The sequence below is a fragment of the Salarias fasciatus genome, chromosome 11 (assembly GCF_902148845.1).
Source record: "Salarias fasciatus chromosome 11, fSalaFa1.1, whole genome shotgun sequence".
Lineage (NCBI taxonomy): Eukaryota > Metazoa > Chordata > Actinopteri > Blenniiformes > Blenniidae > Salarias > Salarias fasciatus.
This window is the reverse complement of record NC_043755.1, coordinates 5658002-5797877: the sequence shown is the minus strand read 5'-3', so window position 1 is coordinate 5797877 and position 139876 is coordinate 5658002. Positions and strand designations below refer to the sequence as shown.

Here is a 139876-nt window from a genome sequence, read left to right as displayed (position 1 = left end):
GCTAAACTGCATGTGTTTAATGTTCCAATATATTAGCATAATTTAGGGCCTTTCAATTGGGCAATGTACTTCACAAGATTGTTACTTTCACTGATTTTCAAATTAAAATATTCACAAGATCCACAAAAGGTTCTCAGCCATGTTGCTATAAAAGCTACAGTAAAGGAGAATACAGTCTGTATATATTTTCAATATTAAGAACCACAGGAAGATCTTCAGGATAAAGCCACTGAGCATAAAGCCTATGGGTTACTTGAGTAGTGCTGGGAAAAAAAACAATTGTGCCAGTCCCACTGTCACTTATAGAGAACGAGGCGCCACGGCAGCAGTAAATTATACAAATGTGGCTTAAACTCTTCAGATGCTCCTGATCAGACCCTGAGCAGAGTTCAGCTAAACACAGTGACTGGTAGTAAGCGGCCTGCTGCTGTATACAGAAACACAAGTGTGCTCACAGAATACAAAGTCTCACAGGTTGTGAGGCTTCACTGTTTGGATGTGAATTGAGGCAGAGCGCTGCAGTTGTTGTGAACTCTTCAGGAAGTCTCGGCATGTTGGGACTGCAGTTAAAAACTTCAAACATTTTTAAGGTAACACTAAGCCCAGACAGCTCACATAAGAAAGGCGTAAAGTTGGCTAAGCTTTCATCCCGCAGGATAGTGAGACCCAACCACGGTCTGTCAGGAAACTCGACTTGAGTTGCCAGGGTTCCCGCTATTATGGCAAGGGTCAGTTCAAGCAGCAGCACATCAAAAACATGTCTGCCCACCTGTGTTGTGTCTGCACAGAGCCTAATAAAGCCACGCTGGGTGAGCCTTGAAAATGAGGCTATTTTCTTCCTGTATCTTTTTTTTTTTTTTTCTTTTTCTTTACCCCCAACTAAAACAAGGCAGAACATCTGTGGTTCAGAAAGACTGTTCAGTCAGGCCTTGTTTTGGTGCTAATTAGCCCAATTAGCCTTCCCCATCTCACACAGTTTTAAACAAAGACGAGCAGCAGCTCTGCTCGGCTTAACTAGCCCCGCAGTTTGATGTGTGGTGTTGTGCTGGAAAGCTGCAGAAGCCTGTAGTTACAGACACGACACGGGCTACTTTAAACAGTTTCAGGGCATCCTTCCTTCAGAGGATAAGACTACACCGTGGCACGTCTCTGAAAAATATCCCGCGCACGTCCCTTTAGCAAAAGACTTCAGCAGAGAAACGTGGTTTTGTGCGCCGAGAGTCAGTCAAGCTGCGGTGTGAAGGTAAAATTCCCACAGCCATAATTTCTTGATTAGCAATGCTGAAGGGCACATTCCATATTGCTCGCCTGTACTGTGTGATAACAGATTTCATGAGGAGGTGCAAATGAACCAGTTAGATACAGCTGAACAGTGAACTACAAGGAAATTAGTTATTCTGAACATAAGAGGAATAATTAATCATTCCTCAACAACAGACTTCTTACTGAAGCAGTTCATGCTTGCGAATCAACCCACATTTTTGTCAAACCTTCCTCGGAATATTACAAATTGTACAAATAGCCATTTACAAATGTTAGAATTATGGGGTAAGACGGTGCTATCTGCCAGTTGTCGCACCATTATTACAACTTTCTAATGGTAGTGGGGAATAACAAGCACCAACAACATTTAAATTTTTCAAATATTTCTTCCTTGGGGCAGAGCAGCAGTAATAATTCAACAGTTTTTCCAACAGAAAACAAGTTTTTTGTAGCGGTTTCATATAATCCCCATGTTTTGTGCCCCATGAGGAAATGATACATTCTGATGTTTTGATTTTCTTTCTATAGACTTTTAGATGCAGTCTGGGACGAAATGAGGAATCCAACACTGTATTTACAAATCTCTACACCAGCTGCAGAGATGAAGGAGGTACAGAAAATCCTGAAACCGAGAAAAAGATGTACTTTATTTTCTGATCCATTTACCCAAAAATCTAATGCTTTATAGTTCGGGGTTGTGAAACATGCAGCCTGTGGGCTCTTCTGTGTCTGGTTTGCATGTTTTCTCTGCTTACATGGCTTTTCTACAGGTACACTTTTCAAAATGTACTCATGAAGAAAGCATTTGGAGTTGTACAAGTTATTTTTAGCATTAGTCTAGCCTAATAGAAATGAAGCTGGGATGTACTAAACCAAACTGAACTGAAATGAGTTTGACGTACCTGGCGTGACCATTTATAAAAACACGGAATATGTTTGCTTGTTAAAAGGTCAAATCAATAAAATATGCATTTTATTGTGCTCCAACTCCCGAGTCGATCCTTGGACACTACATGCATGACACATGAGCTCGCAGAAAGGTATACAGAGACAGCTATTATACCCTGACTATGACTTTTATAGAATGTAAAATTTAATTCTGCTTTTATGCTCTGTTTGGCAGTGGTGAGAGTCACTGCTCCTCAGAGTTTAACCTGTCCGTTGTGAACCTTAGCACTGCCCAAAGCTGCTCCTGTTCAGTAGCATCTTGTGGTGCAATATACTAAAAAAGGTACATTGAGCTGCAGCCTAGCTGCTAGGAAGAGTTAGACTAGACGAGAGTTTGACTGAAAGAATGAAGACCTTCTCTGGAACATTCAGCTTTTTGACAAAAGTAGTGAAACGCTCTTTCAAACATGTCCATCTATCTTCTATACCACTTCAACCTGTTCAGGCTCTGTAGAGCACTGGAGCCAAACCCACCTACAGCTAGAGGCAGGGTACACCCCAGACGGGTCGTCAATTTCAATCAATCATCACATCAGATTCTCAATGATCTTCACCTCAATGGAGAAAAGTGAGTCTGCATGCCATCCTGCAGTAGAACAAAGTCACTGCACAACTGTTGATGTCAGGATTTGAATTAAATATGTCTTCATTTTATATTACTTTATCTTTTTTAATTGTGTGGAGTGAGGCTGTAAAGTGCAGAATTCCATTAACTTTGAAAAACTGTGATTATTGCTGAATTTGAGGAAAAACAAGCTATTGAAGAACAAGATATACGTACGTGTATCTCATAGTCATCCCAATTTTTAGTAGTCAACACTATTTCTATAATTTAAACAAAAACATCATCTGGTCTTTTATTTTATATCCTTCAAGTGTTGAGTGAACTAGCTCAGTTCATCAGTGACTCTATGTGACACAGATCCGGACTTTTTGCTACATGTATGAAGCCTTCCTTTGTTTTTACTAAAATACATTCTCACTTAGGATTTTGTGTTAAGAGTCAGCTGGATCAGGGATGGAAATTTCACCTGGAGATTGATAATTGGTCAACTTTACCACAACCTGCCCAACATGCCGCCCCATCTTTTGCTCCCTACTTGTGACACATTTTCTTCAGAAGCAGGACCAACCTCTGCAGAAGTTTCAGGTATAGTAGCTCATCTGTTGGCTCAGCCCGCACAGACCGGTCTTCACCCCCTTGGGAGTCGGACACACAAGACCCCGTCACTGGTTCACTGCTTTTCCTTTCTTGGACCACGTTTGATCGATACAGGCCACACACAGCTCACAAGAGCGGCACTTTTGGAAAAGGTAAGACGAGACGGCACAATCTGATCCCTGTCAAGCTTGTTCAAATTGTTTCTCTTGACGGCTTTTCTACTTCCAACACGTCAACTTTGAGAACAAAAGCTTCACTTGCTTCCTGATACAGTTCAATCACTAACAGGTGCTATGATAAAGAGATAGTCATGTTAGGACTGAATCAAAACAATCAAAAATGGTTGAAAACTGCCATTATAACTAGAGAAACAAAAACATCACAGACTATGTGATGAAAAATGAGTTTGTTTCTCCTACATTCCATCAAAAATGAATAATTTCCAAAGTCTTAGGTTAAGGTTATGTTACTGTTAATTGTTTACTGTGAGAAAAGGAGACGCAAAAGAAATGTTACAGTTCTTCCAGCAAACAGCTGTTGTCAAGATCTTGCTAACACTGAAAGGAAAACCACTTGAAAATATTGTAGAATGAAAAACTATATTCAGACCACAATACAGAGAAAGTAAATCTGTACAGACAATAGATCACATCTATGGGTATTAACTGATGAGACACACACTATGACGGCGTCCGTCAGCCAATTCTTTTTCCAGCAAGCGCCGTTTTCTGGTTTGGTTCAATTTAACTGTTCTCAGCAGCCATGTTTTTGGCCACAGCTTCCACCGCTGGATGCTGCAGCTGCTTTCTGACAAAAAAGAAACAATGAAATCCAACAGCACACTACCTGCCCAGCGTCAAACAGGCATTGTGATTACCTTGTGCACACTGCACAGCATTCGGTTGCCAAAGAGCAGGTGGATATTGGCCAGGTGGTTAGAAACCCTTTTTAAGTACACACAAAGTGCCAGATGTGTGTACTCTGAAGCTGCTGCACTTCAGCAGGTGGACAGGAAACTGAATTTGCCGACTGTATTAAGAGGGAGCTTCATTCATAATATCAAAAAGTGAAAAAGGTGCACCGTTACCTCTGCTGCCTCTGGTTGGAATACATTTTAATGACTGCAGATTTCAATGAATACTTCATGATCGCCACAGGAGGATGTGATCCACTTCAAAATCCACTTTAAATATACCCAAAATCTTTTTTGTGTTTCAGTCCCAGCTAAGTCAGGGGACAAACTGGACTGGTCATTAACCCATCACAATCCAGTAAACCACCGCGCAACTAAACAGTTTACCAAGTCCATGCCTGACATTAAAAATATGCAGAACTGTAACTCTCCAGGACCAGCAGTGCCCACTTTGGCTCAACGCTGCACCTGAATGCCTTCTGTGTAGACGGAGCGCCTGCAACTTCACAAAAATATGCTGCGCAAACTTCACAATAGATTCCATCACTTTCTGTGCTTTATTTATAGAAATTAGCACTACAGAGGCCTATTCCAGCTGAAAATGAAGGAAAAGCATGCCATACGTTGGACAGGTCATTCATCAATTAGCCGCAGAAGCAACAGAGAAAGACACACTTCCCAACAAGCATCTTCACACATACTCTATGTGCAATACACACCGTAAATGAAGGTAACACAAATCACAACAGAACACATCCCTACTTAATTAAATAGAAAATATTATTTGATTGTTTCCTATAATTTCTGATATCCTTTTTTTTTTCTCCAACAAAATCTGGGCTCGTTTCCTGTTAGATGTAAATCACAGCGTCCTGATTCAGTGGACGAGCTGCCATTTGTTGTTTAGTGCTTCATGTTCCTGCAGATCGTGAATGAGTCTCAAATGAACACAAAACTCCGAACACAAACAGATTGCTTGATGGCGTTAACATGTTACACATCGGTTGATGTGGTTCCAGCCATCTTTATTACTATTAACTGCTGCCGATCTGACACAGAGGCTTAAGTAGTTGCTGTGAAATGAATGTCCTCCTGCCTTCTCTCACTTGGTTTATAATTGCAGAGCAAGCCTCTCAGAGGAACCGTGCAGAAATCGAACCATGGCGACCCTCTGCCAGTGATCAAAGCATACCCAACTCCACCCCAACCTCTACCCAAGAGACAAAACCGGCAAGCAAGGAAAAGAGAGGCAGAGGAGGAGAGGGGAGAGAGAATCCACAGAAACCATATCACGTCTCAGCAAGCGCTACCTGCTTTACATATGAAACACACCTTTCTCCATTTAATTCCCATGAAATCGCGAAGGAAGCAGTTATTCCAAAGGAGAGACGCGGAGGAAGTGAGGTGGAACGGCTAGAGGGGCCATTACAGAGAATCCCTCATTACAACCTGGTCACAGATTCAGAGTATTACCCCTGTGAAAACACACTCCTCACCCCTGGGTGGATGAGTCAAAGAGAGCAGATTGTCTCATCTTATTTCTTCTTTGTGCCTCGTCCCTAGACAGCTACGGCTGGGTTAAACGTATCAACATGCAAAGCTTTTGCTTGCTTTACAATGGATAGACAGGCCGGTTTAGATCTCACAGGCTGTAGGTGTGTTTAAGGAATTGCCTGTTGTGCGCGGCGTGCATTCCCGTCTTTGATGGGAATATCGAGATGGATCCTCAAACCACATCAGTCATTCAATTAATCAACTCACCTGCATTCAGAGCTAGCTCTTTTGTAGCAACAGTGCCTCAACCACTAAAGAGTACTGCGAAGACATTAAGTCTAATGAAGAAAAAGGAAAGGCAATCTTAAGGTGTCTTTGAGCATTGGAGAGCAGATTTGGCAAGACATCAGAGGGGAGGAATATCCTGACTCATCCATCAGATTTGTGTGGATCCATTAGTTTCTCCATTCATTAGGAGATGCAGTTTGAAGAAGAGGCTGTTTGCAAGAATATAGATATGCAACAATAATAGATTACACAGAATATACTGGCATCATAACAAGCACGAAAATAGCACATTCACTAATGGCATATTTAACTGTTTAGCAGCCATACAGCGTGACTCTGTAGTCGCAGTGCTTGCTGAATTTTCAGATAAGTTCAGTATTGACATGCCAGCTTTTCCGCAAGCACAAAGACACACTTCTGTAAAGTGTCTTCACCATGGGTTGGATTGTACTTGAATTGACAAAAAGTGTGCTAACGATAAAATGTAATGACTTTGGGGACTCTGCTTAGTGCCAGCAGGAGGCATTTATGGCTTCAAGTACAATTTCTCTGCAGACGTTGAATGGATTTCCAAGGGATTTCTTAATCCTACCGATTCACCTCAGAGTAATCTGTAAAAGGAATTACTTGGGTGATTGATGAGTCATATATGACAAACAAACCCAAAAAATAAATGAAAGCATTAGATTGGTTTCAGATTTACTATAGTGCACTTCGTACAATAAGAGCCTAATACATCGAGTTGTCATGAAGCACTCTCTTGAAGTACAAACCAAAATTAGGAGTCCCTAGAAGTAATGTATAATCCCCAGCGTCCCCATCTCAATAACATCTGTTTGGGATGGTACAAAGAGACAGAATGAAGTGAGGTCGCCTACACCCAAAGAAAACTGTGTTTAGCTTTTAAGTTTAGTTTTATACAACCTTCCTTCAGGATTCCTTCAAAAAGTTTACAAGAAAGACGTGATGATGTTTTGAGTGAAACACGTTGTCACGCTAAATGTGCATTTCTCTTCTATTCATTTACTTTGCATTGTGTTGGCTGATGGACGTTGACCATTAACGCCTGTGTTTTTGAAAGCATTTATCCTCTGCGGCATTTTTGTGCGTGCGTGGGTTTTGTGCTCCGGTACTGTGATTCCTGCTACACTGCACACTCGTCCATTTCAAGTTAATTGGTGACAAAACACTGGAAAAGGAAGAAAGCACGTTAATAGATTTTCAATTAATTAATTAGTTTTGCCAAATTAATAAAGTGAATAAGCATCAAAGAGATATTTGCTGTGGCCACAAATTTCCTTCAGAAGACTTTATGTTGAACTTCTATACTGTTTTCCAAACTTATCACAAATCTAACCTGGAACAATGTCTTTTATCTCACCACGCTAGCTTAAACAACGATAATATTCAAATCAGGGCTGTGTGGGGTCGTTCCTTCCAAGTTTCCTTGTTATCTTGAAAAAAACCCACTATTGACTGAGGGTTTCTGAATTTTTTTTCATGAATGAAAGATGGTGATTGCTATCGGCAAATCCAGCCGATCGTTTTTAGGTCAGCTGCCAGATGCTTAAACTATTGATTACTGTTTTTGATATTCTGTTTGCATTGGTCAATGAAAAAATAAATAAATAAATGTTTTGACTATCCGGATCTGCCCCACGCATCAAATTTACTTTTGCAGTTAGGCTCTAGTACTGATTTTATTTCAAATTGAAAGAGTTCATTCTGATTAATGTTGAAGCCGTCTATTTGTATGATGATTAGTTCAAAGCGAGTAATTGTCCACCTCAAGACAAATCATGCAAACCATTTAAATACATGAAATTATTATCCCTCCAAATTTTGATTCAGTCTTTTATTTCATATTTACTGGTGGAAGAAAAACTTAACAACAGTTTTAACTTTTCTCATTATGGCAAAAAAAAAAAAAAAAACAGGAAGGAAATCCAGTTTTGGTTTTGGTTTGTGTTGTTTTTGTCGGAAAAATGCTTCTTGGCAATAAATCTTATTCAATTTGGAAACCTTGTGGGATGTTCAGCACAGCTGAGTGTTTGAAGTGCCCAGAAAAAAATTAGTGAAATGAAAAGGTGCCAGGCAGTTGTGGCTCTTAATAGTTCTCCCACACATTACTGAGGCACCCGTTTAATTAATAATACATATTAAAAATCAAACATGAATCATACCACACGTAAATACAGAAAACAGGAGCAGAATAAGCTGTTCGACTGTTAAGATTTAGTACACTTTCCAGGAACAAAACACAAAAACTAAGTGTCACGGCTCATCATTATGGTTCCTCACTACTTAAGAGCATTGTTACAACATGGGAAACAACAACAAGCAAACACTGATTGTGTATTTATGAGTTTTGATTTACAAAACAAGGTCAAAAAAGAAACAAGTCTTACCATGGAAGAGTGGATGTTGTGTTGGAGGTGAAACAGTTTATAGTCTCCTGACTTCTTTCTCTGGAGCAGATTAGAGCTGCTGTCTCACTCTGTTGTAGAAATGTAGGTGGGACAGCTTTCAGTCAAAAACTCTCAAGCAGCAGCTGGGAGAAAGTTAAAAGCATATAAATGTATGTTTATTTTTAGAACTGAAGTAAATTATAAGCACAAGACTACAGACTTTCTGAGCCACTTTTGGCTTACCGTATTTTGCTTTTTGGTCGAAAATTAAAATTGCTCTCTGAAGTAATGCAACCGCATTCTGAAGCCCGACAGAAATGAAGAGAGATGGCAAATAATTTCTAGTATTGTCCAAGTAAGTGAATTATCATCATTACAAGACCCTATCTGTCACAATGGCGCTTCTTTTCTTTTACTAAAAAAAGGATTCTTTGATTGAATTATCAAAAATGATGACGTATTTGTGAGCCTTATATTGTTGCAGCTACGAGTCAGGATACAAAGACAACAAACTCGTGCTGCCATTTCCGAAAACCTCCACTGACAGAAAAAAATAAATAAATAAACGAAAAAACATTCAGTTCAATACCTCTGACATATTTAAAAACATGGAGATAGAGATAACAGAAATACCGGTAGTCAGGTTTTGGATCTCAACCACCAAATGGGCAATAATCATGGACTTACCATTAAATGTCAAAACAAAACGATACGTCGGCTGTTGTGAGCGAAGGAAAAGTTGGGGTTATATCCTCTTCCAGTTCAGTCTGTTTCCAATGCGAAGACATTTTCACACAAAAAAACGCTACGTTTTTACTGCTTTAAATAAAGTTAAAATCAGTAGAAAAAGGCGCTCTGGTTAACAGGAAGCGGTAAGTTCAAAGGCTCATGCGCGAGCCGCTCCTATTGGCTGGATCAGACCACATGGGTTTTTAGTCAATAAAGTAAATTAATTCATATTTTATTGACGTATTTATTAATTAACCTGACAATACGTTTAAATATCTGAATATACCACTTTAAAAAAAAACATATTTTTATCTAACCCAGGGGGAGCTCCAGAACCCCCGTCCACACACACACACACACACACACACACACACGCTCAGTCTTGTATTTCTATCCTTGTGGGGACCGTCCATTGACTCCCATTCATGTCTAGCCCCTAACCCTGACCCTTACCCTAACCCTAACCCACACCACAACAAAGCCTAACCCTAAAGAAATGTTTTTGCACTTTTACTTTTTTCAGTAACAACAACATGGTCAAGAAAACACTGTTTCTCCTACTTAGAACCGGAAAAAGGTCCCCACAAGGCACGTCGTTCCACGTTTTGCTATCCTTGTGGGGACATTTGGCCCCAACAAGGATAGAAATACGAGAACACACACACACACACACACACACACACACACACACACACACGCACGCACTCACGCACAACACGCACAACACCACTACCAATGTTTCCATTTAATTTCACCTCAGTTTACACCTGCTGCTTCCGCACACTAGAGACATAATTAGTCATGAAATGAATGGTGCGGGGAAAAGATATACTTTATTGTGCTTGACTGAAGAGCTGCTGGTTTTCCTCCTAAGACAAGTTGAAACACCAGACTAGTGGGTTAGTCCAAGCAGTCTAATCATCGAGTCCCAGCAATCAAAACAAGATGAGAAATGGTTGTCATGATCTACAGAAAATCCCCGATACACATCTAGGAAAAAATAAATAAATAAAGCTTATGATATGAATTAACCATTCCAGTTCCTACCCCCACCCCTAAGCTGCTTTCACCTTAAAAACCATTTCTATGCATATTGCAATTCACTTGAGAAGTCGAGTGCTATAAAAAAGCAAATACGGTACCCTACGGAGCTTGATTTAATTTCCCAACACAAGCAGTTCTGTTTTACGTATTTATATTGTATGTTGTGGTTATTAGAAACGTAATTGACAACAAAGTGGGAGTGTTGCTGCTTGGAATTGGATCCCGCTCTGTCTGCTAAAACTAAAAACACAAAAATAAACCCAGCCTGTATTTACATTTGAACTGGGTTTGGAGGCACTAATAACACTCGGAGAAACACCAAACAGAGATTTCTTTCTGTGGTAAGACACGAGGCTGCATGGTTGTCTCTCTTTGAAAGCAAAGTAGGAAAAACACCATAGCTGCTAAATCAATGCGGCCTCCGCATAGTTCAACTCAACATTAGCTTATTTTCATAAAGTTTGCTCATCCCATACAAATGAAAATAGCATTGTGGTTCAAAATCTATCCATCCACCCATTTTCTTTACCACTTCATCCTCTTAAGGGTCGCAGGGTGCTGTTTTCACAAGACAATCTTCTGGGATGATACTTTATTGAGTGTGTGCGGCATCAAATTTGTGCATTGAAGTAATGTATTTTTATTGCAACGGAAACTGTCGAGCAGATCCTTGATTGGCGCTTTAAGTTATTCAGATTTTAAGTTGACCCGTCCAGGTTTCAATACTGTGCCATCATGGAGATTACCTGTCAAACCATCAATTGCTGCTTCGTGGATTTTTAAGAGGCATCTGGGTTAAAAATCCATAGCTAATTTACTGCAGTCATCAATATTTGTTAAGACATTATATTTGTGAAATATGCGATCAATCAAACCTGATTTATTTTGTTCCTTCATTGACTGTGACGTATCACAACGGTGGGCAAATGAAACAAAGAGAGAGCGCATGGGAAATCTATTAAGACTTTAATTTTTTAATGCTTTTCAATACATTTTAGACAGGGGGTTGGCATCTCTGTCATGAATAAGTTATACAATAAATAAAAGCAAACACAACATTATTCCTTTGCATTTTTTCAAAATGTATAGCAGCAAGTAGCCAACTGCATCAGAGTCACGTAAAACACACCTTGTCTTTTTTCAGCTGATGTTTCAAACACCGTTTAAGAGCGAACTCTCAAACTTGGTTTAATCAAACCAGCGAAACTGTCTCCGGGGTGTTTCAGCAAACTCTGAACCCGTGTTTGGAAATCAAATAAAAAACAAGGAAAACACCGGTGTCAGCCCTAAAGCAGTGGAAGTCACAGGAGGTAGCATCTTACTCTCCTGCCTATCAATTTCCTTTTTTTTTTTCTCTTGCAGCAGGCAATGTTTATTGATCGCCATGATTATCATAGCCATCCATCCACATTTAGCTGCATTTTTTATGGTCTCTGTAGCGAAAGCTGTACAAGAATTGCTTCAACACCATAGGCAGTGGTATTGTGCTGAAGGCTTGCCGATGCGCAGGTAATCTCATTCCAATAATTCACCGAGGCTATTGTCGATTTATAATCAGAACAAGCACCAGGCAGCAGGCATCAACGCGACAATGTCGGCATTAGAAACAACATAACATGAACATAACATGAACCCAGAACTGAGAGGTTTCTGTGCCCTTCACACAAATCCTATTGCACTTTTGCTTCAGTTTGATTTTCATACAATAGTGAGAAGAAACAAATGTTTAATAGAGTTATAGTACAGAAAGGAAAAAAAAAAAAAACATCAAAAATTAATGAGCCAATCCCAGCTCTCCAAAATAACTGATGGGACATGCAGCCAATTAAGAGCAAAGTTTAATTTCATGTAGATGGCTCCTTTTAACTGGATTACATTTATCTGGTCCAGCAGAGAGGAACAGCGGCGAACTTCTGGAAGATATTTTTTTATTTATTTATTTATTTTTATATTAATGTCATTACGTTAAGTGGCTCTAAGAAATGGAAACATAATTCACAACAAGTAAATTATCCAAATAAATAATGCACCAATTCCTGCATCACTTAGAAAACATATGACTAAGACCTCGGTCACCACCACACTGTGTTTAAGGTAGTTGCGTCAGCTGTCTGCGGTCGGTTCAGCAGATGGACACGACGCGTTTCATGCTTCGGATAGATTTTTGTGCTGTTCTGCAGGGCACTTTCTTGTGCATCGATATCATGTCATCAGCAGACTGTTGGACACACGGGTGAAATGAAATGTGCGCTAAGTGAACAGGTGTGGCCTTCGTGTGGTGTTGGTTTATAAATTGTGCTAAATCTGGCTTTGCGAGGAGCTTGTGAGCATGGAGCAACGGGCCAGGCGCTGTCGGGGGTTAATCAGGGAACAAAATGACCACCTGTTTTTGCAAAGCAGTGAGGAAACCCTCACTCAGCTGATTGGTGCATTTGTACCATACTATTCTTGGCGTGGTCGTCTGATTGCTCTTTCCGAGAATGGTGACTTGAACAAGGTAATGCTTCTGTTTTGATAATTACACTGGATAACAAACAGCAGGGCTGCTGACCGCTGGAGGAGAGACTGAAATTAAAAATCTGCTCTAAAATGTGGACACAGGAATCCAAAGCCTCTTTTCTGCTTCTTTTCATTTGTGTCCTCTCACAGATCACACACACAACACAGACGCACACACAAGCAAACACTTAATTTTAAGCAAACAAAGAACAAGTGCGTTTCGCATTACTGCTGGTAAATATACATGGAAGCATTTGTATGTTGACACACACAAACAAAAGGAGCCCTGTGTGTGCAGTCGCACACGGTGAAAACGCTCCCTAGCGGACACACACACACAGAACCGTACATTCACACAGGAGGACGCACCCTTCTTGAGTGTGGCTTGAGCCAGCTTTCTCTGGAGCCACACACAAGCTGTGCGCTGTCTGGCTTTTACACACTCTGAATGAGCTCCATGAATGGCCAGGACTCAATGACTGAGTCAACACATAGGGGCCTCACTCAACCCAACGACGACAACGGGTTTTTGGAGATAAGTCAGAAACAACATTCTCCTAGCGCAGCCAGGGAGCATGTTTGAATTAATACGCCACCAGGTTTTTCTTTTGTTTTTGCACGGCAAACATTGTGCTGCGGAGTGTGTCAATCCGCAGATGTGTTGCTTGTTTGCTGTCTCTGGCTCAGCCCAAGTGCTTTTAAAACAACGCTCTGCACTGCATCCGTGCGCACAGAGTGCACGTGTGTCCATGTGTCGGTGTCCACATCGTCCCATCAAAGCTACGTTTGATCTGATCGCTGCGATGAATCCAGCTCTCGACATTGCGTGGAGCCAGTGATTCCGACAGCTGCTCAGTGATGGATGGATAGATGGATGGATGTATGTATGTATGGATGGATGTATGTATGGATGGATGGATGGATGGATGGATGGGTGGATGCCTCTGTTCTCTATCTTGTGTCCTCTATGGGTTGCGCACAGTTTGCCCCATTCATGAGCATCAAAGAGTTTACCGACTGTGCACACAAACAGGCTCCGCTCACTCTTTCAGTCGTCACCACTGCTCTATCATCAGATCGAGCACTCGATTGACATTCAGATCTGAATCCAGACTGAAGTCCGACTCAACGAAGGGAGCGATTGGTGGGGTGAGAGGGCGGAGGCCAGACGTCAGCGTCTCAAGCCAGTCGGCGGCATCGAATGGAGTCGGAGCCCGCCGTTTCCGGGACTTCCTAGTGGAAGGCAGAGGGGACGTGCAAATGGGAGGCGGCGGTGGAGCAGGAACCACCTGATTGGGATTTATCACGGCAGGGGACGGAGGGAGCTCCAGCAGAAGAGAGGAGCAAAGAGGTGAAGGTAAGAAGTTGTCGTCTTTGTTGTGCGGCAGGGAGGCCTGGGGCGGATCAATTTGAGGGGGTGGGGAGGGAGGAGGAGAGGGGTCAGAGGTTGAGTGGGCCGGGGATTTATGATCAGAGACACTGGCCGAGCCTGGAAGAGAAGCAGCAAAAGGATTAGCCTCTGGATGAAATGTAAGTGTCTTTTAAGTTTATATTAATTGCGAGAGACTGACCAGCACAAGAGAGGGGCTCATCCAGAATGTCGTCAATGGACTGACGAGGATCCATCTGTGGCCCAAGAGGGGTACAAATTCAGCTTTTTTCACTTCACAAAAAAAGTATTTGCAAAAACTTTTTTCCTATCAGCAGACTCTAACCTGGGCTTTCTGGATGGCCTCCTGTAGTTCTTCCTCCAAGCTGCGCACACCAGGTAAGGCCTGCCCAGGACTTGCTGTAATCTGCACCGGCAGCTCAAAGTCATGGCCGATCACGTCACACGGCTGGCAGCAAAACACCTGATTAGAAAGGATTCATTTTATTGTTTGCCTCTGGAAAAAAAAAAATATTTGTTTGCATTTATTCAAGTCATGTGCTCCTTCATTTGAATGCTTACCTGTGTAAACAGCACCTCTGTCGGTGCGTCTGCTTCCGCCTTCCCTTTAGAGCATCCTGGATCCTGTTGCAGGAATGGATGAAGGGATCCTCCACAAGACTGGTGATGGACAGTTTGATAAAACGCTTTTAATTCTATAAATCTTGAAACTGACAGTTTTCAAACACTGTCAGACCAAAGATCCCAGCCTGTCTGTCCGTGGTTACCTCATTGCCGGGGTGTGTGGCGCGATCCCTGGGTCTACTCCTTATTCTTTCCCTCATCTCCAGCTCTACGCTGAGCTCTTGCTGCTGTTGATGCTGCTGCTCGCTCTCAGTCCTCCAAGGAGTCCCACACTGCAGGGGCGAGGAGGACGACATGGGTAGACTGGGACTCGGTGTTCCTGAGGCGGTGCTGGCAGGAGCCAGGAAGACGGCGTTCGTAAGACTACACTGTTCACCTGCCAGACCGACTGATGCAGTGAAACTGCTTGGGACAGCGTTCAGAAGTCTACTTGGAGCGTCACTGAGAATCCCATTAGGAATTCCTTCGTCTTGGATGTAAAGCTGCTGGACTGGGCTGCCGCTCGGGGAGTCTAGCCCAGAGGTGGAGCTTGAGCCTGGGCTCTGGGTAGACGGCAGCTGCAGGCAGGGAGTGAGGGGCTCCAGGCCAGTAGCCAGCTGACACAGGGGAGCAGGGGTGACGCAGGCATGGGGAATCTGAAAAGGACGAAGACGCTGCAACAGAGCCGGCTTGGTGCCAGACACGGGGAGGCCTCGCTTGCGCAGCTGCTGGCGCAACTCTGACACCTGGGAAGGGGGATAGGCAAGAGACATTAAAGTGAGTATCAGACCATTTCTTTAGCCAGTTGTTCAATATAAAACCCCTCTTTCTTCTGACAGACAAGGTTTACTTACTGTTAAATCAACAAGATTTGCAGGGAGAGGCTCGGGCTTGGTTGCAGAGTTTGGATCCATTGGAGTGTGGTTTGTTGTGGCAGGAACAGGTTGTAAATTGAGTGGCATGGCTCCAGAAGACTTTACAAGATCACTGTGATCCCCACTGAAGAAACGACAGGAGCATGACTCAGTCACACCATAAGACATCTCATTTCCACTTAGCTATTTGACACTGTATTGATACTGTATCTGTTTACTGTACGAGAGGAACAAGCTGGCCTGGGAGCCTGGCAGACTACGGCCCTCCCTACTTTCTCAAATCCCCAACTCTAACTCTGTGTTAGTCAGATCTGCATTATGCAGAATCCATTTCAGACAACAGCGACGATTTATGTGTAAATTTGCAGTTTGTAAAGTTAACTATGTCTACCTGGGCACAACGGTGAGCTGCTGCTGTGGTTGTAGCCGCTGCTGTTGCTGCTGCTGCTGCTGCTGCTGTTGCTGCTGGTTCTGGAGGATCTGAAGCTGGAGGATCACCTGCTGCTGTTTCAGGAGTTGGGAATAGGCTGGATCTGAAGACTGGGTTGAGGTTGGGCTCTTCTGTTTGGCTCCTCCCCCTCAAAATTGAGAAATGAATATTTCAGGGCAAAATCAAATACGGTATCTCCCTTTAAGACAATCTTTGAATTCACAAATTTAATGGAATTATTTGAAGAATGTAGAAAAACTGAGTGTCGCGGTACCTCCAGTTCCAGACCCCGTTCTCTGGTCTGGAGGAATGTATTGATGATACTTGAGTTTCCTCATTTTGGGTTTGGTGTCCCTCGGTTTCCGTGGGCGGGGAGTGGGGGCAAGGTTGAGGGAGGGGGGCAGAGCTGAGGCGCCGGCTGGGCTGGGAGGCAGAGCTGTCTGCGAAGACACACACTCTGTTAAGTTGTTACCTTGTCGTGGTCCAAGTGAGAGATTTTAAGAACAGCGTGCAGAGGGAATGTCAAGTCTTTGCACACTGTCTGACAGAATTTCCCCCATGTCAAGGTCAAACTCTTACACAAACCATATAAATGCCCGAAAAATCTTCAGTTGACAGCCCGTGCTGGTTCTGACATATAACCATGTTGCCTGTGTGGGAATGCGTTAACCTGCAGGGCAATTTCCACACTCCCCCACAAGAGCAAATTGACAGTAATGAATGCGGAGCAGCTTAGAGCCAAGCACTGCTTTTGAAAAACAGAGGAGTGGCCATTCGGTTAGGTTAAAGACCTCCACGTTACTCTTTTATCTCTGATGGTCCACTTTACGCCTGCTCCGAATACCGCAAATAGACGTGCTGATGCTCTGCTGGAAAATGTGATATTACGTCATTTATTTCCTGACATATTTAAATAATACATTTAGTTGGAAAACATAAAAGAACCTCATGAAATTCAAAGCAGTAGGAAAAAAAAAAAAACGCAACCTGAAAGAAGGAGGTTTATGTGAGAGGAGGAGATTGCATTAGCTGCAGTTTACCTTTGGCAGCTGGGTTGTGGTCTGAGAAGTCACATACATCCCATTTGCTCTCCCAGTTGTTGCCACCGAGGTCGATTCACCCGCTGTTACACTCATCGGTTGTCTGATGCCCTCAGTTGCTGGGAGCAAAGCCAAACCAGACTGGAAGAAGAAGTGTGAGAATATCACAGATGACACGCGCAGCTTCGTCTCATCAGTTTTAATATATTTCTCATATTTTCTGTAACTTTTATCGTTTCAATTTAAATCAAAGTGTCATTTTGCTCACCTGCACATGACTTGGACTGTGGCTGAGAGGCGGGCCCATCGCTGAATAGTCACTCAGTAATTTGTCACCTGAGAGCCCCGGCAGTGAGGGAAAAGGTGGCGACTGGTAAGCACCACTCTGCTCAGTGGGCGAGGAAGAGGAGGAGGAGGAGGACGGGATGTCATCTTCGAAGACATCAGCAGGCAAAGGGAAGGAGACAGGACCTGAGGAAATGAAAAGTGAAAGGAGGTAAGGTCAAGTGATGACCAAAGACGTCTGGGCCAGAAGATTATAAAAAAAATAAATAAAATAAAAAAAAAAACTGTGTGTCACAGCATCTGTGTGTGCTGATGCATGCAGATCTGTGTGACTCACAGTTCTCCAGGGGCAACGTATGTTTGTGCGTTTGCTCCGAAGGCCCGGGCGGACGCGGGATCCTCTCGGTGAGGTCCGGCGCCTGGTGGGCCCTCTTCTGCCTCTGGGCCCCATTCGCAGTCCGCTCTGTGGAGGAGAGGAGGAGCAGGAGGATGGTTCAGAGGAGCGGAGAAGGAGAAGCAACAGGGTTTTCAGAACATATGTGAGGCGAGTGTGCACAACAGTTGTCGCCACAGGCGATCAGTCCCAATTCAAACCAGCAGAGGCATCAAAAACCAGTACACACTCCTGCCCACGGGGAGTTGTATTCTCATTAATATAAACACACACACAATCACACAACACTTCTGAAATGGCAGGGAAAGGCCATGAAGGAAATCAGACATTTTAATAAGCGAGACTGTACAATAATGGCAGTTCCAAATTAACGGAAAGGCTAAAAGGTATTGGAGGGGAAGGACGGACGGAGAGAGAGAAAGAGAAAGAGAAAGAAAGAGAGAGAGAAAGACAGGAGGAAAAAATGACTCTGATCTCTGAATTGGTGGGTTTATCATGTGCTGTCAATCACTGATATGTTTGCCGGCTGCCTGTGATGCAGTGTTCTGGAGTGCAACAAGGTCACATTTCTGTTTAACTGACAGCTGATGAAACACGGAGCCTTTTGCAAAATTTACACACTTCATTTCCTCACAGAGCTACAGTACAACGGGGAGCAGAGAGCAGCGCAGCTATGATATGAGAGAGAGCGAGAGAGAGAGAGAGGGGGAGAGAGAGAGGAGGAAGGCGAAATGTGTTCCCGTGCACTATGATGGGATCATGCAGGGTGAAGCAAGGAGACAGCAACGTTATTGTCAGCATGCTATCACCTTGTGCAGTTTCAGTGTTCAGACCACCAGGGGGCAACTTCTGAGTGGCACCATCCTTAGTTAAACGCTGCATCAGGAAACAGCAGGTCAAACCAACAGCCGTAACCCAAAGATAAGAAGGCAGTGCATCCAGAAAGAAAGAAAGAAAGAAAAAAAACCCTCCAGTGCCAGTGTAGCTAAAATGAAGTCCTGTCTGAGTCTTGGAAAAAAATAAGCTTTTGAGAAGCCCCTAACATTGTTTCAGAAATCAATCATTCATATTTTTTTAAGCAAGTTTGATGAAAATTTCATAAACTTGAAAAATATATATGGAAAAATTGCAAATTTTGGTGTTTTCCATTCATTTACAAATTACTGCATTTAATAAACACACACATACACACACACAATAATGTGATATCCTACCCTCAGCCCCCAACCCACCGCCCTCCAATTCCCCAACTGTCATTGGCTGTAAGTGATGTCAGCTGTGTAAAACTGCAGCCCATCACTGTGCTGTAAAAAGAAACTCGATCTCAACCTGACACCTATCTGATCAGGAAATGTAGCACCAGACTTATTATCACCTTTGTTTCTGCTCTGAGGACGTTTCTATATTGTTTGTACTGTAATACAGAAATATTATGTGACAACTGACAGTGCCGAAATAGTGATGTTCTTGTTTTGCACTGCTGAAAAAGCTCACTGAAGAATCATGGATTGAAGAGAACAATGGAAACAAGGGAAAATAAGATTGATACATGCACATTGACAAAAAAATACATGAATAAAACCCTAACTCAACCATTTAAATACTTCAATTACATCCATGTGCCTCAAAAAGTTTAGCTCCTGCTCCTCCCTGAGCTCTCTGGGTCTATAGCGTTGTGCTGGCTTCATGGGAAATCAGGGTGTCGCTCACCTGAGTTTCACTCTGGTCTTTCTCTGCTTTCTGAGTGGGGCAGGTGGATTTCAGCCCTGTGGATCAGATGAAATGATGATGCATCATGTAGAAAACAGGAGGGTAAGGTTTTTTTTGTTTGTTTGTTTGTTTTTGTATATCATATTTTCATGGTGGGATCCGGGGAATCAGAGCCCAGCAGGCAGTAAGCCCGGGTGAAAGGGTGCATCAGCAGAGCACTGTCTGCCTTCACCTCATCCTTCCCAGTTAGAGTCGAGCATCCTTTGAGTTGGCAGGCATCAAAACGAGCTCTGCCTCTCGTGAAACTGTTTGAGTCAACCAGGAGAAGAATGAGGCGGCGGCGCGCTGCCTGTCTGACTGCAGCATAGATCTTTTTAGAGTTCTACATTTTAGATTTAACAAGATAAAAGAGCAACCACCAGAATAATTGTAAAGACAATTCTTTCTGTTCAACTGATTAATATACCTGATTGTGATTCTGAGCTGCAGAACGTGCAGCCATGTCCTCACTTATTAGTTTGAATGCAAATCATACAGTATCTACCTATTCCATCATCTTGGAATATAAATTTGTTAGCACTGAAACTATTCTTTAAAATGCACCCTAAAACTGCAATCAACAGGTTTGGAGCAAATGTGTGTAAATAAGTGAAATTAAAGAAAAAGGCTGGTCAATGATGTAAAAACTGCAGAAACAAGAATCAGTCAATAGCCCATCATCTTTCAGAGAAGTGAGGAGACTTTGACATCATTAATATGAAATGCAACCTGCAGTGGTAGCGTCGGCGGATCAATCACAGCGTTAATGATACATGTGGACCAACCTGAATCTGCATTGATCTCACTCAGCCGTCTGTTCTGAATCCGCAGCTGCAGGACTGGAAGACACAGACAGAGGTTGAGCCGCGTTAACAAATAAATGATGAAATATCACACTAATGTAACAGCAAATGACCCTGATTGCAGTGAAGTGAAATTAATGTGTGGCAGCAGGAATCGGGCTGACGCAGCGAGGTAAGAGTTGAGCCATGCCATACAGCTCGTTCCCTGTTAAACGATACGGCCTTGAAGCTTATATTACGCCGTGACTTTGCAGTGCTTGTAGATTGTGTGTCTCCTTGAATGTCTGCACACATCGACACACCTCACGTATGCACACACACACACACACTTGGATTCAGTCTGCACACAAACAGGTGAGGCAGGGCTGGGCCCTGTACACCTAGTGTTTCCTCCCGCGATGCATTTCGGCGTGCGCTGAGACCTGAGAGGCAGGACGTGGGGGGTGGACGGGGTTGGATGCAGAGCTGAGGGCAGAACTATTTATCTCTCAGTATGTCTATTTCTGTTTGCCCCTTCCCCCTCTTCAGCTGTCCCGCTCTCTCCACAAGCCTCTCGAATCCCCTCCTCCTCACGTCATATTCGTTTGTGCTGCTAACTATATTCTTCCTGCCTCTCGCTCAGAACTCAAAACAAAACTTTAAAACTTCGTAGAATTGTGGATTTAAGGCAGATTTACAAGTTGTGTTCTCTGCTTGTACAAAAAGTCAGAGCAGTATTTGTCATGCCAGAATTTGGTTTTCCAGTGTTTTATTGTGAAGCTTCAAGCGAAGCCCTCAACTTCACAATTCAAGAGCTTTCACTGAAAACATGTCTTTCTATTTGAAATAGACATACTGGCAATCTCTTGAGCTGAAAGACTTAAAACACAGAATCCATCAAGTTTTGAGAGGTCACAAATGTAAAAGATGCTTTTACGTTGATATTTTTATGAGAAAAATGATTTTCCCATCAACATTTTTTGTAATGCAGAGAATCTGAGGAGAAAGTTAAGTCAAGACATACATGAACGTGTCAGTAATGCAATCATGTGAAACAATTCAAAATATATAAGTCCTGGCAGAGAAAAAGGCCCACAAAGTTAAACTTGATTGACTGGCAGACAAAAATAATCCTTTGGCTCAGCTATGCACATACATGATTTGAAACACAGCAGCTGCCTGAAGAATCACGTTTTCCAGCAGGTGTGCCTTCACCTAGGGGACTGTCTCTGTGTCATTTTCTCTCCTTTCTATTTTGCCAGCCGTTTACGACAGCTGCCTGGGAACTCACTAGCAGCAGCGACAACTTGTAGGGAAACCAACCAGCGACATCCAGCCACGAGGAAGGCTGTTTAACGCCGTCACATAGCGCTGGGCGCCTCCCGAGAGCTGAACTCACACCAGTCACTGGCATTAACACAATACGGTGACATATAACCAGAGATGGAAACAACAGATCACAGATATGCACACTATTGGCATTAAGTTGTATTTTGTTCTGCGTTTATTTTGAAGTATGTACTCATATGTTACTTGAGTTCAATTTAAAGTTCCGCTTACATTTAAAATCATAAGTCATGTCATTTAAGCAGAACATTTAGTCCTCTCTCCACCGCTGCATACACCCATTCAGATTAAACTGATGACTGCAACAGCGATATTTGTGTTTTACCATAATTTGAATTTTAATTGGTCTGACAGCCTCCTTCGTACGGCTCTTAATAAGCTGTCACTTGTCTATGATGCTTTTCAGTTATTAACCACAATATGAAACGATATCATGCCTAATTAAATTGAACTTTGATGTCAGTGCTATGTCAGGGAATTTTCTGAAAATATGTTATCTCTGTTAGCTTCCTCACATGACTGATTTTTATTTATTTATTTATTTATTTTCTGTTAGAGATGGTGCTTAGCCCTCTGTCACCCACTGTGATTTGTACAAAAAAGTTTATGTCCAACTCTTGAGGGGACCTCTTGAGCAATTCACTAATATTAATATTACTTTATCATCCAGATGTAAGGACTGTTGTGGCCGTGTGCTGCCAGGCGACTGACAGACAGTCAACCCTGAAAAAAGCAGTTCAACTTTTCTTTGTAAAATATTATAAATCAAAAAAAGAAGAAGTAATAGCCCCCGGCCGTTTAGGTTATAACTCATTTAAACATGAATATTTAATGCTTTAGAGATATGAAACCATCTTTTTTAATAAAAAGATCTTTCCCGGGAAGCTCCTCTGTTTGACTAACAAAGTCAAGCCGTGGTGAAAGGGTCACACAGCGACACGCTGAGATCTTTATCTGCAGCGTTCGCTGTCTTCACGTCTATATCTGTGGGTAGCGATCACTAAATCCATTCTTCGTGATCGATTCCTTCACTCCACAATGCCGATAACGCTCCTCCAACGCTTCACCTCTACATATCGACGATAATATTGCCGATTGCGTTGGAGACGTGAAGCCACCATTGTGGGCGAACGAGTCCTTCCCTCCTCTAATTGGCGCCAGTCGATGCCTCCGGCATCCTCACCTGAGCGGAACTTGTTCCGGATGAGAAGCGACCTCTCAGAGGCCAGCAGTGTCATGGTGGGGTGAGGATGTTCAGGGGGGGAGGTTCCAGGAAGAGGAGCAGAGAGAAGGAGGAAATTCCTGGTGTGGGTCCACCAGGAGGAATGGAACCCTCTCCTTCTGCCTGACAGCAGAAGAAACCAAGGAGGGAGGAGAGAGAGAGAGAAAGATGCCTGTTAATCAACTGATAGACACAAACCAATATTGATAGAGGCACACAAAGCACAGAGGAGATAGTTTGAGTGAGGGGAATGGATGTGAAGCTCCTCAGACCCGCAGCCGGACTGGACTGAATGGCCAGCAGCTCTGGCAGCAACAGGCCTCCCTGCAGGCCGGCTGTCATCATCAAACAGAGAGCCGGAGAGGCCCACCCGCAGAGACACGGCTAATGACACAAAGAATTAAACAGACCAGGAGGCGTTCACTGCGTCAGAGCGAGGAGCCAGGAGAAGACAAGGAGACCGACCGGGGTCTGCCTATGACTGACCGCCGCAGAAACCCCTCCGGATAGTCGAGACGCCAACGCCAGAGGACACTGACTGTGACGGACAAACATGAACTTCCAGCACCGAAAGGCGCCGCGGCGCACGTTTACAGAGTGACAGCAGCATCAAAAATGTGTCAGGTAGTAAAAAGAAGACAAGTAGACTCAACCAGAGGGAGCTGCAAATCTACATAAGCTTCATTAGTGCGCACACACAACCTATCAACAGTATTGATCGGAGCTGGCCGGCTACAGGAGACCCAGAGGAAGCCTGTTTGGAAGGAATGAACAAATGTACACACAAACAAAACCGCACATACACACACACACATGCATGCATTTGAAAAGCTGAGGTTATGCATATTAAATCACCACTGTGTTCCTTCCATTCCCAGTGCGACAAGCACACACACACACTTCACTTGTTCACAGTGTAAAGGGTCCAGAATAAGGCCACTCACTCGTTAATGCAATCAGACTGATTGAGATTTCATGTCTGGCACAGACAGAGCTCCACAGTAGGGCACTGAGGCACGAGAAGACACTGAAAACACAGAGAATAAAAGGAAGAGAATGAAAGAGAATACTTACAGGAAGAGAGAGAGTTGAGTCCCTCGGGGGAAATTGGAGTGGATTTAAGATTAAACTGAGAGAGGTGCGAGATGGAGGAAGAGAGGGAAAAAGAGAACTTCGCAGTGCGTTTAATGACGGTTTCTTTCTTTTATGTTCTTTTCATATCCTTTTCTTCCCTTTTTCCACACTTCTCAGAGTCTCAGCTTGTTCCTAAAGGTGAAACGCAAGGAGGAAGAGGATCAGCAGCTCCTTCGTCCCCTCACGATAGAAACTCACCCTCTCTACCTCTGCCTCGCTCGCTCGGCCCCTCTCCCCATCCGCCCCAAAGCATCCTGGATGCTTGGTGCCAACTGTGAGCGACTGTCAAACTCCACCCCTCCCCCACCGTGGCCTACCCCTCCACCTCCCCTCCCGAAAAGCCACTCACACACACACACACACACACACACACACACAAACACACACACAAACACACACACACACACACACCCCTGATATCTGCCAACTGATTGATTGAAGCACAGATTCCAGAACGATAAGTACTTTTGCATTTGTTTGCGCACGACTTTGATAAAAGTGGAGCCAGCCGACGCAGCCGGTACAGTTCTTTAACGTTAGGGACTGTCGCGTAACGTGATGGATAGAAGAGAGAAGGCTGGATAACGAGATGGTTTATCACAAGGCAGTACGAAAAGCCTGGGAGTGTTTTGGACTCGCATCAAATCATGTACTGCAGCAGGACTGCAGGCTCATATGCTCCTGTCAAGACACCTTTGGGTCATCCTCTTAAAGTGATTTAGTAGTAGTAGTGCGTGCATTTGTGTGTGTGTGTGTGTGTGCGTGTGTGTATAAGAGACACCACAGAGAGTCACAGGTCAGTAAGCCAGTGTCCGTCAGCATATACTTTACAGTGTGTATCGGCGCCGATGCCAAACAAAATCGCCCAAGTTTCCCCTCACCGTTCACGCTCCAAAACAACCCGGGTGGACATGTTGAGGAGTGTTTGTCCGTGCATTTATGCTCCCTACACGTGTACATGACATGTATGTGTGTATATACGTAGCTCCAGGCCACAGAGGAAGGGGGGGGGGGGGCGGGGGGCGGGGGACCAGGGGGAAGTGAGGTTGTTGCTGGAGCACCTGTTCTGTGAATTTGACAGACAGGCCAGCGTGTGCTGGTTCAGCAGGTCATGAAGAGGAAGGGAGTCAAAGGGTGGGGGAGGCAGAGAGGGTGAGGCAGAGAGAACAGTAAAAAAAAAAAAAAAAAAAAAAAAAAAAAATGCTGGCGAGGAGGAGAGACTGGAGCTGAACTTGAGGGGGAGGGTGGGCATAACGGCGCTGAAGACGGGAAGAGAGCTGATAGGAAACAGAGGGGGAAAAGGAGGTTGCTGCTGTTTTATCAGATGTTGAGGGAAAGACTGTGACGTGGAAGATCCACTAATCAGAGAACAGGGAGTGGAGACAGAACTGCATGGGCCAATTACTGACACCGTGGAATGGAATGGAGCAACTAATGGAGCACAAAATGAATGGGAGCCTTAATTTAATAGTTGGGTTGCAGACGGGCCGCTATTCCAGGTGCCATTTGCACACTGCTCCTGTGTTTGCCGCCATTATGAAATCTCACCTTTGACAGCTCTCCCTCACATAACCTGTAAATGCTTTTCAGACACACGTATAAACACCGACCACACTGACAGCGCGGCACATTATTGTAGGGAAGGTGATGTAATGGCCTTTTCCTCTGGTACCCCACCATAGCTGCACCCTCTCTCTGCAGCCGGGACTCCCTTTCTGATTAACACCTGTTACCCTCCTTCTTCCACTCTCTGACCCACACACACACACACACAGCTCACAGACGCTACAGTGTTAATCCTGCACTGTGTCTGGTGAGTGGGGAGGGTTGCACGCTGTTAACCTTTCCCTTCTGAGTATCATATTTCTCAGTGTACGTCAGGGCTTACTCATCTTTTCATATTGCAAATGTGCTTAAAGGACACTTGGCCCATCATCTGGCTTGAAAAATAAATAAATATAGAGCCCCATTTTGAAAGGGTGATTTCATATTCACGTCAAAACTGTTTCCCATATGAAGAATTTAATGTCAATTCAGCACTCATAAGGCTCACAGTCTGGCGTTAGTGCCCCTCCACCATTTGAGGACTGACAGACAGCTGGGAAAATGAGCCCGACGCATGCATAGTAAGTGTAAGTCTGCCCCCACATGGCCAGACGGTGTAATGACAGCCATATGAAGTGAAAAATATAAAAGCCTTCATGGTTAGTGCAGCTTTCCATCATTTTGCCTCCTCTGGTGGCAGTAATGGGACGTCTGTGATGTAACAGAGCAGATATACAACAAACATATCAAAGTGCTAAATGCATCAAAGAGAATAAAAAGCCCAAACATAGCAGCCGGGCGCACTTCATTACGTCTGCTGCCTCTCCCCGGCCGTTCATCACTGGATCTATTCTCATCTCCGGCTCCTCTCCTCCTCTACCTTTATCACTTCAATCACTTGGCGATGTGCCTCGTGCCACTCAGAAGGCCTGCTGGCCGTTGCACTCCACGCCACACAAACGCTGCCACACACACACACACACACACACACACACACACACACACACACACACACACACACACACACACACACACACAGGCAAATATTAAACACACACCACACACGTTTCTGTCTGTCCGCTCGCTGTCCCATGTCCATTTGTCCGTCTGTCTCGGCACTTTGAAGCTCTGTGCAGCCGAGAGAGTCACCAACTAGCAACCACACACACACACACGCACGCACCTCCAGCTGGACTGCTGATCATACACACTTGGCCAGTTGAATATTCATTATCATGGTGCATTGAGGACCTTGAAGGCTCGGCGATACCACAGCCCAGTGGTGTCAATTAAGGGACCAGAATGTGTTTTGTGGCAGATTGTTCGTCTTCCTCGTCACAGAGCAGCACAGATTTAACGCCGGAGTCCTCAGAGTGACCCCAACAACATGTACGCTGCTCTCCAGTGGGCTTCTGCAACAAGTAGGTTAGGAGAACTTGTTAGTTCAGGGCACAGCTTTGAAAAGACAGATGATAAAGAGGTGTACACTGTGTGCCAGAGCAGGATATACTGTAACACTGGGGACGCTGAAAGGCCTTGTAATGTGATGGGTAAAATCGTCAGTGTAATTTTATAAATCCTTAAAATCACACAGTATATGCGAATGGATACTTGTAACATTTGTAACTGTTTTGATGTGAGGTCTTGTATTTCTCTCCTTCGGAGGCCTCTACACAGGAGAATGCTACACTCAGGGGCCAGATCGACCTTGACGAGTAGAAAACACAACCTGGTGCGAGTTTGGATGTCTTTAAAAGGTGAGATTGTGTTTTTTACGGATAAAGTTACATTTAGATCAAGATTAGGATCATTTCATTGAGATCTAGCTATGAAAGAGCATTGTGTCAACGGAAATACTCCACATCTGAAAGTTGCAAGAGACCAAAAAACAAAAACCAGAGCTAAAAGTAAACGCAGCATAGTCTGATTCTTGTGCAGGACAATGGCAGTCTGGGAGCAGGACTGGACAAAGCTGACTGAATGCTCTTTTTTTTCTTCTTCTTCTTCTTTTTTTTTTTTTCAAATGAAAAATCATTGCGTGCAACACTGGTCGCTTTGTTGAAAAGTGATGGAGTTAGTTACTATTTACTGAAGCTAAAAGTTAACTTGCTGTACTTTGGCCTGGTTCCACTGGAAGGTTTCAGGTTTGATTCCACATGTTGAAGAGAGTGGAAAAAGCACAGTATAAGAGAAGTACATTTACCATCTAACCATGCTGCTGTGACACATTAACTGGACCGTCAGTTAATGAATCTTCAGCTGTAAGTTCAGCTGTAAGTTAGTAAACAGTTAGTGTTGAACACATTTTCTTTTACTCGTATTAAGTTGATCACTCACTTTCAGGGTTGGGGTTTTTATCAGGGTTTTTTAGCAGTACTGCTCATTTCCTGATTGCTATTATGACACTATCAATGCAGTTACAGACGCAGGACTTCCTGTGAGCTCGATGTTTGTTACATGTGTTGTGAGTGAACGAATTGCAGAACTGCGGACCATCTCTTTACTGTTTTTTTTTTTTACTTTGTTGGAGATGTATTTATGCCCTTAAGTAAATGTTGTTATAACTCATTAAGAACTGCCTGCTGCTGTCTCTGTGTGTGTTTTACTCCAGCTGCTTCTTCTAGTTGTCATTAGTTCACTAATCCATCTTTAGAGAACAGGTGTCAACCTGACTTCTGCAGAACTGCTGAAACTCTAAACCCAATGGAAAAGGGCATTCTTAACCACTGATTGTGTGAAACCTGCCAGAAAACAACATATTTGCACTACATTTTGTCTTTAAACTGATATAACTTCAGCTGAACTTAATGAATCAGTTATTAGACTCAGACGACACAGCACGAGTCATAGTTAAAGTCTGTTTGTCTTTCAACTGCCAGGGGTGTCAAATTTTGGGCGGTGGTGCTTTGAAGAGATTAACAGAAATATGAGGACAAGAGAAAGCAGCAGCCGAAAGGTGGAGATGGCACTGTGGATGCAGGCAAGCGCCACATGTTCCACGTGCGACAGGAGGACCGAGTTAATTCAGGGTTAACCAGGGCTCCTCCTTCTGTAAACACGAGTTCGGTGAACTGTTTGGCTAAGGCCAACGTTTTGGCTCAACAGTCCACAAAGAACTAAAGACAGAGAGAGGTAGCAGCTCTCCAACTGCTTTCAGACACATCAGAAGTAACAATCCGCTCATATAAACTTCAGTAACTGAAGCCGTTTCATAGAATCAATCAGTTACAAGCAGGTTATAATGATAAATCATTATCAAGACTGATTAAAGGCAGAAGTCTGTTTTTCTAACCTTCTGCTGAACGTCCACTCTGCAGCTTCACTGCACCAAATAGTCCCCTGTCTCCATGAACAGGCCGAACAGCACTTTCTCAACTTTTAGAGAATCTCCCCGGTTAACCTTTGCTCCTCGCAGCTCATTTTTTCCCTCTGACCCTCACCGAAGCCAGTTTCCAAAACTAGCAGACAATGGAGCGTAGCGTTGACTCTCAGCAGACCCCGGCCTCTCTATCTGCACGGCAGCCGGCGAAGAAATAAGAAATGAGACGGCAAAGAGCACCTCAGTCAGGTCATTTGAGCGTTCCAGTATTTAATAACTTATCTGGAGCTTAGCTCTGTTAGGCTCCATGGCTTAAATGGAGCAGAAAATTGAGCGAGTGCAAAAAAAAAACAGAGGAGTGCCTTACTAACTCAATTACTCTCCGGAGGCAGCCCAAGTGGTCAGCTCACACACTTGAGATGAAACACGTATTGTTTTCTAAATACAAATTCAACGTAGTGTCATATTTTTTGTTTGCATACAATTAAAAAGTCTGACAGTGAAAATACAGATGAAAAGATCACTTTCTCTATAATTTCATTCAAACAGTGAAACTGTGATTAGGCATGAAAGCAGAAATAACCTTAAAAAGAAACACTTGAATTTTTACTTATATTCTCAATCTTTGTTCCAATGAAGTGGGAAAGAAACTGAGAAAATGTCCGACATTGTATAGCTGTGAAAATTTATTTGCAATAATTTAACATAATTCACATAAAAAATCTGAATATAGTGCTCATGTTAGAATAACACAAAAACATTTGGTCAAAGTCTTACAGGATATGGTTTCAATACATAAAATCAACAACTGCAACAAAAATAAAAAGTGAGTTTTCTTATTCACAATGTAATAAAAAAAAAAAAGTTAAATCCGAGTGAAAATAAAATAAGTTCAAATGACTCACAGTGTCTCTGACAGTAAGAAAGATTACATCTTTCATATTAGATAGTGCAGAAGTGCAGCTCTTACAAATAGGACTCTTCATATATACAGCTAGAGCAGAGTTTTTTTTAGACTAAATAAGCCGTTAAACATTTTTGAGCACTTTAGGGTTTTATCGAAGGATTGCATGGGAACGCAACTTCATGGGCAATGTCTTCGCTATAAATAATATTCTGAACTCACGTTAAAAAAAAAACCTTTATAAGCATTTTGTTTCACACAGGAAAGCTAATTTAAAATCAGATCCGCCATAAAAGCCGTACTTTTGGCCCATGAAATGGAATAGAAATAATATACATTCATTTAAATAAATTACCATATAAACACTTAAATAAATATTGCAAGTGCTCCCTTCTTGTGTTAATCATTGCAGAGGAAAGTTCATCCAGAGTTAGAAAGGACCAGCCAGCTCACGGTCTCCACTTTGGACTGTTACGTTTCGGCCTCGGACTCGGAGTTATCCAGAGTCGACACGGTGGAGCTGTACCACTCGGCACTTTCCTCCTCCTCCTGCACCCCCGATCCCCTGCCCGCATCCCCTCGGTCGCCCCCTGCGTCTCTCCTCTCGTTCAACATTTCCATGGCCGCTTGGTGGTACGGGTGTTTGCGTTTGGTGTGCCGGCGAAGGGTGTTGCGCTCGGCGAAGCGCGTGTGGCAGAGCTGGCACTGGTAGGGCTTCTCTCCGGTGTGCACCCTCTGATGGCGCTGGAGCTCACCCGCCTCCCTGAAGCGCTTGGCGCAGATGGGGCACACGAAGTTCCTCTGGCCCGTGTGGATGTGCTTGTGCCGCTGTTGAAAGAAGCGAGAAATGTTTAAGAAATTTACCAAACATGAAAAAAGTTCTTTTTTTTATGGTTTTTGTTTGTTAGAATGGGTTAGGCACAGTGATAATAACATGACATGTCCGAGGCTGGCCTTTCCCTGAACTTTGCCTTATGCTGGCTCTCACAATGTTGTTCTGGATGAAATGGAGGTAGGTAATGAATTGAAAAATGTAGACAAATAAAGTGAGAACTGAGGGGATATTTCACAAGTGCGTCAGTTGTGCAGATGAAGTGATCACTTTGTAAAGTAATTTGAAATTTGCTTTGTTCAAGTGAAAATACCAAATATTTGATTCCTGCATCTCAGAGTACAGCCACAAAGTAATCATGTATTTTCAGATCTCTACAGAAAATGTTAGGTATTTGCATCTCCAGTTTAAAGGATTTTTTTCCCTATTTCATCCCTCACCTTTATGTGCTACATCTCTGTAAATGACTAGTTATTACTAATCGGTCCCATGAAAAGACGAATATAAATAACTCGTGCTGACCTGCAGATGGCTCGAACGTTTGAAGGCTTTGCCGCACTGCTGGCAAACATGAGGCTTCTTCTGCGAGTGAGTGATGGCGTGGCGCTCAAGGTCGGAAAGGTAGAAGAAGACCCGAGGGCACAGCTGGCAGTACAAGACCCTGCGGGAGCCCAAAGGGTTGGGTGAAGCTGCCGGTGAGAGAGGATCGAGGGGGTCGAGGGTGTCGAGTTTGTCGGAGGGGAAGAGGGGCCCGATGGGCGGGGACGGAGGGGCAGCTGTGTTGGAGAAGTAAAGGTGGTCGTCCAGAGGTAAATGCTCCGAGTGCGGGTCAGGAGGGTTGAACACGGAGTCTGGACGCGGTGACTGGGCCTTTGCTTCTGAGCTGAGCTGCGCTGAGGGGTCGGAGTTCACAGCAGCAGACTGCGCTTGCGGTGAAGACGCTGTTAAAGATGGCTTGTTGTTTTCTTTTGAGACTTCTTCAGCAGGTATGGCTTCACTTCCAGGGTTTGACTCGGAGTAGCTGATCTGAGACTGAATGAAGGGAGCTGTGCCGCTCTGGTCATCCTGCACAGAAAGACTGGGCGAAGGTACGACGAGGGACGTGAGAAGAGGGCCGGAGTTCAGGATGACCGGGGTATTATTGGGACTCAGTCTGATGACCGGGTGGGACAGGGTGGGGAGGGACGATCCCAGCGCGTTGACCTGACCAGAGGACAAGGGAAGGGAGACCGGGGCCGAGGCCGCGGTGATCTGCGACAGGTGACCCGTGGAAGGGTCGAGGACAGCGATCGGAGTGGAGGTAGACGTGGGCTCGCCGGAGGAGGAAGGTACAGAGGAGAGGAGGAGAAACATGGGACTGGAAGCACCAGGTGAAGTCTGAGTTACTGACAGGGGAAGCGAGAGACTGACCGGAGTGGGGGGAAGCTGAGAAGAGGATGACGGTGGCGACAGGAGGAGAATCGGAGTGCTGATTGGAGGGTTTGCGAGGATTTGAATGGGTTGGGTCGGAGCTGACAACCCCGAGGGAGGGTTCAGGACCGTCGTAGTCTCCTGCTCGACGTTAACACTCGGCTCTGCGGCCACTGAAGGATCTGAGTTTGATATTGTCCCCTCTGATGTGTTTGTCTGATCGATATCTCCTGACGATGAATCACTGGGAGAGGCTGGCGACGGGTAAAAGTCACCAGAAGGTGCATTTAGTGCATTTTCTAAGCTTTGGCTAAGGTTAGTACCCGCTGATGTGGCCACATGCGAGGACTCCACCCCTTCTACCTCTTTTGAAGTAGCCTGATCCGACTGGGGATCCTGTGAAGTGGAAGCATTGACCTGTGGCACTTTGAGTCCGTCTGGACTGAGAGTATACGGGATTCCCTGGTCGTCAATGAGAAGAAGGTCTTCAGTGTCGCACTCTATTGAGGACAGAGAGGTGAGGACAGAGGTAGAAAAGAAAGAGGGTGACAGCAGAGAGTCTCGAAACATATCTGTGCCATCCAGACGCAGCACAGAGGTGTCCTCGTCCTCTTCTACAATATCTCTGTCCCCTTCTCCCTCGTACTCGTCTACTTCCATGATCAGTGAGCTCTCGCAGCCGGAATCATCCAGGAAACGTCCACATCGCCTCTCTCGATTTTCTCTTCTCTTGGGCAAACTCAAGTCCAGCGGTTCTGTCTGCTCCTCCGTTCCCGTCTCAACAAACTGTTTGCATGAATTGAAGTCCACATTTCGCAAAATAACATTTTTCCCAACTTCTCTTTCTGTAGTCTCTCCTTTAATCATCTGCTGGCTCAATATTTTAGCTGCATTAGATCTGGAGATGAAAGGAGTCTCTGAGTCATCAATGTGGACGATTTTGACATCCAAAACATCTCTCTCTTTGCACACTGAATCCCCCCTCTGCCGCTCTGTCTCGTGGAATGATTCTGCTTGAGTCTTCTCCTCAGTCTTTTGATAAGTAACTTCCATGATCTCTCCTTCATTTTTAGCAGCTGAAATATGGATTTTACTTCCTTCTTTTTCTGAGATCACCGGTCCAGCCGAGAGCAGAAGGGGTCCCCCAAACTGTGAGTGAGAAAAGTCTTTGGTCAGACTGATGGCAGAGTTCGTGATTGGCCCCTTGCACCGTGGGGGAACGACAATTTTGATTCTTATTGGTTGGCTGCGCAGAACAGGCACTCCAGTCTTCACTGTAATTGGCTGCCTGAGCCCACCAATCCCACATGTTTCCTGAGAGGCTGGCTTTGAACTCCCGCCCACCTCTGGCTTTTTCCCATTGATTGATGGAGCACCTTGCCCTGTGGTCACTGCTGCCTTGACAGGACGTGGCTGGAGGTTACCTGGTACAGTACAGGATGAGCTTTTGTCCTCTGGGTCCAAATAAACCTCTGTCTCTGGCCCTGATCCCTCTCCACACTGGCTGCCATTTTGGACATCCAGGCTGCCACTGGTCAGGACTGAAGCCAACTGAGAATCCATTTTGGGGCATACCTATTTATATATCTGTAAAATAAAGACAGAAATTAAAAAAAATATATTAATAAATCAGAGTTGCAGTTTTAGAATGAAAGAAAATAAAATGCAAGTGTTTTTTTTTTCTCATGATAGCAGATGAAGGGAGTGAGATGAATAAAGGGAAAACAAAGTCTGGAGGATACAGGGATCAAGTTTTGTACAAACAAACACAATGAGTGATTTTTTTGTGGTTATAGAGAGCTCACATAGTGAGCAGACAGTGCACAGTTTTCCTCAGGCCGGAATGAAAAAGCGACTCATTCACCCTCTTCCTCAACAGCTGATCGTCCAGTCCATCCTGCCTGGACCTGGTCTGCAGCTCACAGATTGATTATTAACCGAGGGGGTCGACTGGAGCCGCCGATCACACACAGACAGGCACCGGGGAGAGGTGCGGAGGTCCGGATGCTGCGAGCGGAACAACACATCCCATCATCTCACGGCTGCTTCTCTCCAATCCACATGCAACACAGATGATGATGATGATGATGAGGAAGAGGAGGAGGAGGGGGTTGATAATAATAAAGATGATGATAAAGCGTCTCGATTTTAATTCGCTTCTGCACCTTATTGATATTTATCCCGTCTCCATGTGCACGGACCAGCCTGCTGTTAAATGTTTATGAGGATAAAGCGAGCAGAAGTGTCGGCGGAGGACGCCATTACGTACAGTCCTGGGGTCCGAAACGCCAATATTGTCGTAGCGCGCGCGTGTGCGCATTGACAGCTGTCGGACCCGGGACGCCGCCGCCGCGTGCACCGCGTCCGCCCCGGAGTACAGAAACACGCATATTTACACACAGAGGCGCGGCGTGGAGCGGATCCCTTCCCCTCGCGCCGGAGCTTCCTCGGACCTACAGCCAGCCATTTTAGAGCCGAGGGTCCGAGACACCGCGAGCGCAGCCGGAGGACCAAACTTTCCCCCGCCTCCGTCGGCGCGCGGCCGCCGTCTTGCAGCCGCGCTGTCACACGCAACCGGCACGCGCTTTTCGATACGTTTTAAAACTGTATTTTAAACTATACTCCACCCATACGCTCGCTGCATAGGGACTGGCTTACCCGAGCTGCGGATATTTCCGGAGGACCAAATATGACTGTGCAGTGTAAAGGGTGATGCTGCGAATGCTGAGGGAGGGAGGGAGGGGTCAAGGGGAGTTGCTATGGTGTCGCAGCCTACCGGGTCCGACCAGTGGCCATGTTCAGCCTATGAGTACTGTTGAACCCGCAGCCTGCGAAGAAAGGCACCCCCCTGTGCGCCTCCCGGCCCGGGGGACGGGGGCCACAGCCGGAGCAGGAGGCGGAGAGGGGGGCTGCAGAGGAGCCGCACAGGAGCCACACAGCAAACCGCTTTGATTTTTTTTCTTTTTTTATTATTATTATTATTTATTTCAAATCACTCACATCATTAGAACTTACAAGCCAAAGGACTCGATGCGTCAGGTTTAAAGGGAGAGGCAGGTCACACAGTGAAACATCACAGAGTCGATCATTATTAGAGGAATACATCATTACATGGATATATCACTGGGTAAGCGGAGTAGCACGTGCTGATGCATTATACACACATCATCACAGAGGCCTATGGTGTTGCATCTACAGTCTGCAATTGGTTCAAGAATCAAAGGAATACTTTGGAGGAGTCTACAGTGTGCCTGCAGTTTGACAGCATGCAGGACAGAGACAAAGGCCAAGCGCTGGGTTCAAAACACACAAGGCCACAAGCAAAGACAGACAGCCCGGGTGTTTGAGCCACCGGGGCTGAAAGCATATATATGTCCCCATGTGACAGACCATAATCGTTGCACAGATGGTTAAAGTGGAGCTGATGGGGAGCTGGAGTGTCTCAGGAAGTGTTCGTGTTGTGGCATGGTGTCAGGAGCGTTGGGAGATCATTACTCCAAATCACCGGGCTCGCATCCTTCAATTTCTGAGACCAGTCGGTGAGGGAAGAGTTTGTACTGCAGCCATGTGGGCTCTGAAAAGCAAGGAGACGGAGCATGAATAGTCGTCAGTCAGAGCCGGATAGGAGTCAGAACAGGGGTGTTCAACATATGGTCTGCGGTTAAAGTCAGAGTTCCAGAGAGTTAATTCCGGCCTGCAGCATTTACCCAGAAAACACTGCAGTTTATGATGCATTCACCAGGGATTTTGCTATTTTAGTGATAGTAACGGATGTGACACTATGACCTAAGACTGGAGCCAAGAGATCAGGACTGAAAGCTACATTATTGCTAGTTGGGCATGAACAAAACAGTATATCCGAGGCTGCATTTGTAAAAACATACATGCACACGGCTGCAGAACAGAAATGTCATGCCCTGAGGAACTTTTTGCCAGCTTTACCTTGAAGAGAATTACTGTGGCAGATATGATTTCAGATCTGCAGAGAGATTTGCTTAATGAAGCTGATGAGAAGTTATATTTTTATGAAACATCTTTTTGGATGCATCAGAATACAAAGACTGAGTAGGAGTCATATATGTAAGGATTTTTTTTTTTTTTTTTTTTTTTTTAGTATTTAACATTTGACACTGCATTTTGAACCAGGAGACATTGTTTAAAAAATTACCTAATGTTGGAATTGCACATATAAAATATTTCATTCAACATAGATTTTTTTCCAGAATTCATTTGCACACTGTAATATTTGGAGTTTTTGCCATTTTGCTACAATTTTACTGGCCTGTACTTGAATGAAATGAGGCCCCTGAATCAGATGCAGATGGCCCCCCTGGGTTAGACAGCACTACTGGGTTGTTGTGGTTTACCAAGGTAGCAGGCCGGCGGCTGCAGCTTTCCGTCGAAGCAGGCCTGAGTTGCGGTGAAGCTGCACTGCTTCCGAGGGTGTTTGCAGAAGAACGTCACGTTTTCTCCGTGGGGGACCATGGCATCCGTAACATCAAATGGCCAGCGCTTCACTCCGCCAATCACCACACGGCTCCGCTCAGCAGGGATGAGACAGCGAGCTGTGAGAACCATCAACAGGGCATGGATGCATCACACACAACAAACACACAATGCTGTCTTCATTCCTGCACATCTTTAAATGAATTTCAAACTTTGCTATCAGAAGACCCCTACAAATAAAACGATAAAAGATATGTCCTTAAAAAAACAAATATACTTGTTTCTTTTTATATAGGGATTACTTCCAGAAGAAACTGAAGCACCATCCTGCCTCACTCTTGGAAAACCACTTTCTCCAAATTACTTGTAAACACTTTTCTTCTGGTGTGAGCATTCGAATAGTTTGGCACCTCTGCAGTGTGGTGGAGGGGCGCTCCAGCTCCCGTTGGGCAGGCAGGTGATCTTTTGGGGTCCGTCCAGCAGGAAGCTCTTCTTGCACAGATAGTGGATATCGAAACCGACTTCATATTCAGTCTTCTGGACAGCCACCACATAGCCCTGCTCCACCTCCTCGGGGGGCTGACAGAACACCTCTGAGAGGGAAAAACAAGCAGACTTACTGACATGATCCGCTTTGAGTGCAGTCAGAACACACACTTTCTCTATATTCTCAGTCGACGTTCAACCAGATGGTCCAAGTGAAGAGCAGTTCTCTTCTTACTTTGTTAAGTTTTTGTTCTCTCAGCACTCCACCAGCTCTTTATCACAGTTTAATACCTTGACACGGCTCCAGAAGCTCAGTATGTTTTGGAGTGTGTCTAATCTTATCTTTAATGTGTTTCTTTTTTTAATACAAAGTCAGGCTTAGTCATATTTCCCTCCAGCATGGTTTCAGGATTCCAGGCCATAAAATTACAAGGTTGACCACAAGATGGCAGAAAAGCTCTGTGAAACAGTGGCAGCAGCAGCTCAGAAGCTGTTTGCCTGAAGCAGAGTGTGCGCTGCTCTCCTCTCCTTTGATTCACTATGTCTTCAAGATCTGCTCACACATGAATGCACGTGCATTACAACATATGGCAAAACGATTTTCAAGCCTATGAAGTGCAGTTATTTGCCGTCTCCATATTTCTTTTGTTGCTGCTTTCAGACATCATTAATGTAAAAAGTCACCTTGAAAGATAAGAGAGGATGATAATAAAAAAAAAAGACATGTTGATGTGGATAAAAGCCAGAGCAGATACTTCTGCTGACTTACTTTCGCAGGTGGGGTGAGGATACAGCCAGGTCTGATTATCCTGACAGACATTCTCACTGCTCCCTACTATCTGAGCCCTGCAAAAAGAGAGAGAAAAGAGTGATGAAGGGAGAGAGAAGTGGTGTGACTGGTTGTTAAGGAGCTTCATCTCAATAAAAGTGCTGAAAAAAAGGTGTCAATGATTCCTTTTTTTTTTTAAACTGTCTCACTTTGAGAGTGTCTAAATGTTGTGTGCACAGTTCTGGCTGACACATCCACTCAGCCTCATCTTATCCTGTGAGATGAGTCAGTGTGTAAAGGGGAGTCAATACAAGATTAGACGGTAATGACCCAGTTAGCTCAATGGAGAAATCGTCAGCTGGGGGATCAAAATGAATTCCCTGCCATTCACACCTCTCCTGTATTCAAGCGTTCCCTTCACTCCCTCCCGCTTCTTCACACTCCGTCTCCGTCTTCTCACTTCCTCCATTCCTTCCTCTGTACCATTTGAGTTTTTCAGCTCCACGCACTCAGAGAAATTAACCCCACACTCACCCAGACAGGCAGCTGTAGTGGATGGAGGTTCCCACTGCAGAGCTGCCCTGGATGCTGAAGGTTGAGGTGACTTCCTCGGGCAGAGGGCAGGTGGGGGCAGCCGCAGGTCCGGCTGACTGAGCCTCTGTCAACACAGGAGGAGTGTGAGGTAGAGCTTAAAGACACAAGCAGCGGTGTTAGAAGTATTCAGATGATTCAGCAGAGTGCGAACAAACAGTGAATGATTTCTGGTTGATCTGCAGAGTCTTTAAATAGCACGTAATGAAAGAAACCAGGTAATCTACAGACTCTTCATAGCATTGCTTCACTTCATGACTTCTACCCAATCAGCATCAGGTCATTTCAAGTCTGTTTGCATCTCGATTAGAGTGAATTATATCACCTTGTTAGATGAGATGAAACTTAATTTTGAAATATATAGCATGTTGGCCATATTATATAACAGGACCACACCATCACAAACCAGCTAAATTAAAGATCCAATGAATGAAAAACATTTTCAAGTTTTTTTCTGGTCTATGCACAATGTTTTCATCCCTTCATATATTGCCAATAATTGTCAAATTAAGTATCAATCTAATATCATCATCTTAATTTCAGTTGTCTTTTTCCTTTCCTGAAAAACAGTGTCAAATGTTGAGTGACTCATCCTGCACTGAAGGCGTTTGCCCTTTCTGCATGGAACCGGAATGCATAGGCAGCATAAAAGTCTCATCTGCACCATCAGCAGAGCTGGCCTTGGATGTCTCTGCAGCGCTCATTCATCACCACTGACTCCTGAAATTGTCAATCAGATCTGGGTCACGCATTCGTGAACAGTTTTTGTACGGAAATTACACATCAGCCAGACTTTGTTTCACGGCGGTTGTTCAATACTTGAAATCAAGGTTGTGTTTCAGGCTTCTGCAAGAAAATGATACACCTTTATTTTCCTAGTATCCTGTGGAATCTCTGCTTTCATTTGTTGCATATGTTGTCTGTGGCATGATATGACAAAGTCCCAAATGACACAAGTGTGCCGATTAGATGACACCACATGGTTTTTGGTGCTTGGACATTAAAGTGGTAACTGTACATATGAAACAGACAAAACATTTCTACACACACTAAACTTGATTGAGCACATAACTGATCAGTGCGAGTGTGATTAGAAAGAAAAAAGAAACTACAAACAAATCAATAATAAAGTGGTTGTAAAACATTTAAAGGAACATGAAAGAACCACCAACCACACAGCCAAGGCATGTTCATCACGTTACCTCGCTTGACTCGTATTAAGCAAGGTTTCTATTTAGCTTGTGACCCACAGAGGCGTTTCACCCAATGTGTTATTCTATTTAAGTTGAAATAACCCTTCTTAGGTAATAATTCAGAGTTCGGCGAGCAGGTGAAACGCCGCCCTGCACCTCTACAAACTCGCAGCTCCAACTGCGATTGTATAACACCTGGCAGCGTTCATTCCTGGAAGTTTGAGAGCATCGCGCTTGTGGAAATATAAATATCAAGAGTGGTGCTTAGAGAGAGGCTGGAGTGACCCGAGCTGCATCAAGCACAGGGTTTAGAAGCTGAACACAACTTTGAAAGCCAGAGACAGCTCTCGCCCGAGGGCTATCTTAGGTATCTGAAACCGAGAAACGTTAATATAAAAATGTAAAGGGGCCTATGGGAGACGGAGAGTTGCAAGTCTCTTTGGCTGCAGATGAGAGCCCGGAGCCCAGTTCTGTTTTCACATACCGCCCTTCTCCTGCCTCGCACTGCCGCCGCCCACACAAGCTGCAGCACCACGCTGCTGCCGAGCAGGTATATCAAACTCATCTCTTCAAAACTGGAAAAGGCTGATTTTGAATGAAATAACACGAGTAAATACAAACAAATCTGCCTGAGACCAAACACGTAGAGGTAAGCCCTTCTCTGTGTTCCTGCTGTGGGTTTGTCACGCACGAAAATACACAGAGATAGATCCACACTCTGCAAACCAAACAGCCTGGAGCTGCACGCTTGTCCTTGGCTCCCATTGTAGAGAAAGACCTTATCAGAGGCCTCAGATGGAAGAGGATGAGAGGAGGAAGAGATGAGAGGAAAAGAGGATGAGAAGAGAGAGAGAGAGCAGAGAAAGAGAAGAGAACAGGGAACAGAAAGGCCTGGAGCAGCGTGAGCAAGAGCTCTCTGACTCTCCCGACTGTGATCTGTCGCCCACACACACACACACACACACACACACACACACTGTCACACATGTGCAATCCACCCCCCCATACACATACACATCTAATGTATACAGAAACAAAATGTAGCTGTGGCGCACACACACCGACAGGAGAGCCACATTCACACTCTCTCACACTGCGTGCATGCAGCACCGTGCCACTTTGACAGTGATCTGCCACCCACTGCCTCTCAACAGGCATGAAGGAGCTCCACTCACACTCCAGCACACATGCAAAAGACACACAATACAAACACTCTCACACATTCGAAAACCCACCTACCTTCTGCCCGTCTCTCAGAAGGAGGATATTCTACAACGGAGCAGAGAACTGTATCCTTATTTCACATCTCTGAATAGATAAGAATTCTCCAGGGTGAGACAGGGCCCCAGCTGGGCGGAGGATTTCTAAGAAAGCATTTATTAGAGGAGCTGCAGGTGTGTGATTAATGTGGCGGGCCGGAGAGCTTTAAAGCTGAATTACATTATTATCACCAGAGTTGACAGGTTGGCTTAAGCAGAAAATATTCTGCACACTGATGAGAAGTGTCCCAAAAATAAGAAGTATTGATGGGCTTCATTTCAGGTTTTTGCTGCGCAACCCCACAGCAAACAGCAGCAGCAATAAGGACACACAGGAAAAGGACAAATGCTGTGTATTGTTTGAACCTATTCAAATTTAGCAAATTTATTTCGATATTTAGTGGTACAAAATGATGGGTAATGCAGCTATTTGAGTTCTGTAATCATTAGCAAGCTGCGAATTTTGTGGCACAGAGTGGTTCAAGCTGTGTTTTTGTCTGCGTGTATATGTCAGAAGTGTTGCATTTTACGTTAAATCCTTTTTAATTTTTGTTGTTCTGTTTTTTTAAATGAAGTGTTACCCTCCTTTTAAAAATAGGGGGTAGGGGTTGGGGGGGGTTATATCCTCCTGACTCTCAGATTTGTCCTGTTGCACTCCCCAAAGTCCTCCGACACCCCACAGGAGGCTTTCTTCACTCTTTGAAAACCACTTCGGCATAACATGTGTTGCTACTTGGCTGATGTTTTTGTAAGTATTGAGCATTGAAATGATTAAGATCTGAGATTATAACTGTGGTCGGAAGCAATCTTGAATACATTTCTTGGTTTATTTGGTTGTTTGTTTAAGTGAGAAACACAAAAGTACAAATGCCTTACATAACACCTTTTAGCTCAAAGCGCTACAAATGCTTTCCAATAGTGAGTGATATTACAAACATAGTACGCAAAAATACTCTAAGAAAGCTCGAGTGCATGCAGAGTGTGCACACATGTGCAAGTGCATGCACACACACACATTCATCTCCTCGTTAAAACTTATCAATAGTTCAGCACTGAAATCTTCAGACAGCCACTCTGAACAAGTGAAGCTCTGGTTGCCATGGCGACATCGAAAATAGGTCCCAGTTGTGCAATGTCTAAGTCGACACAGTCACAGAGGGGTTTCATTCCTGGATGTCTCTCTCCCTCTCCCTCTCTCTCTCTCAGACTGACACACAAAGCGCCGTCCTTGCCGCTCAGCCATCACAAACCTCCACATGTAATTCAGCTGCAGGACGAGGGGTAAACATCTCAGCGTTGGCTCAGACGGCCGTTCAAGCCCTGCGGCATGAACTCCCCGTCATGGAAGTGCTCTGACATGAAGGGACGTGGAACATTTTGTGCTCGGCTCCAACACACCTGTGCAGATGGGTTCATCTCCACTCCACTGCCGGTCACCCTGACAACGGCGGATGGTGACATCCAGCCCACTGGGCAGCTTGAATCCCGGCTTGCAGCGCACTTCCAGCAGGGCAGAGAAGGAGTGGGTGGGAGAGAGGAGGCGAGCCTCCGAGTTGCCGCCGGGGGGTAGAGGCCAGGGACAAGTGCGACCTGGGGAGGAAAGAGAGGATCCAGAGCGAAAACAAAAGCCGGGGAACAAAACAAGTGTCTGGCTGGAGCTGGATTGTTCCAGAGTAAGTCAAATGAAATGGTGAACACTTCAAAGAGCCACTAATGAGGTTGTGTAACTCAACTGGATCCATGCAACGAGCACATTTTTACAGCACATAAACATAATGAAGAGCTGACATTGGGTGCATTTCGAGGCCAGATTTTCTTGATCAAGGCTTTTTTTTTTTTACTTCTTCTTTTTTAACAAGAAAACATACACACACAGTTGTGTATTGGCACAGCTGCACAGACACACACACACACACACAAACACGTTTAATGGCTGAGCTCACAGTGCCGTTCACAGTACACATGCATATAAATAGCTACCTGGAGCCACACAGCTGAGACCACACTGGCCGTCACACAGACACTGGCGTTTGCCGCCACAGTCTTTGTCGGTTTTGCAGTGCCGGGGACACGTCCTCCTCCTCTCGTCTCCCAGAAGTCTCTCCGGACAGGACCCTGTTGCGATGCCCACACACCGTCACACCAGTGCAGTAATTGTCCCTTTGTTTACTCTGATTCCATTCACGGCCCCTCGTGAAAAACAAACACAGTCTGCCACAGGGTCATAATAAGATTTCGTTTGCCAGTTCTTTCTTGAGTCAGGTTGAAGGCGAGTAAATGTCGTGTGGGTGGCCCGAGAAATATCTGCCACCCAGGTTGGCCGATTATTGACTATTCAAATGCTGGGCTTTTTAACTTTTCACCATTCAGCTATCAATCTGATTTCCCATTGGAGAGAAAGCACGTTTATTTTGGGTTCACCCAGGAGACGAACCTCATCTGAAATCCTGGTCATATTTGACCAGAAAGGGTTCACATGATCCCTAAAATACCCAGAGCTCACTGCTCATTTCCGTGACCTCTCCACACTGTCCCCCCACACAGGATTAAACCAAATCCTTCACTCACCGACCCACCCTCCACATCCAGAACGTTTCAGGGGGAGAGGAAAGAAAAAGAGGGGAGACCGTCTGGACTCCCCGTTTTTCAGTCCTCAGAATGAAAACATGTGTGCTACTGTATTCGCTCGGCCCGCAACACGTGCGACCACAAACATGCATGTGCTGCACTTATGCAAACATGATCATTCCAGGACAGTTTGGAGACATGGTGTACAGTACATATTGTACAAGAAGCACCTATTTTAATAATAAATAATTTATCACTATCGCAAGATATGGACGAGCATGTTAGAGGAGCTTTAATTACTCAGGGCCAACAGGCACCAAACTAATCATTTGTAGCAGTTGGATAAATACATGTATAAAATTCAAACTAACAGAAGGGAGATCCTACAGAAGCAATCAAAGTAGATCAATAACTTACTACAGATTTAACAAGCCAGACACGAGAAATCCAGAGTACAGTTTCAAATCCAATGTGAATATTATTGCTTTTTTCAGGATGCTTAAAATAAGTGATTAAGGACTCTCATCCGAAAAATTCTCATGACAGAACATTCTCATGCTTGTCCCTTTGAATTCAAATGATCCTGTCAGTTTTCTTTGATGTGATTATTATGTCTCTCCATCTACCTTGATAGCACACTCACACATTGTGCCTGCACAAACGGTTTTACAGTAACTCAAAAACAGGAACCGAGGGGGACGGTTGTCAATATTTGACCATGCACATTGAAATGGGTGCTGTCCCGGGTGTGAGTGATGGAGGTCTTACCCGAGTCCTGCGGGGTCACCGTCCCAGCCAGAGCCCACAGGGAGAAGAGCAGCAGCAGTGCACAGTCCATATTGAAGCGAGGCCTCGGATGATATGAGCGAGGGACATGCACCGAGGCAGCATTTTTAAGGAAGGGGGGAACAAAGGGTGGGAGAGGTGGGGCGGATGGAGTGGAGGTGGGGGGGGTGTTCGGAGAGGGTTGGGTGCGAGGGGGTTCAAGACAAAGGGGGTACAGCCCAGGAGCAAACATCTGGTTTGTGTTGACGAGGAGGGAGAGAGAGAGAAGTGAGGAAAATTCCAGTCTGAAGGACCTTTCACCCATTTCTGTTGAGACAGCAGATAAACGGGGTGACAGCTATATGACTGCTGGCCGCAAAACTTGTTTTTTTCTGCATGTGCAACTATGCAGCAAAGTATGGACTCTGCCGATTGGTTCACTGTTATGTAACAGAGGAAAAATGGATTTGTAATTCACCGACACACCTTTCATGCAATTTAGAAATACCTAAACATCCCTTCAAAGTAAAAAGGAAACGCCACTGCTTTTGCCTGACAAGTACACTTATCTGAACTCGCTGCCTATTAAAGGAATGTACACAAAAAACAGGGAGGTTATCAAAACAAAACAGCCTCGGTACATTTCACCATCAAGCCTTGAGGAGATGATAAAGTCTTCCTGAAAATGTAATCTTTGCTGCCTGTTCTCCCCCTCAGAACTGGGATTTAAACTCGTGTAATTCCTCAGGAGCTGTGAAAGAAGAGGAAACGAGAAGAAGAAAGAGCTGAGCAGCACAGACGTCGTGAATGAGAACAATCATTTATTGGTGTATTTGGGAAATTTCAACTACATCCAAATCGCCAGCCCCGACTGGCGGGCTGGGCACCGTGGACACTACTGATGCAGCAGGGCAGTTGATCAGTTACGAGTCACTAGAAGATTTATCAACCACATCTGTGAAGATATAAGAGACTAAATCCTGTTGGGAGAGCAAACGATCACTGAATGAGGTGACAAAGGCAGAAATGAACCAAAAAAAAAAAAAAAAAAAAAAAAAAAAGAGGAGGATATCAGTAGTGTGCATAGTCCGTACACGGCTTGGAAACGGAGGAGGTCATCGTGATAGGTAAAATTAAGTCTGCATGAACAACTCGCTCACGGTGTGTAGCCACACTTGCAAAAATCCGTGGTCGAAAGAACCAACAGTGGCGATAGAGTCCGTAGCAGAAGTGGGTAATGTTGACCGGCTGGAGGTGAGAAAGGAGGCGTAGCAGAGACTGAGGGTTTGCTCCATTTGAATAGTCTTTCTGAGGAATACTGGAGATCGAAGATGTTTCAAGGTGCAACAGATCATGTTCATCCAAAGAAAGAAAAACATTCAATAATATAGAACAACAACAATAAGAGGGATAATCATCATAATCATAACAATAATAATAGTTGTAATGATAACTATTCATCATGGTCATTAAGGGGATTAAAAGCACACTCTATTACTAGTCATCCCTTCCCCAGGAACATAACATAGTCTACCATGCCCCTGTGTAGGTGCTGTGGATACACAGAGAAACTCATAGATACAGTAAAAAGTAAAGAGCAATAACAGGAGTAAACAGTAAGGAAGGAGCAGTATTGAAAAAAAGCACTAAATAGCAACAAGCTCTGTGGATCGACGTAGGAAATTTTGGCTTTTAGTTCTCCCAGAAATCTGAGAAATTAACAAAATTCCACTCAATGGGGGCACTTAGCCCATCTCCTGGAATACATAAAACACACAAAATAGCATAGGCTTTTTTCCAATATACACAACATTTCTCCCCCCACCCCTCCCCTCCCCGGTGTTAATGCTGATTAAAGTGTGTTCATAAAGTACAGCAAAGTAACCATGTGCGTTTTACTGGGTAGATCGACTACTATTTTAGAATACGTTACAACACTGAGATTTAATGTACCGCTGCAGGTACGAGAGTGTCACAGGGACAAAATATTATAGGAAGAGTTTGCACATAACTGTGAGGAGACCTGCTGTAAGTGGGAGCAGACAGAAATAGAGACGGTGGGTCTGGAAACACAGAGAGAGATCCTCTGGAAGAGAGGATGAAAAGGAGAAGAGTAACCCGGTGCATCACAGCAGCCTTTGACATGTTGAGGCGAAAACACCTAACACCAGAGGAGACCGAAAGCACTCCACTGGGATCGAGGAAAAAGATATAAACATGGACTCGAGACCACTTTCAGATAGTTAAAACTGATAAACAAGAGCTTATATTGTTGTGGAACCGACGACAATAAAAGAGGATGAATTTGTTTAGCTTAATAGGAACACATGAGGCTGGTGCAGACAAGTGTTGAGGATAAATGGTAGATTGTATACATGTGTTTCCTCATGTCTCTCATTCTGTCTCTCTTGAGCATGCCCATTCCCAGTGACGAAAACATGACAGGAAAAAAAAAAAAAAAAAAAAATTAAGTGCTTGAGTAAAATCCACAAAATATCGAACTATACCATTTTAAGATAATTTGCTCTCTATATTACAAATGTTACATGCGTCCCCAACGCTGCTGCTGCTGCTGCTGCTGCATTCTGACTAGAATAATCAAAAAAATACCCATCGATGGCTGACAGCCTGTTAAAACATCTGCTGACTCGTCTATAATAAAAAGGTTTTAACTGTAGCTTTCCCGTCTCTATTTCCCAGACATGTAGAAAATATACAAAATTATTCTTCAAATTTGCTCTCCCTCTAATTTTTTTCTGAAGTATTATAAAAATATACAATTCTCCGATAACAAAACTCTTAAAAGTCACATCTGTCTTCTGTTAAATTATTCTCTCTATCCATCAACTTTTAAGAGCTGAAACCTCAACAAAAGACACCTGAGCATCGATACGCAGACCTTCTCCTCGTCTTATACATTCATCATCATAATCATCATCATCTGACTCATCATCATCATCATCACCATCATGTTCACCCCGTTAAGTCCAGCAATGCCGACCCTGAAATTCAGTCTTGAATTGAATCCAGCTTAAATTCCGTTTTCCTGATTTGTCTGCGCGCTGGCATCACTGGTCAGCCAAGCGGTTCTCGTATTTACTAAGGATGTTGCGACACCGGCCCAGTTCCTTCCTCATCTCGGCCACTTCCTGTCGCAGGGCGGCGTTCTCCCGCTCCAGGTAGGCTGCGCGCACGGATATTTGGTTCTCCTTCAGACGGCGTGCGTCTCGGGAACGCTTTGCGGCTTCATTGTTTTTATACCTCCTGGTCCAGTACTTCTCATCCTGGAAGAGCACAAACAGGGCAGCGTTTACAAAAACTGCACCATGATTTTTATCAGCCATGATTATTATTATCTAAGAAAAGAAATCTTGAACGGAAAGACTCAATGGATCCCCGGCTGCTTTACTTAAGAAGTGAGTACGGCCTTTATCTGGCCAAACTCCTTCCTTGGTCCTGGGCAGTGTGGGTGTTCAGCCATGAATGAGCGTGGGACATGTTTTTTTTTTTTTTCCTCAGTTGGTCCGTACCGACTAACTGTCTGACAGCAAATAAAATAAGGAGGCAATCGGCATGTGTCATATCCCACTGTGGATGAAAACACTACATGTTCCATGGATGTTTTGCCATTTATTGAGACATTTCTATACTTCACTCACCCTGTATTTGTACATCTAAATAAGCCTCCATTTCTATAGCTATCATTTTATTGATTTATTTTTTATGTATATGTTCTATATCATTTGTTCAGTTGTTATTACAAAGCTATAAGTGCTCAGTTAAACAATATTTCACATGTATAATATCACTAGAGTGTGCCTTCTCTGAACACAACTTAACACAGGTGATTAGTATTTTCATTTTACTGAGAAAGTTTATCAGCTGGTGTAACATTTTACATCCCAGTATCCAAGCTGAAATATTTTTGATTATTAAATCAACAGGAAATATCCTTATGATACAATCTGACAATTTTTGCCTCTTAAAGCTTCTCAAATGTTGGATTATTTTTACTTTTCATTGTCATTTAATGTTATAACTACATTTTTTTTCAGAATTTGGCAAAAATGCAATTTGAAAGCAGCCACTGGAGCACAAAGTAATTGAAATTAATTACATGTTCATTGTGCTCTTGATAGCTGACAGCATCCAAACGTCCCTGACGCAGCAGCGGAGACTCACCTTCATGTTATCAGGCACCAGGACCTTCCGGGCCTTCTTGATCATTGGCTGTGGTTTGAGCTCCTCCTCGCTGAAGGAGTGCCTCCGGGGGTCGAAGTTCGGCTGGTTTGCGATGTTGGCCATGTCCGAAGGATCCATGTCGAACATCCCGATCCCATCCGGCCCGCTGCCTGTGGGCGTCAGCAGAGGCGGACAGGAGGACGAAGAGGACGAGGAGGGCGATTCGCAGGAGTCGTTCACGTTCGTTTGACTCCCTGTGAAGAAAGAGGGGAGAAATCTACATTAGATGAAGCATTTTGATCTGAACTGTTACGGATGTCAAATTCATACAGAGGTTATGAAGCCATCCTAGCATCAAAACAAACGTTTGCAGCATGTTGAAACGGCCACCAGATGGAAGCAGAGAGCTGCTGTCTCAGTGTGGTAAACAACAAACAACACCACTCTGCCATTAACTGATTCACCAGACTTCATTTTCTGAGGCAGTTTCAATGCAAAATGAAATGTTTTTAGAGCCAGGATGAATTTTAAAGGATACTATATTAATAAATCTGGTTGACAAAATATGTATGAAAAAATAAACACAACTGTCAGGGATAAACCACACATAGGAATCATTTTTAGCAATCACTGTGAGAGGTACTACAGAGTTAATGGCCTTATATATGTGTGTGTGTGTGTGTGTGTGTGTGTGTGTGTGTGTGTGTGTGTGCGTGTGTGTGTGTGTGTGTGTGTGTGGTTTCTGATACATCTTCTACTCTGATTTGAAAATCAAGCCTAATAAAAGTCTTCCTGTAAGCAGGAGCTGGGAGTCCCTTCAAAGGAACTACAGTATAAATCAATCACCTGACAAACCGAAACCACAACTCCAACCTTTTTCTTCAGTTAATACATGATATTGTGAATTTTTCAAAGATAAAACTGAGATATTCTTTGAAGACCAAAGCCAAAATCCATAATCAGTGCCAACAGCAAATACTAAAAGTGGAAATATTATGTAACCTTCTTTCCCCCCCTGTAAAGCAGTTTCTTTAAGTGGGGCCAGTATAGGGCTATACCTCTCCCTACCCCCTTCAGGGCCCAATGCACCTTACTCAAATGACTTTACTTCCCTATAGGAGCACACAGACTCCTCTCCAGCTTCTATATCTCCATACAAAACAGATGTCAATGATCCTCCCAGTCTGTCATAAACATGGCCGGATCACTCAGGCGAAAAACATGGACACATCTGCATGAAGGTGACTTATCAGCGACAAGACCAAATCAACATCAGGCCTCTGCACTAAGAGATACTGAACAGAGCAGTCCAGCACTGTGAATGACAGATGCACAAACTCAGCAAAAAAAAAAAAATACTTCCCAAGGTTCACAGAGCTGGAAACTTATGTAAGTATCATTCATCAAAACACCATAATCTAATGAAATTATGTCAGTGATACATGGTGGGGGAGGAGGGGGGATAGGCACAATTCTAAAATGAAAGGTTCTAATGGCTTGCAAATAGTGTTATCTGTGAATCTTTAACATATACAAAGTCATGCCACGAGCCATGATTATGTAATAAGCAGGTAACATGAGGGCATAGTTTCACACTGCGAGCACAATGTTCACTCATGGCGTTCCCATGTCTGGTGCGGGTAACGCCCCCATGACACAGTAAAACAAACGAGGAGTGTTTTTCGCCGACACCTGGATGAAATTAGCTTCCCCCCCACATCACACGTATGTCAGTGAAATGTTTGTGCGGATCCTGCAATCCACAAACTGCCAGACTGCTGTAATCCAGCAGCAAGAACCCAGACCTGCAAAGCAGATTTGGTGGATTTTTTGCTCACGTCTTTCAAAACTGAAATACCAGGAAGCTTTAATTTGGATGCAATGGCGTAATATGTGACCAAACACTTTTCAAGGCTACAAGAAAGCCTGAAGCTGTTGGAGAAAGTGATTGAGAGACTAGTTTAAATATGTGTAACAAAGCCGTTTGCATAACTATAATTCTGTAGATTGAAGCAGAATTTTTCTGTAAAAACAGTCCTGCTGAGAATAAAAACAGTCTTTTCTTTCCAGGCATTATCTAATTGCTTTCATCTTTCTTACACAACTTCATATCATAACATGTAATCTTTATCATGCATAATAATTGTAAACTATGTGTTTATGAACACGCCCTAAACAAATAAAATAAAGGCATTCAATAAATCTAGAACTCTCTGGTGAATTTCACTGTCATTCACTGGTGATCTAATCTTGAGTTTGAAGTCCAGCAGCTGAGGGAAACTCTTCCTGTTGCTGTGCGCGTCCCTCCCCCTGTGGGCTCCTCCCACACGTCCGCTGGCCCTGCCTCTGTTCTCTCACTCCAGTACTCCCTGCCTCTGCACGTGTCAGGACGCGTGCACATGGCTGTGGCGTGTGAAGCAGGGAGAGATTTAAAGACACGCAACCACAAACACTCCACAGGCTGCTCTCTCTCTCTCTCTCTCTCTCTCTCTCAGCACCGTTTTGACCCTGCTGCACAGTAATTGGCCAGCAGTGAATGCTGATTATGTTGTACAATGCAGTATGTAGTCCACATGCCAGACTGCACTAAAAATCCTTGTCAGTACCATACAGTTGACTCATCAGATTCCTCGGGACTTCTTTATTTACTGTGCCTGAAACTGTCAAATCACCTACCACTCTGAAACCTCCTCTTTCCACTTCCACCCTTTCCCTCGTTCACCTTTTAACTTGGCTCAAGATACACGGCACATTTTGTGGTTAAGCCACAAGGCCGAAACCCTGTGTTTTCTTTTTCAAGTTGACTTTGTATGTGGAGCCATGTGACTGTGTCTTATGCCTTCAGTCTGACCCCACACGACGGAAAAACGCTTGGTCACCATAGCATTTGTTATAAACTCCAAGGAGAGTTGAAGTGCTGAATCATGAGCCGGTGGGAACATTGTAGTCACACCACTTATCCCTGCCTGCATCTCAACCATCGCTAAACTGTGGGTTCCACTAATGTTACATTCGTGGCAGAGGACACTCTGTCTGTTTCGTCTTGTCCGCTCTGCAGAACCCTCCTCTGTGACGGCTACTGTGAGGCAATGTGGACAAACTCAAGATAATGCACTGGCATAGTTGGTTTTCAGTCTCTATTCCCTCAGCAACATGACAACCAATGCTAATTGACTCACCATGCAGACAGTCGGTTCCTCCGGTGAGATTCTGAGGCTGAGCCACCTCCAAACCAATGAGAGATGGAGAGGAAGAGGAGGAGGGAGATGATGATGATGACGATCCAGGTGGGGATGAGGGTGGTAGGCACTGGGAACTCTGGTTGGGCACAGCTGACTGGGGGCTCTGTGAGGGGATCTGGGCTGAACTGGAGCTGTTATTGTTATGCATGCTGCCCATTCCATTTTCGGTCAGAAACTCCTCCAAGTCCATGTACTGAAGCTGGAAGAGGCCCCCATCTGCAGGCAGGGTGCGATCCCACAGGAGAGGCCCCAGGAACTGGTTGAAATTTCCACTTCCATTGCCACCACCACCTCCTCCACAGCCGTTGCTGTTGTTACTGCTTGCTATTCCACTGCCATTCCTCATGGGGCACACTCCCAAAGAGTCTTCATCAAGGTCCAGTCTGTCTTTGTCTCCTGGAGGGGAAAAAAATAAGGCAGGATTATTAATACCAGATGGTGATGATGAACAATAACTCTGGTGTGACATTGAGGAGTTTTGCCACATAGTGGATATCAACATCTGCTGGGCTGCAGTAAATGGAGTGGCAGGTGTATCTATAAAACCAAGGATCTTCATTCCTCACTTTCTTTCTTGCAGTCACAAAAAAAAAAAAAAACTCACAAGCACAGATGGACCAGATGGCAGCTGGAATTGCAGCCTTAAAGAGCCCGAATCAATTTGTTGTCATTGTTGCCACATATGTAAACCCCTGAACAAATCTCATATCAGTTGGAGATGGTAGGCAGGACGCATGCTTTCATTGGTTTAGCACTGCAGCTAAACCAAAACAAGCCATCACCCATTGTAATCTGGGTCCTAATTTTAAATTGCAGCAAAGATTATAATCCAGGTGAGTTCTCCCCAGGTCATGAAAAAGTCATGTGAATTGTGCATAATGGTGCAGGACAATTTGGCGAGAAACATGCCAACTGTCAATGTTATGAATTCAACAATTATGCTGCAAACTCAACTCACTGCAATGGTACAATGTGATATGAATTACTAATGCTCGAATAGGCTAAAGATACACAGTTTAAAAAAAATCAACACTGGTCAAAACTTATTCACTGAATGAGAGAGCTCCTTACCTTTCACTTCACATGTGTTTTTTGAACGCTGGTCTCCTTTCATGGGGTGCTGCAAGAGGGACTTCAGACCTGCCATAGAGTTGTGGTGCCCTCCTGTAAGGGAGCCTGCTGGCTGATTGCAACTTCCAAACTGTGGGCTAGCCCCAGCTGGGAGGTCAGGGGTTGGAAGCTGGGAGAGCTGCCTGGACATCCTGGACCAGAGGGGGTCGCAGAAAAACACCTGGAGCACTTGAAGGGGCGAGGCGAGCTGGCCGGAGTACCTACCAATGGGACAAGTACTGGATGACTGTTTGTGCAGGAGGGGTGGGGGTGAGGTGCAGAAGGAGAACGCTAGTTATAAAGTATCCATATGGAATAATGAATGCCATGTATTCATATTTTTACAGTAGCAATGACGCAGGTATCCAACTTTTAAACTTTAACAAAAAGGCAACAATGCAACTTTATAATTACCTTGGACTTGTAGCTTTGCAGACTTCCTTATTTCTTCACAAAAATATTCTCGTCGAAGTATTCCATTGCAATTGAGTTGCTGATGTTCACTGGATCGAGCTGTTATTCTCCACGGAGCGGTGTGGGAGGGACAGTCAAACCATCCGAGGAGGAACACTTTCCATTCCAGAAAAAAAGAAAAAGAAAAGGACAACACGCAAAGGCGAGAAACCGACAATGGAAAATCGCTTACAGTGAGCGAAATGTCACAATTAAAACTTGAAGAATAATATCCCGAGTTGGCGGTGCAGAGATCCCCAAAGAAACACTTCCTCTGTCAAAACAAAGCCACCGTAGGGAAAACAGTGTGTGAATAAACACACGCAGAGCCGAGCGCAGTGGCTGTGTTGGTCAGATGACAAGTTGTATTGCTGTTCTCTCCTGTGCTGTCGCGCTCTCCTGTCCGTCAGGCTGGGAGGAGGAGGAGGGGTGGAGGAGGCGGGGGTCGCTTCCTCTGTCTGTACTTTTTTTTTTTTTTTGTATCCGGTGGATGCGAGTCACGGGCGCACGAGCTCGGGTCTGTTTGGGCCGCGTCCTCCAGTCCTCTCTCAGGCTCGCGCCCTCAGCTGGAACGGACACGGGCAGTTCACGTGACGTCACGCCCCGCGGAACAAACGAGCAGCAGCGCGAGGGGTGGCTGTACATGTGTGTGTGCGGTGGTGGAGGAGCGAGGGGGCGGGGCCAGCCTTAAGGAGATCTCCCTATTCGCACTTATTATTTATGAGGCACACCTACCCTCGTGCCACACCTCGAGGAGAGCAGGCTGTTTGTGTATGACAGGTACATCCAGTTACTTTCTCAAACTGTCCTCGCCATGCTTGCAGTTTGTACGCATTCCATTTTAGTCACGCTGTTCAATGTGCTGGCAGAAAGTAACACGCATCTTTCTGGGAAGGGGTGGGTATAACTCAATTTCTCCATTCCTGGCTCTAAACCTGGGACATTTCTACAGGAGCATAGTTTTGTCTGTGTTTAATAAGCAGACAGAGCTGCAGGACTTTTCCAGTTTCCTTGTAATCCACAGAAAACGTGAGAGCGTCGGGTGTTTTTTTCTTTCCAAGCGAGAGCAGTGCTTCAGCACGTTGCCTCCCGGCGTACAATAGCTGTTCCAGCGCACGTGTATCAGGCACGCGGAGAAAAAGGACTGTCCACACACAGCTCTGCCTCCGATTGGCTGCCGGGACGTGAAGACTCCGCCCAGGACGAACGCTCATTGGTCAGAAATAGGTCGAAGAAGCCCGCCTGCTCGGATTCCCCCCGTGCATGCCACTGCCGCGTGAGACCAGTTGGAAATACAAAAACGCGCGAGAAGGGTTGTCTGGTCTACTGTACAAGTTGCAGAGCACATGCACATCAAAGCGCGCCACAGGAATTCACCTCCTTGGTTATTTTTTCCCCCAGTTTGATGTGCTAAATTTACTTATATTCACATTGTTGCCAAGCCTTCATTTAGAAGTTTGTGATGATTGAAAATTCTAAAAAGATATAAGCAACTGTCAAATTAGAGAAAGGCATTTAATATAGAGTTATCCTTATTTTGATAGCAGCAAAGTCAATAAGCGGAAGCTTAGTGGGAAGTATCCTGGACCGTAGGAAAGAGACCCCCACTCCATTTCCCCCCCTGTGTACAACCCACACATCCTCCCCAAATACTCCAGCCATTTATAAGGATTTCAGCAATTAAAATAATTGCAAAGTTCTCCATAGCAACCTAATTAAGAGTTTGGCCAGATATTTCTTGGCAGTAGTGAGCACTCTGTGTCAAGAGACATGGGTCATAGGGTTTAATCCTTGTCAGGCTTTTCAGTGTGTGGTTTGCATGTTCTCCCTGTGACGGTTTCTTCCCAGTATAAAAATCATGCATGCATTTCAGGATAATTGGCCTGTCTGTTTGTTTGCTCGCTCTGTGAAGGACAGGCAAGCTCTCCTGACTATGCCCTGCCTTCAATTATTTTTAGGTGGGATTATTCCAGCGCCCTTTAATTAGTGTAGACAAGAATGGACAGGATGGATATCCTTATTAAAAGATAAATTATAGTAATAAATGCATTAAGTCTTAACATTTCCCTGTGGGACTTATTTACTATTGTTATCATCGTAATTGATCTGTTTGCACTGGATGAACTCTCAGATGAAGATAAATGTTTTGTACAATTCATGATAGTAAGCAACATATTACTATATTATTTTCAAAACGTCAACATATCCAAATCATCATTAATACTGAACTCAGCCTGGACATTAATGCTGCTTTGTGTACAATTACTCTTGTAGTAAACGGCAGATAGACAATTCACACAGTCATCCAGCGCTGAGCCTTTAGTCCACCCCCTATCACTGTAAAATCCATGTGACTGCCACACACATCCCCACCAGGCCAAGCGTACTCTTTAAATGAGTTGCGCACTGCCACCTAGTGGAGCTTGAAGTGAAAGGTTACCACAGCCATTTTATTGCAAGCATAGTGAAAATATATCGTGAGAATTTTGATTATTGAAAACCATTCATTACCCTGGAGAAACCTGGCCAATAACATTAGTAAGTCTAAGCACTTTAATTAAATTTATTGGTATAGTGACTACATCCTGATATCCACTTAATCCACACAGTGATAGTAATAACACAAGTCAAAATATAGCTGTTAAACTTCAATACTGACTTTGGTAACAGTTTGAATTCACTCATGTTAATTGATTAGCATTTTGTACCATTCCATTGATATTGCAGTCAGTGACTTCAGTAACAGAAACAAAAGAAAAGCAAAATTATTACACTTAAGGTTTATTCATCGCTGAAATATAATGAACTACTGACTTATCAGTAAATAATGTGATAAAAATCTACTAAAACTAAGTTTCTTTAGAAGAAAGAAAACAAGGACTGACAGGTGTATGGACATTTCAGAAGTGAATAAAGTGACAAGATGTTCTTAAAATTCATCTTTCTTTAGAAGAAAAAAAAATGCTTGACAGTGAGAGTATGATTGCAACTCAGCAAAAAGTAAAAAGGTAGAAGGGGTGAGTATAAGATTGGCATAAAGACTGATTGGGTTACACATAAATACATGGAATATTACATTTGTTTCTATGATAGGTCCTTGTTTTTACACACGTGAAGTACTGTAGAAATAATCACCGCTAAAAAGAGCATACAAATAACGTGAGATAAACATGTGTTACAGTCCACTTGTTTAACCTGTTTTCAATCTCTTGGTATAAAAGCTAGGAATATTTTAAATAAATGAACTAAAGTGAAAATCATAAGCAAGGCTTCTTGTAAGTTTCTTCCTTTTGGCAGGAGAGGGATCCTTGTAATACTAATTACCAGCAACTTTGACATTTCATCTATAAGTGATTAAATCACAAGGGAATAGAGAGTAAGTTTAAAATCAAATTTACACTACAAACTTCAGGGGATATATTGAATAAACCATCACATACTGTAGGAGTGATATCACCTCAGCAAAAAACTTGACCAGAGAACAAACATGCACTGACAAACTATCAACCAAGGTTGTTGTCCTCATGTCCCTACTCCTAATAAATGCACTTTACATTTTTTTAAAAATCCTCAGAGCTTCTAAGTGAACAACAACAAGACAAATTACACAGCAGAGACGTTTATCATACAGCAAGAGGTGTAGCAGGAATTCTAGTTAAGGGGAGAGAGATACATTAGCAGGTCATTTCACCTAAACTTGTCTAATAACTGCACAGTGTCAGCCAAGCATAGTGTCAATGCACTTAAGGGGTTAATTAATGATCCTATGGAAACAGTCACATCTTTGAAAACACCTTCCAAAATAATCTGGAAGAAATTCTGGTGACACTTTTATAGGACACTCTACAGTAGTTGTTAACACACTCATTCTAATAGTCAGCAGAGTAGATGCACCAGAGAAATGAGGCAAATCCTCCTGAAGGCTAAGGAAGCCTTTCCAAGTCCCTTTTTTCCTTTCACTTTTCCATTTAAGAACTGAAATGTTCCTCTTGGATGCCACTCTTTTCAGATACCAGGAGTCTCAGTATCGGTATGGTCCCTGTAGGAATGACATCTCCTCGTGACTCTCACTGGTTTGTCTTTCTCCTGGTCTTTTTGCAAGCTTCAGCCTTTTGGCGTCTCCTCTCTGCAGTCCCTTGGCCCTGCGGCGGCAGGACACCTTGTGCCTGTGAAGGAGCGTAGCATTCCAAAAGCGTGCGGAGCAGCGTCGGCAGGAGAAAGACCCTCTGGCACGATGGGAGGCCCGATGAATGAATGCTGCCAACGGCCGGTGAGACTGCTTCCCACATACACTGCACCGTAGTCGCTGCTGAGAGCTCAAGGCTTTTCGTGGGTGCTTTACTGCCATGTGAACCAGCAGTCCCGCTTTACGGGAAAACACAGCATTGGGGCAAATGGGACAGCCATAACGTTTCACAGGGACTTTGAGAGACGACAGGATCTGTACCTTCATTCCACCAGAGTTGACAAGCTTATACCCACCACCACCTGATTCTCCTCCTCGCCTAATTGTCAAACGAAGAGAGCCTTGTTTTTTACTCGACTGGCCTCTTACTGTAAAACTTATCTTTTTCTTCTTTTTGATTCCATCAATCCTGACTAAATCTTGGGATTCCCACTTATTTTCCCTCCACTCTTTCCTGTCGGACTTTTTTTTTTTCTTCTTGTGCCGTCTTATTTCATCATTTGACGACTGGCTGCTGCAGTCAAGGTGTTGGTGGGACTGGGTACCTGACTGATGATGAAGATGATGGTGGGAGTGATGATGATGGTGATGCAGATGATGATGTTCAGTGGAGGGCAGTTCCGTGAGGGGCTGGAACGGGGCTGTAGTATGAAGTGTACGACTACGGGATCCAGCTGGATATATATGCTCTCCTTTCACCCCGGCCGGGGAATGCGGATGCTGGGGGGGCATGACGGTAGAATTAGGAGGTAGGGGCTGTGAGTAAGACGGGGCACTAGAGGCAGAGGTTTGGGCTGCCACATTGTCATAAAACAGGGGAGAATAACCAGCTGTTGGTTGTTGGGTTGCTTGTTGGTGGCTATGAGTTACAACGCTGAGACTCTGCCCTCCATGACCTTCAGTAGAAGGAGCCATCTGTAACAGAGCATTAGTGGCAGCCTCGCTCTCAGACGCTGACTGATTGACATCACTCCCACTTCTGTTGTCCCCAGACCCACCACTGCCTTCTTGCTGGTTGGATGATTCAGACCGGGTTATCCCATGCTGGGACTGCCTGTGTCGAGTAAGGCTATTGGAGTAAGCAAACGCTTTGCCACATACCTCACAGCAGAAGAGCTTTTCACCCCCCCCTTCATGAACCGTCTGGTGATGGGCAGTCAGATGGAAGTGATGGCGGAACGATTTCCAACATATAGCACAGGTGTAAAGTCGAGGCGGTGGTGGCGGCTGTGGTTCAGGTGGAGGCTGAGGCTGTGGCTGGGGGTTGGTTTCTTGAGGCTTGACATCTTGAGGGTAGGAGTAATAGGAGGAGGTGCTTGGTGCTTGGTTCTGGCTCCTGTCTTGGGCCACGCTACATTGAGGATTTGGATTAAAGCTGTTAAGGTTTTCTGGAGCAGGTGTTGTGGGCACCTCTTCTAGCTCCCCTTTCTGATGAAGTTTACTGTGCCTCCTGAGACTCTGGGAGTAACCAAACTCCTTTCCACAAATGCTGCATTTGTAATTCTTTGCCCCGGAGTGGACCGTTTGATGCTTGCTAAGGTGAAAAGCCTCTCTGAAATACTTTCCACAAACAGTGCAGTGATGGGGCTTTTCTCCAGTATGGATCCGATCATGTCTGCGTAGGGTCTCGCGGCGTGCAAATCCCTTTCCACAGACACTGCAGAGGTGAGTGCGTGGGAGCCCACTAGGACCCATTCTGGGGGTGTACTGCCTACGTTTGGGGGGCTGTCCGCCAGCAGCAGGATCCTTCTTAGCTCTCGGCTTGCGTGGGCGTTTTGGTTTGGCAGGAGGATTCTGTGTGTTGCTGCTCATTGCCTCCTGGCTCCCTCCACCTCTGTAATTCTTATCCAGGCCAGATGTAGACGACGGTGAGCCCAGAGGTCCTAAACCAAGACCACCTAGCAGACCTCCTATGATGTCTCCCCTATCATCCCCTCTATTTCCACTGCTACTAGCAGCTGTTATTGCAGAGATTGCATTATTGACAGAACTAGTGACATCATCCTCTGAGTCATCCAGAAGAGAAGAAAGGGGCAGATGGGGCTGTTGCTGCGGATGGTGGTGCTGGCTGTGGCTCTGTGAGTGTGGATGCAGTGTTGGGGCCAAGGGTGCCTTTCTCAGAGCAGGGCCCGCCATCCCACTTCCACAGGGGGAGGCGCCAGAGTAGCATGGAGATGGATTACCTTGAGAACGGTGGTCATCATGGTAGCCTGTGTAACGATTCCGAGAGTAGTCAGTGGGGTATTTACCATCTGTTCTGTCCCTGTCATTTGAATTCCCTCCCCTTCCAGACTGAAACAGACCATCACATCCTAAACTTGATTTTGGTTCACCTTCCCCCACAATGATTACACCATCCTCTTCCTCAGTTTTCCCATAAATAACCGCTCTATTGCTCTGATAAGTTCCCCCTCCTCCATTACCTCCTCCACCCCCTCCCCCAACTCTGTCCTCACCCTCAGTTCCTGTCTTGCTGCCCCGTTGCTTGGGTCCCCTCCCTGGCTTGCCGCAGGTGCCTGAGGCAGCATGGTTGAGCAGAGAGGTGCTTTCGCGAAAGGCACGACCACAGGCAGGACATCGGAATGGTTTTTCCTCATGTATCTTCTCATGGCGTGTCAGTGACTCTCTACGATTAAAAGCCCGAGAGCAGGTGGAGCAGGCATATGGGCGGGCAGACGAGTGTATAACACCGTGTTGCAGGAGGTGCCCTTTTTTCTTAAAGCTTTTGCTACAATCGGGGCAATTAAATACTTTGTCTGGGCTATGACAAGTATTGGAGGAGGGCTGAGGAGTTTCTTGGGTTGAGTGGGGAAGGCTTGGGTCAGGTTGTGATTTAATATGAACAGGGTTAGGGCCAGTAGTGGCAGTATTGCTAGTACCTGCAGCTGTGGGCTCATGCATGCGCAAATGCCTGCGAAGACTTGAAAGGTGAGGGAAGCTTTTGCCACACTCTCCACAGCTATAAATGGGCTCTGAATCAGATTCTGTGGCATTAGGTTGCATTGAGCTCTGGTTATCAGATTTAGAAAGGTGAGAATTATTAGTAACTAAAACTGAGGCAGCAGTGGAAGAGGGAGCAGAGGAGGAGGAGGAAGAAACTACTGATGAGGATGAAGATGATGAGGTAAGTAGGGATGATGGGTCTCCACCCATATTTGACAGGCCAACACCACTCCCAATTAAAGCCGGAGGCTGACCGTGACTAAGCCCTCCATTACTAGTAGTGCTGGGATTACCACTGTGGCCACCGTGCCCATGGTTGCTACTGCTATTACTACTACTATCGGATTTTCTTTGCGGCAAATAGCCAGCCATAGCCTTCTTCCTCCGACTGCTACTGGTACTACTTCCACCTCCACCACTTTCACCTTTGCCATCATCTTTTGATAAAGATAAATGAAGTGGCAAAGGGAGGGGCAAGCCCGCTTCCTGCTGCATCAGAGAGGCTATCTGATTTGATGAGAGTACAGGAATGCCCTGGAAGTCAAAGCTACCCAGTGACGATGGCTGGGAACCTGGGTGGAGAGGATGATGAGGATGGGAATGAGAGTGAGGATGAGAGAGGGTGTGAGGAGGAAGTTGTTGCTGTTGGGGAGGCTGCTGTGGAGTCTGCTGTGATTGGGGAGTGGAGTGGGCATGTGAGTGGGAAGAATGCAAAGCAGGAGGTGGAGCAAGGCTAGTACTAGGTTCCGCACCTGTTTGACTTAAACCAATCCCTAAGTGGTTATGGGTTCCCTGTTGGACAAGAAACTGCTCTAAACTAGCATTAGCAGGCACGCCAGAAAGAAAGTATTGATTAGCAGCTAACATGCAACTAAACTGTTGGTGAAGGCTTCGTGCATCAGACTGGGCCCCAACTAACTGGTGTCCCAATGAGCTGACTGCACTGCTGCTAGGAGGGTTGTTAGAAGTGGCCACAGAGGTTGAAGGGGAGGGAGAGGAAGAGGAAGGGCCAGGTGATGCTTGGGGTACAGAAAGGCCAGGATGTAGAGGAGGAGGGGGTGGAGGTGCTGATGTTACTAATCCTCCTAATCCCCCAGCACTACCACTACTGCTACTTCCCCCAGCAAAGTGCTCAAATCTGCCTACACCAGGGTGTAGCTGCTCCTGTGCTAGTGCTGCCTCAGACGGGTGGAAAGAGCGCAGGAACTGTGGGTAGCCTGAAGAATGACTTGTACTGCTGCTGCTGCTGCTGCTGCTCATCTTGCTTGACTTTGAACGAGAGCTCTGAGATGAGGAAGCCTGTTGTTGTAAAGGTGGGGGAGGAGGGGCACTCATCTTGGCAAAAATGGAGGCAGAATCAGAAAAGGCGTTACCTCTAGACCCCTGCAGGGGGCCCAAGCCAAGTCCAGACAGAAGAGCTCCAGAAGACTCAGCCTGCTGCTGCTGCTGCTGCTGAAGTTGATGCTGGTGAAGTTGCACTTGCTGCTGATGCTGCAGTTGTCGATCTAAACCAAGGCCTTTGAACTGGTGGGCCTGGTGCCCACTTAACATCTCTATAATGTCCAGATTGTATTTTCCAAATTGGAACATTTCCCACTCAATGGCACATATGGGTGCAGGTGCCAAACCTCCAGCACTAGGGGTGGCAACAATAATTCCACCACTCACTGGTGAAAGACAAACGTCACCCTCAAAGTGAGGCTTTGCTACTATTCTGTATCCAGAACTAATCAAACGAGAGCTTTATTTTAAGTTCATCTCTCAACATTGTTAGTCTGCTGCTGCTACTTCCTGTTGATCATTCACTGCCCACAGTCTACTTCCAAAATAAGTGGGGTAGCTGAGATGATAAGTTGATGATCAAAGGGTAAAAAGTGTCTTTTGGAAAGGTAGTTGAGTTCCGGCTAATCATAAAAAAAAAAATTGCTTAATTTTTTTATTGAGAAGCAGTTCAAAAGACTTCTTCTTCCTTCCTCTGAGAATAACTGCGTTGATATTTTCCTTCACCTATGCAAGATTCCTCATCCGTGTTCGGCCAAGAAGTTCCTACAGCTGAAAACACAAAATTCAACAAGTATGACAGTCATAGAGGGCGTACATCATAAACAAACAACAGTCTCTCACTCAGAGGCTTTTCAGTTAAATCAAGTGCTCAATCAATGACAGTGAATCCGTAACAAAAACCTTATAACTCACTGCCAATTTTCAAGAACCAATGCCATATTTGTTATTGCCACAATATTTATGTAAGGAGATTTTGATATCAATCATAAATTCAGGTGCATCTAAAAAGTGTAAAAAAGGAAGTGTTTTTGTATGGCTCGATTAACAGTATGTTATATTTGAGATTTACTGCACAAACCGAAATACTTTTAAGTCCTTCTTTTGTTTAACTCGGTGTAAAGTTATCTTTAAGTCAGTACAGTATCTCCAAATATTGCAGTAGTTCAAAAGATCGGATGTTTGTTCATTTGAAGAGGTTACACTAATTCAACCAAAAAAAGGAAAAATGCTTTAAGCATTTTAGTTTTTAAGGTTATGGATGTACTAATAACTGTGTGTGCACGTGTTGGGGGGACTATAAACTTTTTAAATAGTACTGAAAAGTCAACATTTTTGCTATGTCAAAATATAACTAATAAAATATTTCTGTATCTTGTGATCACACAGAAAAGATCAGCAGTAAAATCATTGTGTGTGTCAAACACCTGGTATACTACAGGAAATACAAAGAAAGTGATTAAAAAAAACAGAATAAATCAGGATCCTTCTTTATAAACATCCCCACATACAAAAGCAACTACAAAGGGATTAGTGAATAGTTTGCATTTTCTATTTTGTAATAACTCACCATGTAGCAGATCTGCTGGAGTGCAGCCCAAGTGGAATAGATGCATAAATTCCAATTGTTTGTATTGTTAAGATTTATATTTACAATGGGATGCAAAGTTAGTTTCGCAATTATTGTGTCTGTTCATTTATATCAGTGCTTTGTGTTTGTGAGAAAAGACAAAACCTACACTCTTACATGTTGTCCTAGCTGACCCTGTAACATTTTCAGCCTGCAGCAGCTCTATGTGGTGGATCACATTTTCTTTTACTGTATAAATACAATATGTGTGGGTACTGTGCCAGCACTAAATGTTTAGGGAAAAAAGCACACGGACAGAATAGAGAGGTGTGTGGAAGTCCTCTATGAAAAAAGTACAATAGAGGATAGACTATGATTGAGGTCAGGGTGAATGCAGGCGTACTTATGTAACAGATTATTTAGAATTCAGCAACATAACTACAGACTGGTGAGGTTTATTCAACATTAAGTTAAATAATTGTATTGATCCCCTTGGGGAGATTATTCCTTTGCATTTGGTACATCCTATTTATCACTCACTTTAACTACACATAGTAGGATCAGTTGAGCAGATGGGGTTTAGTGGTGATGGTGATGAGCAGTGGCTTCCAATTCCCCCATAAGAATATCATTCCCTCCAGAGACCTGAAGCAAAGACCTTCCAGCTTCTATAACGACTAATCCACCACTCCTTTTTTATGATAAAGGCACTGTTAAAAATCATTTGCAGCACCATTACAGTGGCCATCTAAAACTGTGGAAACTCATTTTTAATAATTAACCTCAAATTTCATTTGAAAATGAAATGTAGTTGCTACTGTGGTATTTAGTGACCGAAATCTGGATGGAAAATATAATTTAGTCTGAAGAACCCTTTTGAAGTCATATTCCGGCATATTTCAGAATTTAACATGCCATTGTCAGTTCTGTATTCAGGACTTATTTCTCAGCATGGAAGTAATCTCCGCCTTTTCCAAAGGAATCCAAAATTAGAAAGCAAAAATTAATGTCTTTAAAGACAGGTCACACTGTACCACCAAACGTTAATTTTCATTTGATTCAAGTTTAAAATTTGGATGAGGATCTTTTCATCTGAATAATTTTTTTGAAGGCACTTAATTTTTTTTTTTTTGTGGTTGTGTGTTTTCCCTCCCAATAGTCCCACAGGAATACGTGTATATGTATATAAACGTGTCACAAACCATCTTATGAAATTCTACTTGACCTTGTCTGGTGCACATATATCTGATGGAAACATCAGTCGTATATGCAGTTCAGCAGTGACGAGATCCACGGCACATTACTTTGCACAAATGCACACACTGCACAGTTTTACATTCATTTGTGAATTGCACTCAAGAATAAAAAAATGCTACATCTTCTCTGCTAATGCCAAACACTTCTTCTTTTGGGCTGTTGAGACTTCCTTTGATTGATTGGACGATTGATTTAGCAATGCATTTATTTATTAAACAGTAGCCTCAGTATATTTAAAACGACCTATATTGGCACAAAGGCGTAGCGCAGCCTCCTCATGGTGGTCACCAGCCTGTTCTCACGCTGCTGTGTTCCTGTTGTGTTGGTCTCTTTGACATGAACATTATGGCCAAGCTGCTCCAGTAACTTTTCAATGAGGCTGAGGTCAGAATTGCTGGCAGGCTGTTCTATCCTCAAATTCTAGAGGTCGTCCCTGCACTACTAGGGGCACTGGAGGCCTGACAAATCAGGGCTTGCAATAGCATATGACTTATTGCCAATAACTGTTGCTGCAATATTGTTATCACAATCCACCAAACACAAGCTTCCTTGCTTTTAGTGCATAGTTTCATTTCCAAACCTCTACTGTTTGGTATTCTAAAGTTGATAGCCAAGGAAGAATCTGTATGTACAGATCAAGTTGTTTCATAGCTGAGCATTATAAACAGTTGGGCTTCTCATCTCAGATTTAATTATTTTCCATGTTAGACCACATCAGAAAACAAAAACCTAAATTCTAGTAATCTGGAGTCAAGATTATGGTGCATCTTTTTGTTATTTGTGGCTGCAGTCCATATATAAACAGCAGATTCTTATTTGTTGCAATTTAAGTAATTTCTGCTACTTTGTACACTTTTAGCAACGCCTTTACTCGATAACAATGAAACTAAACAACCACAGCAAGTTTTACAACAACTGGCAGAGGGTTTTAGCGTTATTAACATAAATTTGCATAAATATCTAGAATGATTATTTGGACAGCGAAAGCTGTACATTGAAAGCTGAGTATTTGAATTTTCTATTGATTTGCCTGTGAAGAAGGACAAAAGTGCAGCACCCATGGTGGCACCCCTCACTCTCACTGTGGCTCACCTCTTTTATAATCTTACCGTTTCCTCGAGTTGAAGCGATGAATGCAGCGACGACTGAGGTCCTGTGGCAGTTGAAGAAGATAATCTAGCACACATTAATTTGACTTTCATTTTAGAATAAACCGGCGATCCTGTGAAGAAGGCAAAAAAACAAAACAAAAAAAAAACAAGCTAAATTAAACAGCAGTCCCTCACTCCGACTGTACAATGTAAACATTAGCGGTGCGTTCGTAATAACAGATGCACGAGAGCAAGAAGCGCCCTCAAACTGTATTGGACGATATTTGTAGGGAAAAAAAAAAGGAAAGCATTGGTTGCGCTTGCATGCAAAACTTCACGGTTCTCTTTAGCATCATGTTGTACTCGGCGTGTTTGGCTATTTGGAGCCACACGCAGTCTGTAAATTCACAGAGGCGCCGCGGCTAACGCTAGCCTACATTTCCAAAGCACAATGTTATCCATCCGCTAACATGACGACGCCTCCGCTTAGCACATACATCTGCGTAAACCTACATTCAGAGAAATGTTTACCTACGCATCCAGCTCCGGAGCACAGCGGCGGATGGATGAGGCCTGGCACGCCTTCTTCGAGCCGCCTGGCTAGCTATCGGCCGCTTCCATTTCTGCGTGCTGTTTTCCAGTCGTTAGCCACAGCCATTTTCACTGATGCTGAGCGGGGAGAGCGCCCACAGCGATCCCCCTCCGAATCACCGCCGGCCCGCTCCGCAGCTGCACCGCGGCCGCCTCATCACAACGGCTCGCGCCGGCACGGAGCTTTTTGCTGAGTGTTTCGACGGCCGAGGGAGATTTAGATGGTCGGTGGTGGTATTTTTTGGGGGGTAAAAGTGAGTGACGTGTGCTCCCTTAACATTGGTCCTTTCCGGCCCTTGTAATGTTTCCGGGTAGCGGCAGCGGGGCTCGCGCTCGGTTCTTCAGGGCTCGGAGCGGAGAACCGTCACTCTCAAACCGAGGAGCCGCCACCGCACAATGTCCACATTTTAACTTCTTTCTCCATATTAGTTAATCTAGTTATATTAAAAAAAATATTTTGCCATGTTAATTATCTTCCCTCGTGCTCAATTATGCATTTTGCCTCGAAGGCCTGAAAATGTTTAAAAAAGTAAAGTTAAAATAAGTCTAACTATTCATTTACTGTGTATCAATAAATCACCAGCATATTAGATCTGTAACTGATAAGCTCAGTAAATAAATGCTTCATAGTGAGAATGTCACTGGTTAAAGTCCAGCTGGTGGACTCCCTGTGTGGAGTTTGCATGTTCTCCCTGTTTTCTCCCACAGTCCCTTAACTATACATGTGAGACTAAATTGCATCAACCCATACAACTGCGATGCTGCTTCATCCTGTTGAGAATCAGGTTGTTGGAGCCAATCCCAGCTGGACAGGTCGACAGTCCATCACAGGGAAAACACACACACACAGGGAGAGAACATGTTAACTCCACAGCCATGACCTCCGCTGTGAGGCCACATTGCTAACCACTGCACCATCATGCAACCCTTTTTGAGGCTGCAAGTGACTCTAATTGCCTGAATGTGACTGTGTCTCTGTTAGTTCTGACTGGTGCGGAGTCATCTCAGCTCCAGGACTCCACGACCCTGAATTGGATGCAGCGATACAGAAGACAGAACAGCCCTCTGTAACCTGGTCTGCTTAGACAGACAAAATCAGGTAATACACAGTTGTTTATCTACCTTTCATCTAGTAATTACTTCACTCACATGCCATTGCCACAAGTGGAAAGGTAGCTCAGATGCACCCAGCGTAATGTTGCTTTGAGTGTATTGAATTACCATGAAAATAGATGTGTAAAAAACAATCAAATTAAAATGGTCCTCTAAAACTTCTCAAAATATCATTACTATCAGAGTGACAGTAATATGAGATAGTGAGAGTCTGGAGATGTCTCATTATTGTTGACATGTCTGACCCATTGTGCATTCTCATGTGTTATTGCTATTTACCACAGGTGAAATAGAGGACTGAAAAACGTCTTTAGTGAAACTCCTGTTAAATTTATTGAACTGAACTCATTTCAGTTAGGGTACTCAAGTCAAATTACAAATTACTCCTCTCCAAGAATGCGCAGTTACTTTTTAAGAGGATTGAATTGTGTTCCCAATACCATGCATTAAATTGCATATAACATAAAAATTATATTTTAAAACAAACATATTTATGGTAAATTATACCGGTCTACTGAATGCTTTTTTCCTTGACAATGTTGTGATGTTTTTTTTAATTATTATTTTGTAACCGTCTTTTAACTTTTTCATCATGTGCTATGACCTTGGGTGTCTTGAAAGGTTCTTACAAATAAAATGTGCTATTATGCTCACATGACATCCCTGTGGCTTTTTCTTTCTTTGGGGAGCAGAGCCAATCCAGCCTGATTATGGGTGAAGGCTAGTTTTGTCATGTGAAGCATTAAGAATGGAGCTAAAACAGGTCAAACAGTTAATGTGGCTGAAATAGCAAGAGGACTTTTTTTTTGAGTCAAATTCAAAATAGCAAAAATCAACTGAATCTATTAAAGTAGGCAAACAAAAGGCTGTAGTCAAAGTAAACTATGAACTTGAAGTGATTTCTCCAAGAAGATTATAGAAGGTTATTAAAAGAAACCACTTCTCTACCTCACAGTCAGTGTACCTGATTGACAATTTCCACCAGAAATATATATCCGTACAGCTGATCGTGTTTATATTATGCACAGAAGTATTAATAGTAACTTTAGCCCCACACTAAAACACGGTTCACCTCAACATTTATTGATTTCCCCTAATTGGAACCTCCATTTTTGTCCTCACAGTCGAGTCCCCATTAGTTAGTGTGGTGTAGTTCCCAGCCAATACAGAATGATGCAGACGGACACACACACCGCAAATGTAGTAGTCTAATGCCATTTTTTTAACCTTTTCCTGCAAATGTGTAATCATCCTGGGCGACAGTTTAAAGAAATGGCCAAATCCTGTAGTGTGTGTGTGTGGGAGGCTTATATACAGTTTCAGTGATTTGTTGAGCGACGCTTTGGACGCCGATGATAGAATACTCATCATGTCATCACCTGGAATAGTTTTCAGATCTAATTTCAACATGTACGAATGAAGTTCGACTGATTAGAAAAATAAACGAATTTAATCGGTTGCATCCTATCAGAAGTCACCTTTGCTCTTGTGAAGGCTCCCACGGGAGGACGAGTCACCATCTCAGAGCTCAACATTTAACTGTACATCACATTTTTAGCAACTATCAGAGCTGCAGGCTCTTCCCAACATCACCAGTTCAGGCACTGCACAAGTCATGCCTTTATTTTAAGACATCTGCAAAAGGATATTGCAAAGGGAGAGCAGGGCTGAGGAGACATGCTTCGACTGAGAAACACAGGAACATTACATCAGTGGGAATTCGTACTTTGCTTTGATGAGTCCACATTTGAAGGTTTTTTTTTTTTTATGTGTTTTTTGAAGATAGAGAGAAGGTGAACGGATGGTATCTGCATGTGTGGTTCCCACCTTGAAGCGCAGAGGAGGAGGTGTGACAGTGTGAGGGGTTTGCTGCTGGCGCTCTCAGAGATTTATCCAGAATTTTAGAGGACACTTAAATCGAAGCGGCTTCCACAACATCCTGTGTGAACAAACCACCGTGTCTGGTTTGAGGCCATCGCTGGACACAGTTTGAAGGTCTCAAGCGGCAGTTTGACCTTAACAGTCATCCAGTGGTAGTCTGACTAAAATGGCTTTGAAAGACTTGAATCCTCTCATGAAAAAATATAAACAACAAGCCAATTAGTGTACTTTTATGTATTTGTTTGTTTAAGGGTATTCCATGCATGTTACTTCATAGTTTTAATGGATTCAGTTTTACTCTGAACTATAATTTCTTTTTTAAAGAAGGCAAAATTGAGATTACACATTAAATCAGTTGGACTGTACTAACCTTTTTGTAATTATATTGGCGTTTTAACTGTCGGACCATGTGCACATTGTATCCATTGATAACAAAAGTTATCTGCAAATAGTCTAGCATGAGTATGTTCTGCTTTCTTTAGCATACTCGACACATTAGTCAGCCCTGTGCAAGTTAACAGAAATAGATTTATGGGTGAATATGTGCTATTGAGAGCAAAGACTTCATCCTCTGTTCATCTTTGAGCCACTGAACCTCCTGCTGGTGAAATCTGTAAATTACATTGTGATGTATCTGAGGCTGAGACTGCCAAAGTCAAACATAATATTTCTAAGCCCCTTGTGTACCTCATATAAAAAAAAAAAAATGAAATCTGTATCAGAACAATGGCAGGCGTCTGCGCTTTCATTTAAGCCTTCGTACATCTCAAAGCAATAAATGTATTCACAGGAGGTTTTGAATATGAGCTGCACAGCTCTCATCTCACCGTAAGGATCCATCCTGATATAACTCTGCGCAGATCATCTGGAGCTGTGAAATATAGAAAAACAATTTCCTCTTTCCATTTCATTAAAAGTCATCTGCTTCCAGTTGCACTGAAGGCCCACTGAAGCTGCAGCATCTCCCAGCTGAACTGGGTTTTTATCATAGACACACTGCACACACTCACTCACACACACACAGAGCATGTCTCAGAGCTGTGCATTATGTCGACGTACAATATGTACTGTATTTGTAGCTGAGTTATTTGGATTGTTTTGTATCTATTCCTGTTTTAGTTGTATTTTTCATAGTTGTATTTCTTGTTTTGTAATATGTTTAAATCATACTCCTCATGTGCAGCACTTTGTTTCAACCATAGTTGTTTGAAAATGCTATATATATTAATAAAAATGGTACAGTGAAATAGTTTTCTTGGCATGGTCATGTCAGTACAATTTTTTTTTTTCCTTTCACTGTATCCTATCTCATTTTCGGATTATTTCACTTCACTTGAACTATTTGATCAGAATCTTTCTTGTGTATTGATCACAATGTATACATGAAAAACACACGGTCAGCTTCTGAAATGTCAGACCGGAAAAACAGCTCACTGGTGCAAAAAGAAAACCTCACCTTTAAAACTGGGATGCTTGAAAATGCATTCGTAATCATGTAAAAGTTGAATGCACTTCTAATTATTTATATAAAAAAAATAGACAGCAATGCTAATAGGCACTGAACTGTGTGCCTTTACCCTACAGTGTATGATGTTGCCAATAATTACTTGACCATTTTCACTGCTTGACTTTTACTTGTATTCAACTATTTTTGCACTGTGGTGCTGCTACATTTATGTAAGTGATGATTCTAGATGCTTCCTCCACCCGGAGAAAATCAGCCTGCCACGTATTTTCGTTCGAAAATAGTCTCAAATTAACTTCATTACATAGCTAATTAGTCATACTTATGAGATGCCAGGATTTCCTTTGTGCAGCCACTGAACACAGATGTCGGTCGGAAGTCTGATGCATTGCCAAAAAGATTGACAGATAGGTTTGAGAAGCCTGGCACTCGAGAGGCTGTGCAGGTATTATGATGTGCTCTAAAACACTGTCTCGGGGAGGAACTAATGAAGTGTAATTTTTGATCATTTAGTTTGATGGGTTAGGAATATATTTAACAGCCTCCAAACTAGTCTGATTTGGAATGCGGTGGATACAAATGTGACATATCAACTGAGTAATATGTCTTTGTATCAAAAATACTGAAAAAAGCACTTTCCTTTTCATGAGGTGGTTTAAATTCCAAAATAAGGTAGTGTGGAAAAGTCGTGTGTTATAAAACTGGTTGAATTCATTGTAATTGCTTCCTGCTTCCTCAGACTATAACTAAGCCATTTTATTTAGATAAATGATCAAAGTTCATTCTTTACAAAGGATGACTACTTGGCTCTTTGTATAACAGCATCACCAACATTTAACTTCGGATGGTGTTGAAACTCCAAACCTCCCCGACGTGAGACGTATGCTGCCTGTGGCAACTGCAAAACCTCCACGCCAACAACAAAAAAAATAATTCTATGTTTTAAGTGTTCAGGCCAAGAATGATGAGAAATGCAAAAAGTATGAATGATGCAAGAAATCTCTCACACTCCTGAATGAAGGACAAAACGTTTTTCCCACCAACTTTATTGTACAAATTCTTTGTAAGTCACTGTCGTATCCAAGAGATCAATGCATTGAACAATAAGAAAAGGGCTGTTTTTTCAAATTTATAGGCATGAAAATAAATCCTTGAATTTTCATTAGTGGACACTGTCCCTGTCCATGTCAAGTGGCCATTAACAATTCTCCCTTCTAAATGAATTCATAATGGTAAAAAATATACACCATATTCATTCATTTCTGTCTGGAAACAACCTTGTGTAAGCTGACTTGTCTGTATATTACTTCTTAGTTGTCAAAAAGAAAAAAAAAAAGAAAAGAAAGAATCCCCTTTGAGCCCTCTGAGAGGCTATGGCGATAAAAAGACAACAAAATGTTATGAGTTTGGCACTGTACAATTCATTAAATACTAACACAGATTTTTTTTTTAATCTTCAAATTAATGTCAAATAGATCACTCAAAATATTCTGATTGTACTAGCTATACAAAATACAATACTTGCACAAATTAGATTAACCATTTATAAAATCATGATAATGAGCTTCGATGGATATGGCTTGTGAGATATTACAGACTTTGCTACAGACCTTTTGTGGCTCTATTTAAAAAACTCTAATACTACTGTATGTCACCTGTCCTATTTCCCTGAAAAAAGATACTGCATTCAAAGCATCCAGGTTTCCATTAGATCGTTCTTTATCCAACCTGTGTAATAAACATTCATCCAAACACACATACATTATGGCATCATGGGTGTAGCTCGTACGAAGCCCAGAAGGAATCGGGTCAGGCTGCTGCTGCTGCGGCTGAGGCGGCAGACTTCCTGTGGCAAGAGTAACATCCCCAACGTCCCTACTCGTCACCGTCAATCCAAACACCGTCGTACATTTAGAAGGCTGCAGATTTTTTTTTTCTTTTTGTAAATACATGTTTTTGTACCAGAGTGGAAACCTAAGTAAATCACTTGAGATCAAGAAGTCATAAGGCTGATGTCTAGGCACAGTACATACAGCTGGAGGATGGCCATACAAGCACTGATGACCTTAAAATCCAGGCATGGTGTAAAATGCCTCTCAATGAAATGGAGCTGGCATGCATCAATATTTGGAATGTTTTAAAAACTTTAATCTATGACCAGATGTATGAAAAACCAACTAGTCGTGAGAATGCTAGTTATCTAAAAACAATAAACACTTAAATCCCACCAAGTAAAAGAACATCACATCATAAGATAATTGTTAATAATAACCATAACAGTTATAATAATTATTCATAATAACACTCCATCATATTCATAACAACTACATTTAGCACTGTGTATAGGAAGATTGTCCAAATGAAGTCTGTGTTTCTGTTTGTCAGCATTTCGTCTCTGTGTCCATCCACATGACTGAACAAAAACTGAGCAGTAACCAGTTCCTTCTCTCATCTGCGTAATAACCTTTTGATTTCTGTTGATAAAAAAAAAAAAATAAAATAAACAAAAAAACAATCCTCTCTCAACACAATGGCTTCCATTGATCAGTCACGCTTCCAGCTGCGCTCGTACAGAATGTAATCCTTGAGGACATGGTACAAAGTAGGTTTGTATCTGGTGCAAATAATCAGGGGAAAGATTTGTGCAAAAAGTTTTGTCTCCGTGTTTCTCTTTGAACTGTGCTTAAATTGCTCTTGTTTTTTGTACACATTAATACTTAATACATCATGACAATATCAACACAAAATCAATAGAAAGAGAATTTCATATGGACCACAGATATCACATACTACAGTAAATAGGATAGGATAGCCCTTAGTATTGATAAGCAGTGTTATTGATGAATTTATTTTTTGTATATTTTCTTGGTTTTTTTTTTAATGTTTTTCTTGTTTTGTTTTTTTTTTTTGTTTTTTCTTGAATTCATACTGGCTGAAGTGCGTTATCATACAGCAAGTTCTTTGTCTTGAGGACGGGAGGGGGATTCCTGACCATCCGAGTCTCTTATGGCACACTGGGAGCCATGCAGGAGAAGGCCTCGGGGCGCCCGTCGCTCCTGATTCAGTGGTTTTCGGCTCGTCAAGCCGATTCTTTTGACTGTACAAAATATCACTGACTTGTATAATTTGTCACCGAGTTATGGTAATAAAATGGTGATTGTCAGACCAGCTTCCTCTGTGGCATTTTCTTTGTTTCTCCTTAAATGGCTTTGAAGGACAGTTGTGTAAGTGCAACCTCTGCATCGTGTTCTATACATTTGTGCTCTGTAGAAAAAAACCATTATCCATCACACACAACCCACTTTAAAGCAAGTCGACCCTTAAACACATACTGTTATCTATGGATTGTGTATGTTTTATCTTCCTTTCATGATGGATGGCTCAATAGTATTTGGTAGCCCATTGTTTTCACAGGTAGATCCTGATCTATAGATGGGAACATTGGGGAGATTTTACCCCGAATGTGATCTAAAAATCAGTTTACGCGCCTGTAATGTAACAGTGATCAGAGTGTGAGTTCCTCTGGGAATGATCTGTAAGGTCACAAGGAAATCGAGGCAGCCCAGGCATCGGATTTGTAATGTGGGTATGTCCGCAGTTTGAATCAGGTATGGAGTCCTGCCAACGTGGTCAGGCTGCGTGTTGCTCGACCCTCGTCTGTGCTTTTACACAGGCATTACAGTCACAGTTCTGTCTTCCTGCGTGCGTCGGGAAAAATGTTGCTTCAGCAAAGTGGGGGAGCTCAAAAAAAAAAGAAAAAGGAAAAAAAAATCGCCCACCAGGCACACTGTTCAGACTGGTCTGGTGCTCAGGGCTCCTCACCCATGAGATTCAGTTCATTTAATCGCTGTCAGCAGGGGCTGAGTCGATCGACTGTCCAGCGTCTGTGGCTCAATTCTCTGAAAATGTGTGATACAGTCTTCCACATCGTCCTCTGCTTTGTAGACCCTTTATTTTTTTTACATCGTCTGGTTCTCTATCTAATATGGCTCCTGAGTACTTTTTTTTTTTTTTTTTTGAAAAACACATATAAAAACTAAATTATGAACGACACTTCCGTCCGTTCCGTCTCAACCCCCCAGGCAGTCTTTCAAGGATTAATGGCACCGCTGTATATGGCAATATGGCAAATTCTGGTACAAAATATGGCTGATAGGCTATCACATAACTGGAACGGGTGTTCCTCACTTACGTTTTAAATGTTATAAGTCGTCAAAATATTCAGTTACAAGATAACACTAATTTGAATAGCCTAAACACATTATACTCTTACAATAGTTGATACTTCTATAGGTTTATATGATGCAGTTGTATAATCTAATCTAATACTTTAAATGCAGAAGTGAGACTATTCCTATACTTTTAATGGAGAGTGAACTCTACATTAGGCACAGACCTCACACTGTCACTTCATTTTTACTCCCCGTCCTGATCCCCTGACTGCCTCCTGCGCTCCCTTGTGACCCCGTACCGCCTCCTCCCGGTATGAAATGTAGCTGCTCTATGGTGTTCTGCCGTTTCGCCGCGAAAGCCATCCTCCTGGCGCTGTGACCCCCGAGTGTTCCCGTTCCCATGACTACTCCTGCCCCGGGCCCAGGCGTCTCGCCCGCCCAACCCATGCCCCCGCTCATGTGCCCCGTCATGGCCGTATTCCTCTCCTGCTCTCTTCCGGACGTGGGGTGAGAGTTCATCTTGATCATGTGGTGCCGGTCGAGAGATGGCGTAGCGCAGACGTTCTGCTGGGACTGAGCCTTCTGCTGGCGGGGCAGCGTGGGGACGATCCCTCCGGTGTGGGCGTATGGATCTACAACACCCATTCCACCCATCCGCTCCTCCAAATGGTCCGGAGACATGAGCAGCCTGTCCCCCCTGTCCCTGTCTCGATCCCTGTCCCGATCCCTGTCCCTGTCCCTGTCCCTGTCCCGATCCCTGTCCCTGTCCCGCTCCCTCTCCCGATCCCTGTCCCTATCTCGGTCCCTGTCCCTATCCCGATCCCGATCCCGATCCCTATCCCGATCCCTATCCCTATCCCGATCCCGATCCCGATCCCTGTCCCGATCCCGATCCCTGTCCCTGTCTCTTTCCCTTTCCCTGTCTCGGTCTCTGTCCCTCTCTCTGTCCCTATCGCGATCGCGGTCCCGATCCCTATCCCGATCCCTATCCTGGGGTTTCCTGGTCAGGGTCTGTGTATTGGAGTTCTTATTGGAAGCAGCCATGGCTTTGTAGTACTGGTGTTGTTGGTTCTTGGACATTCTGGACAGGGTCCCAGTGTTACCTGGAACATCCCCCATGTTGAGCAGCTGGTCAGTAGACTTGACTTTCCTTGGAGGCTTGGAGAGAGTGTCGTAGTTGGCGTTGTACTGCGGCTCTGGGGGATCCAGCGGGTAAGGATTGGGAGTGGGCGAAGCGGGCATGCCAGAAGGCGGCGGTGGGATCCAGGGCCTCATTGCGTGTCTGGGGAGCGTCCCTCTGCCACCGAGGGTGTAGTCTCCGCCCCAGTGGAGGTGGTGCTGAGACGACTGGAGCGCCGGCTGGGCGGTATGAGGCCGGCGCTTGGTGGTGCAGTAACCAGACGAATACTCATCAAGACCTTTTTCTGGAAGGAAGACAAAAAAAAAAAAAAATCAAACACTCACATGACAATAATTAAGTATGTTTGAGAAATTGTAAAATCTAAGAGCATTTTTGCAAGGATGCAATTGCAATTTCCACCATGCAATCTACTTTACTCATCATAAATCAAATATAGATCTGTTTACTGTCTTCTTGCTTCTCTCTAATTTACTGTTCGTCTCGGGGATGTGCTTTGAACATAACTCATAAAATTGAGTTGAATTCCTGCAATAATAATACAATAAAATATGCAATGGCTCTAAAGTAACCCAATTACCATGAGTAGTTTTTTTTTAAAGGAGTACTTGAACTTCTGAGTCTACTGTAGTTGAGAGCAGTTTTTCAGTGGTCTTTCCACTCCTGGTAAATAGCATCAGTAGATAATGACGCCCCCTGAGCTTTATGGAAAAGTGTCAAGAGTGTTGGAACTAATGAAACACCTGCAGCAAAAGACTCTGAGGGGAGTGAGTGTTGGGAAGAGCCACTGGACGGAACGCGTCTCATTTCTTGAAATCTTCAGGCACTTACCGAGGCGTTTCAGTGAGGAATATCTATTGAGCTCGGGTTTTGTGGCGCTCTCGTAGGAGGGCGGCAGCTGGGCCAGGTTGTGCAGGGAGTGGTGGAAGGAAGGCTGGGATTTGGTGTTATTGTGCTTGCTGGAGAGCAGGGTGCCTCCAGCTGCCAGCTGAGCATTGTTCATTCTCGGGGTGCGTTCTACAGAGACCACAGGGAGAAAACGGCTGTGTGTTAAATGAGATTTGCTCCTCTGGATATACCGCGCTGCGTGAATCCCGCGTGAATCCAGCAACATTCACAGAAACAGACAGATTTTAACTTGCTTTCAACACCGACGTGAGCATCCGAAGCTATGATAATCATTATTATTGTTGAAACGAATGAGGCTACTTTTGAGCTCAAAATGAATCTGAATGAAGTAAATGAAGCATCGAGGTGATTGCATGTAATTTACATGGAAGCTTTGCTTTCACCAGCTGCCTTACCGATGGTTGCGGTGTGTTTCGGGCTGGAGCCTGATGGGTGGATGAAATTGTGTTGCAAATTGCCCACTGTAAGCCAAAAGAACATAAGGTAATCAGCACACAAAATGGATGTCAGGCAGTTTTGAGCTGAACGGTGTTTTAACATTATAAAATCAAGGCTTTTATACATGCGTGATCACCTGCATCAATTCATCGACACAAGATCAGGTAAGGACATACAATTTAGAGGCATTTAAATCCACATTAATTTGTATTTGATGGTTTTAATTTACTAGCTGTTAATGGATATCATCACACTCTGAAGTGAAATGTGTGAATTTTGTATTTAAAAGTTCAGAATTTTTACTCTATTCTGTCTCCTAAACAGCCGCAATACGTCCTAAGCATCCAGAGAAAGAGGGAAAAAGCAGAAAGGGCCTCAGCATACAAAGACCGCGGGTACAAAAGCTCTAATTGTGCCTCTGATTGTGCTATTCACTGATATCGTATGAGCCCTGTGCTCTCACATCTGTTGTCCTTGCTGGGCAGTCCCGGGGCGTAGAGGTTTTTCGGAGGTCTACCGAGTGTCCCTTGTCCGTCTGCGACCGTCAGAGCCACGCTATTGTTTCTCTCGTCCTGCTGAACTGGGCTCGACTGGTGCCGCAGCATGTCGACCAGAGCTCTAATGACGTGAAAAACACAACAAAGGAAACGCAGGACAGTAATAATTAGAAAAAGGCGACTATAGGAAAAAAACAACACCATTCACTATATTGGATCAAGTCCACAGTAACGGAACATGTCAACGATCTTACGTTTTTATCACATTTGTTAATGTTATCCTATATTCTCACAAGCAGATTTTAACACAGCCATGTGTCAGACTATAGACTTCAGTACTAAATAAAATCTAAAAATATAAATATAAACAGGCCCATCAGTATATTTCTTTGCAACCTGTACAAAAACCCACATGTTAATGTCAAAATTATGGGTCGAACGTGCGATAAAAATGAAATTCAAGCCACTGTAAATATCATTTCAGCCACTCGAAGAAGATCAAATATGCTTCAGCCGATGACTAATGACATTATTCTGAGCCCAGAATGATGAATCTAGGCCATTTAAGGAGTCCCGAAAACCTAATTTCCTTACAGTATCCATACAAGAAATCAAATCCTCACCTGGGCATGTTCAGCTCCCTTTGGATGGCTTCCTGCTGCACCTTGTTGAAGACGACCTTGATGCCCACGGCGACGGCCACCATGAAGACCACCACGCCACCAATCACAAATCCTGTGTTGTGGCTCTGCTGTTTCAGCGGATCAAACCCCGGGTCGGGCCCCAACTCCTCCGGTATGATCATGGCGTCCGTCTGCGGCTTGGCCCAGTCTGGAGAGTCGTAGTTTTTGCAGCTGTCTTGCTCCAGCTGCCGGCTGGGCTCGGGGCAGCAGAAGCGATAGTGGCAGGTTCCACAGCAGTAGATGAAGGTGTCTTTGGAGCAGTTGAAAGCGCTGTCGAAGTGTCCCATGACGTCGTAATAACCCCGGCACACGTCGATCCATACTTCAATCTTCTGGGGTCTGATGGGCGCCACCTGCGCCGCACCTAAGGGGGGAGCGAGCGCCTCCGATGAGGTTACATTCTTGGGGAACATGACTTGGGGTAAGGGCCTCGGCGGCGCTTCCAGAACTCCCTCTGGCGCTTCCGGGAGCTTCTCGGGGGTTCTGGTCCTGCTTCGGAGAGCGGCTGGCCTAACATTTGTCTGGATGGCGAGGAGCAGGAGGGAGGGGCTGGGGTCGGTGCTGGGCAGCTCTGTGAAAGGTCTTCCTGAGCGTTCTATGAACTGAGGGGGGGGAGACGGGGAGGTCTCCCCAACAATGGCGAGAGGGGCAACAAGAAGGGAGAGCAAGGAGACGGCGAGGACTCGGAGTTTGGTGGTGGGCGTCATTTTTACATGACTAAGACATCTATTTTCTGTTGTTGAGTCAATGCAGTTACAACGATGTGTCTGCTTTAGCAGTTTTACTCATTAAAACGGCATGTGAAATATTCAAGTAGTGTGTACAACCTCCCGTATATTGATCACGGATCAGCCGTTTCATTCAGTAATGGAGGCTGATGAAGCCTGATTTTTGATTTGTCAGTATTTATATGGTGTAATAATAATAGAGAAGGTCAGGAGCAATAAAAACTAAAAGGACAAACACTACCAAAATGTTTTTGTAGGTTTCAATAAGTGGTGATAATGGTCTTAAAATGATTTTAATTTCCTGCGAGAGAGGAATTCTGAAAGCGTAATGACTTCATCTTCTGACCTCTAAAGAGACCTCTCAAATCTACAACAATAAAATGAAACCCAGCTTTGTAAAAAGGGCCAGCTGGAAACAGCCATTTCCATACTTTCAGTCCTAAATGCCTCTTTATATATGCCCCACTGAATAAAACAAGCAAAGATCTGATTTTTACCAAAAAGCCAAGGAAGTATTTTCAATAAAATATAGCACTCCTGTACATTCCTGTGCTGACTGCGGCACTTGAACAATAAGTAATCTATGGCCAGTTTTAATTGGAAATGCAAAGTTTGATCAGCTTTGTTTGTTACTGGATGGCTCTTTTAGTCTGGCACTACGTACATTCAGAGGTGGCACTTATTTATCCTGCAAGCGACTGTTATCTGGAAAAAAAAACCAATTATCTGTCTCATATATTTGGTGCTTTTTGGCATCGTGGAGAATTAAACAAAATAAAACGACTGCACCACTGATCACCAGTGTCCATTTAAGCAGCCTAGCGGGGCTTTACGTCCATGTTGACTTGTTCCAGACGCTCACAGCTATAGATACAAAATGTACCTCGTCTCCTCTTTTCCGTAGTAGGATTAATGTGCATCAGCTCTCGCCTGGGACAGACTGTCACTGTGATTGGGGCTGTAGGTGATAATGAGGATGGCTCTGCTTAAGTGCTACACGAATGTAACAACTGAAAATTAGGAGTAAGCAGAAACCAAAGAAATGGCTCCCGACCGGTAAAACACCTCACAAAATGAGACATATGTCATGGTTTTAAGTGTGCGGCGCTCAAGATTTTAGGCACAAAATGTTGCCCGTGTCACTCAGCCGTACCGCTAATTAGATATGAACAGAATGGCACATTGCTTCTCCATGTGACATGTCTCTCCAAGTAAAATTGTTCCTGATTCGTCTCAGAGGTTCAAAGAATATCACTTTTGTTGAAAAATATGTAAATGTGTGAAGTTATTGTGTTGGAGGTGTTGGCAATAATAGACAGAGGCAGATCTGTCTCCCACAGAAATTATAATTATATGTAATTATCAAAACGTCCCTATCTGTAGCAGAGAATGTAGGCACAGATGGGGGAGACAGAATGCTGAAATCACCGAGGGCTCCACTTGTTTCAGTTACATGCTCCTCTAACCCTTCTGAGGAGAGTTCAGCGCAGGGAAGAAAAAACAGAGACACAAAGCGGCAACTCTCCCACTGACTAATGTTCCCAAAGAGTTCTCCGGGAGAATTTCTCTCCTCTCGCCGCCTCTAAGTGCTCCGCTTGATTTCCGGTACCGTCTTCTGCTTTACGTGTCGACAATCAAATCTGGCAAAGTGTTGGCCGAATGTCCACTGCAATACAAACCAGAGACATTAAGGTTAGAAAAAAAAAAAAGGAAGCTCTTCGCTGTTTGCCCCTTGTGTGTGTGTGTGTGTGTGTGTGTTCATTTTTATTGCAAATGCACAAAATGCATTGGTTCACGTTAATTTCACTGTTGTGCGTGCACCGTGGGACGGCAGGTGTGCGTTCGTGTGTCTGTTTGGTTGCAGGAGAAACACTCTTGAAAAGCCAGTGATAGAGAAAATGGAAAAAAAAAAGAAAAAAGGAAGAGCAGAGGGATAAATGCAGGGTAGGGATTTAAATGAGCAAAGAGATTGTGGTGAGCGGGAAGAGCCAGAGGTATAGATGCAGAGACGACCATGAGTGGGAGGGCGGTGTGTGGGTGGCACAGAATCAAGTACATTTCTCCCAGCACTTACCAATACAACACAGCACATCACACAAACAGCACCACCAAACAGATCTGCAAATACAGTCCATGTCACACACAAAACGAGTGCTAATCAAGCCTGCACATCACACGCTGTTGGAACACTTAACACAGTAGATTACGACCTGTAAAAGCATTTTTTAAGATTAAAATGCATGTTTGCATGTAACAGTCCGTAGTCGATATTCAATAAAACCTTCTTGTAGTCAGTCTCTGCCTCACTCTTTTATTCCTCTTGCTCCCTCCTTCTCCTCTTTCTCCCTGGTCCTGCCTTTCTCCCTTTCTCAGATTCTGTGCGTGGGTTGAGGCAGCTAACTCTCTCAGAATAGCACTGCAGCTCTGTCTGTGTGAGTGAAAGAGGCAGTGAAAGAGAAAGGAGGCAGAATCCAATCTACACCCATTAGCCAAACCAGGATTCAGAATCACATCTGCATGTCTCCTGCTCAACAACATGACACTGACGCCTTGTGCCATCATCTTCAAATGCTGCCCAACTTCTCCCTTTATCATGATTTTCTTCACTCCATCAGGCAACAAAATCAAACCACTCCCCTGTTAATATGCATTTACAGCCAACTGATGTACAATTCCACACTGAACATATTCAAGAATTTGATTCCAATTGAATATACATGCATAGAATTGATTTTCATGAAAATAACATTAATTGATCAAAAGTGATCAGGCAAAGTGAGCATTATTACCCAATACGCACACTCCTGCTGTGCATCCTCAAATTCTCTAAATTTTCTTTTTTTCTCATGGCATGGCTGCACATAGAAAAACCTGACATGTTTTTTTCTCATACAGTGACGTTGAAACCATTCTGTAGATGGCCCAGTGTGAGAGCCAAAGGGTGAAGGGCATGCATCCACAACCCCTGAGGTGCACGCACCGGAGAGAGGAACAACCATTTCAGCAGATCCCTGCATTTCCTGGCAAATGGATTATATCAACGACCATTTGCCCCCCTTTAAACGCGTCTACCGTCGTTGCAGGCCGTCGACAAGCTCGTGCAGACGCCTGGGCATGCACTAATTTCAACAGGTGTTTGTTGGAAATGAAACAAAATGGCCCCTTCTTTTTTTTTCTCCTCTCTCTTTAGACGCGCGCTTGCAAAACGCGCAGTGCTGTGAATCGCTGAGGGAGATTTAAAAAAAAAAAAAATCCTGTGCAGAAGTCATGCAGATGCAAACAAAACAGTTAATTACAGTGAGAGCCGCGGAGCAGCGGTGGCATCGGTCTCAGCAGAGAATATAAGCTGCGCAACGACTTTGTTTCAGCCCGATGATTTATCCCCTCCTCACGCCGCTCGGTCCATCATTCGTTAGGTTAATAAGTTGCAACTTGCAATGAGCAAGCATGAGGGTTATGGACATGACTTGCATCTATCAGCAGGCTAACAGTGCGTGGGTGTATCCATGCCGGTGTGTGTGTGTGTGCGTGTGCGTGTGTGTTAATTTAAATCATAACGGAACAATGTCATCGCGGTGCACAATTAAAGTGTTCAAGTTGGGGAGAGAAAAAAAAAAGCAGCTTGAATCCAGTGTGCGGATGTTTTGTGTGGCGCAGCTTTCTGCAAAGTGTTTGTTAAGACAGCCTGCAGGACAGCGGATATCTCCAAAACACACGCCAAAGTCCATTTCCATGCACGCACAAAGACCCGTCAATGGCATCGATCGGTTTCGTCGGCGATCTGGTAATTGGTGCTGCATTAATGGCAGGTGCAGGATGTCGTGCCTTACCTGTGCGCTGCTCCGGGGTTTGATGCTGGAGAGGAGCGCTGGGAGAGTCTGCGCACTGTCTCTCAGATGGCAGCCTGTTATTGTAGCAAAAGATGATGAGGACAGCTTGAACTGTTGCTGGATCTGCCACCTGTTTTTTTTTTCTTATTATTCTTTCCCTTTCCTTTCATCAAACGCACGAGTTTTTCTCAGAAGTGCTGCAGATCTGGATCACTCCATCAGTCTACTGATAAATCCATCATCAGGAGCATTAAAGGATGAAAAAAAAAGCGAGAGTCAGCGCACAGCGAGATGTTCGGAGGGTCTCTCATACATGTGACAGTCACTTTAAATAAATTCCCGGTCGGGGGGGTTAAGTACAAGTTGCAGAGCAGACTGACAACCAGAGAAATCACGCTGTCGAACGGTCAAAATGTTGGTGCAAAAAAATTAATAAATAAAATAAAAAGAAAAATGTCCCCCAGTTTAACTTTGTCCATCTAGCGCGGACTGGAGCTGGTTCTCCTCAGCCTCTCCGGGAGAAACGGGTTCCGCCGCCTCGCGCTGACTGGCCTCGCGGAGGTCCGCCGGTGGGGGAGCGCTGTGATTGGCTGATGAGCCTCACTCGGCTCCGCGCGCTGCTGATGGCCATTTGGCCCATTCAACTGGTGGCGTTCATCTCCTTTTAATTTACCCTCCTTAATTAAGTGACCATAAAGCTTTTTCTTTCTTCTTCTTTATTGTTATTGACTATTTTGAAACAAAAAAAAAATGTCAGTCAGGGAACTGACTGCAGTTCTTTCAGGAAAACTGAACTGAAACGACTAAAAAAACAGACTTGAGAAATTAAAAGTAGGAGAAAAATTCAGAGGAAGACCTCTGAGATTCTGTGTTTGTGTGTGTGTGTGTGCTATTTTTCTTTGTGTGTGCGTGCGCCCGCGCGCGCGAGAGAGAGGAAAAAAAGGACACAGAAAGACACGGTTGCCACAGCAACTGTGTCATTATGTTGGTGGCAATTATGAAAGCGATGAAAACGGGGAAGGGGAGAGGATTGGCGCAAAAGCCTCAACACTGGAGCGTGAACGAAACTGTCAATTAGACTCAGTCCTACACCGACAATTCAGAGATTTCTGCAAATGTGGGACGAGCAGGGGAGGCAGGCGGCCGGACGTCCACAGAAAGAAAGAGGGGAGAGTGGAGGAGAGGTGATCCGAGGTTTCCCTCCGGGATGGAGCCGGCTTCTTTCTGCCTCCTCTCGATCCTGCAGCACATGAATGAAAACAGCTTGTTTGGGATCGTGTAAGGAATCCGCTCGTTTAATTGGGACCTTTGTTTACACAACGGGCCTGCAGGACGGATGATAATTAACAGCAAAACACCGCACATGACACCGAGAGCGGAAGTATCATGTCATGGTGGTGGTGGGAGGCATAAACAGGAAAAAAAAAAAAAAGAACTGAGCAGTGAGCACATTACATCACTACATTAGTAAAGGACTGGCTGGAGAAATCTGAGGGTCAGGGGGATGTCTTTACCAAACATGACTTTTGTTTTTCATAAATGAGAAAATAAAATCACAATGACTAGAGCTACCTTTACTAAACAGAGTCTTAGTGCCTGAATTTGCTGCAAGTTTAGTTTAAAATAATAAAAAAAAATGTATAATAAGCCATGGATGCAAAGAATTCTACAAATATAACAGTCATTTCACGGATTAATTCCACATGAGGAAGTGTAAATGACAGTGGAAAAGGAAAAACTTCAACAGGAAAAAAAAAAAACCCTGCAGAACTAGACCCAGAGGTGGAGATTTTCTGCTGTGTTACTTTTGAAAAACTGTAGACTGTTTATGTGTGTGTGTGTGTGTGTGTGTGTGTGTGTGTGTGTAATTTCCCAGTGTCAACAGTTACAGCTTTTTCAGTTTCAGATACATCCTGTTGGTTGCATTGCCCTCATCAGCGCCATGGCGAGAGAGGTGGCATTTGGATTGAAAAGGTTGCAGGTTTCAATCCCACAGTGAACAAGTCCCTGAGCATGGCACCTTGATCCCTAATAACTCCCCCAGAGTGCTCTGATGTGGCTGCTGACCACATCCCAGAAATGCTGTGGAAAAGGGAGTTTCCTCAAGGGGATCATAAAGTTCAATGTGGTTTAATTAACAGTTTCCAGAGTGTAAAATAAATTATTCAATAAAATCCAAACTAGCTTCTGCAATGCAATAAAATATACAGTGTCATATTTGTTCGTGTTTATTTTCTTTGGCAAAACCATACAGAAAAATTCTCATTCTCTAAAATCAATGCAAAAAAAATTAGCTTCAGGTTTGAGCCTCAAGTTCTTTTAGTAGTTGTAAGATTAATGGAACCACTGAGAACTAACTGTAGTTGAAAGATCGAGCGGTCAGATTTCCCCACCATGGAAGTGCCGTGCCAGGAGTTATAAATGCAGTATTAAACGCTGTCACCTTTTGTTCAGTGTCACTTAAAATGATCTAAAATTCCAATGTAATCTCATCAGGGGTGATTCAGTCTTACCAAAAGCTTTTTGTGTCCCGATGACTCTGTGATTTCCACCTATGAATGACAGAGAACCCCTGACATGCCCCAGCTCAGAAGAGCCTTTTAGAGCTTTACTCAATAGAAAAGTCAAGTCTTTCCTCTCGGACCGACAGAGACTCGCCTCAAAGCTAAAGTGCTTGTATGAGAGAACATGCAGGAGAAAGGAATACCGTGTGGTGAAGGAGGTAAGCAATTCCAAAACGTGGCTTGGGGAAGGTGTAAAGGGTTCTGCGGAGCCCCAGGTGCCTCGGAAGGCTCTGATAATTACCTGCATGGCAGGCTGCTATTTCTACACAGGTGGGTGGGCTGCTGCATGTCTGCAGCAGAGGCCAGCGGAGCCCTTCATTAGACGGTCCAATGACGCTCTACCGGGTGCACTTGCTGGTTTGCTGGGGTGGATGCAATTACGCCTTCCTCATAATGGTTATTCCATCACTGCAGAACAGGAGACCACTATAAACAAAATGAAGCGCTGCCGTACGTCACCGCACAGTGAAAAGCCCCACGACGGCCGCAACGCCGTCTCGGTACGGTCTCCTGCATCATGAGTAAATTAAAACAGAAGACAGGACTCCCGTGTTTATTTCACTTCTGGTATTTCAATGTTTTATTAATTTAAATAATTTAAAATGGACACAAAATATCCAACTGACATTTTGCACGGCAGGAGTCTCACAGGCACCTTTTCCATCCAAATTAAGACAGCGCTTTAGTGTGTTTCCTTGGGAAATGTAGGCCCCGCATGCATTTAGAGAAGAGAGAAAACCTGCCTGGGAAACCCTTGCCAGTGCGGCAGGTGGGGAGACAAACTATCAAACGTGGAAGTCTTCCTACTGACGTCTTCTCTGGTACCCCACACAGGGCTGGTCCCAGAGCGCGCCCCGCTTCGCCGGGACGCGGGACTCGTTGAAGCAAGTCACACCACAGTATGCTTAATATAGAGAACAGATGAGCTTTTGAATAGAATTTGTATGGTAACATACCCTGTTCCCTTAAACAGCCACTGATCTACGTCTTCACACACAAACACAAGACGGCTGAATATGGACATGTCAATTAAAAAGCAAATTTTGAAAATACTGGACAGTGAAACAATTCAGAAAGAAAAAAAACTATTTCTTATAAGTCATTGGTAACTCTTTCCATACCTTGAATTTATTCAGCTCTAAAAAGGGGGAAATGTAATAATAAAAACAAAGTTGGTTTTGGTACTAAAATAAGAATCTGTCTCTCCTGGTGGTAACCACAAGTGAGTCTTTATCTCTCAAGATTTTTTCCTTTTTATTTGGAACACGTGTTTTTAAAGGGGACCAATTTTGCTTCGGTAGTTTCTGTTGCATGCATAGAAAGGTTGGGTTATTATAAAAGTATCAAAAACTGAAGTGTGGTTTTTTTACAAAGAAAGTTGATTTAAAATTGTTTCAGTTGCTTCAAACCCTGAAGATGATGAAGCTGACATCCAATTACAAGTACCGTACCTCAATCTATGGTGATAAACCAGTGTTTCATCTTGTAATACAAGAATGGCCAAAATAGTATAAGAGGACAACTGTTTGGTTTTCTAGAAAAACTTAGAAAATCTAGAAGTTTTCCTAAAAACTGGCCATTCAAAAGAAAGTCAACTTTTAGAAAGTGCAGCTGTTAAACAGCAGATGAAGTAACTTGTTTCAGAAAGAGACTGAGGACCTGCCAAGTGGGTCAGAACAGAACCATGAAGGTGTATTTCTAAACCAGGAAAAAGCCTCCTTACATGGGGAAAATGCGCACAATAGGTCCCCTTTAAAAAGTGTGGATGCCGGCTGAGACACCAGCATTAGCCACGCTGTGCAGTACACAGTACTATCACAGCGGCTTTTTTTAAAGGAGGTCATGAGAAACCTGATAGGCGGACACGAGAGCCCATGTCTGAACCTATGATGTGTCACTCATTCAGAATATACTGCAGGAAAAATTAAAATGATGGCATGATCTTTGCTGAGTAAAAAAAAAAAAAAAAAAAAAAAGTGTTTCATCCCGTCTTTAGGTATGGAAATAATTAAACCAGTGATGCCAAAATGGTGGCAAAACAAAGGGAAAGATAAAAAGTGAACGACCTGGACAGGGAATAAGAGGGGAACAAAAACTGTATCAGCACACTTTCATATTTATATGTACACTCTCACATTCTCACACATACACAAGTGGAATTTCTTTTAGAGGTATTAAAGCCGCCTCAACGCACGCTTTTTATCTGCTTTCTTTTTCCCTGCTACATTATTCGTGCTACTACTATTACTGCTATTGCTGGTGGTGGTACTGGCTCCGCTGGCTCCGTTACCCAGAGCGGCCGGCACAGCCGCCGCGCTGGGTCCCGCCCTCTTGGTTGGGTCACCTGCGTGTTTCTTGGGCTGTGGGCCGTCATTAGGGTCCTGAGGCGCCCCGGAGGTACCACCAGGCCCGCCCATGGCGTGAATCTCTGTCAGCAGGCGGGCGCGGGACTCGTATTCTGCATAGTCCTCTAACAGCAAACGCCCCGCCTCCTCGTTCAAAGCCGATTCCGGATTCGGATGGATGAGGAGACACTTGATTGTCTGTGGGAAAGAAGAGAGAGAGAGAGAGGACAGAAACGTGAAAACTACGCAGGCGGCACGGATTACAGGGAGATCACCAGAGATTTTCTTCATCCTTACGAGTAAGACGTGTCTGAGGCCGAGCTCTGCCTTCCAGTCCCTCTTCAACACGTTGACACAGATCTCGCCCTTGTGACCAACATTGGGGTGAAAAATCTTGGTCAGGAAATACCCCTTGGGTGGAACAGCAGGGAAGTCCTTCCCGAGGACTAGACGCATTCGGAAAATGCCACCAGCAAATGGAGTTCCCTCTGTCAAAGTATAAACAATTCATCACATGAACAGTATGTTTGTGCCAAACTTGATCCATAAACACAGAAGAAGGTCATTTAGTGAACAACACTGTCTGATTTGGTGCCGCATACAGTCACTAATATCAGTGTCTAATAAACTGATCCTGTACAGAAAATGTTCTTTGTGGAGGAGTTAAAGTGGACGAGTGTCTGGCTCTTCAAAAGCCTACTTAAAAATAACAAGGTCTGAAGCAGTGAGCGCGTGGTGGCAAAGCACCATGGACACTGTCGATTATGAGGTTGAAGAGGGTTACTTGCCAAAAGAAAAGGACAACATTAAGAATCTATAAATAAAAATATTATATAATACTAAAGAAATACAAATAATCCGTAGATTGAAAGTGTTTTGTTTGAAAACCTGAACTTTTAAAGCAGTTGGTAAAACATGCAAAAAATGAATTAAAAAAAAAAAAAAAAACACACAAAAAAAAACCAAGTGCAATCAACATATTTTTGTGACTGGAAAGCACTCGAACAAACACTGAGCTGCAAGTATGAGGAGGGGCCCCGTAAACGGTGGCCCACAAAAACCTGCGAGTACAAGGTTTTACCTGGCTACTTTTTACAGGTCACTTTAAAAGTGAGTCAGTTTTGAGACTACAAAACTATATTTTGTCAATATGACAGAATGTGATCCCTCACCTGGTCCTTCGATGGCTGTGTGGAGTTCAGTTATGTCTTCCTCACTGGGATAAATCTTGATGCCCTCAGGTGGGTCTGCTGCTAAAGCTGAAACCTCTTTATAGACCAAGCGAAGAACGTGAGGGGGCAAATTCTCCACATTGGAGTTCTGGAGAATGAAAAAAAACAATGTTAGATGTGGGCTTTTATTTTTGTGTCAGCAACAAGAACAGATCTAATAGGTGGATGTAATTTTGTCAGTGGTTCCATACATAAGACAGCATCCTACAATGAAGAAATGCAGTTTAAAAAAAACAGATAAAACTTGCTATGTTGTTGGTGTATTGGTGAATTACTATTATAGGAAAATTCACATTTTTTCCCCCCCTCACTTAATTATTCAGATTGTAAAGATTCAACTCCTCTTCAATTGAAGAAATATGTCCAAATTCTGGTCAGGTGTACCACAATTAGAAGTACAAATGACCTTTTCGCTTGCTGTGCTATTGCAACTACCTTTTTACAAACCCAAACCATCCGCCAATGGCTCTGAACTGTTCACAGCTGTTCTACTCACATTTTGTCAAGTTTTCCAAGACAGACATTTCAAACTAGGTCTCAGTTCACATCATGACATATAATCACAAAAAATTACCTTAAAACAAGTCACGATGTATAAAGTCGTATAAAAAAATGAACACAATACTGGGGGAGAGAGACAACAGAAACAGCTGAAACTATTCTGAATGTAAAGGTTCACCGCTTCGTGTCCATGCTTTGTCAATTCACACACGTATTGTTTGCGATCAAGTCATTTTTCTCTTCTCATTTTGTTGTTTTCTCCGTGTTTAACACCTGTGTACCACGATATGTATACACGCGGAAAATACTATATTACACATTCGTTTTATTACAATCAGTAATATTAATCAGTGGGATCAATGGAGACACGACCATTGTATCGCTGTCTCGTCTGTCTTGAGTTGTATCAAAAGGACATCACAGTAGTGGTCGTTTTATAGCACTTAAGATGTTCATGGCGCTTTTTACAAACACAAATGCCCAGTTATATCCTTACATAAGTAAGAATGCCGAAAGTCGCAGTAAAACGTAAGGTTAACTTTACGTTACTGTTAGCATTGCTAGCCTAGCTTCGGTTAATGTTACAGCTTCTCAGTGGCATTACAATTAGTGGCAATACATCGATTGTAATTAAAAGCAGAGCCTACGATATACAAAGAAATAAGGTATCGTTAACTAAACATGTGGATTTAAATCACAATTACCCAAATTAAAAAAAAAAAAAAACTCGACGCTTGTACATCGCATCAAGCTAGCAGCTAGCCGTTAGCAACAAACTCGTCTTACCATCTTCAAAAGGAGATCGGCTCGGGCAGGTGGGCTCTGGTTGTGATCAGATATAAGAAATCTTCTTTTATAAGTGTGTCAGAAAGGTGCTTTGCGAGAAGTTGTCCGGCTCTGTGTCCGTCGTTCTTTTCTTTACGTTGACACAGGAACAAAAATACGACGCTCAGTTTAACCTGGTACCAGCGGCCAATCAGCTGCCGACAGATATGTAACGTCAGAGGAGTTGAACCAATCAGAATTCAAAATTGAATGCACGTCACAGTCTGAAGCCCTATCAGCCATACAGAGGAGACCATGTGACCAAAACTCATCATCCATTGGTCGGTTTGAAAAACTCACATTTCTGATCAATACCGAGAGAATTGATCAGTTTGAAAAGAATCCAATCACGTGTTAAATAACATAAAAAGTGAGGCGAAACCAATTTAAACCCATATGAAAACCTGCATCTGTTTTCACAACCAACCTCTATGTCACCATTCCATTTGAATAGCAGATTCAAGACATTCAGAGTGCCACACAACGTGATTTATACTGACTTTGAAAAGAACATTTAGTGAACAAGGTAAAAATATATATATAAAAAACACGCTTTAAAGTAGCATGTCAGCTGCTATAAATATCTACAAAACACATGTCTTCACAGAAGCTTTCTCAGTGATGTGGTTTTCACCTTTCCATAAAGACGAACTAAAGCAATTAAAATTAGAATTTATTAATTTAGAAATATATATATATATATATATATATATATATATATATATATATATATATATATATATATATTATATATATATATATATATATATATATATATATAGAATCCTCAAAATGCGTGATTCCTCTGGTTATAGTTGTTTCGTGTACAGTGTTGTGTTGTGTTGCAGTCGTTGTCAAAAAGCTTTTTGGAAAGCATTGCAATCATAAATCATGCACATGATAAAAGCTGTTTTCAATCTTTCAGTGTTTGCCTGAGAGACAAGTAGTTGATCTTGGGTATGTTTGTAAGATGAGTCAGAAAACAGATGGGAGTCAAAGTGGAATCTGGGATTCAGCTTACAAACAGGAATTTGCAAAAACATATGCAGATTGAGAAACATCTTCAAATGCAAAACAACAAAAACTTCTCTTATTCAGTCAAACATAACACAGTTCCTCTCCCACTGGGTAATCAACAATCAGACTGCTTCATCAGAGAAATCAGAAACATGTGGTGTATATATTAAGATGTTAACTTGTGTATAAAAGCCTTTTTTTGGCAGAGAAATTCATATCAAGTTTCTGAAGTTAGATAACTGATAAAAGAACCCAGTCTTCCAGTCTTAATATATTTATAAGAGTTCATAACAACGAACGACGCCTTTAAAACTGCATGGACCTCAAGACCCACAATAGTACCACACACACACGCTAAAAAAACGTTCATTTTCATATAATCAAGTCTATATTTTCTGTAAATGTATTGAGTATACATGAGTATTGAGTATTGAGCAAGCTGGTCTGCAGGGGTAAAGTTGCACTACGGTTTTAGAAATTTGTTGGTTGTTTATCTTTTATCGTTTCATGTAGAATACAGCAGTGGTGACCAAGACGCTGCTAGAGAAGTGGATTTGGGATCTTAAGTTGAAGTCCCACAGCTGACAGGTCGCCATTATGGGTCCCTGAGCAAGATCCTTGATCCCTGTCAGCTTCCCAGAGCACCACAATGTGGCTATCCATCCCATATGATGGGTTAGTTAGTTAGTTAAATTAAAAAGGGATTCAGTAAAGAAATCAATGCATGTGTGCATCAGCTCTTCAAGACACACTTCTTCAAAGTTTTTTTCTTCTTGCTTTAAAACATCTTGGAGAGATCGAGAGAAACAAATAAAAGAAAGGGAGACTGAATGAGCTGACCTTTGTTGTCTGGTTCAGATCATCCAGTCTCTTCATGTAATCCCACACAGAATCTCTTGCCCTTTTGTTTTGTTTTGTTTTTTGTTTAAAGTTCAGGTTGTTTTCCTGTGCTGTGGGATTAGATTTGGAATTGGAGCTTAACTGTTAGTAATAAATGCTTTAAAGGCCATGTCATGATATGAAAAAAGAAACTCCATTCTTGTTTGAGTAGCACTCAGTTCTCACACTGGACAGTAGGGGGCGCCTCAACACAGCGCCACAGCTATTAGCCTGCCCAACACAACACTGACTTTAAGTCTTTTATCTTCTTATTATAACAGCAAAATTATCGGATTCTAAATTCAAATGGCTGACGTTCCACTGCTGTTGAGGACATGGTAGACAGGCGTGTCTGCCACCCGTGACCAACAACTCCAACACATTGCAACAACAATAATAACAACAACAACAACAAGGGCGCTGCTTCCGGTTTCTGGATGTAGCTGTCACACTCCAGCAGCATCACTCCATCAGGAAAGCGCCTCATCAGCAGGTCAGCAGCTTCTGTTTGCTCTTTGTTCGCGAGTAGCAGCTCACTTTGTGGCTGTTTTTGCGAACGGAAACTCTCTCGGCGTTAGCAGCCCGTCACGGTTTAGCCTCCGTCACGGCGAAGCTAACGGCGGCGGCGGGACCCGGGACGGCGAGGTGCTGCTAGCTGTAGCTGCTGGGTAACGTGGCCACTGCCTCTCCCTGTGTGTGTGCGTGTGTGTGTGTGTCGCTGCTTTTAGTATGAACGAAGGAGAGGTGTTCCATGAGAAGCAACGACTGGAGCTGTGCGCCATCCACGCACTCAACAACGTGCTCCAGGAGCGGGTGTTTACCAAGGAGACGGCCGATGACATCTGTAAACGGTGAGGTGTGTGTGTGTGTGTGTGTTTACAAGGTGTTACGGCTGAAAAGCACATCCCATTTCGCTTCTGTCTCAGCACTGTCCCACGTCCGACCACATCCTGCACAACCGGCTTCCACTGAGCTTCCCATCTATCATTTTCAGGAGGTTTTCAGTGTTTATTTACTGTGTTTTGTTCATTTGTTTGTGTGTTTAGTGTCTTAAAATAACTGGAATAGTGTGGTCAATGCATTCATCTGTTCATTTTATGTACCCCTTTATTCTGTGCAGGTCTGGAACCAGCCACACACACCCACATTCACACCTTGGGGCAATTTAGGATCACATGCATTTTTTTTATTTTATTTTATTTTATTTGGGGACAATGGGAGGAAACACAGGAAGAACATGCAAACTCCTGCACAGAAAGGTCTGGCTGGTATTTAAACACATGTCTTTCCCTCAGGTATTTATATGACTCTTAAATTGCATTGAATTGAAGGAGCGGGGAGGCACAGTGGTGTAGTGTGTAGCATTCTGACATCCTGCTGGGACGGTCCCAATATGTAATATATACAGGGCATGTAAGGGAAAGCTTTCTGTTTGCATGTTTTCCCTGTACGTGTCTTGCAAGTTAAAAACAACCCCCACCTCCAGCCTGTACTAAGTTGGTGCAGTGGGATGTTAGTCAGTTCAAAAGCTGTTGGTTCAATTCTGCATGTCGCCCTGCCCATATGCCAAAGTGTTCCTGAGCATCTTCACATGTTAGTGTGAGCCCTCTGAGACTGCTGAAGCAGAGACAATGCACTTTACAAGTGATGTCCATTTATTATTTCCCTCCTCAAGCCAGTCTCTGGGTTTGTGGTGAATCTTTGCTGGACAGTTTGCAAAAATAAGAAAAAAAACTCCCTCGAGAGTGCAAACATCATGCATCATTCATCACCGGTTTAATGTTTCGGTACCTTTTGTGTTGCAGATCACATCTTGTGAGTATTTTTCCAGCATCTTGCTTCCATTTTCAGCTGTCTAATCAAACCAAAATGCCAAATAACTATTTTTACAAAATGGGCTTGATTTGATTGGATGACCTTTTTGAAGCTACGTTCACAGACATTTGCTGCCGTTCCACTAAAATGAAGCGTAAAGCTCAACCTTCCAGGGAAAAGTGCAGGCCTGCTGTTATTTACAGCTCTGCCCATTGTATTGGGAATGCTGTTGTTTACATCGTCATGCATTACTTAACCGAACATGAGACCAGATGAGTCATGAGCCCAGCAGTGTCGGACAAACACAGTATTTATTTGAATGAATTGCAGCTCTGAGAGGGAAAAAAAATCTAGTGAATTCAATATTTTTCAGTCTTAAAGCGATGCCCGGATTGATTTTAGAGTTATTCATACTAAGTAGGGACAAAAGTTATTAATATTCTCTGCCAGTTATGACCTGAGCTTTTTTATCCAACAGCTGCGTTTGCTTGTCTGCAGGCTGGCTCCGCAGTGTGTGGTGAACCCCCATCGGTCGGTGTTGGGGACGGGAAACTATGACGTCAACGTCATCATGGCGGCGCTGCAGAGTCGGGAGCTGGCAGCAGTGTGGTGGGATAAACGCAGGTGAGCGAGGACAGACCGCTGGGGCTTCTCATTAAACCTGAAAGGCTTCAATTTGTGTGTAGCTCATTGACATTCTTGGAATACATTGAAACTCTCAGTTTAACTTGTGTATGTCAGCTGGTTTTATCAAACGCTTGTCATGCTGTTAACAGAAAAAATAAAATGAGTCTCGTAAAGTCATGACTTTACTAGAGAAGCTGAGCTGTAGTCGTAGACATGGCCAGCTTTACACAAGCCTGGACTTACACATCCGATCCACACGTATTTGGAAATCAGCACAAATACCAGTATTACGAAACAATCAAGATGTTTTTGATGCGGACATACAGCTTTAAATTTGAGGCTTTTCACAATCAAATCAGGTGAAAAAGATTGAGACATGTCGTTGGATGTGCTTTCCACATTTTTGTGGAGCTGAAAGCAATCGGGCAAACTCATTTCATCATAAACCAAATGATCATTTTTATTATCTGGTTTCAAATCTTTCACAGTTAACAGCCCGAATGGCCAAGCTCGTAGACATTACCAGACGCTGAGTTTCTTCACTGCTGATTCGCTGCCAGGCCTTATCTGCAGCTGTCTTCAGTTCCCGAATGTTCCGACATTTAAAGCACATCTTCTTTGTTTCATTTTAACTCCACTGTGCTGCGTGCAGAGCCTAAACGCCCGAAGCCGAAAACCTTTATGAAAACTGGGTGATTCAGGGTGTCCATATATAATTATCTATATCACTGTGTGACGTGTGAGACGCCTATGACTGTGCATTTGTAGGGTTATGCAAATGTTTGTTAGTGAATGATTACATCTGTAAGGACAGATGTGTGTTATTTTTCTCCACTTAAATCAATGTTTTCCTTTTCTTTTGGCCTTATGATCGGTCTCAAGGGGGAAATGAATAATTTCTAAACATTCATTCTATAATCTGAAGAAAAAGCTCTCAAAGTGCTTTATAAAAGAAGCTGGGTCGTCAGAGTCTGCTACATAAACAACTACTTATCTAAGTTTTTTTCTGTACCTTCTTCAGGACTGTTCAGAGTCTTTGCGTGTCGAAGGTTCAAGGCTTCATCCTCAACGTCCCATCTCGAGTATCACTGGGCATCGTGTCCCTGCCGCTCCGGCGGCGGCACTGGCTCGCCGTCCGCCAGGTGAACGGGCAGTACTACAACCTGGACTCCAAGCTGAAGAGTCCCGTGTGCATCGGAGGAGAAGCAGAACTTCGGTAGGAACATGCTTTTTTTTTTTTTTTCTTTACAAATGGCTCCGGGAGCAAACGTGATGCGTGGGTCTGCTTCGAATTAGATCAAAACTTGGCTTTTGTGTGTGAGCGAGTGAGTCATCCCATCTGAGCGGTCACATGGGGGTTACCTCACTGTTTGTTTGTGTGACACTGCTCTCTAGTAACATGCCCACATCTCCGCGCTCCCCTGACCTCTCCCCTCTCGCCCGTGCCTCCTTTTTGCAGGACATTTCTCAGCGAACAGCTTTCTCAGGACGTGGCGGAGATGCTCCTGGTCGTCCGGCGGGAGGTGGAGGAGGACGGCTCGTGGCTGAACTCTGACGACGCCAAGAAGTGATGCCTTGGGACTGGATGTACCTTCGCATTGCATGAAAACAGAAAAACTCCTCTGGGAAATGGACAGACTTTTTCTTTTTTTTCTTTTTTTTTTTTTCAAAGAAACACCTCATTACAGAAATGTCTTCAGGGAATACACATTAACATATGTTTAATACCTACACAGACACACAGAGGAAATTCCAAAGAGAAGCAGAGGCGAGTGTTTACTCCTGCAGTGAGGAACTGTTGTGGATTGTAACAGATGCAACAGCTTCTGCTCTGATAGGACCCTGCGTGGTCCTGCTCACGGTACCTCTGTTCCAAATGACAGAGTTTTTACTTTGAAGGAATATCTGAGACAGCGTGCGTCATAAAACAAACGCAAACCCCAGTTTGATTACTGTCTTGGAGATAGAAACTTCAGTTTTCCATGCGAGACATGATTGTGTTACGCTGTAATAGGTTTTGTATTGTTGTTACAATTGTCACGTCAGAAGTCACCAGTTAGAAACGGCACCTTGTCTTCTTCCACCTGTTTTTTTTTGTTAAAACTTCTATGCACTGCAGAGTCAAAGTTGCTTGCGATGTCCGGCCTTTGTGTGTGCTCGTACAGGCACAGGTGCCGTGAAGGCTTCACCCCGTGAGGCATTGAAGGACCCCAGTGTTTCTGCATGTGTTCAGCCATTCATTGAGCAAAACTTTTATTTATTTTTTTAACGGTTACGCTTGAGAAAGACAAAATTCTATGGCAAAATTGAAAAAAAATTTTTTATTTCATTTCATTGGGAACTTTGCTTTCTTTTTTGTTTTTAATTTTTTTTTTACTGTGTCATAACAAAGGGTGATCTGCATGAAAGTAGACATCCTGTTCGTTGTGATGGATGAGCTCTCACAGAAAAGGTTTTCAGAATCACTATTTTCACCCAAAAGACTCTACAATGCATGCAGAAACACTGGTTCTGTGACTTTATGTAACTTAATGTTTGTATTGTCGTCTCTCCTGTCGATCTATGCATATCCAAAATGGTAGGAGCGCCGTCTCTGATAGACACTAGTGACCGATTCGCAAGCCGAAGCTCAGAGGTTCATGATATTGAAGTTTATTTATATTAAAGTTGACCTCTTGCTTTCAGGATGAATCTTTTCCAAAGTGTGAGTGTGTGACTGTCTGTGTGTTGACGGAAAGTGGCCTCGAAGATGCTGTCATTTTATACAAAATGAGGACAAGTATCAGGTTATTGAAGTTATTTTTATTTATATTAGACTCTTGAGTGTAAAAGGATGCCATTCAAAAGGAGCATTGATAACCATACAAACTCAATTCAGGGGGTTAACAAGGTCAGTTGGCGAGGACGGAGGGCCGGCGGCGGGGGAGGGGGGTGGAGGGGGTCGGGGGGGGGGGGGATTCGATGAAATCTCAAACCGTACCATATATACACAAAACATCTTGGAGAGATCTCAGAAACCCGATGCTATACATAGTTATTATTGCTAGTTACGGTAGGGCTACTGCAGCACCAGTAGCAAGAATCATATTGCTATGTACCTGCTGTTGTCGCATGGGATTTGTAGTCCTCCACTCTCAGGACTGAGTGGCAGTTTGTAGTTTCTCCATTCAATCATTAAAACAGGGTCTTGGTAGCCCTCAAGTGTTTCTTTTTCTTTCTTTTTTTTTTTTTTGTAAGAGCGAAGGTTCATGAGTATTGAGATATTATAGACAGTGAGATATATAGAATACCATAAGGTAATACAAGGAAAATACAGAATTGCCACCTATAAAAAGTAATATTTAAAAAAAAAAAAAAAATCATACCAAGTGAAAGAACTGCATAACCATTCACAGAAAAAAATGTGTCTTGTTGCTACGTGCCAGTGCTTTTTCTACAACAATATTTATATAAAAACTTGAAAATAAATTGGTGGTACGGATACATTTAAGAATATAAAACTACAACGTAGTAACGTCAATACCATTCTGACTTGCCTCACCACTGTTCACAGTTTACACAGAGTCTGGACGAACGACGGGAACAAATTTAGACCAAGCAGGCTTGGTTCAAAGCTTTGCAGAAACCGGACAGGAGCGGCCGCTGCCGGTTCTGCCAGCGGCCCGCGGAGGACCGCTTCTTTAAGTGCTTTTTAATAATACTCAGTGGTACTGACGTTACGCACTTTGAATTCACACCTAGCATTCTTTTTTTTTATTTAGATTAGTTTCTTTTTCATTTAATTAAAGTGTCCATTCATATGAAAACTAAACCTTTTTTTTTTCTATACATTTTCTAACAAAAAAAAAAGAATCAACGTGAATACAGGTTCCTCGAATGGGCGGGGTTGGGGTGTGATTGACTTCCCCCGTAACCAGTCAGCATGCTGGGAGAGTACTGCACTTCCGGAAAACGCCACGGGATTCGGAGGAAGGAGGGGTTCAGGTGGTCCAGAGGCGTGTTGAGATGAAATTAGAAAAAAAAGAAAAGAAGAAAAAAAGAAAAGGAGAGAAAAATCTGTTATTCAAGTGTAAACATTAACTCCAGAGGAGCTGAGAGCCTGTTTTGTTCACTGACTGACCCAAAAGTCTTTGATTGAAAAGTGAAGCCATTTCTTCTTCACATGTTTTATCATCATCAGACACTATAGTTGAAATACGATGCTTGAAATATGTTTCACATTCTCCTCACAGTCTCCCTCAAGCAGCGGAGTTCCCTGAAGTTTGAGGTGAGACTGACGGACTGTTAACGTGATACATTAGTGTCGAGCCAGCGGTTGATAAAAGTCACCGCGCCTTCATTTGAAAAGAAGAGCAGTTACTCTGATGGAGTCCAACCTATGGCGAATATAAAGTAATTTATTATTTGAGGAAGCAGTTCTGTGGAGCGCAGTGCTTCAGCTTTATTGTCTCCTTTAATTTGTCCTGCCTTATGAATGTTGCACACAGCCGTATTATTGCTGTGTGGGTTCGGCTAATGACCCGCACCGGGTTTAATGTACTATCCGCTCATTAAGTTCGGCCAAAGAACTATAAAATCTAGAGGATTCTTTGGCGTCTAGGTGTTATTGGTACAGCATTACTGGCTTATTAATGTCAGATAATGTGAACAAAACACAATCTGCTCTCAGACTCCAGTTCTAAAACAAGCAGCGACAGACAAGAACGTTCCGCTTTTCATTTTCTGTTCAGTTTTGGATGATCTGGTTCCGTGCGAGGCCGAGGGCTCGCCACAGAGCTTCTGAGCATCAAAGCGGGCGAGCGTAACTAAGTGCAATGATAAAATGGCGCGGACTGCGATGGCATCATGAGTACAGAGGAACTCACAGAGGGGGGTGGGGACTGCCTGTCAGTCAAGGGGAGGCTCTCATAGCCAGGGTTGCCATTGGAGGAAACGTTTGGAGTCCTGTATAGAGACAGAAAAGACAAGGACAGAAGAGAGAGGGAGAGGAGGAGGACAGAGGATAAAGAAGAGAGGGACACAGGGGTGAGACACATCGAGAAAGACAGAGGGGACGGGAAGGGGGGGCCGCAGGGTGACGGGACCCGAGGACAGGTGAGAGGGAAGAAGGAGAGAGAGCGGTTAGAAATATAGTGCGGAAAAACAGAGCACTCAGTGGAGGTATTAGTCCTACTGGCACTCAAGTAGCAGCAGGCGTACAGTCCACTCCACCACAGGATTTATACAGTAATCTGCAATTACGTGCATTTAGGACTGGGTGAGACTCACAGTCGCAGCCACAGTGTTGTCTCCCAAATGAATTTTTTTTTTTTGTTTTGTTTTGTTTTTTCTGCATGATAAAACCCAGAGAGCTTTTAAAGCCATCCCCAGCTGACTCCATTTAAAGGGAGTGGACTGTATTTTTAGTGCTGACTGTATTTCTGAGCCTAGATGCTTTGTTTTGTTGTTGTTGTTGTAGTCTTTGTTTTGTTGTTTTTTTCTTTTTTTTTGTGTCTGTATCTGTGTGTTAATATTAGATTAAGAGCAGTCCAGACTATTACCTGACATTCGGATACGATCAGGCAGCACTGACTATGCTCGGACCCTTCAGTGAGGGAGAGTAAAAGGAGGGGAAACATAATAAGATGAGAAAAATTGAAAGTGGTGAAAGAGGGGTGGGGGGGGAAACCAAAAAAGGAAGGAGGAGGAACGATGCAGAGAGAAGCAGCGGGACGGATCTGGAGACTTAACCCGAGAGGTTTGGACACCACAGTGAGGAGACAAGATGAGAGCGATGCAGGAGGGTGTGTGTGGGGGGGTTACCTATAGTCAACCTGAGCCTCACACCGCCGGAGTTTTTACGAGCGCGGCCTCGTCAATGACCCCCTCCCCCCAACACAGCAGTAGCATAACTGCTGTTTAGGAGACAGGACGCCATTTGAGACAAGATCCGTGAAAAATGACCGAGCGGCCTACATCGTCTGTCCTGAAAACACCTGACAGACGGAGAGACAGACACACAGACAGACAGACAGACAGACCTCGGGAGTTGTGTCTGTTTCTCTGCCTACACTGGAGTCCATATTGACCTGTCTGTGTGTCTGTCTGCGATGCAGTGTGCTGGGCCTGACAGCTCTGTGCGTCTGGACGAGCCCTCCCCGTTGCATACAGGAGTGTGTGCACCTGGCTGACTGCGCTCGGCTGTGTCAGGATGATGCTCGTAGCTGTGTCTGAAGGAGGGAGGGGCTCCGTTACGTGTCTGCACAGATCGCCAGTGTGCCTGTGTGTATGTTAAACTCCCACACTGCCTCCCTAACGTGGGGCGTCCCGCTGGGATGCTCTGTCTGTCTGTCCGTCCGTCTGTCTGTCTGTGTGTCTGTGTGTCTGTGTTACTCACGGGAGGGGCGGCGCGCTAGAAAACGGGGGTGTCCACCCGGCCCCCGGGTAATTATAGAAGGGGGCCATGGCCCCTCGCTGAGACCCCGAGGCCGTCTGTCTACGTGCCTGATGAGAGGTGAAGGGATCCTCACTCTCGCTGTCCGAGTCTTCGTACTCCTCTGATTCACTGTGGCGCCCATGAAACAAAGAAAACAAGAGGCGTGAGAGCAGAGAAAAGGTGGAAAACAATGTGTCTAGAAATGTAATGTGTTTAATATTACTGGACCTGCTGTCAAACTGGAATATTAAATGAAAACACTGTGAATGAATTCACCTCATAATGTCACTGTGAAACAAAGCATGTATGTAAACAACCGAATAGAAATAAAGTAAAAGAAAGAAATCAATGTTCGATCTATTTTAAAATGCAGGGGAAATTGTAGAATTTTTCAAAGCACTGCAACAGTTTGAGGGTCGAGTTTCATTTTGGTCTGTGGGGTAAGAACTGCTTCTCAGTCTGTTGGGTTTTGTTGTGGTTTTTGGTTTTTGTTCTGTGTTACAGAACAGCAAAGGTTCATCCTGAGGACGGCTCTGTAGAAACTAACTTTTTCAGAAAATGACAAAAATCTATGTCTGCGATCACACCCACCGCTTCATTTGTTATATATTTTTTTCTATTTCTTTTCTTCTTCCTTTCTTTTTTTTTGTGTGTTTGTGCTGTGGGGTTTCTTTTCCATCCTGCTCCTGTGAATTCAGTCCAGTACTCGGAGTTCAGTCACCATTGTGCTTTGTTCCACCTTTACCTCCTGGTTGAGTTCATTTCTCTCTGCAGTGCAGCCGGTTCCAGTACAAAACACAATAATCTGCGGCTGCCCCTTTCAAGATCAAAACTCAGGTTTTAAAGGTCACTTTCTTGCAGAAGTCTGTGATTTTTTTTTATATATCACTTTGTGGCACAATCACTGATCAAACTGACTGACCACATCCAACCGACCCTGGCTCATCGGTAAGTCTGCCATCAAACTGCCAACATCTTGATTTTTATGTTATTTCTTCTGATTGTATATGTTTTAGTGTTTCTTAGTATTCCCTTCATAATGGAGATCATAAAAAAGGGAATTTAACATGATAATTTCCCATTTATTCTTAATGTAGTCAAACCTTTTTTAGTCTTTAATTCTTGCCTGCAGTTAAACCAACAAGGTTTCACACGGTGGGATAGCGATTAACACTATTACCTACAGCAAGAATACACAATATTATACAATAATACAGTTTTTCTTTTAATCCAGTACACCAAAGCCAGAGTTACGAAGAGCTGTAGAACAAGCAGAAAACACAGCGAGCATCAAAGAACTACAGTCAAACTTAAAAAACAATGTTACAAATAAAGATGTCAAGACAAAGTAAGAATGGAACACAGCAGGGATCTTTATGTCATGATATTATCTATTTAACATAAATACGATGAAAATCAGAACAGTAACTCAAAAGATTCTTTTGAGTTTGCATGTTCTTCCTGTGCATTGGTCAGTTTTCTAAAATCAGGCATATTAGCATGATCCGGTGACCTGATCAGGGTGTACAGTACTTCTGCTCAAAGCACAAAACAACACAAAAGAGACTTCCTAATGCATTTATATGACTTTCATTTTAAATTGCTCAACTATTTATTCTCCTGCTTTAACTGCTCTTTTCTTTTTTGATGTCCTGCTTCGTTTCTATGATTTTAATGTAATTTTCTGTGTTTCTTTCTCTTTGTGGAGCACTTTAGACCGCCCTGTGGCCAGGACTCTTCTTATTTTGGATGAAATGATGTATAATAAGCCAATTTCAAACAGCGTTTTGAATGCATTGAGCCACAAATGGTGACCAAGTCAAACAAATTAGGAGCGGCTCCATTCGAATGCAAACTAATCCCACTGTTGGCTGAACGCGCTCGCTCAGGGCGCCGACAGTCAGCCATTGTTCCACCAAATTCTCCAAATCTGGGCTAACGCCGGAGTCCATGAAACTGTACCTGTCTACACAAACTGCATGAGGCTCATGTGGAGGAGGGCTGAGAAGTGGCAAGCCTCCAGCTATTATTGGAAGTTTGGCTCTCCTAGGGACACACTAGAATACACTTCAGTCTCTTTCCTTTCGTGCTCGGCGTGCCAAGTACAATTGTGCGGCACGCACACAGCCAACGTTTTGCGAGCAGAATGTGCTTGTGGAGGATCAGCACATTGTTTGTCTTGAAAGACAGCGCAGAGGAGTGAGCATCCTCTCCAGAGCTGCAGGACAAACATCCCTTTATCTTTATTAACTAAAAAACACGCCGAGTACCTTTTGTGCCGCATCCCGCGGAGTTTCAGAAAGGGCCGGTTTACAGACGGAATGCATAACAGCGCTTAAAAAATACCACCCTGCTGATGTTCGTCCTTATAAATTGCTGTAAAAATAACTTTTATTTTCCGGCAGACACACACACTAACTTTTTTTTTTTTTCTCTCACCTGGGAAAGCTCCTCCAGGCACCGGGCAGAGAGCAGAGAATGGCAGTGAAGGCCAGAGCAGAGAGGAAAGAGTAGAGGGAGAGATAGAGCAGCCCCTCCATTCCATCGTAACACAGGCCTTTCAGTGAGTCGATATAGTCCTAAAATGAAACATCAGGAAAACATTTTTTTTTTTCCTTCTAAAAATCTGGATTTTCTTTGTCATCACGGCTTCTCTTTTCTTTGCGTGTAGTCCTGCCGCATGCGGCGTCTTGGTTTACCTTGTTCAGACCCCGACAGTTCAGCAGTGCCACCAACTGATGGAAGTTCCCCTCTGTGGAGTTGAGGATCTGCTGGACCTCCCTGAGTGATTTCTGCAGCGACACAGACTCATTAAATGTGAAGGAAAATCTCCGAGAGCCGACCGACGTGTAGCATAAACAGTGTTTTAATTCTTTTTCTTGCGAGTGAATCATGGCTTACCTCAGCTTTGGGGAACTGCGTGAGAGCGTTTCTGTCCAGACTGGAGAGGTGTGTGTGAATGTTTGAGAGCGCCCTCTGCGACTGGGTCAGCAGCTAAAGCCAACAATTCAGTGAGGTCAGTGGAAACGGGAACTTCACTTTGCATTAATGCTGAAAATACACCATTAATATGCTACGAGTGTCGCTGTTCCTCGGGGGACTAAATCATTTGGGGACAGGACTGCAGCAACAGCTGTGCATCCTGTCTTGGGAAGAATCTGTCCTGAACTGTCCTTGAGAAAGTCTGACATCCAACCTGCTCGCTCACTTGGAATGTCGGCGTAATGCCCTAAATGTGATGTGTTGACTTTGAACGTGAGGCTGACAGAGGGCACGTTACCTGCTGGAACGGACTGTTCATGCGCCTGTTGCAGGTCAGGTAATAATCCAACACATCTGAGTGGCCAACGAGAACAAAAGAGAAGGATCAGTGTGGAAACAAATACAGACACCAATATAATATAACGTGATGTAAATCACTGGATTAATGTGGCCTTTTGCAGAAATAACCTCAATCCCGAGAAGTTATGTTAACAAGAAAACTTTTGTTTTGATTACACCTCAATGATGTCTTGCATGCTTTCCTGGTAAAAACTCATGCGTATATGTTTATATACAGAAAAAGATGAGTGTTGCACCTGAGCTGGTCCCAGTGTTGAAGTTGGTGGAGTTGAGCACGAACGCGTTGGGATCGGAGCAGAAGTCACTGAGGGCCTGGCGATACGGCGAGAGCGACGGGGAGAGAGAAAGAGGGTGACAGGAGGAGAGGAGCGGCGGCACAGAGGGAGGGCAGGAGAAAACCACCACAAGAATAAAGTTAGCAGACGCGCTGACCGACTGACATACTTACCTCAGCTGATATCTGACTGCGGCAGACATTGATCGGCCTGCTGGCCCGCACCAGTCTGCACTACGCTCTGATAATCATCTGTCTCTCCATTAGATCAGGAGTTTTTAAAGTGTGGGAACCAAACCGTGTATTGAATCCCACTCAACCCTCATCCTGCACCAGTGATTCATGACTGTTGGTTAAATGATGGAAAGATCTGGTAAGTATTTATATACAGGCTGCAACTGCTGTAAGTGCTCCTAATGTGGTTGTGCACTGAAGTTGCACTAAACTTTCTTACTGCAGTACTGAAAGTACTGTTATGAGTGAGCGTAGTTAAGTTTCACTATGAATAGGATGGGATTTTTTTCCGGCTGCTGCAGCTCTCCTGACATTGTCCTTTCTTAAACGGGATTATTTTTTTTGGTTTAGGAAGCGCTTCGGCTCGGCAGTAGCACCCAGCCTGAGAGCGCCCCACCAGAAGAGGGAGCGAGAGCCCCACAGAGAGCCCCGGGACTAACGGGAAACGCAGCGACCGGGGCGGAACAGAGCGGGCAGGCCCACAGCTGGCCCATTGTTTCCCCGTCAGTGGCCAGGGACAGAGCGGCACTGTGTGGACCTACGGGCCTTGGGACATCTCCCGCCAGCCCCACATGACACTGAGACTCTCAAAATGAGCAGCAATGCAGAAAAACACCCACCATTTGCCCTCCTCCTCACACACATCAAACAAATGCCCCCCCTTCAGACGGGATGAAGAGACTTTCACAGGGCACGCATGAAAAAGTACAGTCCTCTGTGTGGGAAATAAAATGTTCCTACACTCTTTGTGGCTGATAAATGTCACGAGGCTAAAAGAGGCTTGTTGTTGCCCGTTTGAAGCTTTTGGCTGCCGTGTGACGCTCAGCACAGCTGGACTGGGAGAGATCTGGATTACTGCACTTCTCTGCACGTACAAGATCTGAAGGCCCAAGAGACGGAGGCAGAGTAACGGCTTCAAACCTCCAACAAACTGAGCCCCCCCCCCTCCTCTTTAAAAGTGATCTGGAGATGCACTCTCCTCCTCTTCCTCTCCCCTCCTCGCTCCGACTGAAAGCACTTCCCTTCCTTCATCTTCTATCCTCACTTCTCGGAGCCAGGCACCCACACACACTCGCAAACACGCATGTAAAACACTCACTGTGGCGCACAAACACACTCTGTGCACAAGCGCACTCATGCACACGCACATTGAATCTTTAATCTCTGCCCCATTTTCCTGCCGTCTTGGTCCTCTGCCACGACTGCAGCGTTCCCTAGGAGGCCGGTCTTTTCACAGTTTAGCACAATGGGCACAGAAATCTCACACACACAAACACACACACACACACACACACACCCCAGCACTTTGGCCTGCCATCAGGGGTCGGCCTCCTAAAGCTCTGCTCTCTCAGCTACAGTCAGTCAGCTCCACTGCCATTCACTTCCTATCCCTCCAGCCCCCCCCCCCCCCCCCCCCCCCCCCCCCCCCCCCCCCCCCGCGCACCACAGCAATTTTTCTGGGTCTACTCACCACCACAGTGGCCGTCTCCAGGCCCAGAGAGCCCCAGCTCAGGAACAGAGCCAGCCATGCCAGCACGGTCATCCTGTGGGTGGGGGGGTGGGGGGGACAGCACAAAGTTTTCAGCCAGCAGGACACACTGACCACCTAACCAGTTTGTTTTTAGGCTGTGTGTGTGTGTGTGTGTGTGTGTGTGTGTGTGTGTGTGTGTGTGTGTGTGTGTGTGTGTGTGTGTGTGTGTGTGTGTGTGTGTGTGTGTCTTTATTGCTTTTCTGTGGGTTCTCAAACTTTGGGGCCTTCAGCCACTGTGGCATCCGACCTAACTTGTGAAGAACAAAGCGGATGCAGTAATGCTCTACAAATGTTATCAATGATGCGGAGGCCCGCAGTTCATGTTATTTAGACGTGGTACATGTTCCTCCAACCGTCTCTGTGGTGGGAACACAAGGGAAACCTCCAAATTGAATAATAATAATTTCAAGTACAGACTTGTTCTGTGGTTCGGGTTAGTTTAAGGATTGGGGCTAAAGTAAGCAGTAGTTATGGTTGAGTTGAGAGGAAGTCTGCAGGAAATGACTGTAAGTGAACACAATGTCCTTTAAATTCATGAAACCCCACAGCAGGCCTGTGTGTGGTCTGGAACTTAGGATTCTGTAAAAGTTTTAATGACTGACCTAACTTGTGGGGGTCATAATGCTATGTGTGTGTGTGTGTGTGTGTGTGTGTGTGTGTGTGTACTCACAGGATCAGCAGCCAGCGTGCTTGCTTGGCCAGCCCCAGCAGAATGAACAGACACACGATGAGGTCGAGCAGCAGCAGCAACACGTACGACAGCCACCTTGAACAACGAGCACAAACAGCGGATCACTTCACTGTGCGCAAAACAGCAACATCTACAGCAACGTACTGTCACTTCATCTTTTTTTAATACTGCCATCTGTAAAAAACAAATCACCAGTTTTTGTTGTTCAACAACACACATAAACAACAAGCGCAACAAAAGAACCAGGTTTCTTCGTCCCCCCCCCCCCCCCCCCCAGGATTTATAGACTTCACATAAATATTGGATTCCTAACATGCCCATTTGCCTTTCACACTAGAAATTAATCAATGCACCCACATAAACATGCAACATTTATGAGGATCTAAAAAGGATGGTAGAAGATCATCAGGGTGTCCCTGTTCATCTTTGTGAAAGTGGAGCTGAAGGTTTAAGTTTATTTCTGAGCAAAAATTATTTCAAAATATAATAATAATAATTCACTCAAAAATAGTCTTCAAATGCATGAGAGGAATTACTGTCTCTCACTGGTATGTGAAGGCAGTTTCATGAACGCAGCTTTAAATATCCCAGTTGACTCTGGGTGGAGGTGTGTGTGTGTGTGTGTGTGTGTGTGTGTTCTGGAGAGGTTGTCAGCACACCACAGGTAAAAACACATGAAGACTCACAGTCACTTTCACCATTTACCTCACACACTTAAAAGACTGCCGTAAGCTCACCTGTAGTCCTCGTTGACCATCAGCGTGTTGGCCGCCCAGCCAGGTGAGAAGGGGTTGGGCATCAGGCCACTGGTAGGCACCACGGTGGGGGCCACAGAGGGCGGGACAGGGGTCAGGGGCGTGATGGACGCCCCGCTGACGCTGCTGTCGTTGCCCAGCCCCGCATCCACGCTGAACCGGGCCAGGGAGATGGAGGACAGGAGGTTCATCACGTTCTCCGACAGCCGTCGGCAGTTCCTGGTCGACACCAGGAAAGGCTTACTGCCGGTAAACAGCTCCTCCATGGAGGTGAGCGGGCCGGAGACGGACAGCTGCAGTCCAGCAATGGTGTCGGAAATCTGGGGAGACAGAGGAGGAGAAGGAGGGCAGGAGAGCGAAGTGAGACGGAAACCACAGCCAGAGCGGATGAGGCCGATAACGTCACGGCGGGATTAGAGTGGTGTGTTGTGGGCTGGAGGACTGAGGATGTGGGCCTCGTAATGGATCCGTCTCTATGATTGTCTGCACGCATGATCAATAATAATGGTTAAAGTGCTGCAGTTGTCAAACTCCTGAGAACAAAAATTGTTCACTTGTTGGTTCAAACTTTCTAAAATCTCCCCCTTTTTTTAAATACAAACAATGGTCAATTTCGCATTTTGTATCTATACTTATGTGTAGGTGCATCTCTATGCGTGTGTTGATGTTTACATATATCATTTTGCGACCTTTTTTTTTATTTCAATTAAATGTTCTTGAAGTTTGGTTGTAATCAGAAACATGAGTAGGAATAAGACAAAAAAGGTTATTTTCTGAGCCTGATAAATCAATTTAATGTTTGTAAAGCTGCAATAACGCACATACAGGGTTCTTTTTCCAAGTATATATTAAATATGTGTAAATATATGTATTAGTATTTTACATAAAGGTACATGACTGTGTGAACAAAGCTCAATTAGTACTTGTTTTGCTAACTAATATTAAGTGTTTATTGATACAAGAAGACATGATGTATGGAACAGGCAATACAAAGGAGAATTTGCTGTTTCATTACATTTCTATTTATCTATAAAGTATTTACTGTACTTTTTAGTTATGCAGTCAGTAATCTGGAAAAAAATGTATCATAATATTTACCAGGTGCAAAATGTCTTTCTTCCGGAGATATTTGCTTTTCTTTTTTTAATTAATTTTCAATTAGAATTTATACAGTGCCTTTCCTTCTAAAAGGAAAACAAGAAACTAACATATCAGAGATGAAACAAAAGCCCAGACTGGATAGAGATTATATTTTCAATCAAATAAATACTAATGATTTCTTTTCTTCCAGCCATCATCTGTACTGGCCTCATCCAGACGGGAGGCAGAGCAGAGCTGGAGCGTGCCAGTGCTGACTCCGGACCAGCGATATGTAGGTTACACTCTGGACTCTGAACATCGCTGGGTCAACAGAACGGCACACTCACATCTACAGCCTCGGATCAGCCCGGCACTGGTTTTCATGCAGAGCAAATGGAGAACATTCAAACTCCACATAGTCAGTTATCATTTTTAGATGTGATGATGCTTTGGAAAGATTGTGGAAAATAAGAGTTTTGAAATAAATCATTCGGTTATTGATACATGAGAGAATTCTTTTTTTTTTTTTTTGCTGAACAACACATGTAAACAACCACACATCTTGACAAATGATACCACTGCTGAAAAGTTGATTTGTTTGTCAGTTACGTCTAGACTCATAAAATCACAGTTGTCTTGGACTCTTGTTAATGAATCTTATGAAACGGTGTGGATGTTTGACATGCCGCTTTTTACATTTTCATGACTTACAAGCTAAAGTTAAAAAGCTAAAAAAGAACAGATCAAAACATGTTTGAGTTTATCCGTCCAGCTCTAGATCTCGTTGTCGTCGTCTCACTGTCTGACGTTAATTGATGAAAGCTGAAGGATTCCTTGATCTCGTTGGCGGCGTCACTCTGCCAGGTGGTTTTGTCACCTCCGCAGTTTTTCTGACCCGCTGGAAGGAGGACGTTTAGCTCGCCTGACACACAAACCACAGGCAAATCGATGGAACAGGAGTTTGTATCTGATTTTCCTCCTCTCTCTGCAGACCTGACGTAAGTGTGAACATGCCCCCCCCCTCCCTCCCCCCTCCCGCCGTCTCTCCCCTGCACACATGCAAACGGCATCAGGCGGGGTGTATTCTGCATGACATTTCACTTGCAGAGAGCAGCACTCACCAGCAGATCGATGGAAGCTAGCGTGTAATTGGCTGTGAGAAGAGACGAGGTCAACTGATACATCCCATCATTAGCCTCGCTGTTGCCATAGAAACCGATGCCTATGGCAACACTGCAAAGAGGAGGGGAAAAAAAAAAAAAGAAACATGAAAACATTGTTGGAGGGAGCATGTGATCGAGAGAGCAAGAGAGGGATGGAAGGACAGACAGCAAAGGCATAAATGTAATGTTTAATTCAGTGTGTATGTACATTTTAAATGAATGTGACACAAGGAGATAGAGCTGGTGAGGATGTGATATGTGTGCAGCGGATGAGCGTACCAACGGTGCAGCGGAGGGGAAGAAATAAACAGATGAGGGGGAAAAAGCTGACTCTTAACACTCGACGGTTAAGCTCCGGCGAGGAAAATATTCGAAATGTTAAACATAGCGGCGTGTTTACACATTTTTCCGTTATTCAAATATTCAGATTAAGGCTCGGGCCAGATGTTCATCAAATCCCCTCGAACCCAAGAGGAATGGTATGACCCAATCTCCCACAAAGTATGTGACCCAGATTAGAAAGCAGGGGGAAAAAGGAGGAATGTGTGCCTGCGTCTGTGTGTGCTTTGCATTTCAAACTGGCAAATGTGAACGCCGCCTAATGCGGCAGCATTTTAAAATGACATACACTTTTTTCTTTTTCTTTTTTTCCTAAACTTGTGACCAAAAGCCACCGTCTGGAGGACACAGTGTAGCATTAAAGATCACACAGAGGTAGAATGCTGCAGTATTTTCTCCTAAAGACGCTGCATCTATTGAGCATCAGAGGAGAGGACCACTGACATGATGTTACGGTGGTCCATCAGGGGGAGACTCCCACCACCTCCTCGACCTACAGCGTGTTTAGGATGACATCATTATAGCTGCTGGAATCTAATCTGCAGTACATTATGTTCTGCCATGTAGCAACAGAGTCTTAAGTGCACATGAATGGCCCGGAATACAATAACAACCATCAAAAACGGCACTGTAATTTTCTCACAGCGCGCTCACAGCTGGGCCCGCAAGCTCCAGGTTTTAAATGTCTGATGGGCAGCCCAGCTTCCCCTCGGTGACTCGCACTTCCGCCGAGTACCAGAGTGCGTTGGACAGATGTCAAGCAGCATTTTTGTGTGTAATGTGCGGCCAACGCAATGTGCTGACTTGATGACTGCACGGTCACCAGAGCTGCAGGGAGCAGCGGTGGGTGAGCGACTTGACGGGCCGTAGGTAGGCGAACTGAGATCATGTCAGCGGAGGAGAGGGGGGGAAATAGCAGCACAACATGACCGTCAGCTGTCTTCCAGAGCTGCTTTACTTTTCCAGTGACATCAGTGAACATGTGAGAGACCGAAAAGCACATGATGATGGACAGGAAAGAGGAATCGGGTTGTGATTCACAGCCTCGCCGCTGCCAGAGAGCAGCTCAGTGACGACCGCGGTGCTTAACTTTTACTACCGGCTCAGGTTACTATTGAGCTCATTTCATACAGCTTCAAGCTGAAATCTTCCATTCATGGAACTCCTGTTGCTTCAGGACTGCTTTCAATTTGAAAAAAAAAAAAAAACATTTAATACCGGCCTTTTATTACATGAACACTGCAAAATTTTCACCAATATTTCCTATAATCAGTTGCTCACAGGTTACTTTCATTCAATGAAACAAGCAACTATTTCAGTTAAAAAACAAAGTGAATCTATAGAGATAATTCAAATGATGAAATTAACTTTAGGAGCAAAGCTTTAAGTGGAAAAGCTTCATCACATGCAGACTATATTAAAGTACAAAACTAGCAGGAGAGGAGTTGTGCTCTTTATTGTCTGTTGAACTCAACAGCTGTTAACCATAACATCCTATAATGTCAAAAACATGAGGAAGTCCGTCATTCAGCCAAATATTTCAACTTGGCGTGACAAAAAAATAACACTTGCTGTGTGAGAGTTGAGGGAACGAGTCAAACTCCCTGGTACAGGAAGAGAGAGGTGCGATTATTAGACATGAGGCCAGAAGCCAATTAGTTTGTCTTCGCTTGAATGACGGGAAGCAGAAGAAACGACTCGCCCGTCTCAATCTAAAGTTATGGAGATAAAAATAGAGCACGGTAATTACTGAGCTGGAGATGTCCTGGTGGGACGATTTTATTACCTTTGGCCAAAGCCACTCGCCAGCTGCTGGCTGGAGTTTCGCATTAACTGTTAAAGATATTAGTGTTCTATCAGTCTTCTCAAGAAAGCAGACAGTGCACTGCAAAAAAAAAAAAAAAAAGTTCAAGAATTTCCCTTAAAACAAATTGATATGGGAAAATATGCACTTTTATGAAAAGTTCATAAATTTGTGCAGCAGAACCAATCAGATTTATCTCGTGTGACCTTATGCTGCCATGTGTGAATATTAAACACGCTATCTGCGTAACTCTTTATAAACACAAACATGGGAGCTGGAAGAACTGTTGTTTGTTTGACTGACTGTTAGTCTTCATATGAAAACAAAAGTCATACGTCTGAAAAAAGTATTGCTGGATGTAGCTAATCCTAACTCATATCAGGTATAAGACGGCTGGACCAGCCATCCATCCATCACAGGGCAAACACACACACAAAGACAATCTCACACACACACACTTACACCTCCGGGCAATCAAGAGGAATCAGTGACATAACAAGGATGTTTTGGATTGTGGGTAAAAGCCAGAGAAAACCCACGCAGGCACAGGAACAACCGGCCAGCTCACACATGGAAAAGCCAAAGGCTGGATTCAAACGTAGACCTTCTTGCTGTGACAGTTAAAACCACTGCAGCACTGCTCCACGCTTGTGATTGTTTTTGTTTTTTTTTCAGTACATGAACTGAAACGGAAGTATAAAAGAGCAAAAAACTTGAAATAAAATTAAAGTTAAGGCTTTAAAACTTGTACTGAAATGCAGTATTTATGTAAATAGGCAATCTTAATTGCTTGCATTAAAAAAACAAGTGAATCTTGAATAATAAGACGTTAAAATGGTTTTAAAAAATCGATTTTGATGAAAAGATCCCAGGCTGAGAAAACAGGGATGAGCTGATGTTCTGAAATATTGTAGCATTTTAAGATATTTTGCTTTTGTAACGCCTTAATAGAGATAATATCCCTGGTTGAGCCCGGGCCTTGTGCATGTGTGGATTCTTTACAGATACTCTGGTTTCTTCCCACAATCCAAAATCATGCATTTTACTGTAAAGTTGCCTATAGGTGTAATTGTGATTGTGACTGCCTGTCTCAATGTGCCCAAAGGACATATAAGGCCTTAAAAAAATTTTAAAATACAAAAAATAAAGCAAAAAAAGTAGAGGTAAGAAATCTAAATACACGAGAAGTTTCACTGTTTGAACTGCACCATTTGGAAACAATCAGCCGTTCCACTGCGTTCTCATTGCACCTGTATATTTGTAATCTGAAATTATGCATGATGTTTACTTGTAATGGAATGTTTTCACTTCGCAAACGGACCAGAACACTCGTCCGACCGCTGCCAGATGATGACGTGTGTACAGTATGTACATGAAGCATCGTGTGCGACGCCTCCCCCTTACCAGCACAGCGTGACAGCTGCCACCGCCACCCACGTGACGCAGCAGATGCCCCGCCCCTTCTTCCCGCTGTAGCCGTGACCCGTGCTCCCATCCTCATCCTCCTCCTCCTCTTCTGATCCCTCGCTCCGGTCGCCACGGTGACAGCAGCAGTAGTGTATGAGGAAGGAGAGAACCACCAAGAGGGAGATAACAAGCGCGATGGCTGATAAGCTGGACAGAACCAGCAGAGTCTGGGAAGAAAGGAAGAGGTGGAGTGAAAAACAGCCACAATGAGTCAGTGGATGGGGGGGGGGTGGGGGGGGGTGGGGGGGGGAATGGCATTTTAATTCCATTTTTACAAGTGAAGAAGAAGCATTTGAGAGGGTGAAATGCCGGCTAATCCTGTTAAAATCCATAGCTTGTCATGGCGTCCCGCCCCCATTAACAGCGGGTGATGATTAAAAAGGTGTGAGAGCATAAATGTATCTGAATCAAAGAGGCATCAGAGATAAAGATAGAGGGTTCATGTGGCCCGGTTCACACTTGAATGGACAAATTTAACTTGGTTAAGTAGAATTAATTCTTGATCATCATTATTTCAGAGGCTTTAACCCGTGAATCCCGCATCTATCAGCGCATCACGCTGGATTTTAATGTCACTAAGCCATATCAGACTTTGCTTTTGATCAAGCTCCATGTCATAAAGTCAACATTACTGAAATGCATTTTGCGCCGACACATATCTACAGTATTATCCTTCATCCATCTGCCCGTCTGTCACTCCCCCCCATTCATCCACCTTCCCTCTATCTCACCTCCTGCTCTTTCAGAGCCCCTCCCCATCGCTCCATCCCTCTTTTCCCCACGCTCTCCCTCACTCCCACTCTCCCTCTCTCTCTCCCCCACTCTCCCCTCTTTCTTTCTATCCACACCACTGAATCTCTATTAATAATCTGTGACCTACTTAAATACATTCACTGCCGGTCTCTCTCTCTCTCTCTCTCTCTCTCTCTCTCTCTCTCTCTCCCTCTCTCTCTCCATCTTTCTCTCTCTGCCCAGTTTTCTGTTCGGCAGCCTCCGTGCATTACTCATTGCCTCGCTCGTTCTCTCTCTCTGAGCACTTTCAGTCTCTTTTGTCTTTCTGTTCTGCAGGATAATTTGCCCCTCCGCCCCCCTTTTTTTTTCTTTTTCACTGCAGAGAAGTCACAAACAGTGTGAGACGCGGCTAGCTTCGCTGGAGCATCTGTGTGAGGAGAGGGATGAAACCTTTCATTTTGCCACAGACAGACGAGCACATGGACAGCAGCGGCTGCAGAAACCTGCTGGAGTTGAAATCTCACGCACTGCCTCATACCCAAATGCACGAAAGGGCACAGAGAAGCAGTATTTCAAGTGAAAAATGGAAAGATGAGACGTGGAATATTGCACGGGTTCTAGTGCCAAACTCCCCAACAATGATTAGGCATCAAAATGTGCTTTAAAGATCTGTAAATGTCACCATCTTTGCTCGGCAACAAGCCGTTTCATTCAGCAATTTACAGCCTGTGCGATGGCGCAAATTGCCCATCACACATTTAAATAACAGTAAAATCATTCTCTACATCTCTGACTGCTAATGGAGCAACAGGGCTGTAATTATTATGCAATGTGGCATCTTGGATTGGACGGCCGCAGCGCGCCATGTGTGAGCGGCCGCGGCAGGTGTCTGTTACCTGCTGGTACTCCCAGCTGTCGGGGACAAAGATGTTGTCCCTCATCTGCATGGTGAGGTCCAGCCGGGGGAGGGCGTGACACATTCTCACCCATATCGAGGGGGTATAGCTGGGTACCGTTGTCATGGCAGCCATTTTCTACTGCTGCTGGTCCCCTCCTCCACCCTTGAATGGCGAGGATTTGAAGCGAGAGCAGGGAAGAACAAGAAGAAGAAGAAGAAGAAGAAGAAGAAGAAGAAGAAACACGGTGAGGAGGGAGTGAAGGTCCTCACGTGAGCACGTGGCCAAGCTGGGAGGACAGAGGAGTCACGGTGCACAGAGGAGAAACCGCCGAGCAGAGATCACCTGAGCCGAGCGGAAAAAGCAGGTCTGAGGAGTGAAAGTTGGCGCACACATCCCACTCACAAGTGGAGGCTGCGAGAGTGTGATGGGTGTTGTGTTTTCTGTAAAAAATAAACCCGCTTGGCTTTTTCACAGCAACAGAAACCAAAAAAATACACACAAGGCTACACGATGCTTGCATTCATCATATCACCATGAGATTGAATATCTGTGACAAACAGTAATAATAGAAAACTTAAAATGACAAATGAGCAGAGTAACCGAAGCGTGTCTGATAAACAAGCGAAAGTTGAAAAGATTTGCCGGTGTCAATTTTTAAACGGTTGTTGTGTTGTATTATACTCAAACAATTGCATCCAGTAAGAATATCTGAGATTTTCTGTCGTAGTTTACACTCACTGCTATTTGTTTTTCCCCAAAGATTCAGACGGTGTTCTGCAGATTGGATGTAAAAGTCTTCAGATCAGAACATTGTCACCAATGACACACCTCTTTCTCACCCTGTATGGTTATGAGAAAAGGCTGATCTACAGATGTTGTATAAGAGATGAACAGTGATGAGAATTTGAAGGATGGTGGGGGGGGGGAAAAAAAAGAGCCGCTCATAAGATGCCAGGAGGATCCTGCTGAAGACGAACTCCTCCCTCTGTTCATCGTTCAGTATATCTTACTTAAGTCGGCCGGGTGGGGAGAAAGTAGGGTAAATACGAGGGGCAAATCTGGTTAGCCCAAACACACAGCGGAATCCTCATTACAATGACGGAGCTGGGGGGCAGTGCAGGGCCGGGCCAGCCTCCGATATCGGCCACAAAGATTAAAAAAGCCCATCAGAGCTTTACTGTTTCAGAACGGCGTGCTTTAAGACAGCTCGAGGGAGGAAAGAAGAGAGAAAAACATTCAGAACAACAACACTGACGCTTCAATATAAAGACGCATGCAGCTGGAGTCAAAGCTGATCTCGCAGACAGATACCGCCAAATAATGTCACATTCTGAACTGAGAGCCTGTCTTTTATCTAAATGACTAATGGGACAACTGGGCTGACAACTGATTTATTCAGGGACTGAAACTTTCAATTGGCACAATGTGCTGCTTTAGCCTCGCATTGCCCCTATTGATTGACCACACACACACACTGATCTGATGCCTGCAAGCCACAGGACATAATTGTGTTAAACATCGCGCAACAATAAGAGTTTTGATTTTTTTTCAACACGTCACGTTCAAAGCCGGAGAGTTTCACCATTTGAGATTTGGGGCGGCGTTACGGACCAGAACAAGTTAACAGCTCGCCGGCAGGCCAGACAGCGCAGCCCTAAGCCCATTACAATAAGCCTGTTCACCTTAATGGTTCAAGCAGCCCAACTGTCACAAATCAAATCACTGCCAACACTCCATTTCCCTTATTAAAATTGTGCTGAACATAATGGTTCGCACGCTGTGAGAGCTCCATCCATCCACCACACATCAGCGGGGTAAACAGACTGAGCAGCGACGACTCCGGTGTTGGATTTCCTTTCGTGATCGTTTATCTGGAGTGAATTTATTAGATTAGATGAATTACAAGGAGCTGTGAGGCCGTTTGTGCTGGGCTGCGTTTGTCGGAGTTTGAGGGTGAGAGCTTTTAGAGAGGCACAATAAACAAGTAGGGGAATATTTCCACAAACAGAGGAGAGCCGGGCAACCTGTTGAGATCACCACCACCAGACCGTCGCCATGGAGAAGCAATCGCTTTGATGGACGGCGATACTGACAAACAGAAGGCAATGGGAGGCAATTACCGATATAGAATTTAAAAAAGAAGTGACTACATTTATCCATCTCATTTCTTTATCACATTTATCAGTCTTCACATTTCTTCAAATTGTGTAAAGGTAAATCAACGACAATCGCAGTTGCAATATTCAGATTATCTTGTAGGAAGTCAGGAGCATGTAGAATGTGAAAACAAGATTCAAGGGAGAAATGTGTCACAAAACACGACTGATTTAGTTTTTGACAGATTGTAGAATAAATCAATGGTTTATGATGTTTGTTGTTGTTTTCTTTTTAATTCCTGTCTAGCAAATGAATTAGGAAGTCCTCAATAACAGCAGAGGATTAGAATAATCAATTCTCAAGTGTTTCAGTGTGTGGCCCACAATGGATTATGCGTGACGTCTGAGAGGTCAAAGTGCAGGTGTGGGGTTTCCTCGTGCGGCCCGGCGAGCCGAGGTCCTCTGAAGAGGAGCCGACGGTCCTGAGGATGGAGGAGGTTCACAGTCCTGCTGCAGCAGTTACTCAGCAAGCTGTCAGAGGCAGAAAGCCTCAACTTGACTTGATGCATCCTGCCAGCTTATTATTATGCCTGTTACCATTGCGTAACTGAAGGCAAATAAATGTGATTTTGACCTCGGTTGGTGGAGAGCAAAAGAGAAAAAAAAAAAAAAAAAAAAAAAAAAGACGGGGGGGGGGGAATAACAAAGAAAGCAGTGAAGGAAAAACCACAGCCTCCCACCAAACTGTGAAACCCCAAGGAGGTAAAACACACAAAGCATGAAGAGAAACGTGTTCAGTCCGCACGGAGCTCAGACAACACAGAGAAAAGACGTGGATTGCAGGATGTGAGACTCCATGATGTCTGAATGTAAAGAAAAGGGCCATTTTGTGAGGCAGCTAATGAGAACAAGGCTGGAGCGTCTTCTGTCAGCTGAATTTAGGATCATCTCCAGCGCAGCACAAAAATCATCCCCACCTTTTCTTTTTTTATGAGACTACAGCTCCACGAATCAGAGGGCATGAATAATGTAGTTTGTTTGCTGCTGAAATGAAGCACATCTCCAATTTGCCTCATAAAACGAGTTATGATTCACATTACAGCCTTACAGCTCCTCACCAACAACCTCCTTAATGGCTGTAGTTTACGAGACAGTATTACATCCCCATGACACACTACATCACCCAGGAGCCATTAATTAACGTCCGTGTAATGGGTTAGAAGTTACCTTTGCCTACCACTTAAAAAAAATGAAAATTCTCAATTAAAATTCCATCTCCTCTCCAAATGCACCTGCAGAATGAATGTTCGCTCCCGACGACGAGCATCCCAGAGTGTGTGCAGCTGACCGAAGATAATCAAGTGCAGCTCACACTCAGTAAGTCGCTGCAAATCAGTGCTTTGATGTGTGCAGGAGTCCAGCGTGACATCAAGTTGAGGGTGACAAAATGCGACCGCACTACTGACCGAAATGAAAACCCCGCACGGAGGGAAATCTGCATCCCCGAGGCAAATCTGGATGAAAATGATAAAAAAAAAAAAACACCTGAGGCAGATGAGCATAAAACTGGGTGGGGAAAAAATTTTTTTTTAAAAATCACTGGATGCAATCAAACCAACATCAGAATTATCCGCTTAGTTTCTTTTTTTTTTTTTTTTTTTAATAAAGTCCATAGAGGAGGCTAATCCCAGCAACAGAACAATTATTTTATAAACAGCCACTGAACAGAGGTGAGGAATGCAGTGTGATTTCAGGCACTGCACATTCATAATGCAACATATTTCACTTGATTAATGAAGTGAATCACTGCAACCACATCAGCAATTAAGCCACCGTCGGCCAGAGAGGGATCGGTCTCTTACCTCTGTCAGCTGTGTCGGGAGGTTTCTCTCTCCTTCTGGCGCTTCTCTTCGCCGGCGTCCGTGAAATATTTACCCACTCAGAGAGGTATACTGTCAGCCATCAGTGCTTGATGCTCTTGAAAAAAAACCATTCTGAAAAAATGGCTTGTGGACATGCCAGAAATCAGTCAGATTGAACAAAAACAAAGGAGAAAAAAAAAGAAAGAAGGAAAAAAAAAGCCAGTTATTCTAGTAGTTATCGAAATAGTAAATGGCCAATAATTGTCTGGTTGTCTGATGACAGTAGAGAGGTGCTTGTGTTGATGGATGGGAGAGGAGCTCTCAGTGAGCGCGAGTGAGTGAGTGAGTGAGTGAGCGAGAGAGAGAGAGAGGGAGAGAGAGACAAGAGAGAGAGAGAGAGAGAGAGAGAGAGCGCGAGGGATTAAGATTGAGGAGACACCCCTAAGGGACTCTTTATCGTTGCATTGTAGCCCTCCGTAGCTTAATGCCCAAACGCCTTCACAACACTGCAGTGACACGATGTTGCCCAAAGATAATTAATCTGTTAACGCGGATTAGCGGGCTCTAACCCCTCACTCACTCCTACCGGAGGCGCGCCTGTAATGCCGACCCCCACCGACATCCACGCGCACTCCCATCAACCTGCCCAATCTCCGTCCAGACCACCAGACTCAGCCTTGGCCAGATTACCCAGAGAGAGAGAGGGAGAGAGAGAGAGAGAGAGAGAGAGAGAGAGAGAGAGAGAGAGAGAGAGAGAGAGAGAGAGTGTAAAAATGCAAAACCCAAAAAAAGATCCAAAAAAAAAAACCCCCACTCACATGTTGGATGCAAAACAGTGAAAACTCCTGCCTCTAACTCTAATGTGATGAGAATTAAGGAGAGGTGCACAGAAAATGAAGAGCGAGAGAGGCGAAACACAGAGATGAACATGTGCAGGGGGGGGGGGGGAGATGCAGAGAAATAGAGGAGGGGAGGAAAAAAAAAAGTGGGTTCCCAGGGAGTGATGCTGAGAGAGAGAAGAGGGAGGGAGAGGAGATGGAGCGAACAATGAACAGAGAGGGGCAAAGCGGCGTGCACAGTGGATTTGTAGGCAAAACCAGTGTTCAGAGGAGGCTGCAGGAAGGCATCGACACTGATTCAGTGGCGAGGAGGCGGCGGGGAACGTGCAACAACGTGACTGAGGAGACGAGAGCCCGCTGATGAAGATGCTCCATGGGCTACAGGGGCTGGGGGATGCGGAGTGAACGCACAACGGCCAAACAAAACAACAACTACTACAAAAAAGGAGTAAAAAGAGTACAACGCCGGTCTGCCGTGGCAGAAAGGGGGGCAGAGACGAGCGAGCGGGGAGGGAGGGGGCGGCGTTAGTTTTTCTGTGTCACTGAAAGGGAGTGGGGGAAGGGAGGCCGGAGATAATGCGAACGAGGGAGCAGAGAGCCACAGAGCATACACACTGACTCACACGGCCTATGTATAGTGTGTATGTGTGCATGTATCTGGGAGGAAGAGGACAGAAAATTCCATTATGTATGCAAGAGTTCAGCTCGGGAAGCGTTTACACGAACCCCCGGTGCAAGTGGAGCACAGCAAGAGCGTCGCATCGGAGGCGTCCGTCGACGCAATGACAAAATATCACCACGCACATGACTGCAAGAACCAGTTCAATGTTTAATGTCTGTGGCTGGATTGATCTGTGAAAGATGACAGTACAGTTCATACAAAATCCGTACAGAAGTGAAGAATTGTCGGTGAATTGCAGAGACCCACTATAGTTATATCAAAAGCAAAAACAAAAGAATAATCCCAGACTGTTTCGTCTTTATGCATCCTGCATGAGCTATTACAGCAGGAGCATGTGTTCCATCTGTGGAGTGGTAATAGAATAAAAGTTCCCCACTGACCAGTTACTCCCAACTGTCAAATTTGGTCCATCAGATACAGAAGAAGCAGGAGAAAAAGCTAACATGTGACATGAAGTGCACTCCGCCGGTTGTCGGAGCCGAAAGCTCGAGAAAAATGTTTGATTCTAGACAACAGAAACTGACATGTGCTCAAAAAACCAGGAACCGGTTCAGATGACCAACGCTCACGTGCACTTTTGCTGACACATGCTGATATGTTTCAGTTCATTTAAACCAGGATTCCAACTGACTGAACATCTAAATCTGTTGATTAGTCTCTGAATGATCTTCACTTGTTTAACTGTGACCAGCGAAGGTTTAAAAACAACAGAAAAGGACTGCTGGTGAAAATTCACAATGCCCTGAGTATTTTAATCAAAAGGCACTGAGACTTCAGAATCCGGTAAAGTCACTGTATCTGTGGTGATCCTCTGTAACATTCAGCTGTGCTCGGCCCGTCTTTCAGAGCTCTGGCAGTTTGTACAATCTGTGCAATCAAGGCACCGCAGTTATGACACCTCTTGTCATGTCTTCAGTTTTTAGTGTAAACCTAGTTTTGCTCTACTTATTGCAAAAGCAAGAAAACATCCACAGTAAAACGTCACCTTTTAATTGTACGAGGAGGTCAGTGCCTGCAGCGTCTTCCTTTTGAAGTTAAAATATAAGAGTGACTCAGTATACCACCTGGAGGTACAAAGTGGTATTACAAACTGAACTGCCTGATCGTAAAAATCATTTACATGATTTTTTTTTTTTTTTTTTTGCTGACTTCTTTCCAACAGCAAGATCAGACTGTCCGATCTACATGAACACTGAACAAAGTGATCAGATTGATATGTGGGTTTATGCAAACCAAGAATAGCTTCTGATTGATTCAGGGGATCAATCCCAGAATGCCGCAAGTTTTGAAAATGGATTAATTAGCTCCAGACTATGTTCTGACTTTACATCTGTGGAGTCTCTGAACTATTTCAGAGTGTTTGAACATGTTTGAAGGCAGCATGGAAACCTGCTGTGCTTTGCTTCTGTCATTTTTCTTAAAACGCAGCGTTAGTTGGCGACATTACGTGACAGATCTGCTCACAGCTTGGACAGCGGGAAACAATCTGATGTGCTGTTTACTTATTGTGATTGGATCTTAAACAGAATTGCACAACCGTCTAGATCTGATTGTTTTTGTTACCTCCTGTCCAAGGCCTTGGCCTTGGAAAGGAGATTATGTTTCCGGAAGGGTTTGTTGTCTGATGGTTTGTCTGTCTGTTAGCAACGCAACTTAAAAAGTTATGGACGGATTATGTTGAAAGTTTCAGGAAACATCCAAAATGAGAATTGAAACAAGTGATTAGATTTTGGGAGTGATCCGGATTGGGGGGGGAGGCTGAGCTGTATGGCCAAGGTCTGCATTCTCCTAGTGCTTTCTAGATACAGGGCCAAATAGAAATGCTTCTTCAATGCAATTTAAATCAGACATTTGATTGGATTTTGATTGGATACGGTTTATGCAATTGTAGCTACTATTTGGCCATTATTTTTCAGAAATATGTTGGTAGCAGGTGGCAGAGATATTTTTGAGTTGATGGCACTGACAAGTCGGTGAATTACATATTATGGCAGTATGACACTGTACAACAACAATAACAAGAAAATACTGCAGCAAATGTTGATTTTGAAGAGTTTATCCCAACTTATGTTTCTATAACACCAAACAAAGTAAACTTGTGTGTTTTTAACATGTTCTGGAAGTAATGCATTAACTTCTATTATCATTTTCATGTATCATATGTGAAATGGTTTTATTTTGTCAACAAATTTAGACATTTTATGGACCCTAGCAGATTTAAATGAGATAATGACTCTAAACTATTATTATAGGGAAGTAGGAATGTTGAAGGTCTTTTTATAACATTTAGTGCAAAACAACATATTCCTGCCTCAACTTCAATTTTAGATCTTTCAGATTTCCAGAGAGGTCTGTGATCTGAATATTCTCAAAGTTTGTTTTTTTTTTTTTACTTGAATAAAGTTAATGACTTAGGAATTTAAAATCAGCTTTGGAAGATTAAAAACCACACAACTTATTGCACCCAGACAAATGTTGTACACGTACGTCAAACAGCATCTTCTTTCATCATCGAAGAGTGACCGTGTGCAGAATCTCATTAAAACCATCCGCTTTGTCATCACCTACCACACACAGGTGCAGGGTGTTAACTGGTAGACGGCCGAAATTCAAACCTTTCCCTACTTTCAGGTCCCATACACCTTCAAATACCCTCTCCCCGTCCCAGTCCTTTACCTTGGCCAGAGTGAGGTGGTAGCGCGGGTTGTAGGACTTTCTGTGGAGCAGGCCTTCCTTCCTGTAGGCCTCCTGGAGGCCGCTGTTGAGCTGCTGGAGGGAGAGCTGGGGGTGGGGGCTCAGGTAGAGCACCCGCCCGTTGAAGTGCTTCAGCTTCACGGGAAAGGTCACGGCCACCGGCGGGTTTCGGTCCAAATGGGCGAACTGCGTGAGAATCTCCGCGGCGGCGGACACTTCCTCTGGGCCGCGCAGCACCAGGAGGCACATGGTGACATGGAGGCTGGAGGCGGTCTGCCAGTGGGGGGCAGAGGAGGGGAGGAGAGCGCACACCTCCTTCTGCAGCTGCTGGAAAGAGGAGAGGATGGCGGGCGTGTTGGCCTTGAAGGTGACGAAGTGGGTCGGTTGTTTCTTGGGTCGTTTCCCGCCGGGTTTCTCCTCTCTCTGCTCCAGAGGCGATGCACCCTCACTGGTCTGTGGCGGCCCAAGTTGAGCCTGTGGAGCACAAGAGCCAACGTGAGAATAACTGCAGAAGCAATGAAAATTTGAACAAATGCAACTGTATTTCACAGGAACACTAAAAAAACAGACAATATGTGCAAATAAAGATTCAGGTATTATGGGTCCCTAAAAATCTTGTAAAGAATATTATCTGAAGAAACTCTCTGAATGAACAACAGTGACGTAAATATTTCCTCCCCAAAATTTTTAGCAATGTGGGAATTAGATAAGAACTTATGTAGCTATGGCCGATAGCCATAGCTATGCTGACCTCTCTGAGAGACTCCACAGCATTCCTCTTTAGATATTTACTTTACTTCCATAACTGTAATTAAAATGTCAGTGAGGAAGAACACCCACAAACTGACATTTTTCTTTCCTTTCTGCTATAGTTTTCAGAAAATCTCCTTTTTTTTGTAGAAGAGTTTTCAAGACAATTCTTGAGGTTTGTATATCAGAAGATAATAAAAATATGTTCATATATAGCACCTTTCATACACAACATGCAGCTCAAAGTGCTTCAAAATGAGAACGTGTGACATAAGAAAACACACATAACACAAATGACATAACATTTTATTTCTACATTTAAGCGAAGTTAGTGTTGTACCCACCGCAAAGTCTTCACCGGCTTCCCAGCTTCCATCCTGTCCTGCTGCAGTCTGATCCTCCAGCTCTTCTTTGCCACTCGGCTCTCCTTTCTGAGGTGAGCCTTTTGGGTCTGTTGAAGTCTTACATCTAAAATCAAAACAGGTGGGTCGGATGAGTAGAGAAGAAAACCACAAGCTCTGATTATGAGCACATTTTCATCATAACACCTAAGCGACCCCTTTGAATACGAATTCCTCCAAAATGTAATATATTATGACCATGTAATATTATAAGACAAATACGTTTACGTATTTCTAATACAAAGTTCTTGTCTCAATTATCTGATTGCTTACTAAAAGCAAGAGACATGTCTTGAAGCCTGTTTGATGATTCTTACTGGAAAGTTCAAATATGGTGCTGGATGACACATCTTCAACTCCCACATATTTTGAAGTTCGAGCAGTATAACATGATTTGGAGGAAATTGCTCACTTCTACTCTCACATAAAACTTTTAACCATTGCTGTAGCGAGCAGTGTGTTTATCCACCTCTCCTTCACATTTCCTCCTGATTCAAATCATATTTGAAGGATGTAATTGAAGTCAGCCCAGCGTGTTCAATTCAAAGAGTAAACATGAATACCAGACCTAGTTTCAGAGTTTTCCACAACACCAGGTCCTCGTGACTCCTGTTGTTCCTGACAAGCGTTTCCACTCTCCGAAGCCAGGTCTGTGGGGTCAGTGCTCTGAGCATCCACTTCCTCCTCCAGGTGTGTGTTCTGGGTATGAGCACGCTCCTCTCCTTCGCCATCATCCAGCCCTTCTCTTGGTTCAAGGTCACGCTGCTGCTGCTCATGATTCCCTGCGTTTGTTCCTTTTTTAAAACAAATGGTTACATTCAGTGAGTGTGTACGCTGCAGCGTGCGTCTGGTCATGTGTGAGGCGAGGTGACAACGGAGGGGTCCTGCCTCACCCTCTACTTCCTCCTCCTTTCCAAAGGGGGGAGCCAGAGATTGACCGGTGGAACCAAACACCCTGTCGGTCCTGGTGTGGCGGTCCCAGACGCGGTGCCCTCTGTAGGCGAAGTACTGGATCCTGTGTCTGGGCAGGGCCAGCTCTGAGGAGTAGTCGCAGTCACAGGGGTTGGTGTCCCAGTTGAACTCGTTGAACGGGCGCTCCAGCACGCCCAGGAAGCGGTCCACGTAGCCCACCACGAACTCAGATGAATCCACCGAGTCCCACAGGATTCGAGAGATCACGTCATCCGCTGTGCGCATGCGAGGCTTTTTGTTCACCTCTGCCAGCGGAAAATATTTCAAACACGTTATAACAGAGGAAAAAGTGATTAATACCGTGCTTTTTGCTGGATGACATCAAGAACTAAAGTAAATCAGGAATGACCTCTTCTCTCGCTGTACTTTGGCTTAGTTGCTTTGCCTCCAGTGCCTTTCTTCTTCTTCTGTTTTTCCGTCTTTTCTTCATCCGGTTTGTCATCTGTGTCAGGAGACACGGCCCCTGAATCATCCGGAACTGGGTCGCTGAGACATAAGAACCACAAAAAAAAAAAAGGAAAATATTTAAAATATGCACATCAAACGTGACAAATAAGACATAATTACAGACGGTCAAAATTCCACAAATATTTCTCTAAGTTACGAATCATATCCAGTCACATCTGTCTGTGTTACAAAGCAAATTTCTGTTAAAATACATTACCGTCTCATGTGTAACCTGTTTCAATTTGGAGAACAATGCTGTCTTAGAGGGAAAGATCAGGTGTAACATTATATACAACCACTGAGTTAAAATGAATAACACTGATTTAATATCAATATCTGCAGTGGTCACCCAATTTCTATCAAAAGTGGCCCAAGGAAGGATTTTACTGATGCCTGGTTCTCCTTTAAGGAGCTACCTGAGAATTACAGTTCTTAAAGGATCTGTTGAAAACCAGTAGATACCTGATGCCACAGCTAATTTTCAGGGTAAAAATTGGTTTAAAATTAGCACCTTGTGGCCATCGTGTTGCTGTGGATCACAGTATACACAAAGTCAGACTGTGACGAAATGGCTAAAAATGGAAACAATAATAAATCCAAAACAGAACACAAGGCCTCTAATCCCTTAATGATAACTTAGAATAACAGGACAAAACAAGCAGACCTGTGCAATAAACGGCAATTATCACCAAAACGACATTTCTTCATCCGAAAAAACTGGCACACTTTGGCTGCACTTTCATGGCCTTCTGCCGACTCTGTGAAAGATAGACAAGTACGGTAAAGGTTTAAGAAAAGAAAAAAAGGAAAATGTATGATAAAGTCAACTGGAAGTCCCGCAAAACGTTGTGTAGCCTTTAAAATTGAATTTCTGCATTACGATTGGGGTGATTCTCAAAATAGAGCTGAATGCGCAGGATCACAGATGTTTATGTGATCAATTAGTAGAAAGAATATTCAATGTGCCAGTCTGTGGAAAAAATACCAGCTAAAAGCACAGAAATAATGAGGTGTGACTTAACAACTCTACAGTTTCTTTGCCCATATTTTTCCATAAATTCAAGTTTAACAATAAAATTTCACTTGATCAGTGTTAGCTCGAATAACAAACAACACAAGATGCTTAATAAAATGTATACCTCTATTGACACATTATTACAACACAATCTACCGCAAAGTGTCATATTCAAACGCATTACATTGTAATGAAGTGGCCATATTTTGGTTGTAACTCACAGTTCAGCTTGTCTCAGGTTAAAAACTTCCGATCCTGAGTCACGGTTTCAACCAACCCATATATTCTGACTCAGTTTGATTCAAATCTCCGTTCCTGAGTCACAATTTGGGTCAAACCTCAAGATCCTACCCAAAGTTTGATCAAACCTCATAGTCTTGGTTGTGGTCTGATCGAAACATGTTTTCGCCTCATTGTCTGGTTCAAACCAGGGTTTCAAAAAAACATCTAGGAAAGATTTCATGAGATAAATATTGGATTACAGTATTCCCCCCCAAAAAAATGATGAAGTTACAATGACTGGTAACACTTCTCTTAACACTTCAAAATAAAATGGGAATCTGTTATTCCTTAAACCATCCAGCAATATGTTTTGACAATTATATTAATACCAATATTGAATTAAGTTTTGGAAGATATTAGTTTCTGAACCGAAATCCTTTGATTGGAGGTTTTCTGATTCGTTTCAACACCATTACAGTTCCATCAATCAAACCGAGTTCCCTGTGTCATTGGGCTTCATCATATCCTTAGCTTTTTCCATGGTGCTTTTCTCCCAAACACTGAATGTAAAATTATTCGCAGATGACGATATGTTTCTTATGATACACTTCCTGGGAAAATGAATTGAGTAACAGGTGCTAAGGAGGACTCGTCCGGGAAGAGTCAGATGTCCACCCAGTAGTGTGGATGGATGGAGTAGCATGTGCAGTCACGCACAAAACACAAACAATGTGCCACTATCTTAATATAGGAGAGCTCTGTGTGACTCATGACCAAAACTCTTTAATTATTAGCCACAATGTTTTCCAGCGAGATGACTCTGACCGGCACGACTTCCTTCAAAAGGAGCTGGATCTGAGAACAAGTGTCTGAAAAGCAGTCAGTGCAGTGGAAGTTATTCATTCCTTGGAAACCTTATCTGAATGCAAGTGTTGTTGTAGACAAGGGAGTGGGAGCAGACAGTAAATCTTGTAATTTCCAAGTGGGCCATGGGGGTTTAATGGATCTTGACTCACTTCCCAAATCCAACACATGTCTGGCAGAAAAGGAAACATTCTGACCATGTTTCATCAGCTGTGAGCTCATTCAGTGTTCTCTTCTTTCTAATTCAATGGTCACATGTATCAAAACACCAACTTACCAGAATACAAACTGTGACATAGAAATGTCAGATTCAAAAGAAATGGTTACAGTGATTTCAGTCGTGTTTCATCAGACGATTCGTTGATGTTAGACATCAATATCTGTACTTGTGACCCATAGTATGTACTGTACCTGTAGAAACTAGGATTAATTTAACTCAGTGTGCGTCAATGTGAGTAGGACTGAGAGACAGATTTTACCTCCTGTGGTTCTGGGGGTGTCACAGTCAGCTGGGACCCGGACCTCGGTCCCTGGTGAGTCAGACAGGCTGGTGGGCGTCATGTGGGTCACTCCGTCCCTCTGGTCTCCTGAGAGGTCTGAGGATCCATCTGGGGGTCCAGCTGACGCCATGTCTACACGTGGAGTTCGGAAAGCGATGCGGCACAAATCTGTCGAGTCACTGTGAGATTTTTCGTATTCGCCTTGACTCCGTTTCACCTGTCAAAGCTTCAGAAGAAACACGACACTCCTAAATCTGGAAAAGTGAGCTCGGATGCGGAAGTGACCGGTGTTTGTTTTTTTTTTTTTTTAAGAAGAAGAAGAAGAAGGCTATTTAACTTTGAAAAATCTTAATACGTAATACGTTTTAAAGCATAAGAAAATAACTAATCTTCTTAAAACAATCTAACCGATTAAAAAAAGCGCAGACCTATCGTGCCCCTTGACCTCTGGTTGTTGCGGTTGAGGGGATTATGGGTAATGTAGTACAATACCCTACGTTTAAAATTATCCCTACAAAACGCCCGTTGTTCGGAAAAATATAAATAACTTAACAAAATATATTATCTGTTTCTTAAAAAGTCCCAAATGTCATTGGACAAACGGTTAAATTTGAGAAAAACGAAGTCGGACTGGCTGCCATGCGCTATGTGTAACCAGGCGCGTGACTGTGTGTCATGTGACGTGCCGGACAGTGTTGTTGTTGCCCGCTAGCAGCTGTCCTCCAGGAATCAACAAAGTACAGAAAGTCCAAAAATATTACAAACGGCGTGGTTTTCATTGTCGTGAGTAAATGGAGTTTTGTATTTCGCCCTTGTTGCGTCGTATCTTCCGTGTTTTTGAGCTCGGCGCCTGATGAGAGTCCCTCCGTGAAGCAGTCATTTGTTCCATTTGACTGAAGGTAAGACTCCTGGTACTGCCAGCTGTACTGGTCATGCCTTAACCCTCAGTTAACTCACTAATATCAAATGACTGTAGTTTTTCTACATTTATTTTGCATAATATAGTACATGTACGTCTCGAAATGTGTCTCAGATGAATGCCCTGGTGGCTCTCTGCCACTTCTGTGAGCTGCATGGCCCTCGGACCTTGTTCTGCACTGAGGCCCTGCACCCTCCATCCCCGGCTCCTTCATCCCAGGCTGGAGCCTCTGTGTCCGGCGACAGGGACCGAGACGGTGACCGGGAAGGTGAAGGTCTGACCATGAGGGCCAACAGTTCAGCCACCCAGAGAGGGGAAATGTGTGAGGTGAGTTCCACTGACCCCAACCTTTTCTCATGTTTACAGAACCCCCCATCTGATTTAAAAATAATTCTGTTGGCTTTTTTTCCATGTCATTCATCTCTGAGACCTAAATTTCCCTATTTCTCCACCGCACAGGGATGCCGCTCTCTGCCAGCATCTCACCCGGGCTTTGTGAGCATCGATGATGAAACGGGCATCCGCTTCCTGAGCCACCAGCACCCAAGGCAGCCTCAGCTGTTCAGTGTCGTCCGCCAGGCCTGCGTCCGAAGTCTCAGCTGTGAGGTAAACAGCGACGTACGTCTCAGTATATGTGTGTGTGAGTCACACATCTCATGCACTGCATAAACTGTGCTGTTGTCTTTCATTGTTCATCTCATTAAATCTCCCTTCCTACTTTCAGGTGTGTCCTGGCCGTGAGGGGCCGATTTTCTTTGGAGATGAACAGCATGGATTTGTGTTCTCGCACACATTTTTCATCAAAGACAGCCTGGCCAGGGGCTTCCAGCGCTGGTACAGTATTGTGATGGTAGCCATGGACAGGATCTACCTCATCAACTCCTGGCCTTTCCTGTTACGCCACCTTAAACTCACCATACAGAGCCTTCAAAGCACTGCCCTAAAGGTAAGGTGTGATCATTCACATCTTTTCCCTTGTGATTGCATCTTTTGGGACTTTTTATGTCTTACTTCTTCACTCTCTTATCAGGTGTTCGATAACGAACAGGGGGTTTGCCCACAGCGAGCTGTGAGGATGAACAGTGCATTTTCACCTGCTGTACTCCCACATCAAAGGAGTGGCAATGCAGCTCGATCACTGACTTCTCTCACCCAGCATCCCAATCTCTGGGCCAGCCTGCACTCCTCCTTTAGCTGGTGAGGCAACAATTTCTGAATAAAAAATATCTCCTTTTTTCTTTTCCAGTGAAGGTTAAATGCTCACATGCTAGTGTGTGTTCTCGTGTCATTTCCAGGCTCTTGAAGGCTTGTGGGAGCCGCCTGACAGAGAAGCTCCTTGAAGGAGCCCCCACTGAAGATACACTGGTCCTCATAGAGAAGCAAACAGGTAAACGCATCATGCTGCTCCGTTTTTGCTATCCTCATGCACAGATATTTCATTTACCCAGGTCAAAAGACATGCTGTTGTTCATTAGGATAAATAGGCAGTCAGAACAATGCTTCAGCGTGTCTTCCCTTCCTCGGATCATTTAGCCTGTTGATGGTGAGTCATCTCAGCAAGGTGTCATGTGATTTCACAATGTACAGTCGTTTTATCATCATTCTGAAATGTCGCCTGTGAAAGGCTGAATCATCGGGTCAGTCAGTGTAGAAAACATCTACAAGAATACAGTGATTCATTTCCCCCTCGGACAGAAGTACACAGACTTTTCAGAAAGTTTAGACACATTTAGAAAGTGATTAAAAGATTTACAGCGATACTTCCGAGTGCAGCACGGCTCTGAGATTGTGGAATTTTAATACACTTTGCCCTGACTTGATGAATTTTTAACTTGAATAAATTTCTGCAACATTCTGAATAAAGTGTAAAATCTGTTAAATGAAATAAGAATAACCGTTTCAAATTGTAGATGTTTTTTTTTTTAAATGATAGGCGGTGTGTTGAGGTGCACCTTCTCAAAACTGATTTTTGTCATGAAATCTTTGTAATAATTTTCATTGGAAATTCCACACCTTTGTCAGACATTTTAAAAACAACATTCCACTCGCTGTTTTGATGTCATTCTGTGTTTCCCAAAGAGCACGAGGAGGAGATGAGCTGCTGGGAGGGAGCAGAAGGAGGCAGTACGATGTCCCAGCAGTGCCAGTCGGACAGCGAGCTGGCTCACCACTTCCTGTGTGATGATGCAAAATTTGATGAATCACTTGGTCCGAAATTTAGATCGCTGAGACATTTAAGACAGGTAAACTGGAGGTCTTCTTCATTCTTTAAAACAATAACAACAACAGACAGCGAAAGAGGACAAATAGTGGAGTCTTTACAGTAATCATTTACATTACATCTTACTTCTGAACGTTATTTAACATCTTTCTACCAGTTTAAACACACAGGCTTTTTGAATGGTGAGCTGTTTAAAACGCCGTCGGTTGTTCTGCAGGTTCTTGGAGCCACAGATTTTCGACAGCTGGCCTGGCATGTGCTCATGGGAAACCAGGTCATATGGAGAGGTGCAGACCCGGGGCTCATCCAGTCAGCTTTTACAGTGCTCAAGGTATTTCAGCCTCTCCATGGATGCACCTGCTTCTGCCAGGTTTAGTGATGTTTGCATTGTGCAGATGACGGTGGTTTACGTGCCCCTGTCTCTGCTAGTCATTCCCTCATGCTTGTGATTAAAGCCACTGCAGCAGCAGAACACATCAGATACATGCCACCATTGGGAAAACTGGCTAAAAGAACATCACCTCGGCTCCGACGTTACCAGCAACCATACAAGTGTTTGTTTGCTCTGAAAGCCAGGAGGCAGAACGTCGACAGAAGTTCATCAGTGTGGGTTTAAATGTTATGGTGTAGTTTTCCTTACTGCTCAAGGACATATTGTTATTAGGTTATGACTACACACCTTTTCTTATTTGCCTGTACATGCTCTGCTGATGTTTCTCTTCAACATGCTCCAACGAGATGAAGCGTTTTACTGTTCACTCTAAAATCATGACTCCTTTTTAAGGTTGAAGTAGTTCTTAGTTTCGGTGGTGATATTTACATTATTTCTGATATCTGCTCTTGCCATAACTGATTACAGTTATTAAATTGTGTCCAGTTAGGGTTATCACATATGTTTACATTCTTTTTCTGTGCTCTGTTTTCCCACCAGTCTTTGCTCCCGGTGGGCTGTGTGCGCTCTGTGCCATACAGCGCTCAGTACGAAGAGGCCTATAAGTGCAACTTTCTAGGTCTCAGCCCTGATGTGCCCATTCCAACTCACGTCAGCTCCTCGGGTACGAGGCCGCCTCCAGACTCCAAACTGCAGCCGCTCAGTGTACAACTCCTCTGTCGCGCACATAACAAGGCGGATTCACTGTTGTTGTTTGTCTTGTAGAGTTTTCGGTGCTGGTGGACGTCATTTCAGAGAGAAGCTGTCAGATCTCGGCTCTCAGTGAAGATGATATTGGCTCTCTGTATCAGTTCACCATCAGCAGTGCCAGCACGCAGCCCACAGACAGAGGTGAGTGCACATATTTATATTTTACAGTGTTTACCGCACATTTGCTGCCACTTTCGGTGTTAAATAATTCACACACATACTTAAAAAGCACAGCGCCATCACTGCGCTGCACCAAATTGACCTCTCTACACATCAGCCATAACATTATGAGCAGTGACGCCTCTGGTTATCTCGTTATCATTACTCCTGTTTGTGGGTTTGATATGTTAGACCATCCATAAACATTTTGTCATTGAAGTTCATGTGTTCAGGAAAAAAAAAAGACAAGCATAAAGAATTCAGCAAATTTGATAAAGTTTAAACAGTGGTGGATGGATGACCTGGAGAGAGCATTGTTTTTGATTTTTGTGGGATATTCCCAGGCGTCACTGGTCATTGTTATCAAAATGGTCCAAGGAGGAAAAAGCAGTGAACCCAGGGTCAAGCTTCAGTGCTAAATGTGATCCAAGCTAGTCTAAAGGATGTGCTGCTTTCTTTTAGAAATCTACACAATGTTAGACACTATGTTTTATGTATAATTCCACAACAGATAAAACTGAATTTGAACCCGTGTTAGAATATTGACTATGTTTCTATAATAATCATTTCTTTCTTGGCTCACGGTTTATTTTTTTTCTCCGCTGACATTTTTGTCAGCAAGTTTTGCCGTTATCACGTGTGAAAGCTAAATAAATTTGCACTTAGACCAGTATTGACTGTTCAGTGTTTCGTTTCTTTTTCCAGGTCCAACATTATTGAACAAGCTGGAGGTGGCTCTGTCCAACGAGAACCTGTCTGTGGACGTGGTGTCGCACTGCCTGCTGTGTTTGAAGGAGGAGTGGATGAAGTGAGTACCTTTCTTCATCCCATGAAGACACTATGGGCTCAAATTAAGTTTTCTTATGATGAAATTTTGCGTCTTTCAGTAAAGTCAAAGTCCTGTTCAAGTTCTCCAAAGTGGACGGCAGAGGGAGGGAGGACACCCAGAAGGTTCTGGCTCTCCTGGGAGCCACGGGGCCGGGCGAGGAGGACAACGTCAGGCTGCTGAAATACTGGATGACTGGACTGAGTAAAACCTACAAGAGTCATTTAATGACAGCGGTCCGAGGAGGGGAGAGGAGCCCCAGCCAGTGACAAAAAGGGGAGAGAGAGGAGATTAAGGGGTAAAGAAAAGGGAGCTGAAAAGAAAGGGGGAAATCCTGAAGAGAGGGAAAGGAAAACCAGAACCCTTTCATTATCAGTTTGGCTAACGGGGAGTTGGAGTTGAATGAAGGAGGACTGTGAATGGCTGACAAGTCTGAGCTCGAGCTGCATTATTGTCACTTTAAATAATAAGAAATCTATTGTGTACCGAGCTCTCGTTATTATCCTGCGTGGATTAACCCAGTGAGTCGGGGTTTTTTTAGAATGCATGGGGGCTTTTGTTTGTCAAAGGGAATTCTTGTGGAAGACCTCTTCATACTGTTTTGTAAAATTTAACTTATTATTACAAAAAAGGCTTTGCACTTTGTTTACTCTCGCTCATGTTTTAAAATGAAATAAATTACTGTGAACTTTCAGCTTGACTTCTTTTTTTTTTTTTTCCTTTTTAAATTCTGCAATTGGCTCCATCTTGTGGTGATGGGAAAGAATAAATGGTGGTGGAGGAGGAGGGGATCAGTATTTCTCCACCAGCTCACAGTAAAGTTGCTGGAGCGGCCATCGGCCAGCAAGTCCCAAGTGGTTTAAGTCAACGCTTTGGAGCATTTCTGCTGTCCTGAAACGGACAGACGGTTGCATAACGAGGCCTCGCTCCAATGCGACCCACCTCATCAGCAGGATTTCAGCTCCTTAACGAGCCCGCCGCCGCTCACCCATACACGCTTCCTTTCTTTACTCGTCCCAGTTATTCGAGCCTGTTGCTGAAGCTTGCAGACTTCAGTCAATAAAAACTCAGCAGCATACGGCTTTGTTTAAATTGGGGGTGGTGGACTTTTTTTTTTTTCTCCCCTTTTAGTCTAAAGCTGTTAAAAGATTTAAGATGAAATCAAGCTCATGCTCTCTCACTCATTAGGAGGGACAATGAGTTTATAAATATTGGCCTGACTGAAGCGTTCCTTTTCAGAGGAATGTACTTCGGCTTTGTTAGTGTTGAGTAATCGCTTTCCCTTTTCTCTTCCCCGCACTGAACTCCAATCTGGATCTCATTTTGAAAGTTACACTGCGAGATGCACAAAAATAATTCGCAGCGGCTCCACAAATTAGTTTCATATTTACTTTCCTGGTTTTTGCAAGTGATGTATGAAACGGGAAGGCAGCACACTGGATATTTACACCCCTTGTTAAAATGCACAGTGTAGCCGAAGAGGTTGGGAGTTGATGATGCCTCGGGGAGCGTTAAGATCAGGCCTGCGGAGACGCTGCTGCGTTCTCCAGTTTCCTTCCCCCCCTCCCACCAGCAGAGATGGTACTCCGGGAAGCTGTCCTCCGTCCTTCTGGCTTCCACTCGGATAAACATGCGGGAAGAACAATTTGTCTTTGACACTCTGCAACTTTGCATTTCCTCTCCTTTCATTAATAGTCGGTCGCGGCGTTGACGTCTGAACCGAGACGCCGAGCAGTGTGACTCTTCACATAACCTGGGGCCACAGAACAACACGTTACAGACGAGACGATGACAGCTGTGCAACAACACGAGACGTCACAGTCACACCATTCACATCTGTGCAGCCTTTTTTTAAACGGTAATGACTGAAAAGAGCTGTCACACATGGAATGACTTGCAAGTTCTGGCAACGCGTCCCCCCTGTGTTGCAATCCTGTTTGTCCATTTGTTTTTTTTTGAAGGAATGCAATTCTTCAGTCATTTTAAAGAGAAAAAAAGAAAAGAAAAAAAAAAGCTATCATGTGATGATTAAACAGGATGAGACTGCGAGCGGAGTCTGGAGGGATAAAGACCAGGGGATCCACAAGCGCAGAGGTGTGGGGGAGAGTCAAAATGAAAAACATACGCTCCAACTGCATGACTAAGCCTCCTCGGCCCTGGTTTGAAAGGGGGTGGGAGGGTGGGTGTCAGGGAATGTGGGGAGCAGGGGGGAGGGGGCCGGGTCAGTCAATAGTGAGGTAAAACGTGTGGCGGTGGGAGGGGCTGAGACTTAAAGGGAGCAGACAAGCAATCCAGCGTAGCACTTTCACTTTGAGCGGAGCCTGTGTCTGAGTGAGGATACTCAGTGTGACCAGAGGGAGAGATACAGAGCAGGAGGAGGCCACTGTCTCCGCCGCTTTATCCATTAACCACTTTCCAAGGGACAGAGGAGTGGTTCAAATTAGGCTGCTCAGGAAATTTCTAGGTCAGCAGTGAGGGGGGGGGGAAGAGAAAGGGAAAGGAGAAAAGATATAGTAAAGAAAAGAAGAAGGGGGGAAAAACAACAACAAAAAAAAAGCTCTGAAAGGAAAACGCTGCAGCCACTCAGGCTTATGTGGGAAAATCCAAAGTGAGAGAGCATGATGGCGTGAGATGATAAATGAGGCTGTTTTTTTTTTTTTTTTTTTTTTTTTTTTTTGGAAAGTACCAAAGGAAGGAATATATGAGGGATGTCAACAAGAAGACTAAACATCCAGCAGTGAAGTAGTGGGGACAGCGGCGTACTCTGACAGCAGACCTCAAGAAGAACCACAGACGAGGAAACTTTGTCTTTCACAGGCTGACACAGAAACCCGTCTGCAGAGTGATTGCTGCCAACAAGAGAAATGGAGAAGTGTCCATTCTTAGAAAGATAAAAGGATGTCACTACCAGGTAAGAACTGAACATGTCATCTTTACATTTTCCCCCAAAACTTTCTTTAAAAAGTCTGTCAGGAAATAGCAGCACATCCAAGTTTTGACTGATTAATCGAAGGCCATCTCTTGTCACCCTTTGAATATAGATAATGTGGTTTCCGGTGTTTTAAGTCAATTGGAGGCGTTGCAACATCTGTGCATTGTTTCATGCAGTTGGTCTTGTTTTCTGCAGAAATGGCTAATTGACACAGGAAATGATGTAACTTTTTTCTAGTAGGTATGCAGCTTGAACAAGCTACAAACCACAGAAAGTTTCCAGCAATTATCTCAATACGTGCTTGTTGCTCTCTGTCTCACTCATGTCTGTGATAGTTTTGCTGTTGCTATCACTTTGACGGTCCAATGCGGTGGATGTGACTTTGACTGGGAAGGTGTGAAAAACATTCAATCGACCATCGACTCTAATCCGGCTGGATTTGTAAGTGAAACTCTTTTCATTCTGATTTTGAGCAGTGAAGTGAAAAGCATCCTCATCTGGAGATGTCGCTCTTAAAAAAATATGTCTTTCCTGTCTTTTAACAAACGTATTAGTACGCATTGGCTGAGTGTGTTGGGTTTTCTTTACATGAAAAGATGACAAAATCTAAGAATCTTGTTCAAACTGGATTAGAAAAGCTCTTGTTGTCTTGACAAGCTGCAAAATTAACAGACATTGTGCAGCTTTACGTTTGTGGTATTACATGTGGCGTATTCTCATGTTCTGTCTCGTTTCCTTTCCTTTCAGCGGACAGTATTTCCTAAAGATTACTATGTAGTGCACCGATACAAACAAAGCATGCTCTGTGACACTGATCCGGTGAGTTGTTTGGAAAATGAACCTTTTAAAACTGGTTTTATGCTGGAAAAGAAGGGGTTACATTTTTATCTGTAAAATGCGGGCTGTTGTGCAAGTTGTCTCGGGTTTCACTGGTAATTGAGAAACTGATGTGGTTGTTCTGTTGACTTATCTCATGTTTTGTATGCTGTGAACTTAACTTTGGGGTTGCTGTGTGGTTTCACCCTCCCCTACAGTGCTGTGTGTTCCCTGCTGCAGTGGTCCTTCAGGACTCCTGGCATGTGCTTCTCAAAAACCTCTGGGATCAGCACCTAAATTACTCCCTCATCCTCGATATAAAACGGACACTGGACAAAATCATTCAAAAGAATGAAAATACACAGGTGGGATTTTGCTTTAGTATGTGACTCCCTGTATTCATAGACGTGGCTCTTCTTATCTGCTGCATTGACACTGAACCGAAACATTTGTCACTCTTTGTTTCTTTTGTCACAGTGGTTCCAGGAGGAAACTGAACTGGCCCGATTCCCCACCGCGTCGTCCTCTCCTGAAGAACTTCTGAAGCTCACATCTGAACTTCTGACTCGATGGCTCCAGGTCGGATGCCTGCCATCGATTGAAACTTGCACCCTGCCCACCTTGCCCCCCTCCATTGAGAGGAAGGATTACGGTCCGTCCAGAGCCAGACTGCTGACCACTCGAGCGATCGACAGCGCTGAAGAAGGACAGCCTGATAAGATGATAGACCTGACGCAGCCGCCGTACAGCGGCGGCCCTCTATCTCTATCATACTCTGCTTTCGTCTGGAGCCCCTTGCTATTCAGACTCTACTGGTGGCTGCTGCTGCCGTGATTACTCAAAAAGGATCTCTCTTTATGATGCACACAAAATGCAAGACATTTCCTGGCACTGAATGATTGTTTTCCTGCACGTGTGTGTGCGCGTTTTTTTTTTTTTTGTTTTTTTGTGTGTGTGTGTGTGTGTTTTTAATGCAGTAAGCTTTGTTAATATGAAGTGACATGCACGGGTTGCATTTAATGTCCAAAGTAAAATTCAAACTGCTAAGCTCACTGTCCAACAGTGCTCTATAACGACTGATATGACAGATATAATCTTATAGCCATTCTCTCTAGAGCAAGTCGCGAGCTCCAGCCAGCTAAGCTGCTCCTGCTAACAACAGACACATGCTGAGCTAGCCAATGCACATAAGCCATTTTCTATGTGGATTTCATCACTGTTTACAAAGAATGTTATGAAAATGTAAGATATAAAAGTCTATGGGTGTTTACTTTTGTATATAAATGTAAATTAAAGACATTTAGATATATGCTTTTTTTTTTTTTTTTTTAGTTTTTGTTTTAACTTACCGCAATGTATCGCAAGGTTTGTAAGCTATATTTATTATGTTCTTTGCTGTTTGTCATCAACGATGGAAAAGTGCATCAGGTAAATGTGCTCAAGTAGGATTTTGGAGTATTTGTACACCATTTTACACATTTCAATTTGCTTGAATTCCTCTACATTCAAAAGGAAATCTCATCATTTTAATTACTTGCCAGTAAATCATAACTTTACAAACATGTTGAAGTGTTTTTAAATAGAAAACCTAACAGGACTCAGCATCAACAGCGATAACACGACCGCAGCAGTACAGCCCTCACAAGCACCATTTTTCTATTTTAAGTTTTTGATACAGTCTACCAACAATAAGTGCATTGTATTTGTACCTTTATAGTGTGGTATTTCAATTTTCACTTGAGTGAAATATTAAAATGTCTCTTCTTCCACTGTTTGGGAGCCAGAGCCCTTCAATGTTGACAGTTTTGTCCGCCGTGCTGTGGAAGAGATTGCATTTTGTCCAGGATCAGGCATTCCCAGCTGCAAGAACAATCGTGAGAGAGCGCGACCGTGGCAGTTCCTTGTGTACATATCCTTTACAACTGTGTTATCAACTCGGATCAAAACATAAAAAGAGAGTCTAACAAGTGAGCGATGAGTTGCAGACAAGAGAGGAATGTGCTGTGGATGGGATGGGCTCCTGAACGTTCTGACTTCTGTCAGAATCAACATGAGAAATAAAAGTGCACCGTTTGGCGCTCACACTTGCCTCTGCTTGTACGCACCCACGCATGTAAGCCTCACAGGGCCTTGCTTGTAGT

General features: G+C 43.9%; 11 protein-coding genes across 21 annotated transcripts; 2 read left to right on the top strand and 9 right to left on the bottom strand.

Moving 5' to 3' along the window:
- Window positions 1–13803: 13803 nt before the first annotated feature.
- LOC115396445 (myocardin) lies at window positions 13804–19022 on the bottom strand. Its single transcript, XM_030102320.1, has 12 exons — window positions 18980–19022; window positions 17709–17834; window positions 17355–17557; window positions 17087–17227; window positions 16321–16486; window positions 16080–16194; window positions 15596–15740; window positions 14906–15487; window positions 14700–14798; window positions 14464–14601; window positions 14320–14374; window positions 13804–14237 (listed from the first exon to the last, which is right to left on the bottom strand). Exons 1-12 carry the CDS (start codon window positions 19020–19022, stop codon window positions 13804–13806), a joined length of 2247 nt encoding a protein of 748 aa, XP_029958180.1.
- Window positions 19023–29540: 10518 nt separating this feature from the next.
- LOC115397422 (transcriptional regulator prz1) lies at window positions 29541–34742 on the bottom strand. Of its 3 annotated transcripts, none has more exons than XM_030103718.1 (3): window positions 34668–34742; window positions 31122–33596; window positions 29541–30595 (listed from the first exon to the last, which is right to left on the bottom strand). In XM_030103718.1, exons 2-3 carry the CDS (start codon window positions 33570–33572, stop codon window positions 30239–30241), a joined length of 2808 nt encoding a protein of 935 aa, XP_029959578.1. In that variant the 5' UTR covers window positions 33573–33596; window positions 34668–34742; the 3' UTR covers window positions 29541–30238. The 3 variants fall into 3 exon arrangements, with proteins under 3 accessions (XP_029959578.1, XP_029959581.1, XP_029959580.1); XM_030103721.1 differs by lacking the exon at window positions 34668–34742 and adding an exon at window positions 34410–34523; XM_030103720.1 differs by lacking the exon at window positions 34668–34742 and adding an exon at window positions 33874–34013.
- A 279-nt stretch (window positions 34743–35021) lies between these two features.
- Window positions 35022–44255, bottom strand: ntd5 (ntl-dependent gene 5). Its single transcript, XM_030103780.1, has 8 exons — window positions 44090–44255; window positions 42734–42868; window positions 42152–42343; window positions 38245–38368; window positions 37711–37787; window positions 36866–37048; window positions 36377–36574; window positions 35022–35583 (listed from the first exon to the last, which is right to left on the bottom strand). Exons 1-8 carry the CDS (start codon window positions 44157–44159, stop codon window positions 35501–35503), a joined length of 1062 nt encoding a protein of 353 aa, XP_029959640.1. The 5' UTR covers window positions 44160–44255; the 3' UTR covers window positions 35022–35500.
- A 995-nt stretch (window positions 44256–45250) lies between these two features.
- dbpb (D site albumin promoter binding protein b) lies at window positions 45251–53672 on the bottom strand. 2 transcript variants are annotated; one of them, XM_030103778.1, is made up of 5 exons: window positions 53035–53672; window positions 52582–52867; window positions 51448–51906; window positions 48269–48522; window positions 45251–47370 (listed from the first exon to the last, which is right to left on the bottom strand). In XM_030103778.1, the coding sequence occupies exons 2-5, from the start codon at window positions 52769–52771 to the stop codon at window positions 47155–47157; spliced, it is 1119 nt and encodes a 372-aa protein (XP_029959638.1). In that variant the 5' UTR covers window positions 52772–52867; window positions 53035–53672; the 3' UTR covers window positions 45251–47154. The 2 variants fall into 2 exon arrangements, with proteins under 2 accessions (XP_029959638.1, XP_029959639.1); XM_030103779.1 differs by having other exon boundaries at window positions 52582–52841.
- A 1830-nt stretch (window positions 53673–55502) lies between these two features.
- Window positions 55503–66307, bottom strand: LOC115397418 (zinc finger protein 850). 3 transcript variants are annotated; one of them, XM_030103715.1, is made up of 4 exons: window positions 65933–66289; window positions 65420–65532; window positions 61576–62254; window positions 55503–59469 (listed from the first exon to the last, which is right to left on the bottom strand). In XM_030103715.1, exons 3-4 carry the CDS (start codon window positions 61790–61792, stop codon window positions 57095–57097), a joined length of 2592 nt encoding a protein of 863 aa, XP_029959575.1. In that variant the 5' UTR covers window positions 61793–62254; window positions 65420–65532; window positions 65933–66289; the 3' UTR covers window positions 55503–57094. The 3 variants fall into 3 exon arrangements, with proteins under 3 accessions (XP_029959575.1, XP_029959573.1, XP_029959574.1); XM_030103713.1 differs by having other exon boundaries at window positions 55503–62254; window positions 65933–66307; XM_030103714.1 differs by having other exon boundaries at window positions 55503–62254; window positions 65937–66307.
- An 8097-nt stretch (window positions 66308–74404) lies between these two features.
- Window positions 74405–79450, bottom strand: shisa7a (shisa family member 7a). Its single transcript, XM_030103736.1, has 6 exons — window positions 78229–79450; window positions 77572–77726; window positions 77066–77131; window positions 76593–76778; window positions 75593–76047; window positions 74405–75382 (listed from the first exon to the last, which is right to left on the bottom strand). Exons 1-6 carry the CDS (start codon window positions 78993–78995, stop codon window positions 74849–74851), a joined length of 2163 nt encoding a protein of 720 aa, XP_029959596.1. The 5' UTR covers window positions 78996–79450; the 3' UTR covers window positions 74405–74848.
- A 6522-nt stretch (window positions 79451–85972) lies between these two features.
- ube2s (ubiquitin-conjugating enzyme E2S) lies at window positions 85973–90445 on the bottom strand. Its single transcript, XM_030103790.1, has 4 exons — window positions 90275–90445; window positions 88928–89075; window positions 88053–88243; window positions 85973–87953 (listed from the first exon to the last, which is right to left on the bottom strand). The coding sequence occupies exons 1-4, from the start codon at window positions 90275–90277 to the stop codon at window positions 87585–87587; spliced, it is 711 nt and encodes a 236-aa protein (XP_029959650.1). The 5' UTR covers window positions 90278–90445; the 3' UTR covers window positions 85973–87584.
- Window positions 90446–92404: 1959 nt separating this feature from the next.
- josd2 (Josephin domain containing 2) lies at window positions 92405–97730 on the top strand. Its single transcript, XM_030103795.1, has 5 exons — window positions 92405–92702; window positions 92938–93060; window positions 94523–94648; window positions 95673–95867; window positions 96111–97730. Exons 2-5 carry the CDS (start codon window positions 92939–92941, stop codon window positions 96220–96222), a joined length of 555 nt encoding a protein of 184 aa, XP_029959655.1. The 5' UTR covers window positions 92405–92702; window position 92938; the 3' UTR covers window positions 96223–97730.
- Window positions 97731–97810: 80 nt separating this feature from the next.
- Window positions 97811–120184, bottom strand: ttyh1 (tweety family member 1). 5 transcript variants are annotated; one of them, XM_030103749.1, is made up of 16 exons: window positions 120154–120184; window positions 119336–119479; window positions 115375–115539; window positions 113684–113913; window positions 110095–110206; window positions 107876–108213; window positions 107118–107213; window positions 106388–106460; window positions 104645–104720; window positions 104347–104402; window positions 103968–104060; window positions 103766–103858; window positions 103506–103645; window positions 101028–101195; window positions 99517–99595; window positions 97811–98587 (listed from the first exon to the last, which is right to left on the bottom strand). In XM_030103749.1, exons 3-16 carry the CDS (start codon window positions 115507–115509, stop codon window positions 98504–98506), a joined length of 1773 nt encoding a protein of 590 aa, XP_029959609.1. In that variant the 5' UTR covers window positions 115510–115539; window positions 119336–119479; window positions 120154–120184; the 3' UTR covers window positions 97811–98503. The 5 variants fall into 5 exon arrangements, with proteins under 5 accessions (XP_029959609.1, XP_029959608.1, XP_029959613.1 ...); XM_030103748.1 differs by lacking the exon at window positions 120154–120184 and having other exon boundaries at window positions 119336–119988; XM_030103753.1 differs by lacking the exon at window positions 120154–120184 and having other exon boundaries at window positions 101135–101195; window positions 119336–119980.
- An 805-nt stretch (window positions 120185–120989) lies between these two features.
- Window positions 120990–129152, bottom strand: leng9 (leukocyte receptor cluster (LRC) member 9). Its single transcript, XM_030103757.1, has 7 exons — window positions 128701–129152; window positions 126785–126878; window positions 126023–126159; window positions 125595–125918; window positions 125270–125495; window positions 124645–124768; window positions 120990–124024 (listed from the first exon to the last, which is right to left on the bottom strand). Exons 1-7 carry the CDS (start codon window positions 128849–128851, stop codon window positions 123365–123367), a joined length of 1716 nt encoding a protein of 571 aa, XP_029959617.1. The 5' UTR covers window positions 128852–129152; the 3' UTR covers window positions 120990–123364.
- A 259-nt stretch (window positions 129153–129411) lies between these two features.
- Window positions 129412–134681, top strand: flcn (folliculin). 2 transcript variants are annotated; one of them, XM_030103759.1, is made up of 12 exons: window positions 129412–129620; window positions 129755–129967; window positions 130100–130246; window positions 130365–130586; window positions 130671–130837; window positions 130936–131027; window positions 131720–131883; window positions 132079–132192; window positions 132793–132916; window positions 133018–133143; window positions 133867–133969; window positions 134049–134681. In XM_030103759.1, exons 2-12 carry the CDS (start codon window positions 129755–129757, stop codon window positions 134254–134256), a joined length of 1680 nt encoding a protein of 559 aa, XP_029959619.1. In that variant the 5' UTR covers window positions 129412–129620; the 3' UTR covers window positions 134257–134681. The 2 variants fall into 2 exon arrangements, with proteins under 2 accessions (XP_029959619.1, XP_029959618.1); XM_030103758.1 differs by having other exon boundaries at window positions 130100–130258.
- Window positions 134682–139876: the final 5195 nt, after the last annotated feature.

Excerpts from the sequence above, each read along its gene's own strand:
- LOC115396445 (XM_030102320.1), bottom strand. The coding sequence starts at position 19,022 with ATGACAGTTGGGGAATTGGAGGGCGGTGGGTTGGGGGCTGAGG. Across the intron at positions 16,487-17,086 it reads CCACAACCCAGCTGCCAAAG|ACAGCTCTGCCTCCCAGCCC; the intron begins GTAAACTGCAGC and ends GTGTCTTCGCAG. Across the intron at positions 16,195-16,320 it reads AACGGGGTCTGGAACTGGAG|GGGGAGGAGCCAAACAGAAG; the intron begins GTACCGCGACAC and ends CTCAATTTTGAG.
- LOC115397422 (XM_030103718.1), bottom strand. The coding sequence starts at position 33,572 with ATGGATTCTCAGTTGGCTTCAGTCCTGACCAGTGGCAGCCTGGATGTC. Across the intron at positions 30,596-31,121 it reads AACGTTCGAGCCATCTGCAG|CGGCACAAGCACATCCACAC; the intron begins GTCAGCACGAGT and ends TTCTTTCAACAG.
- ntd5 (XM_030103780.1), bottom strand. The coding sequence starts at position 44,159 with ATGGACTGTGCACTGCTGCTGCTCTTCTCCCTGTGGGCTCTGGCTGGG. Across the intron at positions 36,575-36,865 it reads CCCTCCACCACACTGCAGAG|CTCGCTGTCTCATCCCTGCT; the intron begins GTGCCAAACTAT and ends TGGTTCTCACAG. Across the intron at positions 35,584-36,376 it reads GCCGCCGGCCTGCTACCTTG|AGCCCACATGGCTGCAGTAC; the intron begins GTAAACCACAAC and ends CTTGCTTTTCAG.
- dbpb (XM_030103778.1), bottom strand. The coding sequence starts at position 52,771 with ATGTCCAGGCAGCTCTCCCAGCTTCCAACCCCTGACCTCCCAGCTGGG. Across the intron at positions 48,523-51,447 it reads AGGAACCGACTGTCTGCATG|GGAGTCAAACGAACGTGAAC; the intron begins GTGAGTCAATTA and ends CTTTCTTCACAG. Across the intron at positions 47,371-48,268 it reads TGGTGCCTGATAACATGAAG|GATGAGAAGTACTGGACCAG; the intron begins GTGAGTCTCCGC and ends GTGCTCTTCCAG.
- LOC115397418 (XM_030103713.1), bottom strand. The coding sequence starts at position 61,792 with ATGTTCCAATTTGGAAAATACAATCTGGACATTATAGAGATGTTAAGT.
- shisa7a (XM_030103736.1), bottom strand. The coding sequence starts at position 78,995 with ATGACGCCCACCACCAAACTCCGAGTCCTCGCCGTCTCCTTGCTCTCC. Across the intron at positions 77,132-77,571 it reads GCCCAGCAAGGACAACAGAT|TGGGCAATTTGCAACACAAT; the intron begins GTGAGAGCACAG and ends TTTGGCTTACAG. Across the intron at positions 76,048-76,592 it reads TTCCTCACTGAAACGCCTCG|AAAAAGGTCTTGATGAGTAT; the intron begins GTAAGTGCCTGA and ends TCTTCCTTCCAG.
- ube2s (XM_030103790.1), bottom strand. Across the intron at positions 88,244-88,927 it reads CACAGCCATCGAAGGACCAG|AGGGAACTCCATTTGCTGGT; the intron begins GTGAGGGATCAC and ends ATACTTTGACAG. Across the intron at positions 87,954-88,052 it reads GCCTCAGACACGTCTTACTC|ACAATCAAGTGTCTCCTCAT; the intron begins GTAAGGATGAAG and ends TCTTTCCCACAG.
- josd2 (XM_030103795.1), top strand. The coding sequence starts at position 92,939 with ATGAACGAAGGAGAGGTGTTCCATGAGAAGCAACGACTGGAGCTGTGC. Across the intron at positions 94,649-95,672 it reads GTGTGGTGGGATAAACGCAG|GACTGTTCAGAGTCTTTGCG; the intron begins GTGAGCGAGGAC and ends TACCTTCTTCAG. Across the intron at positions 95,868-96,110 it reads GGAGGAGAAGCAGAACTTCG|GACATTTCTCAGCGAACAGC; the intron begins GTAGGAACATGC and ends TCCTTTTTGCAG.
- ttyh1 (XM_030103749.1), bottom strand. The coding sequence starts at position 115,509 with ATGGCTGCCATGACAACGGTACCCAGCTATACCCCCTCGATATGGGTG. Across the intron at positions 107,214-107,875 it reads ATGGTCAACGAGGACTACAG|GTGGCTGTCGTACGTGTTGC; the intron begins GTGAGCTTACGG and ends TCGTTGTTCAAG. Across the intron at positions 104,061-104,346 it reads TGAACAGTCCGTTCCAGCAG|CTGCTGACCCAGTCGCAGAG; the intron begins GTAACGTGCCCT and ends TGTTGGCTTTAG.
- leng9 (XM_030103757.1), bottom strand. The coding sequence starts at position 128,851 with ATGGCGTCAGCTGGACCCCCAGATGGATCCTCAGACCTCTCAGGAGAC. Across the intron at positions 126,160-126,784 it reads AATTGCCGTTTATTGCACAG|CGACCCAGTTCCGGATGATT; the intron begins GTCTGCTTGTTT and ends CTTATGTCTCAG. Across the intron at positions 124,025-124,644 it reads AAGCCGGTGAAGACTTTGCG|GCTCAACTTGGGCCGCCACA; the intron begins GTGGGTACAACA and ends TGTGCTCCACAG.
- flcn (XM_030103758.1), top strand. The coding sequence starts at position 129,755 with ATGAATGCCCTGGTGGCTCTCTGCCACTTCTGTGAGCTGCATGGCCCT. Across the intron at positions 130,587-130,670 it reads TTCAAAGCACTGCCCTAAAG|GTGTTCGATAACGAACAGGG; the intron begins GTAAGGTGTGAT and ends CTCTCTTATCAG. Across the intron at positions 130,838-130,935 it reads CTGCACTCCTCCTTTAGCTG|GCTCTTGAAGGCTTGTGGGA; the intron begins GTGAGGCAACAA and ends TGTCATTTCCAG.